Genomic DNA, 144,179 nt, shown 5'->3' with positions numbered 1-144,179 from the left:
TATAATATTATGTTGCGCTCTTGTTGATGCTCGCTATTGGTGAAATAACCCAGCTCTTATTTAGGATTCAAATATGGAAGTGTAGGCCGATGTTTGCATTAAAGGCAATAAGCACAGATCAGTAGCAGCGAGATGACTGCGTCACAGCCTAATTATTTAACTTAATGACGGAGAGAGAATTTAGGCACATTTAATTCAATGCAATGCATTAGTACCGGGGTGTGCCCATGACAGAGCATTGCAAAAATGATTAATATAGGCCTAAATAATTGCCCAGATCTTGTTTTGGCATCATGCATTATCTCAAAGGGCATAATAACTTCCCTCCATAGCCTAATAATTGTAATTATTTGTGTAGGCTAATTGTCTGTTGATGAATATAATGCAGGTAGGGCCTAACACTGTAGTAAGGCTATGCGGGTTTTAAGTTTAATCTTAAAGTTGAAAACCATTCCAAATTGGCCTATAACATTGAAACATTCTAAAGTTGGCTTATTTCCATTGTATTTCAGTGTATGCTACATCAAATCTGCTTATTTCTGACATGCTGGGGAAATGCGGCTATTTCATCCTTTGGTTGTGGGATTTGTTCCAAATCCAATGCTGTCCTTCAAGTACCTTTTTACATAATGTTTATTCAGAATTGTTACAATGTTGGCATTGTCCCTTACTGTGTCCGGTTTCCTAGACCATTAAAGCAAAATATCATCCGTCAGTTTCCGCAACCCTTCGTTTCCCCATGTGCTGCACGCGATGCCGGACATTGTCTCCATGGAGACCGTAGGACCTACTACAACCAGGCCTACTCATGTTAACGAAAAAATGACCCCAAGTTGCCAACATTAAGGTGAAGATAGAGGCGTGCTGTCATGTGCGTGTCATCTCGTCCAACGATAGGTCAGGTGTCCAGTAAAGTTGCGAGAGGACGCCCTCCTTCCCTCCCTTTCTCAACGTTACTGTACACCTGACCTATCGTTGGATGAGATTCTTACTCCCTTGCGTTGACAGTGTGTTGATCGCGATCCATCCCTGAAGTGACAGGGGCCATAGCTCATTCGTTCCGCGCAGCTCGGTGTGCGCAGCGGGAGACGTGCTCTCCTTTCTCTCACTCCTTACGCAATCGCTCGCGGTCTCTGCGGAGGTGGTGTGCTAATAATTTAAACAGCTAAATCAAAGGAAATAATGTTTCACACGAGGAGTAACAACAACAAAAAAGCAGAGGAAAGTGGTTATTAGTGTTTGTGAGCCGCAGCGAGAGTGATTGAGTTGAAGGGGACTTTGATTTCGGTCTTTCTGTTTTTACGATGCCAAATGGTTCAGCTGCTAGTCTTCAGGAATCTATGGGTAGCTGCAGTCATGCAATTGGGAAGTTTTTTTTTTTTTTTTTTACCCACATCAAAAATCTCTTTCAGTCGTGGAGGCCTCCGTACCTGTTCAGTTCTTGAGTGGGCACGAAATTGGCTTTTTCAAACATGAGGCTTTGATGTGCGTGGTATTTTTTATTTAGGAATATCATTGTCTTTATCTTCTGTAGTCTCTAGTTTTAGAAAAAGGAGAAAGAGCATTTTAATACAATGTTTAATACACATTCAGGTACGGGAGAAAAGTCAATGGGAAAATATCACATCTAAGGAGCGCCGAGTTAAAAATAGCGAGGCCTTATTCACTTCAGTTTTGTTCTTAGACTACATAAAAACACGATCTGAAACCCACATGAGCACACACTCAAACACAGCACTGAAGATGAATCACCTTGGCTCTTGGAGAGGTTAGTTAATAGACACAGTTTATGTCATGTGGCCCCACTTGTGTTGAAAGGGATTTGTTAGTGTGTTGGTATCACCTCCTGTGCATAAAGCCCCACTTTAAACAATAAACAGCAGAGAGCATATCCAAGCAGCCACAGTTTAACTGTTCCCTTTGATACCTGATACCTATTACTGTGGGGTTTATCTAATGGACTGGCTTCCCACACTATATTCTAGTTCCTTTTTAAAGCACAGACCATTATATGACTATGTTAATGTGATCAGTGCAATAACTAATAAAGACAGTTGAATGACAGCAATCAAATAGTGAGTTGTGACCTTTGACCTTTTGAGTGATGCCCATTGGGCCTTACTGTTTTTCCTATGGCTGTAGGGCTGGGATTGGGCCGTGTAAATATAGCCATTGTAACTTCTAAATAGATTTCAAGTGGTTTCATTTTTTGGAGTACAAACCCAAAAATGTCGGCGTAAAAAAAAAGCGGTCCTTTTACACCGCCTGGTATAGAGGTCCTGGATGGCAGGGAGCTCGGTCCCAGTGATGTACTGGGCTGTCCGCACCACACTCTGTAGAGTCATGTGATTGAGGGGTGCAGTTGCCATACCAAATAGTGACACAGCCAGTCAAGATGCTCTCACTGTAGTAAAAATTCTAGTTGTTTCAACTAATTATTATTAAGTAACTGGTTCCACAGCCTTTTTAAGTTTACTCAACTTTTCAGTCAACGTGTAACGTGAACATAACATTTTTAGTTTGTCTAAACTTAGCTCCAACTTTGGAAAACATATGCAAAAAATTCAGTCATATGTTCATTCAACTACACTGAATAAAAATATAAAAGCAACATGTAAAATGTTGTCAATATGTCTCATGAGCTGCAATAAAAGATCCCAGAAATGTTCCATACAGTCAAAAAGAAAAAGCGAATTTCTCTCAAATGTTGTGCACAAATGTTGGTTAAATCCCTGTTAGTGATCATTTCTCCTTTGCTATAAGATAATCCATCCACCTGACATGTGTGGCATATCAAGAAGCTGATTAAACAGCATGATCATTACACAGGTGCACCTTGTGCTGGGGACAATAAATGCCCACTCTAAAATGTGCAGTTTTGTCACGCAACACAATGCCACAGATGTCTCAAGTTTTGATGGAGCCGTCAATTGGCATTCTGACCACAGGAATGTCCACCAGAGCTTTTGCCAGAGAATTGAATGTTAATTTCTCTACCATAAGCCACGTCCAACGTCGTTTTACAGAATTTGGCAGTACGTCCAACCGGCCTCACAACCGCAGACCATGTGTAACCATGCCAGCCAAGGACCTTCCCATCCGGCTTCAGGTAATACTTTGATTTAAAAGTTGAGTAAAATAAATAAGAACCGTTACTTAATAATAATTAGTTAAAACAACTAGAATGTTTTACAGTGTAGAACTTTTTGAGGATATGAAGTCCCATGCCAAATCATTTCATCCTCCTGAGGGGAATGAGGCGTTGTCACACTTTCTTCACAACTGTGTGTGGGTGGACCATTTGAATACTTTGTTATTTGGACACAAATATGTTTTTGTTGAGGTGGCAACAATGCTCTATTGAGCTCTGCTGAATTCCCTGATCACAGAGCACTCCTCTCTTTCTCCCTTCTCTTGTTCCCTCTGTTCTAAAACAGGAGTGGGACAAAACCTAACACACCAAGTTTAGCACCACTCAGTACCGTTGGTCAGCCTAGACTCTACGTTTTGAAGTGCCCGATAAAATAAGAAGGGAAAATTGTTAGTTGGGTTGACAGATTGTGTATTTATTTCGGCATTTCCGCCCTTTTTAAAACAGGGCCCAACCAAAATAGCTATGCCATTCAGGTCTGTAGAATGTCTCCATGCTACTGAAATTATATGTAATACAGTATGTCTGAGTCGATGCGTTTGTATGTTTATAATGATATTTTTAGGAGATATATCATTAGTACATATGGTAATAGCTATAATATACATGTACGGTGCCTTCAGAAAGTATTCATACCCCTTGACTTATTCCACATGTTGTGTTACAGCCTGAATTCAAAATGGATGACATAGACTCTCCATAATACACCATAACGGCAAAGAAATAATATAACAGAAATATCTCATTTACATAAACATTCACACCCCTTTGCTATTACACTCCAAATTGAGCTCACTGTGCACCCAATGCTCTTTGATCCTCCTTGAGATGTCACTACAACTTGATAGGAGTCCACCTGTGGCTAATTCAATTAAATACTGTCAGAGCAGAAACTATACCATCAAGTCCAAGGAACTGTCCATAGATCTCAGAGAGAAAATTGTGATATAGGCATATATCTGGGGAAGGGTATAAAACATTTTAGAGTGTTGAAAGTTTCCAAGAGCACAGTGGTCAGAAAGACCACAGAATAAAATGGAATAACACCGACTGGCCATCCGACCAAACTAAGCAACCGGGCAAGACTTGGTCAGGGAGGTGACCAAGAACCCAATGACCACTCTGACGGAACTACAGAGTTCCTTGGCAGGGATGGGAGAACCTGCCAGAAGAACAACTGTCTCTACAGCACTTAACCAATCTGGGATTAATGGGAGAGTGGCCAGACAGAAGCCACTCCTGAGAAAAAGGCACATGACAGCACGCCTGGAGTTTGTAAAAAGGCATGTGTGAAAGACTCTGCCATCATAAAGCCAAAGATTCTCTGGTCTGATGCGACAAACATTTAACTCTTATGGCCTGGATGGAAACGCCATGTCTGGAAAAAAACAGGCACAGCTCATCACCCGTCTAACACCATCTCTACCGTGAAGCATGGTGGTGGCAGCATCATGTTATGGGGATGCTTCTCAGCGGCAGTGATTGGGAGACTGGTAAGGACAGAGGGAACAATGAATCGAGCCAGATACAGGCAAATCCATTCTGTGAATCTGCTTCAGAGTGCAACAACCTTAGATTGGGGTGAACATTTTCGTTCCAAAAGGACAATGACACCAAACATACAGCCAAAGCAACGCTGGAATGGCAGAACAAGAATGGGAAAGTCCTTGAGTGGTCCAGCCAAAGCCCAGACTTGAATCCCATTGGAAATCTGTGGAGATAATTGAAGATTGCTGTTCATTGGGCTTGAGAAAATCTGCAAGGAAGAATGGGAGAAAATCACCAAATCCAGATGTGCAAAGTTGATACAGATATACCCAAGACGACTCAAAGCTGGAATTACCGCCAAAGATGCTTCTACAAAGTATTGACTCAGGATTGTGAATCCGTATGTACATTTGATATTATGGGGTATTGTGTGTAGATGGGTGAGAAAAAAACATGTATTTAATCCATGTGGAATTCAGGCTGTAACACAACAAAATGTGGAAAAAGTCAAGGGGTATGAACTACTTTCCGAAGGCACTGTAAGCGTGAATGGATGTAAGCTGAGCGAGTGTGTTTACAGTGTGTTTGTGCTCGTATGCCCTCCAGAACTGTAGCAGCGGGCAGCAGAATCCTCAGACGGCACAAACCAAATAGCTCCTGAAGGGCTCGGTTGGACTACAGCTGTTTGTTTATTTAACTCCAACTTGTAATTATGGCTCTGACAGACTGCACCATGGAGAAAGCCCATATCTGTCTCGAGTTTGAACAGGTAGGCATATAACAAAAATGTCTAGCAACCCGAAGGTTGCGTGTTTGAATCTCATCACAGACAACTTTAGCATTTTCTTGCAACTACTTACTACTTTTTAGCTACTTTGCAACTACCTACCATGTGAGCTAACCCTAACCGTAATCCTACCTAGCTAACTTCTAACCTTAACCCTTCTAGTTAACTTCTAACCTTAACCCCTAACCCTAACTCCTAGAGCTAACGTCGCAAGCTAGCCACCTAGCTAACGTTCGTCACAACAAATTGAAAGTCGTAACATATCATACATTTTGCAAATTCGTAACATATTATATGTTTGGCACATTCATAATATAATGTACAAATTACAATTCGTAACATATCATATTAATTGTAATTCATAACATATAATGCGAAATGGATGATTGACATCCACAAATGAACACATACCATATGAAACGTAACTTATCACACTAAATGTCTATGGCAGATTTACGTACAAAATAATACAAAATGCTCTGAGACCACCTTGGTTTGAAACCAATCCTCAGAGGCTGTGGTCAATTGCTCTTGATTGCACTTCATTGTTGAACCCATGCCTGCCTTGTAAACAGGTTCAAGTTGTGTGTTTAACCCATCCCTGCCATGTAACAGGGTCAAGTTGTGTGTTTAACCCATCCCTGCCATGTAACAGGGTCAAGTTGTGCTTTTAACCCATTCCTTCCATGTAACAGGGTCAAGTTGTGTTTTTACCCCATCCCTGCCATGTAACAGGGTCAAGTTGTGCTTTTAACCCATTCCTTCCATGTAACAGGGTCAAGTTGTGTTTTTAACCCATGCCTGCCATGTAACAGGGTGAAGTTGTGCTTTTAACCCATCCCTTCCATGTAACAGGGTCAAGTTGTGTTTTTAACCCATCCCTGCCATGTAACAGGGTCAAGTTGTGTTTTTAACCCATCCCCGCCATTTAACAGGGTCAAGTTGTGTTTTTAACCCATCCCTGCCATGTAACAGGGTCAAGTTGTGTTTTTAACCCATCCCTGCCATGTAACAGGGTCAAGTTGTGTTTTTAACCCATCCCTGCCATGTAACAGGGTCAAGTTGTGTTTTTAACCCATCCCTGCCATGTAACAGGGTCAAGTTGTGTTTTTAACCCATTCCTTCCATGTAACAGGGTCAAGTTGTGTTTTTAACCCATCCCTGCCATGTAACAGGGTCAAGTTGTGCTTTTAACCCATCCCTGCCATGTAGCAGGGTCAAGTTGTGCTTTTAACCCATCCCTGCCATGTAACAGGGTCAAGTTGTGTTTTTAACCCATCCCTGCCATGTAGCAGGGTCAAGTTGTGTTTTTAACCCATTCCTTCCATGTAACAGGGTCAAGTTGTGTTTTTAACCCATCCCTGCCATGTAACAGGGTCAAGTTGTGTTTTTAACCCATCCCTGCCATGTAACAGGGTCAAGTTGTGTTTTTAACCCATCCCTGCCATGTAACAGGGTCAAGTTGTGTTTTTAACCCATCCCCGCCATTTAACAGGGTCAAGCATTGACTGTAGTGGTGTAAAGCTCTCCATCAAAAGACTCTGGAGCAGTGGTAACGATTTTTCTGGAGTGATGAATCATGCTTCACCATCTGGCAGTCAGACGAGCGAATCTGGGTTTGGTGGATGCCAGGAGACCGCTACCTGCTCCAATGCATGGTGCCAACTGTAAAGTTTCGTGGATGAGGAATAATAGTCTGGGGCTGTTTTTCATGGTGAAGGGAAATCTTAATGCTACAGCACATTCAGCACATTCTAGATGATTCTGTGCTTCCAACTTTGTGGCAACAGTTTGAGAAAGACCCTTTCCTGTTTCAGCATGATAATGCCCACATCCACAAAGTGAGGTCAATACAGAAATGGTTTGTCGAGATCGGTGTGAAAGAACTCGACTGGCCTGTACAGAGCCCTGACTTCAACCCCATCAAACACATTTGGGATGAATTGGGGCGCCAACCTCGAGCCAGGCCTAATCGCCCCCATGTTCGACGAGCAGGTTTCTACATAATTTTGTTCACGTAGTGTAGAATGTCTAAACTTTCAGTGTTATGAGATAGTATAATTGTATTGTGTTAAAGTTTAAATGAGAGAGAGAGAGAGTAATGTTTTATACATCATTATGCAATCAATCCATACTCCATAGATGAAGGTCGATCAGGATTTTGCTTATTAGACAAACTGTGTGTAAATACCAGCTTCAACTGCTGCCGTACACATTTCCCTCATTTTCGTGAGTTGTCCTGATGATGAGTTGGCCAATCTGTTTTGCTTTCATTATTAGGCCTATCCATAAGGTGGAGTTGAGACGGAGACGTGTAGTCGACGAAACCACAGACCTCAAAAGGAGCAGGAAGAGAGGGACTATTCTTCACAGCAACGACACAAACCCAACCCAATCGCTCTCTCCTTCCTCACTTTCCCTTTCTTCTCTCTCCTTTTTCCACTGGTTAAAAGTTGTCCTGGCTTTTATTTTCAGAAACATTAATTTGGTTGAGAGTGCGCCGCATCAGAACACACCAAGAAGAAGAAAAGAGATGGAGATGGAGAGCAGGGAAAACGGGGGGGCGGCTGTGTGTCTCTCTCTTGACGTTTTGCTGAAGTTTGTACGCCACTTGAGCCCGCTGTTTCCCTCGCTAATGATACCAGCGGAGCCTCTCTGGGGAATGGCGTCCGTCGCGCACCTGGCTTTCACATTTCCAACACTGGATATTTCGGGAGGTACGAGCGAGGCCTATGAGGTGCATCATTCCAAGAGCTCATCTCGCTCTTTCTCTCTCTCTCTCTCTCTCTCTCTCTCTCTCTCTCTCTCTCTCTCTCTCTCTCTCTCTCTCTCTCTCTCTCTCTCCCCTCCCCCTCTCCCTCCCCTCTCTCCCTCTCTCTCCCCTCTCCTCCCCTCTCCCTCCCCCTCTCCCTCTCTCTCCCTCTCTCTCCCTCTCCCTCTCCCTCTCCCTCTCCCTCCAATTCATTCCCCTCCTCTCCTTCTCTATTTGGTCGTTGTTGTTGTTGTACTTCTGAACACACATACATTCTCTTCTCACTCTCTGTAGGTTTGTCCCCCTATTGCCCTCTCTCAATTTTTTTGTTGATTTTCCGATTGATGAGAATATATAGAGAAGAGGCATAAAAATATGTGCATGGTAAAAAGCCGTATTCATTGTACATAAAATCAATAGTTTTCTTCCTCTCTCCCTGCTCTCTTCTTGGTTAAGGCAAATGAATGTTTAAAGAGGTAATTTACTAGGCCCTGGCAGGATCCACATTGTGCATCATACAAACACACGGGAAACAAATGGAAAATCTAATCTAGACAGTAACACAACGGCACAGAGGATTCTCTGCAGGGGGCCAGATGAATTATACAACAATCTGTGTTCTCCCACATTTCATTTAAAGGTCTGTTTTCAAGGCTATTGCCGGTTCAACAGCAGAGAGGAGGGTTCGCCCGTTGAGGTCAAGCCCATATTGACAAATATGAAGAGGCAAAAAGAGCGGCCAAAACGAAGTTATGAATAAGTAAACGCAAAGATAAGCATAAAGTAACTATGAAGAGGACGCTGACACACACACACACACACACACACCATGTTTGTTGGCCATGAAAATGGGCTTGGGTTTGTATGGATATTGAAAGAAAAGAGATGAAAACAGTGTAAGGTCATTTCTCTTCATAAATAAAAATAAGTGTTTGACTGTATTGCTTAGCTGTGATGGTTCTGTGCTTTTACCTGTGCCTGTACCTACAAGTAGAATTTACCATTTAGGAATTGGAATTTGATAATATGTACAATCAGAATTGAAAATTGATGATCCATAGCTACATTTGAAGTCGGAAGTTTACATTAACTTAGGTTGGAGTCATCAAAACTCATTTTCAACCACTCCACAAACTATAGTTTTGGAAAGTCAGTTCGGACATCTAGTTTGTGCATGACACAAGTAATTTTTCCAAAAATGGTTTACAGACAGATTATTTCACTTATAATTCACTGTATCACAATTCCAGTGGGTCAGAAGTTTACATACACTAAGATGACTGTGCCTTTAAACAGCTTGGAAAATTACAGAAAATGATGTCATGGCTTTAGAAGTTTCTGATAGGCTAATTGACATCATTTGAGTCAATTGGAGGTGTACCTGTGGATGTATTTCAAGACCTACCTTCAATCTCAGTGTCTCTTTGCTTGACATCATGGGAAAATCAAAAGAAATCAGCCAAGACCTCAGATAAAGAATTGTCGACCTCCACAAGTCTGGTTCATCCTTGGGAGCAATTTCCAAATGCCTGAACACCACGTTCATCTGTACAAACAATAGTACGCAAGTATAAACACCATGATACCACGCAGCCGTCATACCGTTCAGGAAGGAGACGGGTTCTGTCTCCTAGAGATGAGCCTAATTTGGTGCGAAAAGTGCAAATCAATTCCAGAACAACAGCAAAGGACCTTGTGAAGATGCCGGAAGAAACAGGTACAAAAGTATCTATATTCACAGTAAAACTAGTCCTATATCGACATAACCTGAAAGGCCACTCAGCAAGGAAGAAGCCACTTTTCCAAAACCACCATAAAAAAGTCAGACTACGGTTTGCAACTGCACATGAGGACAAAGATTGTACTTTTTGGAGAAATGTCCTCTGGTCTGATGAAACAAAAATAGAACTGTTTGGCCATAATGACCATAGTTATGTTTGGAGGAAAAATGTGGAGGTTTGCAAGCCGAAGAACACCATCCCAACCGTGAAGCTCGGGGGTATCACCATTATGTTGTGTGGGTGCTTTGATGCAAGAGGGACTGGTGCACTTCACAAAATACATGGCAACATGAGGAATGAAAATGATGTGGATATATTGAAGCAACATCTCAAGACATCAGTCAGGAAGATTAAAGCTTGGTCGCAAATGGGTCTTCCAAATGGACAATGACCCCAAGCATACTTCCAAAGTTGTGGCAAAACAAAGTCAAGGTATTAGACTGGCCATCACAAAGCCCTGACCTCAATCATATAGAAAATGTGTGGGCAGAACTGAACAAGTGTGTGCGAGCAAGGAGGCCCAAAAACCTAACTCCAGCGCTGTCGGGAGGAATGGGCCAAAATTCACCCAACTTATTGTGGGAAGCTTGTGGAAGGCTACCCGAAATGTTTGACCCAAGTTAAACAATTTAAAGGCAACGCTATCAAATACTAAGTGAGTGTATGTAAACTTCTGCCCCACTGGGAATGTGATGAAATAAATAAAAGCTGAAATAAATTATTCTCTCTGCTATTATTCTGACATTTCACATTCTTAAAATAAGGTGGTGATCCTAACTGACCTAAGACAGGGAATTCTTACTTGGATTAAATGTCAGGAATTGTGAAAAACTGAGTTTAAATGGCTAAGGTGTATGTAAACTTCCGACTTCAACTGTGTGTGATACACTGTCATTAAGAGGATTAGGATGGAACAATATCATAGACCTATGTGTAAAACATTTTATATTGATATATCATGAAAGGTTCCATGAAGGTGTCCAGATATAATTCTCAAGGCCAAGAAGTCCTCAGATGAAGTCATAATTCCACAAACACGTGTATAAACACACAACGGTAGGAAATCACAAACATTCTCTGCGTCTTGAATCATTGGATAGAGTGAGAAACTCTTTTTGGCCACACGCCTCTCAGCTATTCACTTTCTCATCCTCCCACCACCTTGCTCTATTGTCTGGTACCTCTACTTCCACTATCTGTCAGGTTGTCAGCTGGCGACAGAATTACACCCCGAGTCGCCGCTGATTTCCCTCATAGCTCAATGGAGCCGTGCTCCCGAGCGTCACACTCCATCAAACCATGGTGAATCAACAGGTCTCGCCCCCTGACCACACCCCGCTGCTCGCCGCCTGTGTCATCTTGACAGGATGAGTTTGACCTCTGACCTCCCGGAGCAGACAGCTCAATTGGCTCTTTTTGTGCCACTGGGAGGCTGTGGCAGAGAGCTTAAGCAGGGTTTCATCACCGCGTCGGCTCTTTGACAGGAGAGAAGTCTATGTGCCTCTTCTTTTTTCCCTTGCTGTTTTGTATGCCTCTTTTACACTGTTGACGATCCTTTGACCTTTGGAAAGGATGTGTATGTTGAAATACTTACTCACAATTAGAAATACTTAGAAAGGATGGATATCACTTTGACATATATTCAAAGTAAATTATTATACGTTATTTCCTTCCATTGGAAAACTCGGGGCAGATGTTTGCTTGTTAACTACTTTCATAAGTCCTAACCCTTGCCAATATCATGTACTTGCCTTTGGAAAAAAGCTACATTTGCCCCAAACCTACAGCCGTGCAGCATGCTGGAGCTAAGTTGGTTGCTTATATTCAGAGTTGTACTGTACCACTGATTTAACCTCCTGGGAGAGGAGCGATCATCACACACAGAGGAAGTTTAAGGCCTCTCTCTCCAGAGGACGGCGCCTCTCTTCCCTCTTCTCGATCTGTCAAAAAAGGAAGGTAAAGATAAAAAGCACAGTGTGTGTGGGCTTCACACAAGTCTAAAACTGCATCATCAGCACAAAGATTTAACTGCGTTTCTGTGTGTGAGTCATGTTGGGGGAAGGTGGCTGCCCCGGAGCTAGATTATGAGCAGGAAAGCAGATGGGAGATTTAACGCAGACCCAATGGGGTATTACTGTGGTAGAACTGGCATACAGAACTGTCTCAGAACCGTTCCCAGCCCGAATGGATGCCAGCACTGAGGTTGAATGACAGCGTGTGTGTGTGAGTGTGTGTGTGTGCGTGCGTGTGTGCGTACGTGTGTGCGTGTGTGTGTACGTGCCTCTCATTGCTCCCTTCACCCTTTATTTCGCTCTTCTTTTTGTGTTTCACATGCTTCCCTTATCACACTCTCTAATCCTCCCATCCTGTTTGACTCCCTTCACTTCTGCTATCTCGTTCGGCCGTTTTTATTCTTCATAAATGTCAAATACACTCTGTGTGAAAGGGAGTCAGGCAAGCTCACCGGTAAAAAAAAACACAAAAAAAAACAAGTACATTTATCCAAATCTAACTGTAATGTGTCCAAATTTAGCCCCTCAAATACTGTCAAAAGAAGCATTATGAGAAATGTAGTACACTTAAAAGCAGCTCTGTATGACTGTCCTTTAACATTACATTACATTTGTGTGTATTTGTTGTATGAAGATGATTGACGCGGAAATGCTCAGTGGAACATCTTTGGAGAAGACAAGTGAGTTGTTTGTCAACCCACAACCCCCTGAAATCCTGATAAAATATACAGACAAATCATACTTATGTGTATGCACACCCACTCAGCCTAGACAAGTATGAATGGTTTAACATCAACCACTATGCAAACAGACAAATGCACAGCACACAGAGTATAAAATGAGTATAGCCTGTACTTAGTTGCTCTATACAGTAATAAAAAAATGTGACAGTACGACCTGGAAAAACCACGTGCTAATGTGAAAGATCATGTATACTTTGCAACAACAACAAAAAAGATATGTAAACACAGTGGCACTGACTGCACTGAGTTTGCTGATAGCTGCTTTATCGAGGGGAAAATGTACTTGCTACAACTGCGATATGTCTCAACGAGCTATCTTAAGACGAATGCGCTAATGGCAAGTCATTCTGGATAAGTGTCTGCTAAATGACTTTTTAAAAATGTTTTATTTAATAAATCATTCGACAACCAAACACAAATATTCCAAATATGTACCCAAACACTCATTAATCTACAGTACCAACGCTGAGTCGTAGTTCAGACTCTTCATCCAAATCACTGGGGGCCAATATCTGAGTTCAGTAAATCAAAATCTGCATCTCCCTGTTCTAAAACAGTTGGGGGTTTGAAGAAGCTCGCAGTGAATGAGAAGCACATGTTGCTGCTGGATGGGTGAGGCTGGTGGAGGAGAGGAGGGGAGGAGAGGGTTAATAATGAGGTGAGGCAGAGCTTCTCCAATCCTGACCTGATTTACTTTCCCCCTGTTTCTCACATTATCAGAGCAATGTTAAGGTCAGGACTGATGACGGAGAGAGTGGGGGTTTGTTTTGTCAGTAGCAGTACAGCTGGTATGTATAGTAGAGTACATAGCATCCTTCAGAGAGCTATAGGCCTTGTAAGTGAGGCTGCTGGGTACCAAACTGACCCATAAGCCCAGGGTATACAGGCCTCCTTTCTAGCTGAGCGCATTGCTGCACTTTGTTGCTGAGGCCACCCTAATGTTCAGAAGTCTGGAGATTGCTGGTGTCTCTCCGTCCATCTCTGTCTCTCTCCCGTTCCCTCTCACACACACACACACCCCTCCTCTCCATACAAACCCTCAAGTATGATTGATGAGGAAATAGCGGGCAAATTGCAGTGTCCATTCTGATGGATGACATCATTTGGCCAATGTGCTGATCACGTATGACAAACAGACCCTGGCTCTCTTCCCTCCCTCCCTACCTCCCTCTTTTTTTTTTGCTTACAATTGATCAGTTGGAGTTTGTTTTTGTGTGCACCCGTCTCCTTTGAAGTAAATGCATGAGGAAGACCACACGGAAGGGCTCTCTTTCTGCCCATCTCTGGCTATCAGCCGCGGTCCGCACTATCCATCCTTATCTGGGTGGGCGCTGGCCGTGACAGACAAACAGTGGCAGGCCGTTAGTTTGCTTACAGTCACTGTTAGACACAAGAATTGCGGCGTCTGTTAAATTGGTATTCTACTCTGTTTTGGGTTGATTTTGGTTTGTGGTATAGTTTACTAAGAGAGCTGATTTAATACAGAAGCACAGATAAACAAAGTGCTTATAAGTGGTGGTTGATGTCCCTAGACATTTATTTGGAAATTTCTCTCAAGTAGCAGAGGTTCTCAAACTTTTCTTCACACAGACATTTTTTTACAAGGACACACACTACAAATGGAGCAGATGCCTTCGAACCTGAGAAAAAAAAACGTGTTCACAAAAACCTCCTTAAATACATCTCACTTCCTGATAGAAACATATGCTGTGGTATCAGCATGCTATAGAAATTGCGTGTCACTCTGAATAAGAGTTCTAGTTAAATGTTATAGTTATATACACTGAGTACACCAAACATTAGGAACACCTTCCTAAAATATTGAGATGCCATCAGAACAGCCTCAATTCGATGGGGTGTCGAAAGTGTCCCACAGGGATGCTGGGCCCATGTTGACTCCAATGCTTCCCACAGTTATGTCAAGGTAGCTGGATGTCCGTTGGGTGGTGGACCATATTCTTGACACGCACGGGAAACTGTTGAGTGTGAAAAACCCAGCAGCGTTGCCGTTCTTGACACAAACCGCTGCGCCTGGCACCTACTACCATATCCCATTCAAAGGCACTTAAATATTTTGTCTTGTCCATTCACCCTCTGAATGACACACAATCCATCTCTCAATTGTCTCAAGGCTTAAAAATCCTTCTTTAACCTGTCGCCTCCCCTACATCTACACTGATTGAAATGGATTTAACAAGTGACATCAAAAAGGGATCATAGCTTTCACCCATGTTCACCTGGTCACTCTATGTCATGGAAGGAGCAGGTGTCCTTAATGTTTTGTATTCTCAGTGTATGTTTCCACACTATGACGTTGGAATAATACTGTGAAATTGTGAAAATTATGATGATGTCCTTTTAAACCCCCTCAAACGTCTAAGCCGTTTTGCATTATGTTAAGGTGCTTCAATCTACTCTTAAGGATTAAAGAGCGGGAAGAGCTGTTGGAAAAGACTGGCTGAAATGTCAGTCTTTTTTTGGTGGGATGGAGTTTTGGCCTTCCGTGGTGACATCACCATGTGGTAAGTTAGGCAATAGACCAATAAGAAAGAGTTCCAAACCTTTCTGCCAATAACAGCACATTTTCAGTTTTCCCCTCCCCGCTCAGACCACTCCCGGAGTCCTAGCTAAATTCTTGCTTGAGATATTGCTCTTAGCTAACAAGCAATTTTTCTTTATCTTTGACCATTTTATTTGAAAAAAAATAGTAGTAAGTAGTAAGGTGAGGGAGAGCTGTTACCCAGAAATGATTTGATATTGAGATCAAAATGGTTGCATTGGCCCTTTAAGGTGAGAGAAAAAGCTGTCCCATACTTTGAGGGAAGAGGTATGCATACAATATTCCTCAATCAAAATTACAGCCCCTAACACATGTAACTGGTTTGCAAGACCTCATTCTCCCTCCGGCTTATTTGCAGAAGCCATCCAAGCGCCACCTTATTTTCAGATGGGTTGACAGATGAGGAGGGCGGACACGAGTTGATTGATGGGCCGTGCTGTGCGGGTTTATGAGGCAGAGAAAATCTAAATATTGAGAGAGCGTCCGTCGAGTCACATTGCCATATTAATAATTATTTGACAATGCATTATCTTGGAGATATGTCACACAAAAAGATGAGCGAGGCATCCCCTGTGGCTGAGATGATGGTTTGTGGTGTAGTGAGTAACACCCCTTTTCCAACCTCCCCCATTTCCAATCCTCTGTGGACTATTCCGACACGAGTCCCACTGGTCGGCCACCCCCACTTTCTCAGAATTAGCAACTACCAAAAAGGACATTTTATCATGTCTTTCAATATATATATGCATGTATTCCAATATATATATATTTTTTAAAGGTGAGAAAATCGCTGTGCGAAAATCGCTTTCCTGGCTGTTAAAATTCTAATAGTTTGCATAATTTCAGTTTATCTGACAAAACAAGCAATGTATAGTGTAGGGCACATATGTCAGAGTCAAGGCCCGCGGGCCACATCCGGCCCGCGAGAAGGTTTTTTACGGCCCCTGGGATGATCTTGATTTATTATTAGAACCGGCCCGCAGACCGCAGCAAGCCGGCAGCCCGCAGATCTTTTACACGCACCAATACTACATTTCCCACAATGCAACGGTGACGCACCGAGCAGTAGGCTGCTTCATTTCAATATTTATTGGCACAGCAGTTGTCAGCATCACAGTAAAATTAACTTTCAGATACCCATCAAAAATGGCAAAACGGAAGGTGGACACTGAGAACCGGGGTTTCAAACAAGGTGGGAGTCGGAGTATTTGTTCACGGAGGTAGCTGGAAAACCTGTGTGTCTTCTGTGTGGAGAAAGTGTGGCGGTACTGAAAGAGTATAATCTGAGACGACATTATGAAACGAAACACGCGGACAAAAACAAGAATATGGACATGGAACAAAGGCTACAAAAGGCAGAGGAATTAAAACGAGGCCTCAAATCTCGACAGGCTCTGTTCAAAAAGCCAAATCACAAGGCCAGGCTGCTGTCAAGGCCAGTTTTATTTTGGCAGAAGAGATCGCTAAATCAGCCCGGCCATTTACGGAGGGGATTTCATCAAAAACTGCATGATTAAAGTTTGTGACGAAGTTTGCCCAGAAAAAAGGCAACTCTTTTTAAATGTGAGTCTGAGCAGAAACACCATTGCCGAGAGAGTAGACCAGTTGTCCATCAATCTAAAAGAGCAGCTTGTGAAAAAGGGAAAAGATTTCATTGCATATTCCTTGGCTGTGGATGAGAGCACCGACATTTCTGACATTGCCCAGTTGTCAATTTTCATCCGCGGAGTGGACTCCAGCCTAAGCGTGACAGAGGAGTTTTTGGCTTTACGTCCTATGCATGGCACAACTACGGGGCATGATTTGTATGAAGAGAGGTGTCAAGATGTGTAAATGAGATGGAGCTGCCTTGGGAAAAACTCGTGGGTTTGACAACCGACGGAGCACCTGCGATGTGTGGACACAGGAGCGGACTGGTGGCGAAGATACGGGAAAAGATGCAAGAGGAAAACGCGACAGGTGAGCTGACAGCTTATCATTGTATCATACACCAGGAAGCGTTGTGCGGTAAAGCCTTGAAAATGGAGCATGTAATGAGCATCATCACGCGCACAGTTAACTTTATCAGAGCCAAAGTTTGAATCACCACCAGTTCAAGGCATTTCTGACGGAGTTAGAAACGGAGCATGGTGATTTGCCTTATCACACAGAGGTGCGATGGCTAAGCCAGGGAAAGGTGCTTCAAAGATGTTTCGAGCTTCGTGAGGAGATTTGTCTGTTCTTGGACAGCAAAGGGAAAGACACAACACAACTCCGAGACGAAATGTTTCTGTGTGAAATGGCTTTTCTGTGTGACATTACGAGTCATCTGAATGCAATGAACTTGCAGCTGCAGGGTCGGGATCGTGTCATCTCTGATATGTACAGTACAGTGAAGGCATTTAAAACCAAACTGACTCTGTGGGAGACGCAGATGCGGAAAGAAAATTTGAGCCACTTTCCCAGCTGCCAGACCATGAAAGAGAAGCTCTCTACCAGTGCGTTCCCGAGCGCACAGTTGGCTGATAAAATAGGTATGCTTGCCGCTGACTTTCGACGCCGATTTGCTGACTTTGAAGCACAAAAAGCAGGTTGGAACTGCTCGGTAACCCATTTGCTGTTGACGTGGAAAGCTCACCACCAAACCTCCAAATGGAGTTGATTGACCTCCAATGCAATGATGCACTGAGGGCAAAATATGCGGCAGTGGGTGCTGCGGAGTTCGCCCGTTTCCTCCCCGACACAATGCCCCAGCTGCGCATCCAGGCTGCTCAAACGTTGTCTATGTTTGGCAGCACATACCTGTGTGAACAACTGTTTTCTTTGATGAACTTGAACAAAACATCACACAGAAGTCGACTTACTGCTGAACACCTCCACTCAATTCTGAGGATTTCCTCAGCTCAGAGCCTTACCCCGAACATTGATGAACTTGTGGAAAAGATGGGACACCACCAAGTATCACCCTCAACCTCAAACAAGTGAACATTACTGTGCAATCACATATTTAGAGTTTTTACTCAGTTCAAGTTTAAAAGTTAAAGTTTAATATTTGTTTTCACTGCATGTTACTTCTCCTTAAACAAAGTGTTGTTTTTGATTAATAGATTTTTGCACTTTATTTTATTGTATTTCAATCCAATTATATTTTAAAAATATTTCAGTTGAGTGGATGATAGAAAATTGCTATTATTGTTTTTTTCTTTGAAGTAAATTTAGCCCACTTTTGCTAAAATAGAAAATATAGGCTACTGATGGTGCCTTGAATACCGGTTTCTTTCATTTAATGTTCATGTTATGGGGATTTTTATATAAAGGAAATTTGTCTTTTGTGTCTGTTGAAAATTAAAGATTACTGACAGAGCCATAAGAAAATATTGCTTTATTTATCTGATCATATTGGAATATATTTGTTAGGTTTTCAGTAGGTTCAATTAGGTTCACTAGACTATATGCGTCATTTAAAAATTTTTCAATGAACATTCGAACAGTCCGGCCCTCGGCTTGTAGCTAAATTTTTTATTTGGCCCTCCGTCCATTTGACTTTGACACCCCTGGTGTAGGGAATCATTGTACCATCTAAACTGTTGTGAAATATATTTTCAATAACCAAAAATATTTTATTTTCACCTGTTAGAAGCTGGTGTACAAAACCGGAAGTAAAAAACGCAAAAATGTAACTTGGGAATGAAATAACAGATTCTTCGATTTGTATTCAACGGGATCGACAGATCTATAAATAAGTCACATTTCCAAAAAGTTACATATTGCAGCTTTAAACCACCGCAGAGGTTTGTTTTAGGATATGAGGCAGCTTATTAGCTCTCATTAAAGAGATTGAACGGGATCTTAAGCACTTGCAAATTCGTAACATATTGTACAAATTGGAATTTGTAACATGTTTTTTTTTGCAGGATTTAACATATCATATGAAATGGATGATATTGTACACAATTGTGCACAAGTTTTGAGCGTTACTTTCAAAACTGCTGGCTGAAATTATACAATGTATTTTATAACGCATTTTTAATGAGAATGAACTGAAATGTCCCCCAATTAGCACAGAGGTACAATACAGATCCACTCACATTGCGCTGGAAATGTCAAATGTATCTGAAATGTAATTGTAAAAAATGACTTTATGTGAGAGGGGAAAAAAGCGAGTTAAATACAGAAAATGATGCAATAAAATGTATTTTAAAACTAGATAATAAGGGTTGAATCATAGATGTGACAAAGTTGAATCTTACATCATCCTGTGCAATATAACATTTGCAAGTGCATAATGCTATGAATAATATACAGTGTCTTCAGAAAGTATTCTAAATGGATTAAATCTACACACAATATCCCATAATGACAAAGTGAAAAGATGTTTTTTGTATTTTTTGCAAATGTATTGAAAATGAAATACAGAAATATCTAATTTACATAAGTATTCACACCCCTCAGTCACCTTGGCAAGCGATTACATTCTCCCCCGATTGCTCAGCTTTATGAAGAGTCTTGGTGATTCCAAACTTCTTCCATTGAAGAATGATGGAGGCCACTGTGTTCTTGGAGACCTTCAATGCTGCAGACATTTTGGGGTACCCTTCCCCAGATCTGTGCCTCGACACAATCCTGTCTCGGAGCTCTACAGACAATGCCTTCGACCTCATGGCTTGGTTTTTGCGCTGACATGCACTGTCAACTGTGGGATCTTATGTAGACAGGTCTGTGCCTTTCCAAATAATTTCCAATCAATGGATTTTACCACAGGTTGTCTCCAATCAAGTTGTAGAAACATCTCAAGGATGATCAATGGAAACAGGATGTACCTGAAAAAAAACCCAGGATGCACCTAATAAATAAATAAATGTACGTTTTAAAAATTTTAAAATTGCAAACATTTCTAAAAAACAAACAGTTTTTGCTTCGTCATTATGCGGTATTGTGTTTAGATTGCTGAGGATTTTTTATTTTATTTAATCCATTTTAGAATAAGGCTGTAACGTAACAAAATGTGGAAAAAGTCAAGGGGTCTGAATACTTTCCTGAAGGCACTGTGTTGCTATGTAAAACAGTTTTGTTATATTTCAGTCTTCAGTGATGTATATAAAGTGTAATATTGGGATGCAAACTCAAAATTGAATACATTTCAACTCTTTATCTAACACGGTACACGTGTCTTCTTTTTTCTAAGCCCATAACCATGTGTGTGAGGTGTAGTATACTTCTGTTTCAAAATATATATATTTTTAAGACAACCAAAAATCACTTTGTGTGACCCTGATTTAGCACACTGCAGTGAAAGGTTAAACAAATGAACAAGCTAGCTAATACATTATCTTGTTAAACTGTTAAATTAGTAGCTAGAAAGCAACAAGTTATTCCAAATAACACACACATGATGTCTTCTTCAGTGGCACTTGGTTGCGACCAAAATTCAGGGATGATTTTCTCTACACAGATGATCAGTGATACCTCTGTTGTAACTAGCTCTGCTGCAATCAATTGTGAGAGTTGATACCCAAACTTGATATTGTTACAAGGGCTATGTAGAGTTAAAAATGTATGTCACTAATAATGATGACGGCGCAAGTCAAAAATCCCTACAAAAAGTTACATATAGATAGATACCATTACACATTTGTAATAAACCAGTTATTCTCATGTTCATCCAACATTGACGCGGTAATTGCAAAGTAGAAATGCATTTAAGCCCACCTTTACTTGTTAATTAAGACATTTTCTATCCTCATGGTGCATTTTGTCCATGTTGCTAGCTAGCTAGGCACAGATTGACGTAGGCACAGATTGACGTAGGCACAGATTGACGATGCAAACTCTGGCGACTCCTAAGCTTTTGATGAAGTTTTAGCAAATTTGGATATTTTGAGCACATAAAACACCAGAATCATTGCAAAAAAACAATTGAGAAAATAATGGAAAATACAGTGCCTTGCGAAAGTATTCGGCCCCCTTGAACTTTGCGACCTTTTGCCACATTTCAGGCTTCAAACATAAAGATATAAAACTGTATTTTTTTTGTGAAGAATCAACAACAAGTGGGACACAATCATGAAGTGGAACGACATTTATTGGATATTTCAAACTTTCTTAACAAATCAAAAACTGAAAAATTGGGCGTGCAAAATTATTCAGTCCCTTTACTTTCAGTGCAGCAAACTCTCTCCAGAAGATCAGTGAGGATCTCTGAATGATCCAATGTTGACCTAAATGACTAATGGATGATAAATACAATCCACCTGTGTGTAATCAAGTCTCCGTATCAATGCACCTGCACTGTGATAGTCTCAGAGGTCCGTTAAAAGCGCAGAGAGCATCATGAAGAACAAGGAACACACCAGGCAGGTCCGAGATACTGTTGTGAAGAAGTTTAAAGCTGGATTTGGATACAGAAAGATTTCCCAAGCTTTAAACATCCCAAGGAGCACTGTGCAAGCGATAATACTGAAATGGAAGGAGTATCAGACCACTGCAAATCTACCAAGACCTGGCCGTCCTTCTAAACTTTCAGCTCATACAAGGAGAAGACTGATCAGAGATGCAGCCAAGAGGCCCATGATTACTCTGGATGAACTGCAGAGATCTACAGCTGAGGTGGGACACTCTGTCCATAGGACAACAATCAGTCGTATATTGCACAAATCTGGCCTTTATGGAAGAGTGGCAAGAAGAAAGCCATTTCTTAAAGATATCCATAAAAAGTGTTGTTTAAAGTTTGCCACAAGCCACCTGGGAGACACACCAAACATGTGGAAGAAGGTGCTCTGGTCAGATGAAACCAAAATTGAACTTGGCAACAATGCAAAACGTTATGTTTGGCGTAAAAGCAACACAGCTCATCACTCTGAACACACCATCCCCACTGTCAAACATGGTGGTGGCAGCATCATGGTTTGGGCCTGCTTTTCTTCAGCAGGGACAGGTAAGATGTTTAAAATTGATTTGGAAGATGGATGGAGCCAAATACAGGACCATTCTGGAAGAAAACCTGATGGAGTCTGCAAAAGACCTGAGACTGGGACGGAGATTTGTCTTCCAACAAGACAATGATCCAAAACATAAAGCAAAATCTACAATGGAATGGTTCAAAAATAAACATATCCAGGTGTTAGAATGGCCAAGTCAATGTCCAGACCTGAATCCAATTGAGAATCTGTGGAAAGAACTGAAAACTGCTGTTCACAAATGCTCTCCATCCAACCTCACTGAGCTCGAGCTGTTTTGCAAGGAGGAATGGGAAAAAATTTCAGTCTTTCGATGTGCAAAACTGATAGAGACATACCCCAAGCGACTTACAGCTGTAATCGCAGCAAAAGGTGGCGCCACAAAGTATTAACTTAAGGGGGCTGAATAATTTTGCACGCCCAATTTTTCAGTTTTTGATTTGTTAAAAAAGTTTGAAATATCCAATAAATGTCGTTCCACTTCATGATTGTGTCCCACTTGTTGTTGATTCTTCACAAAAAAATACAGTTTTCTATCTTTATGTTTGAAGCCTGAAATGTTGCAAAAGGTTGCAAAGTTCAAGGGGGCCGAATACTTTCGCAAGGCACTGTATATAGAGAATTTTACTTTGTATTTGGCTTTTCATAACAGCTATTTTAATATGATTATCACAGGTTAAGCACTAGTGCCACAGTCATTGTAATACAGTATACATAAAAAAAATATAGTTTCCAGGCTCGACATGATTTAAAAGCCCTCACTCTGCATCTTGTGGTTTCTGCAGAAAGGTCGGTACACTGAGACTGTCACAGACCAAATAAGGTCATGGTGTTACGTAATGGGAACCAGAAGGACCTATGACGCTGCTCTCCCCCAGCCCCTCTCAGATGATTAGTCACACATGGGCACGGCTGTTGGGGTCGACTGGGGTGAGATGTGGGGATATTATCATATAGCAAGCTCATCTGTTTGTGTCGTGTCAGCACTTTGGTGATGATTAGCTCAGGAGCTGGGTGGGCCTAGCCTGGGTGATATGATCAGTGCACAGCCATCGTCTTTGATTAGGACTTACTTGTGTATGTGTGTGTCTCTGTGTCTCTCTCTGCGTGTGTGTGTGGGTGGGTGATCTTGGGGGTACCAGGAACAGAGATGGACAAAGCCAGAAGTCAAACGCTTTCAAGCTGCTGAAAGGAAAGATTTGTAGCTACTAGTGCACAATTTAGAGATGCCAACTATCAAAAAATGAGCCTTCTTGTTTTTCTTCAACGTACCATCTCAAGTACCAGAAAGGGTTTTCTGTGTTGATGTGACTCTTTACCACCACCAGGAGCATATATTGATAGTGGAATCTATCAAGTCTCCTGCACAGAAAACAATATGCTTCGGAAAGGTATTGGCGCCACTCGAACGGGTTGGGGTATACAGCGTTTCCCATATTTTGTTGGTGCGAGCGGTGGAGATTTATGGTTAAGTTAAGACGCAGGAGGAGAGGTGAGAGGGACTTCCACAGAGAGATTGAGGCTCAACCCCCCCACTTCAAAGCTTTGCCCACTGGCGGTGTCTTGTGATATTTATTTATTGAGATGATTTTGCCAGAAACCCACTGCCCTCCCCATGCCCTTCCACTCTTTGATATGCTGCTTCATTCTTAGCTCAGTGTCCTCCGAGAAAGAGGGGTCAGGGGTCGCCAAAGAGACCTCCTGAGTAAAACATGGCTCACACACTTGCACACAGAGATACACACACACACACACACCTCAGATGATGCACCGGGAGAGAGCAGGACAATGGGAAATTAGGAATTGATTGTTGTTAAAAGGCCAATCGTCTGTTTCCTCCACCATGTAGAGGCCTGCACCTCACATCTTAATAAACACCAGATTAGCACCTTGAAATCATTACCATGCAACCTCTATTACATCAGCACAGAGTGTCATACTTGAACTAGCTTAATGCTGCAACCCATCGCCACTGGATGAAACTCAGTAGTGAAACTCAGTTTAACTTTATGTGGTTAGGGGTACAAAACACCCCGAGGCCTGATTCCACTCATTTAAAACCTCCATAAAACAGATTGACACCAAAGTAATAAAGTGTCATGACACACTGAAGCTGTATATAGGCACACACACACACACACACACACACACACACACACACACACACACACACACACACACACACACACACACACACACACACACACACACACACACACACACACACACACACACACACACACACACACACACACACACACACACACACACACACACACACACACACACACACACTCAAACAGGTTTGGTAGTGTATTGAAATCTAGGAACAATGTCACAGAATGAATTCCCCTGACTGATACCAACAATACCACACATATCATCTTCGATATGCAGTAAACCCCTCCCTCTCTGCACTCTCAGACCAGTAGCCTTGATTATGTGAAAGTGGTGCAAAGCAAAATTCTTCATCATGCATATGTGGTCTCTCCTCCAAGAGAATCCAGTTGCGCAACACAATGTATGCATGTTTCGTTTCCAAGGCTACGCTACATAAACAAATGTCGATTTATGCCCCGTATACTTTATCCACATAAATCTGACTAATTTTATAATGATCCAGGCAATTAAATCTGTAATCTGCTATGAGAGTTAACAATATTGTTAGGGGAGCACCATCGGGGAACAGTTTTGTTTTTACTTTGGAAAATAATTGCCAGTGAAACACTGAGGAATTTAGTTTCTTCAAGGGAATTTTGTGGCTATTGCTGGCTGTTGCCTCACTCTGTCACAAGGAAGCAACTGTGTGTTTGTTGGTGACCCTGGGGGGATATGGAATGTATTTTTCAAGTGGAAGTACAATCACGCTGGAAAATGGATTTTTGCTGAGACTGATTTGTAATGGATGATAATGGTAGTGGTGGCTTACTGTGTAACAGTGCCTCTTAGAGCAGAACATTTATTTTATACAGGGTATAGTAGTTAGAGTATAGTAGCTAGCATATACCTAATGGTGTGATGAGTATTGTGTAGTCTTACATGAATTAACATACAGGTATTGATTACATATCAGGAGGCTGATTAAACAGCATGATCATTACACAGGTGCACCTTGTGCTGGGGACAATAGAAAGGCCAGAGCTGTTGCCAGATAATTTAATGTTAATTTCTCTACCATAAGCCACGTCCAACTCTGTTTTAGAGAATTTGGCAGTACGTCCAACCAGCCTCACAACCGCAGACCTTCATGTAACCACACCAGCCCAGGACCTCCACAATCCGGCTTCTTCACATGCGGGATCATCTCGGACCAGCAACCTGAACGAACAGCTGATGAAACTGAGGAGTATTTCTGTCTGTAATAAATCTCTTTTGTGGGGAAGAACTCATTCTGATTGGTTGGGCCTGGATCCCCAGTGGGGGAGCCTTTGCCCTCCCAGGCCCACCCGTGGCTGCACCCCTGCCCAGTCATATGAAATCCATAGATTAGGGCCTAATGCATTTATTTCAATGAACTGATTTCCTTATATGAGCTGTAACTCAGTAAAACTGTTGAAATTGTTGCATGTTGTGTTTATATTTCTGTTCAGTATATATACTGTAAGTCTATGGCCAGAATGCAACCAGCTGTAAGCCTATATTTGTGCGCATGCAGGCCAAACTGCGGATTTCCCGACTGTAGGCATACCAGTAACTGCCAAAATAAAGGAAACACTTTGGTAAACAAGGGATACCAAGTATATGTTATGGTGTGTGGTGCATTTTCCTGGCATAGTTTAGGTCCACTTGTAGAATCTATGCCAAGGCACATTGAAAGTGTCCTGGCAGCTCACGGTGGGGTTACACCCTTGACACTTTATGTTGTTGTTTCCTTCATTTTGGCAGATACTGTACCTTATTTGTTATAAACTATTTATCCTCTGTGGCTAAATTGTGCTCTCTGGTGTACTTAAATATATATATATATATTTGTTTGCCTTTTAGGTCCAGTCCCTGACTCACACAATTGACCAGTCGCATTCATTTATTATGCAGTTTATTTTAATCAGTTACTCAATCAAGGCAGGGCCACCCAGTTACCCACAAGGGCCCCATACCTCCTCTTCTTCCCCAAACTGATGATGAGCAGAGCGGCAGCAGGCAGCATCAGGTTGTCTACACTCATTGAGAGCGGGCTCCTGAGTCTTCCTGTGGTTGGCGGTTGCAGTGAAAGAATATAAAATATATACTACATGCAGTACCAGTCCTAAGTTTTGACACACCTACTCATTCCAGGGTTTTTCTTCATTGTAACAGTTGAGAGAATGCCAAGAGTGTGCAAAGCTGTCAAGGCAAAGGGTGGCTACTTTGAAGAATCTTTGAAGAATATGAAATGTCTTTTTTGGTTAGCACATGATTCCATATGTGTTATTTCATAGTTTTGATGTCTTCACTATAATTCTACAATGTAGAAAATAGTAAAAAATAAAGAAAAACCCTTGAATGAGTACGTGTGTCCAAAAATTTGACTGGCACTGTATATAATATATAATTGATATATAAAATATACAGTACATATACTTCCTTAATATTTTTCATTCATTTAATTAGAGCACAGTACAGTAAAGAAAAGTAGAGTCGAGTATAGGTCAGTACTGTTCTGTACAGTAGAGTAGAGTTTAGTACAGTACAGTAGAGCATACTCGAGTGGAGTACAGTAGAGTAGAGTTTAGTACAGTAAAGTAGAGCATACTTGAGTGGAGTACAGTAGAGTAGAGTTTAGTACAGTACAGTAGAGCATACTCGAGTGGAGTACAGTAGAGTAGAGTTTAGTACAGTACAGTAGAGCATACTCGAGTGGAGTACAGTAGAGTAGAGTTTAGTACAGTACAGTAGAGCATACTCGAGTGGAGTACAGTAGAGTAGAGTTTAGTACAGTACAGTAGAGTAGAGTTTAGTACAGTAGAGTAGAGTTTAGTACAGTAGAGTAGAGTTTAGTACAGTACAGTAGAGCATACTCGAGTGGAGTACAGTAGAGTAGAGTTTAGTACAGTACAGTAGAGCATACTCGAGTGGAGTACAGTAGAGTAGAGTTTAGTACAGTACAGTAGAGCATACTCGAGTGGAGTACAATAGAGTAGAGTTTAGTACAGTACAGTACAGCATACTCGAGTGGAGTACAGTAGAGTAGAGTTTAGTACAGTACAGTACAGCATACTCGAGTGGAGTACAGTAGAGTAGAGTTTAGTACAGTACAGTAGAGTAGAGTTTAGTACAGTACAGTAGAGCATACTCAAGTGGAGTACAGTAGAGTAGAGTTTAGTACAGTACAGTAGAGTAGAGTTTAGTACAGTACAGTACAGCATACTTGAGTGGAGTACAGTATAATTTACTGTATTGTACTGTATGTATTAGAATAGTAACCAATATGAAGAGTAATACCCAAACAATTAAAAGAGGATATTTCATTTTCCTTTGTGTACCGATTCAGGATAAATCACCATGAAGAGAATGACATTCATAATTATGCATTTCTGTATGGTACAGATCAGGGACCCATGATGTCATTCTGTTACCACCACTCTGTTACCGTTAGTTAATCCACTTCACTTACTGTAGTTCAATAACCAAAATATATATATATTTCTCAATCTCAAGGTGTCATTGCTGACACCCCATTCATTCTGCAGACATCTTTTGAAATCTTAGTTCAGAGTAGATATTTAACAGAGTTTTGGGGAAAACATTGACATGTAAAAAAAAACGGGAGATTTGACCATCCTTCTATTACCAAACTTTATATCTGCACTGTTCTTGGAGTCCATTTTTTGTTGTTGTAAAATGTTCAATAGAAATGGTTAAGAGGTAGTCCATATATAGTTGTATGGTTTGTTTAACTCTGCAATCAGTGGTTTAAAGTGGAAAAAGCTGAGTCTCAGCACCATTCTGTTACCGTGGAGTTGGCCATAACTGCTGTTCTTGTGATTCTATGAAGCACAAAAATGGCCAGTCCCAGTGTCTATCTACAGTCATAGAAACAGCAAAGAATGGCATATCATTATATTTTTCCCTCCTAACTCAGGTACTGATGAACATGACCGCAGATATGACATGATATATGATTTGAAACCCGTTACAAGCCAGTACTAAGCAAGCATCAGCCCTACAGTACATGCGAATGATTTCAAATCAAATTTTATTTATATAGCCCTTCGTACATCAGCTGATATCTCAAAGTGCTGTACAGAAACCCAGCCTAAAACCCCAAACAGCAAGCAATGCAGGTGTAGAAGCATGGTGGCTAGGAAAAACTCCCTAGAAATGCCAAAACCTAGGAAGAAACCTAGAGAGGAACCAGGCTATGTGGGGTGGCCAGTCCTCTTCTGGCTGTGCCAGGTGGAGATTATAACAGAACATGGCCAAGATGTTCAAATGTTCATAAATGACCAGCATGGTCGAATAATAACAAGGCAGAACAGTTGAAACTGGAGCAGCAGCACTGTCAGGTGGACTGGGGACAGCAAGGAGTCATCATGTCAGGTCGTCCTGGGGCACGGTCCTTGGGCTCAGGTCCTCCGAGAGAGAGAAAGAAAGAGAGAATTAGAGAGAGCATATGTGGGGTGGCCAGTCCTCTTCTGGCTGTGCCGGGTGGAGATTATAACAGAACATGGCCAAGATGTTCAAATGTTCATAAATGACCAGCATGGTCAAATAATAGTAAGGCAGAACAGTTGAAACTGGAGCAGCAGCATGGCCAGGTGGACTGGAGACAGCAAGGAGTCATCATGTCAGGTAGTCCTGGGGCATGGTCCTAGGGCTCAGGTCCTCCGAGAGAGAGAAAGAAAGAAGGAGAGAATTAGAGAACGCACACTTAGATTCACACAGGACACCGAATAGGACAGGAGAAGTACTCCAGATATAACAAACTGACCCTAGCCCCCCGACACAAACTACTGCAGCATAAATACTGGAGGCTGAGACAGGAGGGGTCAGGGAAAGGGAAGGTCGGTTTTTAACCAACAGACTGTTATTTTCCTTTCAGCAACAATAAGCTCCCTTCTCCTATCCCTGTAATGTCACTGTCAGACTGTAAGGTTATCAAGCCGTCCTTTCTCATTTAAACACGGCCCCATTCACCGCACCATCACAACACCGCGGACACAAAAAAAAAGGAGGAGGAATAGCCCGGAGGGTGGGGGACATTAAACTCTGTAAGTAGTCAATAACGCTTAGTCCGTCACTAGCTGAGTAGCGGTGGGGGAGTGCAGGCTTTGACATGACTTGAGGAGCGCAGTGGAAAACCGCAGGCCCCCAGGGAATATGTTATTGACTGTTGAACAGCCCAAATTAATTTTCAACAGCACTCTACAGTTTGACAATAGCGCTGGATTATGGTTGTAAAGCGCCCTCGTATTGTTAACCCCAGGCCCTCCTCTGTAGATAGCGCTTTCACGTCTCTGTGTGCTTTTTCCGTGAATGGAAACGGTTCTCTGTAGCGATAGCTCTCACATTTGGGGTGGTGATATTTTGTATTACTTACACAACTGACTTACTGGGCTGTTGTTGACAGGAAATGTCGTAAATTGCTTTTTGTTTTCACTCAGCTACATCCTTATTCAGAGGACACTAATTGCATTAGATTTATTCTACGCATGATACAGATATGAATGCGTCTGTTTAGATTGTGTAATGCAGAGGCACCGGGAGGAAGTCAGGAAGCAGGAAGCAGAGTTGAACAAGCTGCATTGTTCATTTGAGCATCCTGGCTTATTAGTTCGGGGTTTGATCTGTTTCAAGTGGTTGGGTGTCATCGCAGCTCTTGTTCCCTCTCCCACTTTGAGTCGTACAAGTGACAAAGCCCCCCCCACACACACACACACGGTGGAGTCGGTGTGATCGCTCGCACAAAGAGACACGGGAAATGTCAGCACTAATCTCCTTTAAAATGGCTCTCTTGTCTGCTCCAACACTCACCGTAGCGTGAACGCTGACTCTCTCTAATTATCTCCTCTCTGGTATACTTTCTGTTGCCATCATAGATTCATGCTACGCCTCAGTGAAATTACAGCAAATCTACCGCTCTCAACTAAAGAGGAGAGCAACAAAGTGAGAGAGAAAAACCCTGTGGTTTGTAAGTAACGATAATACGTATCAGATTATGGTTAAGAATAAAAGATATGGCTCTTGGTTAAAGTGACCTGAGTGGAGTTAAAGTGGAACTAGTAATATGACTGATATCGGTAGATGACGGAATAACAGGGTAATAACGGTGTAATAACAGCAGAAATGATGTAATAACAGATTCACACTGCCTCTGCTTGTTTAATGACACTTATGTGAAGTATTGGTTTTGATGTGAACCAAAACTATGCAACCAGCCCAGATATAAACAAACTCCTTGAGTAAAACCAGAATCAAACAACTTCTGATGTCTGTCATCATTATTTCCCTGTTTGATCCGGAATAAATGTGATTTTTAATCATCTCCTTTCAGCATATATGACTTTTTGTTGTTGTTGCTTTGTCACATTCTCAGGCCCTTGCTCTATTGTACAATGTACTGTACGGTGCATTTTAAAGCCAGAACAGATGTTCCGAGGTGACAGTGACATTCATTTGTTACAACAACAGATAGGTCAACGTCGGTGGAGTAGTACAACCTCCTGTCTGACAGAGTAAGGGGGTTGGTGAGGGTAGACAACTCCACCAGTGTCTTCTAAGATTAGAAGAACTCTGGTAGTGGAAAACCCTTGTGAATGTCTACTCACAATCCCTAAATGGGGAACTTGTGTTGCGTCGTTCCCAGAGCAGTTGTGACAGATAGGAGAGGAGCCATGTCTGAGGTTTCCCAAGCTCACAGATCAGATGATGAGGAGAGGTACTGGCTCAGTACATCTGGACACTATTATATCACATTGGAATGTGTTCCTCTGTCTCCCCTACTATCTTTTTTTGGGGGGGCAGACCGGCCGTGTCCAGATACCCGTACTTGCGTCCTCAATAGTAGGCCATTTGGGTATGTGAAAATAGAATGTTTTATAATATGTGACATTTCCAAAATGTAGTATGGTTGAAATGAAGCCTGACGACTAAATTCTTAGTCGGAGACTGCCATCATCGAAGTCGTTTGTGGTGATGAGGGGCACAAGAGGCGTTGTACAAAACAAAGCAATGTGATTGGATCGTCTCGAAAACATCAACGCCAATGCCGAATTTTCAAACCGCTGCTTTACACACGTGTTCTGGCTCTGGCCCAACACAACAGTTTCTGGCCCAATCAGACGGCCCTGAATGTGTTCGCATTCGGGGAAGTGTTGGAAAGGTACTCAGATCCACGTAACCCCCAATACCCCCCCTTTACCCCACGCCCCTACCATCTTCCCCATATTCCCTCATCCACCCCCCCCCGCCTCACTCGTCTTCAATTTTGCAGATGAAATCAAATAGACTACATTTCGCCTGTACGACTGAAGCTGTGCACTCGACCGTGTGGCTAAGGGGGAAATCAATGTGTCCAAAAGTACAAGATCAAACTTGTACGTTTGGATTGGGCGACAGCGTCTTCATTACAACCAAATAAATCTGTATGTATTTGAGTTGTTCAAGATTTATTTGCGCAGGTTTGTCTGAGATGTATCTCGACTACAACTTACAATAACAAGAAGCTATCTCTATTCCTTCCAGTCTACATTGTGTTCTAGGACTCGTGGCACATTTTTGGGTGGTTGGCTGAGGTGATTATAGTTTGCAACACCTGATATTACATAATGGCTCACCGTGTCATAATTGCATCATCCACATCTGCAGGACATCGCTAGAAGTGATGGTGTCATGTGATTATAATAACCTCCATTGACCCCAGCCTTATACATTTGTCATTGTGTCCTTAGACGACTTACCACATTTAGTACAAATCAAAGAGGGGTCATTGGTGAAGTGTAAATGAAACATGTGCATGTAACGTATACAAAAAAATTGAATACATTTTTGGGGAGTGATTCGAGGTGTTATATCTGGACCTTTTATAGAGATGCCCAATTTATTTATTTGTTAAAGTTGGATTTACCCTGAGAATTCTGAAGGTGACAAACAACATATCCATTTTTTTTTTGTACATTTTGCGAGACGGCCATTCAAAACCACCGCGCCAAGGATTGTATTATACTGTCTCAGAATGTCACAGAGTTCCAACACCTGCTTAATGAGGTAGTGTGGCAAACTTTCAGGCAGCTATGAATTATTTGTCATTGAGAGTGTGTATGTGTTCCTGTCTTTTGAGTGGGCCGGTGTAACACAGGATGAAGGAAGGCCTTGACGGAGAGATGTGGCACTAGCCTGGGGGCTCGCTCCACTGTGAGGGTAGTTAGCTCACTATAGGCTACACACCGCCATCATTAGGGACTGTGGCGGGGAGAGGAAGGTGACACGCACACACATACACAGTCGCATGCGCACACACACACCGGCACCAATACGACGCACAAGCGCAAGCGCACACATTTTGTTTGTGTATATGTTGTGTCTGTGTGTGTGCGTGTTTGTGTGTCTGTTTGTCAGTCGAATACTTATCAAATAACACTTTATTGTTGTGCGTATTAACATGTCCTTGTAAAAGACAGACTGTGCAAGCATTGTGTACTATATTGTTCCAAATCTCCTATTGTCTTGGGCGGTCAGTATTTTCTAGATTGAAAAAGAGTTTTTCAAAATGTAAAAACTTTCTACCATATTCATCTTTTGTGTGCCGCGTGTTTCCCAAAGTTGTAAGATAGTTGCCTCCTTACAAAATACCATAGACTGATTTCTCTTGTCTGAATAGAAGTATCTTTGTTGAGAGAGAAATCTTCAGAAAACATTCAGACACCTCCCCACATCACCGTAACAAGAACCAGAACAGTGTAGATACATGAACGAAAACAGATTAAATTCACACCTAATCTAACATAAGAGAAGACAAAACAGTCCAGTAACCTTCTAAATTCAAATAACTGTTCCAATGATGCTCTTCAATTACAGTTGCTCTCAAATGTTTTGGCACCCTTGCACTTTACAATGGAGTAGAATGTTGTTTTCACTTTTCAAGTCTGTTTGAAAAGCTATTTTGACCTTGTAAAGCACCTGCAATTTACCACAGGTCAGATCAATTACACAGTAAACAAGAATCACCTGCCTCCAACCAAATTAATTTGAATTCTTCTGAATTCTAAATATTTTAATCCAGGATTTTTAAAGTGAGAGGGGAAAAAAGTGTGGTACTGTGCAGTTGTAAATCAAATGATTTTTTTGAAGAAGAAGAATAAATAGTGAATTATAAAAAATACAAATGTTCAAAGGTGGCAACAGACGGTATGTGAGTGCAGATGTAAAGGCCAAGCAAAAGAAAAGTTGTGAGAGAATTTCACATGTTAAAATCTCTAGATATTATTATAGATTAGATTAAATATATGGAATTAAGATGGGACAGGCACTTCTAACGTTTGTACATTCTAAAGCCCTCACTACCAAACATTCACCCCACCATACACACCGCACACACTCTACTAGCTGTCACACGATTCCTCAATGGCACAGCAGTTGTCTCCAATCAAAGTCAAGCCGTCTAGGACTCTTGGGCTACCAGCGAAGGCATTGCTCAAATCATTAGAAAGCTACACAGCGTCTCCATGGGATTTCTACCTTGTCTCGTCCTCTCTCTCTTCCATCCTCTTGAGATTCATATTCTCTCTCTCTCTCTCTCTCTCTCTCTCTCTCTCTCTCTCTCTCTCTCTCTCTCTCTCTCTCTCTCTCACACACACACACACACACACACACACACACACACACACACACACACACACACACACACACACACAAAGTAGGATGCAGCCATGATCATACTGTACCATCTGCCTTTCCCTTCACCTTCGTTTCTCATCTTCTTCATTTCTGTTCCCTCTTCATGATCCAGTTGTCATTGATATGGACTAAGGTGCCACCTGTCTACCAGGAAAGCTAAGTGGGTGCAGACTAGGTGAGAAAGTTCACTTTCTCTTTACAACGGCCACAGAAACACACCACTGTCTCTTCCAAGAGTCAGTCAACCTCGATTCTACTGTAACTTTGGAATTCATTAACGATTGTAGCAATGTCACAATATGCCACACACAACAAGCAACCACATTTTTTGTTGTTGAAAATATTCTGCATTGTCAGGGGGTCCAATTAGTTAGCATGAATATCAATATTTGAGACAATCTGTGGTTATATGTGATCCATTTCTCACTTTTGCAGCCATAGAAACACGCACAGCTAGCTACAAGCTTTGCCGTCCCACTTGAATAGGGGTCACACAAGACCCGATTCAGCTCATTTTAATAACTCAGGACAGACAACAATACATTTCTCAGTCCCTGTAGGTCAGGGGATATACTTTCGTTAGATTTAAGCAAGCTCTATGCTATTTGTATATTTGCCTGCAGCATGGACCTACCCTACAATGTCAGCCAGTTCTCTCCACACCAGCTTACTTTAAAAGACACCATTTTCTTTACTCGGGTACACCAAGCTTTTTATCCTGTAAATCTAAGTAAACGTCTACACAGATGTGTTACGTAACTCATTTCAACAAAAAAAACATAATTCTGTCCTGTGGTTGTTTGTCGTTAACTATTATGTGGGCACCTGCAATTTACCACAGGCAAAATCAAAATGTATTTGATAATTCATTTAATCCAGGCCATTTGACTTTGAAGTGAAACATTTTAATTTCAGTTTAAAAAAATATATATATATTGGCCCTGTGCAATTGTAAATCAAACAAATACATATGTGAACACACACATTTTTCTTCTTTAATGTATTTTAAAACACGCAAGGATGCCGGCATATTTGAACACAACTGTAATCATCTTGATCCACTGAAGTTAGACTGATATTCATATACCAAAGCAGGACAAAAGCATGAAAATAAAAAGCAGTTTTTTTTACAATATCAACACCAAGAACTGCAATAGTTCAAATAAGGAAAAAAAACATTGAAATAGCAATGAAAGGAATTGGATAAAATAATAAGAATGAAATCATAGGTCGAATCAATGGTCCCCTCAAGGTCAAGAGTGAGTTTCAGTCAAGGGAAATTCTGAATGGAATGTGAATAATATACACTGAGTGTACAAAACATTAGGAACACCTGCTCTTTCCATGACATGGACTGACCAGGTAAATCCAGGTGAAAGCTACGATCCCTTATCGATGTTACCGGTTAAATCCACTTCAATCAGGGTAGATGAAGGCGAGGAGACAGTTTATAGAAGGATTTTTAAGCCTTGAGACAATTGAGATATGGATTGTGTGTGTGCTGTTCAGAAGGTGAATGGGAAAAAAAATATTTAAGTGCCTTTGAATGGGGTATGGTAGTAGGTGCCAGGCGCACAGGTTTGAGCGTGTCAAGAACTGCAACACTGCTGGGTTTTTCAAGCTCAACAGTTTCCCGTGTGTATCAAGAATGGTCCACTACCCTAAGGACATCCAGCCGACGGCAGGCCAGTGGTCGAAAATTGATTATTAATGAAAGAGGACAAAGGAGGCTGACACAAATTCGGCAGAGCAACAGACGGGCTACAGATAGTCAACTGACAGTCCAGTACAACATTCGTGCCCAATGACCATCAAATAGTGCACAACACGACAGCAGACAGCCTTACAGAGAGTTCCACTTCTTTCAGCAAAAAACAAGAAACTACGGTTGCAGTGGGCTAAGGAATAAAAACACTGGACACTGGAGAATTGGAAAAACATAGCCTGGTCTGATGAATCCCGGTTCACACTGTTTCACGGTGATGGGAGGACAAGGGTATGGAGAGAACCACAGGAGTACATGTACCCATTGTGCCGCGTGTCACGGTGAGGCTTGTGTTCTCATGGCACACGTTGGGCCATCATTGCCAATCAGGTGCATCCCTTCATGGCAGCAGTGCATCCATCTGCGAATGGTGTGTGTGTGTGTGTGTGTGTGTGTGTGTGTGTGTGTGTGTGTGTGTGTGTGTGTGTGTGTGTGTGTGTGTGTGTGTGTGTGTGTGTGTGTGTGTGTGTGTGTGTGCGTGCGTGCGTGCGTGCGTGCGTGCGTGCGTGCGTGCGTGCGTGCGTGCGTGCGTGTGTGTGTGTGTGTGTGTGTGTGTGTGTCTAAAGATACAGTAGTATAATGGCTAGCTAAATTCAGGACATTGTAAATCATTTCAAGGGACAGACAGACTGACAACATACACACAACTCATTAGGTTCTTTCACTTAACCCCCCCCCCCTCCGCCGCCTCCGCCCTCCATCCCATGCAGCCTTGAAATAGGAACGTTTATTGCAATGACAGAAGGACTGTGACTATGTTAAGTGAGCATGGATGAAGGGGCTTTGTTAACCGGCAAACAGACCACACTCTGAGCCTTTACTTACTGATGAGATACACTCCCCTACGTATGTATTTGGACAGTGAAGCTAAAACTTAACTTGGCTCTATACTCCAGCATTTTGGATTTAAGATGAAATATTTCATATCAGGCGACAGAACAGAATGTCACCTTTTATTTGAGGGTATTTTCGTACCTTATCTTTTTTATCGTTTAGAAATTAAAAGCACTTCATGTATCTAGTCCCCACATTTGAAGGTGTCAGAAGTATTTGGACAAATTCACTTATACAGTGCATTCAGAAAGTATTCAGACCCCTTCACTTCCTCCACATTTTGTTACGTTACAGCCTTATTCTAATATGGATTAAATAAAAAAGATATTGAATCATGTCAACAAATCTCCTGGCAAATCCTTTACAGTCCTTGTCATATGAAGAGAACTCACAGATTAAACTTAGCGGTGCTCATCGCCCATTGAACATAAACATTACACAACATGTTGGAAATTGCAAATTCAACAATGAGTGGTTTGGAAGGAATCAGTGGCAAACCATAAATCCAGAGAATGACAGTCTTTGATGACAAAGTTTAATGACAAAATTTGCCCACAAGAAGGAACGTCACACTACCTTTCTGTCCAAAAATGTCTTGTATGCTGCTGCATGAATGATGTAACATGCCAGAGAGATATGTATACTGTAGCTAAGAAAGTAATACTAAGTGTAAATTGTGTAGTGAGCTGTTAGTAGCCCATGTGCCTCACCCTCTTTTCCCCCTTCATAACTTAGCCTACTGTTCTGACTTGGTGGTGCACATGTAGCCTATACTAGCCTGTTTTAATGTCATCATCAAATATTGTAAGCACTGTCATTGTCAGTGACTCAGACCTCTGCACCACTTGGGAGATTGTAGGCCTACACGTAACTAAGTGTTACAAGTGGTTCTGGTACTGAAAGGAAGTGGAAGGTATAGAGGAAGAGTTGAATGAGAATGTACTTCAGGCGAAAGAAATAAACAAGAGAAACATAACAATATACACCGCTCTTCCTGACATGGTGTGATGTATAATTATTACTGGTACATGGTTTGGGATAGTGTTGTATATGGGTGCCTAACAAATAAGTACATATACAAAAATGGACCGTTGGACAAACAGTTAAAACTTGGCTTTGTGCACGTCTTTTTAGCTATCACTGAATAAAGCCACTTCCCGAGACTTGGAGGAGAGAATACTGTCTCCGGTGAAAATGTTCTTTGATCCAACTGCGCTAATTCTTTCTTGTCATTTCAAACTGAGCTCAAGGAGTTATCGCCCTTGACCCAAGGTGTCATGGTAAGGGAAGGCAGGCATTGTGACATTTGAGGTGGTTTCATCCAATTCACAATCCATCTGTGTCTCTTTAAGATGCCTTGATGTATTTAATTGTGTCTTTCAAAACATTTCCTCACTGATATATTCTTAAAAGCATTATAAATATTTATGATGGCCTGTCGTTTCTCTTTGCTTATTTCAGCTGTTCCTGCCATAATATGGACTTGGTCTTTTACCAAATATGCCTATCGTCTGTATACCACCCCAAACAAGTCACAACACAACTGATTGGCTCAAGTGCATTAAGAAGAAAATAAATTCCACCAATTAACTTTTAACAAGGCACACCTGTTAATTGAAATGCTGATTGAGAGAATGCCAAGAGTGTGCAAAGCTGTCAATGAAGGCCAAGGGTGGCAACTTTGAAGAATCTCAAATATAAAATATATTTTGATTTGTTTTACACTTTTTTGCTTACTGCATGATTCCACATGTGCTACTTCATAGCTTGATGTCTTCACTATTATTCTCCAATGAAGAAAATAGTAAAAATAAAGAAAAACCATGGAATTAGTAGGTGTGTCCAAACTTTCAACAGGTACTGTGTATCTTTATATATAAATAAACGTCCCTTTTTCAGGACCCTGTCTTTCATAATTAGTAAAAATCCAAATAACTTCACAGATCTTCATTGTAAAAGGGTTTAAACACTGTTTCCCATGCTTGTTCAATGAACCATAAACAATTAATGAACTTGCACCTGTGGAACAGTCTTTAAGACACCAACAGCTTACAGACGGTAGGCAATTATATTTGCACTGAGTTAAAGGGAAGAGCAGCTGCTTTCAAGTTGCGGGACTCTAACCCGGAAGCTTACAAGAAATCCCGCTATGCCCTGCCACAAACCATCAAACAAGCAAAGCGTCAATATAGGGCTAAGATTGAATCATACTACACCGGCTACGACGCTCGTCGGATGTGGCAGGGCTTGCAAACTATTGCAGACTACAAAATGAAGCACAGCCGCGAGCTGCCCAGTGACACGAGCCTACCAGACGAGCTATATCACTTCTATGCTTGCTTCGAGGCAAGCAACACTGAGGCATGCATGAGAGCATCAGCTGTTACGGACAACTGTGTGATCACGCAACCCCTCTTTTTACGGTCCTGCTACTCTCTGTTTATCATATATGCATAGTCACTTTAACAATACCTACATGTACATACTACCTCAATAAGCCTGACTAACAGGTGTCTGTATATAGCCTTGCTATTCTTTTTTTCAAATGTCTTTTTACTGTTGCTTTATTTCTTTACTTACCTACACACACACACACATACCTTTTTTTCCCGCACCATTGGTTAGAGCCTGTAAGTAAGCATTTCACTGTAAGGTGTAACCTGTTGTATTCGGCGCACGTGACAAATAAACTTTGATTTGATTTGATCTCAATCCCATTGAGCACTTCTGGGACCTGTTGGATCGGAGGGTGAGGGCTAGGGCCATTCCCACCAGAAATGTCTGGGAACTTCCCTTGGTGGAAGAGTGGGGTAACATCTCACAGCAAGAACTGGCAAATCTGGTGCAGTCCATGAGGAGTAGATGCACTGCAGTACTTAATGCAGCTGGTGGCCACACCAGATACTGACTGTTACTTTTGATTTTGACCCCCCCCTTTGTTCAGGGAAACATTATTCCATTTCTGTTAGTCACATGGCTGTGGAACTTGTTCAGTTTATGTCTCACTTGTTGAATCTTGTTATGTTCATACAATTATTTACACAAGTTAAGTTTGCTGAAAATTAACGCAGTTGACAGTACACACTATACACACTACCATTCATAAGTCTGGGGTCACTTTGAAATGTCCTTGTTTTTTAAAGAAATGCCAATTTTTTGTCCATTAAATAACATCAAATTGATCGGAAATACAGTGTACACACACATTGTTAATGTTGTAAATGATTAATGTAGCTGGAAACGGCTGATTTTTTTATGGAATATCTACATAGGCGAATAGAGGCCTATTATCAGCAACCATCACTCCTGTGTTCCAATGGCACGTTGTGTTAGTATAAAAGTTGCCATTGGAACACAGGAGTGATGGTAACATAGCACACTATGTTACAACTCTAGGCAGATTTCCTCTGTCCAGTGTCTGTGTTCTTTTGCCCATCTTAATCTTTTCTTTTTATTGGTCAGTCTGTGATATGGCTTTTTCTTTGCAACTCTGCCTAGGAGGCCAGCATCCTAGAGTTGCTTCTTCACTGTTGACGTTGAGACTGGTGTTTTGCGGGTACTATTTAATGAAGCTGCCAGTTGAGGACTTGTGAGGTGTCTGTTTCTCAAACTTGACACTCTAATGTACTGCGGTTGTGAGGCCAGTTGGACGTACTACCAAATTCTCTAAAACAACGTTGGAGGTAGAGAAATGAAAATTAAATTCTCTGGCAAAAGCTCTGGTAGATATTCCTGCATGCTCCCTCAACACTTGAGACATCTGTGGCATTGTGTTGTGACACAACTGCACATTTTAGAGTAGCCTTTTATTGTCCCCAGCGCAAGGTGCACCTGTGTAATTATCATGCTGTTTAATCAGCTTCTTGATATGCCACACCTGTCAGGTGGATGGATATCTTGGCAAAGGAGAAATGCTCACTAACAGGGATGTAAACAAATATGTGCACAACATTTGAGAGAAATTAACTTTTTGTGCTCATGGAAAACGTATGTCATTTTTTTGCAACCAACACCACATGTTGAGTTTATATTTTTTATTCAGTGTAGTTTGGGGGTGGGGGTGCAGCAACTTTTTTGCCGACACTGGGATGCAGACAAAAATGTTGCCCGTGCTGACGACATCTATATAGGTCCGTTTATATAGGACTAGCACACTTTGGCATTGAATGAGTAGGTTTGTCCAAACCTTTGACTGGTACTGTATGTTTTCCAGTTTCTTGAAATACTTTGCAAATGCAACTTATTTCAATGTACAACTGAAATGGTCTATTCATTCCTTTTCCATTTTAGTAGACGCTCTTATCCAGAGCAATTTACAGTAGTGAGTGCATACATTTTCATACTGGTCACCATGTGGTTATCAAACCCACAACCCTAGCATTGCAAGCGCCATGCTTTACCAACTGAGCTACATCATCACAAACCACTTGATGTCTCAAAGTACCTTTCATGGTGATGGAAAGTCTACAGGTACAAACCTAGATGGCCAGCCTATGTACAAAACACTACACTAATGTACTTTGACATTAAGTGGTTTGTAAGGATGGCAAATTAAAACTGCACAAAAAGTGGTTGTTTTCCATGTTTTTTGATCAAGAAAAATATTTAATTTGATGTGGATGTTTTGTGTGTTTGCCCATAACTTTGCACCTTTTGATGTAAATGTTTGAGGACAGGGTTTTGTTTGTTCTGGATTCCATTAAAATGACCATTGCAGAGAAAGGGACAGGGCAACAACACCTACAATTCCAACTATTGAATCCTGCAAGTTACTGTACTTAATTATACTACCTTTTTTTTGCCATAACGGACATGCAAAACAATAAAAAATGGCCCACGCTACAGACGTCTATATTGGTCCACTAATATTAGTAAAGGCCCAGTGCACAAAAAAAAGGTACATTTCTTTATAGATTTTTTTATTATGATTTTTTTAGGGGGTGCTGCTGCATCCACAGCACCCCTAATTCCCCGCGGCTATGCCTTTACACTACTGCGATCTCTCATTTTGTTGCTGCACTCACATATTCTATCACAAAAGTTAGACACAGATGTATCTGCACATACTAAGTCGCTTTTATTAATACAGAACTGCATGCTACAGAGACTGTACAGCATAAACATTTATTCATTACAAAAACATGGTTTTGGAACCATTTAAAATAACAGGGAAAAAAACAAAAAATTAAACAAAAGATAAGAGCATAAAATAGAACAGGAACATCACAGCCGTTAAGGAAACATTCAAACTATTCATCATTAGCATCTTAATAAACCAGAGAAGAAATCGACAGGTTACAGTCGCGTCATGTCAACTACAATGGTACCGAGTGGATGATTCTCTTGTAGCTTTTTTTACAGCCTCTTGCAACATCAACATGCCTATTTTTTCTATCTACCTATATGTAGCTGTGTACTTAAAAGTGGCAGTTTGTGTATTTTTTTGTAGTTATTTCATAGTTTTTTATGAACCTCCTAATATACATAATTTGGCCCTTGTGGGTTTATACAGTATGATGTCCGTCTTTTTAATCAGTTTAAATTGTAATATTTGACAATCTGCTACCAAACACATTTGTTATAGCAACATTTATACTACATACATAGCAATCTATGTAACGTCACAGCAAAGTATGGTTTTAAAAAACAAAAAACTATCAACAACAGAAAAACCCTACAGCGTGGTTAGAGGGGGGAGAGAAAATTATCACAAAATTTGGCACGGAAAATCTGTACACAAATCTACAGTCTGGTAGAGATGAGACTGTGCAATAAAAAAGAAGGGCTTTGACACTTTCCCAAACTACTGAAGACACGGTACCCACTGTCCCTTGTTGTTTCAAGTTTCTTTTCTTCTTTTGTAAAATGGCTTATAGACGCATTTCTTGAAATGAAGTTGTGCATACCTCTGTTCGTGAAATCTACACAGTACATTGGGTGGAATCCAGGTTGTCAACAACAACAAAAAGATTTACCTTTAAAACCTCCTTGTAAAAATGGATCATTTCATATATAAGTTGCTTACGTTAAGAAAAAATATTTATACAATGTATTAAGAAAAGAAAATATTTAAAAAGGGACAACATACAAGATACAACAAGCAATCTCTAAAGCAATAAATACTACTGGTCCTAGCGTTGTGACATTTTGTATTGAATAGCGCAACCCCCCCACCCACCTCAATAGCCCTCCCCTGTCTCCCCTCCAAGTCCAACCACCCCACCTGACTCCACCCCCAAAGGTAAACAACAACAAAAAAGACAACGTAATGGAACAATGCACATTAAAACAATACCCCCCCCACACACACCAATATTTCTGTACATTTAAAGAAGAACAAGTAACATCACAATTAAAGTTGTTCCTCAGTAAGAGAGGTGTCTCCACGATCCTCATGCCCTCCAGGGTTTGTACGGGTGTCAAATGATTGGTTCGCAAGCTCGTATTTAATACAAATAATGAAGGAGAACCAACTCTTTCAGGAAAAGGGCTCATTGAATAATCATCTAACCTACCTTTTTATATCTGTCATTTAAACATGTTTAAGTGGAACTACATAACAATTTTCTGTTGCACTGTTTAACACTACAAAATAAAAAATAATAAAAAATAAAAAGTTAAGAAAATGTTGGCAAATTCCCAAAGCTATACTCTACAGCTCTTTGTATTATTCATTCATTATAATAATTATATATATTTTTTGATAATGATGGGTCAAATATTGACCAATGAACTTTGATAAAACAATAACTAATTTTCAAAGCCTTATGGCACAGAAATAGACAAAAAGATAGAAAAGAAAGAGGGCCCGAATAGAGGTGTGCAGAGCTAGAAAAATAGGAAGGAAGGACAGGAGTGAATAAGGAGGGAGGCTACTCTATAGACTTGGTCACGAGCGACAGAGGCTGAGGGGCCGTGGAGTTGGGGTGTAGCGAGTGGGAATGACACAGCAATGCTGCCAAGGGCCTGGCCAGGGAGGCGCCTGAGGAGCCCGGTTGCCGCGAGGACGAGACATTGCCGTGGTCATGGGCTCCATTGTGGGCTGCGCCAGGCATTTTACCCGCTGCAGCAGCAGAGTTTTCCAGCAGAACCAAAGATGGCGGAGGAGGTTGCCCAGCCAGGAGGTGCGGGTGGTGGAGAGGCTGGTGGGCCGGTTTCATAGTCAGTGAGAGAGGTTGCATTTGTTCAGTCTGAGGTTTGGACTCTTTCGAGGAGGGGGAGGGGGCCACCGAGGAGGGGGAGGATGGGGGGGAGTCTAGTAAGCTTCCGTCCGAAGAGGGAGGACTGGCACAGCTGCCTTCACCTTGGATGTAGCGAATGCACTTTTTTTTTCTCCTGGAGATGGGGGACAGAGAAAGACACTTTTTAGCATGACATCCCAGAACTGACAGCAATCTGCTGGGCAATAGCTGAGCGTTAGCAGTCAACTTAAATGCACCATCTTGTTTAATTTGCATAATATCAGTGTCTTAAAGATTCAATCTAAAACCTATTTCTGGACCTTAAATTATTGTTGTTTTCTGGTGCATTTAAGTGGTTGCCACCACTACAGCCTAGCTGAGGATTAAGGCTACAAGTGGCCTTCTCAGATTCCCAGGACATATACAGTACAACACAGTACACCAAACAGACAGACAGGATAATGAAACAGGAGAAGCAGCAGGATGATGAAAATTATGGATGAGAAATGGATTAAGAATAAAGAAGGATGAAGAATGGTTTTCATGGCAAATCTATAACAGCTCACTTTTCTTTCTTCTATTTTAAAAAGTATTTTAATCTCACAAAAGCTCTGACGAAGGCCTTAAGGCAGATAGGCTTATTAAAGAGCAGAGATACTATCAAGAGCAGTGTGCAGGTTTCTTCTTTTTTCTCAAACGTTTCCTCACAGACTTCTGATCTTAACTGAAACAAAGAGCTGGCCCTGGTGAAGAGCTACCGCCAGGGATCACCCTGCTCTTCTGAAATACTAGTCCTCCCTCCCTCTCTCCTCCCTTCCCTTCACTATTCTGACCTCTCTCTCTCTCCTTTCCTCAGAGGGGAGACTTTGGATGCAGAGGTAAGAGTTCAGGGGCATGAGCACTACGCTGCACCTGCCCCTAAGACATATGTGTGAGTATGAAGGGTAACGGCGTCATGTTTGCATTTCTGCTCGGGTTTGGACCCTCCCCTGTCTGGCGTGCCTGCAGCGTGTGTGTGTGTGTGTGTGTTTGTAACTGAGATGGCTGTGTGTGTGCTATGTTCAATTGGGGTGGAGGAAGGCTGGGAGGGAGGGGAGCCTCTGCCCACCTCATCTTACCCTGACCTCTACAACAACTCCTTATCACAAGGACTGTGCTTGCCTGAAGGGCAAATACACTGTGGTTCAGACTGTGTTGCTAGCTCACAGGGACAATGAGCAAGGAGAAAGAACAGAATTCGTAGGTGTGGAGGGAGGGAAGGAGAAGGGCAGAAGTGACTGAAAGAAATGATGCTTTGGTTCAGCTAGCCTTTGAGAAATGTCAGCATCTCTGTTCTATTGTTCAATCAAGGTATGGCCTGTTTGTCAAGTCATACCCTGTTTGTACAAACAGTATGCGAGAGAAAGAGATGGAAAAAAGAGAGGGAGATCGATCAGTGAAAACTGATAAAACAGAGGAATGAAGAAAAAGGGAGAATGGGGAAAGAAAAGCAGACATTTGGACAGCCACATATACCTTACACTGATAGCATGCTGAACAAAAAAGGCAAGCACTTCTGTGACTGAACAATTACACAAAGAGGACAGGCACACAACATGGACACACAAGAAAGAGTGAACCACGGGAAATGTCAACTGAAAAGCAAGGAAAGGGAGTTGGGTTGAGTTGTCTGCTTGGCTGTCAAAGACCCTGTATGAGTATTGTGTGGTATTGACTGTTCGCTACCATCGTAAAATGCTATTATTCTGCCAGTGCTAGGCTGTCTCTTCCTCTGTCAAGGCTAAACTGATAACTGCCTGTCAAACCGCTACAAATGAGCTAATATCCATTTTTTAACAGACATATCGATTGATAGTATGTGCCTGTGTAACATATTGATTTCTCAGTCTCCAGGGGAATTACGCCAGATGCATCTTTCAGGAAATGGATCCCAGTGAGGTCTGTTAACCTCTCGGCTCCTTAAACGAAGCAGGAATTATCCCTGGCTATTCCCAAGCCTGGCCCTCTGGCACCCCGTTGCTGCCTCGCTCATCATTTACCCGTTACGTTCATGGACTAGATCAGGAAATACTGTGAGAATATCATCCCTTTCTCAATGTGATCAACCGTGTACATCTTAATTAAAATCTACAGTAAAAGTGCTTGTAACTGTTAAAACTGAGTGTGGAGCATTTCTAAAAGAGTTCAGCTGTATTTGTCTTTGTGGATTACTTTAATTGAATGCCATGTGAATTCAACGTTTATAACCACTCATAAAATGTGAGGGGAAAAGTGACTCGGTAAGACCACTCAATATCCTGTTTTCTTTGAGGCAATGACAAAATGGCAGAAATCTTTCCGGAGTAATAACTCCAGATCAATATTGAAAACAAAATAAGAAAAATGAAATGCGTTGATAGGTCACATGCCTTGGGTTGACCAGTGATACACAGTACCAAACGGCATGTCACAATGGTCAGTGTAGAGGTGGGGACACAGTGCAAGCCAGACACAGAGAGGGGTATTACTTAGCAGAAACAAATACCTACCATGAAAATATTCCCAATTCAAAGACTGCTTGTGTCAGAACAGAAAGACAACATGTAGGGACTAAGTACGGGTTATCAGAGAGGAGTTTGGAGGAAGAAGAAGAGGAGGAGGAGGAAGAGGGCATAGAAGAAAGTCACTCTGGTGCCCTCTGAGAAGCAGGGCCAAGTCTTAGCATGACAAGGTTATCAAGAGGGCCAATTCAGACAGACACTTAAGACAGTTAGAATGTCAGGCACTTACATACAGCCTGGATAGAAAATGGATTTCAACCTTTCAACTTGACACAAGAATGGTATCAGAAACCATAAATGTGTTTTAAAAAATTACATTACAACAAAAATACCCAAAGGTCTCCTAAATTTGATTGTTTACAATGTTGCAACCGGGACCTTTCTTTACAATGTTATTGTTATCGCCGAGGTAGTGTACAAATAACAATGCTAGCAAATCCATTTTCTGCCACTGGGCTTCTAGTTTTCAAAGAAAATAAGTAAAACGACTTGCTTAGAGAAGCTATAGCAAAAAATTCCACAATCAGGAAAAGGAACAGATAAAGGAAGGCCATCAATTAACACATTGAAGAAAACATAATACATATATTTTTGAGGGATGTCTTGAGAAGACGTAAGAGAAGGAAGTGGTTGTCTATACGGTTGTCCTCCCATAGATACTACAGGGGTATACCTGCATGGTTTGCACCATAAACTCAGCTGGTCAAGCCCGAACAAGGCACGACACTTCTTTGGGGTATTTGCATCTGTTAGCCAAAAAGGTAGACACACAAACAATACAAAAACACAGAAAATGGACACGTCATTGGACAGACAACACATGTAGGCAGGGCTTAGGTTTGAGCTGTCAACACTGGGACTTCCTCCACACAGACCAGGCCATCACGTCTCCAACTCCTCTCAGACCCAGTCTACCATCTGATGAGTCCTGACCCTCATTGTGGCTAATTCCTAAAGAGAATACCCCCTATTGGACCCGCCCAATCCCACATCTATATGTAGAGAATCTAGAGTTATATACAAACACCACTCAAACAAACACACGCACACACATTGACGCATACCCTGTTAACCCTGTTCCCAAACACCAATAAAACTAGTGGATAGAGGCAGGCCAAACTGGCAGGGCTGGGTTGGAGGAAGAATTGTGAGGTGGCGAAAGCCTGGCGAAGGAAGGAGAGAGGGAGTCGGGGAGGGAAGGAGGAAGTCCCAGCTCAGAGAACAGCCGTCACCTGGCCCTGGCGTTCATGCCACACACACCATACACACCTGCACGGGCCACACCAGTTATTCTGCTGATCGAGCCCAAAGCGAGCTCGACACTTCTTAGGAGCGCTCAGGTCTGATGCCACAACAGGGAGGGAAGCCAGCAGAGAGGAGGAAGAAAAACCAAAAAGGAGGGAAGAGAAAGAGGAGAAAAATAAAGGAGAAAAATCGTAAACCAGTGAGGCTGCGAGTCTCAAAATCGCGGCATATTTAGCTTATTTCCCCCCCCTAATTAAAAAGATGCAAGTAATTGTGCAGTATGCCTTTATAGAAAAGGACTGTCAGAAGACACGGTTAGTGTTTCAGACATTAGTCAAATCAAACCACAAGCAAAAAGTAAACAAATGGATAAATGTGCAAGGATTAAGTATAAAAAAGCGAATAAAAAGATAATAGGTATTTGTTTAAGGTAGAGAATATGATGGGGGAAATAATGCAGACATGATTACATTTCTGCAAAGTGTCATTCATAGTTATCTTTTTATCAGCATATTTGAAAAGGAGAGGGTATAGGTGGTAGGTGAAAGACGCAGCAGTATCAAGACTGTTAAAATAAGGGAAGGTTTGGGTTAGTCCCTGCCAGCGAAAGCATTAAAGGGTTGAACCCTACTGAATGCAGCAAGGGCACTTCTACTTTGACCTGAATTCAACCACCTGACACAAAGTTTTCCTTTACCTTGACCTGTCAACAAACAATTTGTTGTGTAATCTTCTAGAACTCTACCATGGGCTCTATACAGCCAGCCCAATTCAGACCCCCCCCCCCCCTTCGAATTTTGACCAATCAGATCAGCACTGAATATGTGAAAAAGTCTGATGTGGTCAAAAGACCAATTAGTGGGAAAAAAATATCAGAATTTGGCTACCTGTGTAAATGCAGCCATAATGGCTTAATAATCATATGTAGAGCAAAGTTTACACTTGGGTCAAAGGAGGAATCCTGTGGTGAGTTGTTTGAATCCACGCCCTAGTTTGATCAGAGACAGCATAGAAGGGGAATAGGCCCAACTCATGCTGGCCCAGGGAAAGGAACAGGTGCAGCTACTGAAGCAAATAGATTAAGGAGGTTTACCCTGACTGACATCAAATCTCTGGGTCATAACTCAACATTAAGATTCTGTAACTTTTACAGTCACTGCTAGAAATATATACTACATATTGATTTGGCCAAATGGGGAAGATTGTTCTGGAAATAATTACTTTAACATAGAAGCATCATTAAATAAATGTGTAAGTATATAAAATGAAACATACTTTTGCTAGTATAATAAATAATGTGGTCAAATAAATAAACATAATCAACATTTTAAGAAATAAAGCAGCAAACAAAGTCAATAACATCCTTCAAAATATTGTATTTAGCTTAGTAAAACTACTTTTAAATAGAATATAATACACACACATAGATAAATAAATACATGATAAACATTTAAACATATAAACCAAAAAGAGAAAAAAACAAGTTAGTAATTTAAGACTCAAAATGACATTAGCACCTGTAATCGGAGGGAGTGAAAGGCAAGGGTTTGGAAAATATTCTCTGTGTTCTGAAAAAAAGAACAGATAGAGAGGCCTTCAAGAGGGGATCCTTCACGTAAACGAGCGTAAAATACAGTTTAATATGCCGCATTTCTCCTTCTCAACTCACAATATGGATGATCAGAAGAATATGAATAATAAGAATATAAAATGAAGAAATAATAGAATTAGCAAACCTCCTTAATTTCAAGAAGTGGGTGATTTTTGTTTGTTTGTGTGCATGCATGCAGACAAGCAGGGGCAGCCCATGTTACACACACACACACACACACACACACACACACACACACACACACACACACACACACACACACACACACACACACACACACACACACACACACACACACACACACACACACACACACACACACACACACACACACACCCACACACACGCACAGACAGACACACACACAAGCACAGTCTATCTGCAGGGCACAGGCATTATAACACACAGACACACACAACACTGGCAAAGTTAATGGCTCTCACAACGCTTAAATTTCACATTCTCAAAACACACATCACAGTATCATAAATGCTGGGGGGCAAAGTGGAGAGGGGTGATGTTGGCGGGGGTGAGGAGGAGGGATGAGGCTGGTGGGGGGGGGGGTCATGCATATTCAATGTTATTAGCTGGGGAAGGCGAAGGGAGGGGATGGGGAATGGAAGGAGGGGGCGAACAAGCAAGTCTACCATTTAAATATTGCATTGGGTAGCATAACTATGTACAAAAAAACGAGCCAGGCACAACAACACAAAAAGAAGAGAAAAAAAACGGGCTAGACTTTTATCTTGTGAGATGTCACACAGTCCTGACACATGATGGGGCTCCTCTAATAGGAGGTAATTGGAGCTCACTTACCATTGCCCTCTCCTGGCTGCTTATCCCTTTTTCTCTTCTTCTTTTTGCCCTGTTGGTTACCCGCCAAAAGAAGAGAAATAGACAGGAACCTTAGTTATTATATTGCAGAAGACCCGAGACATGAAATAAAAACGGGGCCCATATTTCTGTTTATTTATTCATTCATTCTCTCGCTCTCTCTGCCCGCTGGTTTTAACTGCCACTGCAGGCCATAACAGAATTTTCCCTTCTCACTTTTTGTACTTTTTCCCCCTTCTTTTATTTTGCTGCATTTTATATAGAGGCTTTGTTGGTTTGTAGTGAGGGAGTCAGATTTGTGCACAATGCTTTGGGTAGGCTGAGAGGAGTCAGAGTTTCACTGGTCAATCTGTACTGCTGGACACACCAATGCTGGGAGAGAAACTTCCTTCAGCATCAGCATTTCAGGGCTTTTAGGCCCTGTTTAAATAGCCCAACATGTCTACTGTAAAGTATATGGGAGATTCCATCGACTAAGGTGTTTAGGGAAACAGACAGCAGGCATTGCTAAGGAGGTGAGCTCTCAGCTCAGACAGAACAGCAAGAGCATTCATCCCAGGGACATGTTCTTGTGAGGGGAGAAATACAGGATGTACATGTTGAAAACTTAAAAACTTACATAGTTATCTCGTGCTGACCAGCCTGGGTAGAGCTGCATGTGAAGCTGTCGCTCTTTCCGGGCCAGCTCGTAGTATTTTGCCTGCTCCTCTCGTGTTAGAGCATGCCACTATAGACAGACACACAGAAAAAGAGAGAGGGAGGGGAAGAGAGAGGGACAGGACATTATACAAAGAGGTGAGTGCAAGGCGAGAAGACTATAATTGTCAACAGTAAACATGACCATGTTCAGTCAAGAGCCGTGAGAGGTAGAGACAAAATAAAATATAGTGAGTGAGCCTCTGTATAGTGGTGTTGTCTCTCTCTCACCCTTCGTCCCAGGATCTGGTTGATGGCGGCGCTCTCTTTCAACGTGCACTCGGCCACCACCTTGGCCCTCATCTCCTTCATGTAGAGCATGAAGGCGTTCAGCGGCTTCTTTATGTGGGGCTGCTTCTTCTTCTCGTCCTCCTTTTTCGAGTCCTGGTGTTTCCTGTGGAGTGTGTACAGTATAGTACTGTATGGTTGGCAAATACCCAGAATTGGTATTAAACAGATTATTGTAATGGTAGAATTTAGAACAACAAGACCAGTGCCAATTTTGACTACACTGCTGTTTAGTTTACAATGGTGAAAACAACCAGGTATGTGTACTCACGAGCTGTTGAGGCCTATGTCGCTGTGGGAGGACTCCTGCTTGACGTTGGGCGTGACGATGGCAGGGTGGGGGATGCCGGTCTGGTGCAAACTGTGGTGAGGGGGGACCATGTGGTGAGGGAACCTGGAGGACAGAAAACTGTGTAAATCGTCAGAGTGGACACGTGTGAAATGGAAGATGGACACATATTAGACACAAACAGAGACAGAATATGCTCACTCAACATTAATACTGATGTGCATATATACAGGGCCGAATCCTACCTTGAAGTCCGATTTTCACGCAAATCTCTCATTGACGTCCAATGCATGACGTAACACAAAAGCTTGAGTTTCGCACAGGTATATCAAGAAAGGATTCGGCCCATAAGTATCACAAAATTTAGATCTCACAATCACATCGAAACTGTTACACAGCAAACACACGCTACACATCATAATGAGTCATATTTCATACAGTATATTCATTTTAAAAAGAGAGTCCGTTTGTGTTGGAGTGGGAAGAGTGTTAAATAGAAAGACAGGGCAGCCATTGCACTGAAGGTTTATCTTTGACAAGCCAAAATGGTCCATACAGACACTTCAACTACACATGTCCTTGTAATGGATTCTATAAAATCCTCACTTGCTTCCATAACCGAGACAAAATAGTGACTTGACTCCCCTTTTCTCCAAGGTGAATTCAGTGTTTAGTGCTGCCACCCCTCTCTCCGGACTGTGGATGACAAATACAGGTCCCAGGATGTCTTGCCCTACTTTACAATGTGACAAACTACAGGTCAATGGAGTCTTGTGCCAAACCGCTGTGTGAGCTGATGTCAAATCCCAGTCCCAGTGCACCACTTTATCTTTAACCATTGGCAAGGCACCCTTTTCTGTGCATCACTGCGTTAGACCTATTCTATCTGTCCTCATGCTTGATCCGAATTATTAATGGTGTTACCATTCTTTATCTCCCCCCTCTACATTTTCATAATACTGGTGGAATCATTTCATCATCTCCCACAGCTACAGTGATTGAGGGCAATAACCAGCATCTATTGAGCAGTGTGTGTGTGTGTGTGTGTGTGTGTGTGTGTGTGTGTGTGTGTGTGTGTGTGTGTGTGTGTGTGAGAGAGAGAGAAAATGTGTGTGTGTGCAAGATTATTTGTATGAGTGTGTCTGTGTGTGCACAGTATATATCTCAGCTATGCATGACCGTTCACAAATCATAGAAAAAGAGTGGAGGATTAAGAAGGGCAAAAAAAGGAGGAATATTATATATATTTTTTAAACAGCTCATTATCTGGCTATGTCTGGCTGCATGGCTCGGAGCCAGAATATAATGATGAGCATAAACTCGCCAGGAACAACTCGTTTCTGTTGCAGGCGATCTCTGGGGAGTGTTCCCTCTCTCCCTCCTCCCTCTCTCTTGCTCTCTCCTCTCCTCCACTGCTCTTCTCTCTTCCCTTTATCATTGACACGTTTGTGTTTGCGCCATGTCATCTGCTGAGGCGACCGTGGCAGTGGCTGCGGATCACTCATCATTAGCCCGCCACACTTCCTCTACTCTCTCTCTTCCTCTTTCTCTCTCTTTTTCATTCCTTCTCGCCTTCTTTCTCTCTCTCTTGGTGCTCTTGTTAAGTTTCCTCTGTTCCAGCATCCAATTTTTTTCTCTTCTTCCTTCTCTACACTCCTCCTCCTCCTGCTCCCTGTCCCCTTACCACATCCACATTCCCCCTCCCTCGCCCCAGCTGCCACCGCGCGGCCCAGGTTATGGTTTAAACATGACGGCCATCCCTTTGATGTGCGGGGGCATCATCATCTTGCCTCATCAGCACAGAACAGAACAGCGCCTTGGACCAATTTAGCCAACCCCCAGGCTCCTATGTCTCAATCTGAAAGGCAAGGATGGGGGGTGGGTCATTGGCTGCAACGCAGGCCCAGTGTCAGCCAGTGCCATTTAATTGCCAATGTGAGGAAGTACCCCTGTGCCTGGTTAATGTACAGGATAACGAACTCGGCCGGCGCGCTTTCCCTTCCGCAGGAAAAAAGAGGGGTAGGGAGAGATGAGGGGGGGACATATCAAAGCGCAGGCGTTGGGCAGGGGGGCGAGGGGTTTACACTTCTCCCCACCTGTCACATACAGGGCCAGCCAGAGATAATGGACCTGTACGGTTCCAATCCCATTATCAAAATAATGTCTCTCATTTGCTCCGTTCGGCTGACTCTGCTCTCTCTTGCCTGCCTTTTTTCCCCCTTCCAGAGAATGTATTTTTTAAACAGGACCAAGGTGTAAGGTGCTCATTGAGTGGGTGCAAGGTACGAGAGCAAGACTTGCTCTCTGCATTCTAATTGGGCCGGTATGTGGCACTAGGGGCTAGTACTGAAGCACTAGTTCTCTTCTTAAGATCTGGCTAGCCAGTAAAATACAGGATCAGGACATCTCAATGTAATTATTAGACACAGACTGGATGTCCGTGTCTAACTACTGGATGTCTTGTGCCATATTTAAGCAAGAAAAGCCCTTTTAAAGACGAGACAATTTTTTGCTTCCGAAACCCTGTCATATACACGATTATCCAAACCTTCCCACTCTATGCCATTTCTCTACGCCGTTGACAACCCAATCGGACGTCTTTTATTTTTTTGTCAATTCCCCAGTGGAAGTTATAACAAGGACATGCTAAAGCCCCTTTCTCCAGAGAGATGGAGACCTCCACCTATTCAGCTATGCTAATTCAATTAGGGCTCATCAGAACGCATTAGCTCTCCCCAGCCCCACAGCCCAGCCAATCCCCCATCCAGTAGATTCAATTTGCCTTGCTGGAAATAAGATGATCACAATGTAGAGGCCGTCATTAGGGGTGAATTAGCTGTCACTTAAAACACAGGTCCACTAGATGCTGCCAGGTCCTGCTTAGTCTGGCTGCCTGTGCTCTACCAGACACCAGACGCACCCTGCCTGTACCTGAGAGCAAGGCAACCAGGGCTAGGTTTGGGAGAGGGGGTAGGGCAAGGTCTGCTTAATGGGGGTTGCTAGGGGTGGAAGAGGGACACAATAGGGATAGAGAGGAGAAATTAGCGCCATCTTAACCCTGCTACATAGATGACACCCACATATGGAAAACAAGACTGTGCTACAGTGAACTGTGAAGATGGTTGGGTCTGTTCCTAAAGCCACAAGGGAGTCTGGGTCAAGGGGTGGCCAACAATGATATAAACTATCAACCAAAGTATATAGGTAATGTGTATTAATGAAGAATACACGTGAAGGTATATAGTTTCAATGTAAGGCTAACCAAGAAAAAGGACAAACGAAGAGCTATTGGCTCACCTAGCCTCTCTTTTTAACAGAGAGTGTGAAGTCAATCTGCTTTTCTGCTTTTAATTAAAAGAAGTGTACCAAGAGGCCATGTCAGAGTGTGTGTGCGTGTATGTGTGTGTGTGAGGGAGAGAGAGAGAGAGAGGGTGGGGATAAGGAACCCGAGTACACACGTGTTCAATGTCAAAGTTCTGAGGGTGTCAGGTACTATTTCACAACATTAACCTTTCCATATCCCATTCGAGGCCTCCCTCTCTCTTCTTCCCTTCTTTTGCATTCTCTCTCCTTTCCTCCCTCGCTCACACTTATCCATCAATGTCACAGAGGTCTGAACAGTCGACTCTCAGGAGCTGCTTTTCCAATCAGCACGTAATTAAACTGAAGTTTGGCCTGTTCCCCATACTCCCTAGGCCTCTGCCTCTCCCCTCCACCCCTCAAAACTATAAACCATCCCCGTTCCAAACTCTCCAGCTGCCTGCAATGAAATGCCTGTGAATACTGTTCTGGGCTCAGGGAGAGGGACAGGGGAAAAGGGAAAGGGAGGGGCGGCCATATGGAATTGTTTGTTTTTGTTGTTGTCGTTTTTCGAAAAGACTCTGAACCTACAAATCATAGGGTACTTGTCATCCACAGTTAACTCTTCCCTCTTCCCACACAATGCAGAGAATTAGAGCACAGCCCCCAGGGGAGCCATGCCCAGTTAAAGACACATAATACAACAACAACAAACATATGTGCCCCCCTGGGTCCACTTGAGTCCAGAGCTCTCCTCTTGAGCTGGACCCTAATGGACCCAACAAAGCATTAGTCAAGTGTCAAGCCCGAGTCTACATCATTCTCTCCTTTTAAGTGTCTATATGTTTATTTATCAATGTGTCTGGTGGCTAAAAACTAGGACATGCCCCGTCCATTACAGATGTGGCTGACATGCAGCTAGGGTAAATGTTCTTCAGGGGCCTCATTAGAAAGTGATAAATATAATTAATATTTCAACACATAGTGGGGACACTGGAGGATTGGCCTTTTGAGCACGGAGACGAGAGTGTGCACTTTCCCTAAGGGATAAGTTTACGCAAACTGTGTGTGACGCCTGTGTGTGCACCCGCGTCATGGCCTCCTCCTGTGTGTGTGTATGCCTGTTTATCTTCCAAGGCTCAACTCACCTTTGCATGGATGCATTGACAGTGAGTGCAGTCGGGTAGGGGTGTCTAAAACCCCCCGTTGTGATTGGGTAAACAGGTTGACCTTGCCTAGGAGAAGGAAAAAGAACAAAAGGAAGAGAGCGAGGTAAAGAAACAGGGTTGATGGAAGGAGAGGAGGTAAAGCCCTCTCCCTCTCTCCCCGATCGCAGGTCTCTTTATTCTCATTTGATCAGGACTAAAATCTAGGGGATTGCAGAGTGCGGATCAAAGGAGAGGCAAACTCCGAACAATTTGAATACCACAAATTTGATAGGAATGGCTAATTAAATTTCATAACCCTTCGCTCGGTGTCGACGGAGAGGGAGCCCCTTCCTCCCCGAGCTGGAACTAGGTGTTTTGTTGTGATAATTAAAGACGAAGCGCGGGACTCTTTAATGGAGCCATCACGCTAATTGAGGTCTACACATCCAAAGACAACCAATAATGAATGTAAATTTATACCAAAATAAAGTGCAGCAAATCAAAGGGTGCCGTGGCTGCGCTCGGGGCCTCTTCCGGTATTTACATCGCGGTGAGAAAACATTAAATTAACAGAGCTTAATTTGTAGCCTTTTGTCATATTAACAAGTGTTGACAAGAGTTACCAGGGGAGAGCCCCCGTGTGGAATTCTGGGTAAAATACGGGCAATCACGGTTCATTAATCTAATTGGACAATACAGAGAAATGCAAAAATGCATTTGCCACAAAGAAGCAAGTTGGGGCTGGAGCAAAGGGGGGGGGGGGGTTAGGAAACCGCAGTGTGCTTCTAAGGCCCAGTAGTTGGTCCATTGCCAGAATGTATAAACTGGAGACAGTGGTCAGCCAGGAGTCAAATCAGTGCTTGATCAAAACTGAGAGGGCCCAGTTTGAGATAAGTGGATACCGAGCTTTCCCTATGTGCTCTGCTTATGATGTTACCAGTCAGGAAAATACAGAAACCAAGCTCTTAGAAAACCCAACAAAACCGGAAGACATTGCCTCTGACGGAGAACCATTTGACATTATAAACTGGATGGTTCTATCCCTGAATGCTGATTGGCTGATAGCCGTGGTATATATACCACGGGTATGACAAAACATTTATTTTGAATACTCTAATTACGTTGGTAGCCAGTTTATAATAGCAATAAGGTACCTCAGGGGTTTGTGATATATGGCCAATATACCACGGCTAAGGGCTGTATCCAGGCACTCGGCGTTGCGTTGTGAATAAGAACAGCTGTTAGCCTCCTCGGGCCGTTACTGCTAAATTACATCATCTACATTCGGGATGCTGATTTTATACCTTAACGATATACTTCATGATCCAAACCGCTAAATAGATCTACACCTAGACATAGTTATAAACATTGTAGCCAGCACATGCGTGGAGCAATAAAAAACATGCTTGATGACAGTGGAGAAAGAGGATAGTAAAATGCTGCTTACTGTGGTACTAACCAGCCTAGCGGATGGGGGAGCTGCCCTACAGAGCCAGGCGATAGAGGGTAATACGGAGATATGTCTGGGTGTTGTGGAGGCCTTGGAATTCCTGGAGAGAAAGAGAGAGAAAGGGTAGAGAGAGCAAGGGTAGAGGGACAAATAAAGAGGGAGAGAGAGAGATGGACCCCAAAACATCAGTCAGTGTTAAATTCCTCCTTTGTGTGTTTCATAATGAACAGAGTCGACATCACAGGAAGCTGGGTGGGTGGAGAGGAGGAGGAGGAGGAAGAGCAGTTGCGCTCACATGTACACAGTGCTAAATCACACGTCCTGATCAAAGCTGTTTGAGTCTGGCGGTACGGTGTCATAACGTGCTGAGAGAAAGGGGGGGATAAACAGGGTTCGACTTCATATAAACCTATTAAGTTCTCTTACTGTCATAAGCATGAATGAAGGGATGTTATAAACCGTCTCTGCAAGTTATTAATGGCCAGCTTGTTTCATAGCTAATATACTGGATGACACTACAGTGTTGTATTTGCCTAGCAGTCTTTATCTGACATAGGCTCTTAAAAGCATTTCGCTACACCCACAATAACATCTGCTAAATATGTGTATGTGACCAATACAATGTGATTTGATTTATGACTTTCGATAACATCTATGACATGCTTATGACATTGTAAAGTAGGCCTTATAAATAGGGGTCCATGGGTTTCCAGGTTCTTTTAACCAGAATTAGTTCATCCTATTCCTCCTAACGTTTTTAACAGAGACAGAAATAATGTAGTTTTCTCATCTGATACAGTGACAGAGATGTCCTACAGAGGACACTGCGAAACAATCACACATTTACCAATGTCGCAATCACTTGCTGTGGCAGTTGACAGGCAAATAAAACATGCAGACAAGCCACCCAAAACATTAGGCCTCCAAAGGTCTGTCGTAAAAAAAGGAGGAATGGCGAAAGCGAGGAAATGATGTATTTTCCATTTTTCTGGTTTTGAGCGTTAAAACATGACAAGGAAGTGTTTGAGTTCCACTGGCAGCCAGCACAGCGGAGGGACTTTTATTTGCTCTGGTGCATTATTTTACAGTGGTCCTGCCTGGCCTGCATATCAGTGCAGCTGTGGAGCAGTTTTTGTTTGGCTGGTGCCAATATGGCCACAGTGGACCCAGGTGAAGAGTACTGCAGAACTAACCCTGGCCCCATGAATCCGTCCACAGCCGGTGTGTTGCTGGTGTGTGTCATACCCAAAGCCACAGGGCCAAGCCAGGTATTTGAAAATCGGCCCCATGGGAAGGTTTCCATAGACATTGTTCAGTGACAGGTGCCTAAGGAACATTTTGTGCATCCAAGAAGTAGACACACCCTCACTGAGGTTTGTCTCTCAAAACTGATGCCGAACTAATTGAGAACAATTTTTATAAAAAGTTATAGATCGTTAAGGGTTCCAGAGTGGCGCAGCTTTCTAAGGCATTGCATCCAAGTGCTAGAGGTGTCACTACAGACCCTGGTTTGTTTTCAGGCTGTATCACAACCGGCCGTGATTGGGAGTCCCAATTGGCACATCGTCAATAGGGTTTGGTCAGGGTAAGCTGTCATTGTAAAGAAGAATTTGTTCTTAACTGACTTGCCTCATTAAATACTTTTTTTTATTTTTTAAATTCCACATTTGTAGTTGAGGGTTTCAAAAATGTTGTATGCCCTAGTTCTATAGACATAGCGGCACTGACTGACGCACTCCTCAGAGGCAAGAGTTCCTAACGTTGCTCTCCATTGCCATCCAGTGCTGAAGTCTTAATATAACTTGTTAATTCATTCAACAACACTAAGCTCAATTAAGCAGACCATTAACTGGCACATTAAACAGCAGCTGGGTCATTATCACCCTTTTGTGAGGAAAATCATAATAAGAGACCATTACCTCAAATCCCTAACAAAACAACCAGAGACCCTTCAAAGCTATTCAACACTAACTCAATATTATGAACAACATATTGAAAGTGAGTTGACCTGCTAGGTCAAAATGTTTATTGCTGGTGGACATTTAACATGAAGGAATGCTACATTTAAATTCAGTTAGATGGATGGGGAACATGCTGTGGTGTGTGTGTGTGTGTGTGTGTGTGTGTGTGTGTGTGTGTGTGTGTGTGTGTGTGTGTGTGTGTGTGTGTGTGTGTGTGTGTGTGTGCCTGTGGGAGAGGAGCATTCAGGCATGTGAAGTTACACACACACACACCCACCTCCTCCTGTAGTGTCAGAGGAGAGAGGAAATAGTGACCCTCCCCTCCCTGACAGAGCCAAATCAACAGGCTTACTTCTGCAGGACCAGAGACACAATAGCACAGCCATAAGCAGAGAGCAGCTTTCTGTCTGAGTAGCCCTGACTGTTGTCTGCCCTCAAATACCTCACACCTGGTCAGAGAAAGCAGGCCCTGCAATGCTTTGCTTTGTAAGGGCTATATCTTCCATAAATAAAACTACATTTGATCAGCCGTGATCGTGTGTGTGTGTGTGTGTGTGTGTGTGTGTGTGTGTGTGTGTGTGTGTGTGTGTGTGTGTGTGTGTGTGTGTGTGTGTGTGTGTGTGTGTGTGTGTGTGTGTGTGTGTGTGTGTTTGTGGTGGTTGCATAGGCAGCAGTGGTAGCCTTTGTATGTGGACAACAATAAGAATTCTTCTGTGTTCTGTTGAGGAATTCAAAATAAACATTTTTTTTTCTCTTTTGTTGACCTTGGGAGAAGATCTCGTGGCTATTGTATGTAAGTCGCTGGAATATCACTCTTTGGATTTGAGGACTGTGTGTCTTTGGAACATTGGCTGGAGTGTTAACCATTTCCCAACCATTTTTACCATTCCCCAACGGGGCATCAATGTAGTGTAGTGTAGTGTAGTGTAGTGTAGTGTAGTGTAGTGTAGTGTGTGTATGTTCTCTGTCTTACCTGTTTTGGGGTCCACGTCTCCCTGTAGGTGCGGAGGGGGGTTGCCCGGTGTGAAGTGCTCATTGCTGTAGGTGATCAGAGGCGTGAGCGGGTGCACGTGGTGCGGGTGCTGTACCACTGGGACTTTATTAGACTATAAAGAGAGAAAAGAAGAGAGAGGAGGAGGGGAAAGGGGGAGAAAATAAAACAAAAGAAGAGTGTATTAATATTTGGGTCAGGGGGAGAGATGGCAGGCGTCTGCAGAAGAGTTACAACATGGCTCAGAAAGCTCTAGAAAATTGAGAGCCATCAAATGATCAACCCTCTTGGAGCGCCAAACCGCCAGAGCAGAGTGAAAATAGTGTGCTTGGTAATTAAGAACACTTTTGCGGCGACACTCCGCGACTCAGTAATGCTATCTCAGATGCAGGGCTGTCATTTTAGTTTTGGACTGGGGCTGCATGACAAGGTGGCCTCTTACTGGGGGTAGATCGATCATGTGCAGACCACCAAATGTGTAAAATCCACACCCATTATAACAACAGTCAGCAATCCTCTACCATCCAACCCCTCACTTAGTGCTTCACCCTACTGATTCCCTCTCCTCCGTCTGCTATACACCCCTCTACCCCTCCCCTCGCTGTCCCCCCAGGGTCTGGTTTTGGAGGGGGGTAGAGGAGGAGGGGAGGTAAAGAGGACAGGGGGGCATTGTAATAATAGAGGGGAGAAAATCCATTTCTACATGTTTGCCAAATTAGTTTTAGCTATGTAATCTGCTCTTTGTGCTCCTAAGTGGCCCAGGCCCCTTTTTCAATTACTCAAAGATTACAGTTAAGCTGAGGGGTGCTCCGCCATGGGCCATGTTAACCAGAGCTCAGCCCTCTTCTCCAGGCGCACACACACACACACACACACACACACACACACACACACACACACACACACACACACACACACACACACACACACACACACACACACACACACACACACACACACACACACACACACACACACACACACACACACACACACAGTAACCAGATTAGTGTTCTGGTTTAAACCACTGGCGGTGAGCTGGTCTTGCTCTTCAACTCATATTCTGTCCCTCGGCAGTCAAAGAGGCATCACTAATCAGGCTTGTGGTAACATGGCTGATGTATGCTGGGGAAAAGGAGAGTGAGCTAGCTGGTGTGTGTCTCTGTGTGTGTAGAGAGAGGGAGGGAGGGAGTAGGAGCAATGGGGGTGTGGGTAATGTTCCCTTCACAAGTTCAATTTGCACTCTTGCAGTCCAAACACACTCATTTGCAGCCCTAACCATGGCGAGGCACCAACCCAAAACCTGGCTGTGGCAATTTTCCAATAGACTTTGAAATGCATTAAAGTAGGAGAGGGAGGGAGGGATAATGTATGGACTCTATGCTCATTTAACTATACAAATGCAAAGCTGAGGGCCTTAGGCAAGACACGTGTGCAGAGCTTAATGCTGAAAATCCATCATCTCCATAGGCTGAACCAACTGTGAGCAATTTATGAGATACATTTCTGTGTAACTGACAACCAGATTGGTCTGAACTGAACTGTACCAGGCCGGAGTGGGTAAAGTTCCCTTCCAGTGGAGCTGTGAGAGGGGTAGAGAGGAGAGGGGAGGGGGAAGGGTAGCGCCAGGCGAGAGAGGGAGGGGGGAGGGGTGGCATTCCACACCGCATGGTCCCAATGAAAGATTAATGAACCCAGTAGAACTACTGGGAAACATGGAGAGACTCTGGGGACTCATTCACAGCCCTGAGCTCAAAAGACTGGAGAGTGAGAGGAGAGAGGGAGGAAAGAGAGTGAGAGAAGAAGAGGGGAGGGTGTTGGTTGTGGTACACGACTCGTTAAAATGAATACAAGACACAAATCAACATGTTTCTTCCCCACAGTCCCCATATCTAATCTAAAAATCTTGAACAGAGGGATAAAAAAAGATGCGGAGATGACAGCTGCCAAACACAGCTGACGAGGTAGCCATTGAGCAAAACGCACTGGCTGCCCCAAACGGCCTTCTTTCTCTCCTCTACCCCCTTCAGTAATGATGTGAAAGAATGTTGTCAATTCTCCCTCTGCTGAAAGGCTTTAGAGGCCATTTAAATGAGTTATTTTGTCTCCATTGAGAGACTGTTTAAAATGCCCATCCACCAAGTATGCATTAAGAGCGAGAGACAGCGAGAGAGACAGCAAGAGATGACAGAGAGAGAAGGACAGAGAGCAAAATGGGGAGAGAGAGAGAGAGAGAGACTGTTTGAGCATGATAGAGAGAGCGAAGCTGTAAGAGAGAAACTGTGTGTGTGTGAGAGAGAGAGAGCGAAAGAGAGAGAAAGAAAGAGAGAGAGATTGAAAGAGATATAGAGGGATTTACATGGGGCTAACAGGCCTCCATTTCAGAAGCCCCGAGCAGAGCCAGGCAAATAATAGACAACGCAAGTGCTCCAGTTTATATGGCTTCTGGGCAATGCGGACAATACTGCTGTTTGGCTACTGTAGCGGCCAGCCTCTCTCTGTGTGACTGAGGAGAGGATTAGAACCACCCCATGAAGGGGGGAGGAAAGAGGGAGGTGTAATGTCACCCATAGAGAGAAACATTCATCAGCAATGGAGGTTTGCTGCCTTACAGAGAAGGCTAGTCTGTATCAAGACGAAAGAATAAATGCATTCTGAAGTATTTTTCAGTGCAGTTATTTTAAAACAACTCTGGAGAATGCCTCAATTCTATGCTCACATGCAGCAAGAGGGGTGTGAGAGTGAAACATTCTGTGCAGCTTCCATTTGGGTCAAGTTGACTCACACACACACCTCTACATGCCCTAGAGTCCAGACGTCACTGACAAGTCCATGAGTTAAGCTTTTGCACTTTCACAGAGAGAACAGGTGAGTCATACCAGATTCCAACACCTACAGTGCAGAGCCCATATGGACTGTAACACACGCACAGAACTTAAGTAGAACAGCCATGGAGAGAGGCGGGATGATTTTTTGTTTTACTGATATGAGCCCAATCACACCTGAAGTTCAGGCCTTTGCAGAAAACACAGACTAGATTCACACCATATCAACAATACAGTTTAGTCCCCCCCCCCCAAAATAAGATATAGCCTACACTGTGTGCACACACACAAACACATATACACACACACACACACACACACACACACACACACACACACACACACACACACACACACACACACACACACACACACACACACACACACACACACACACACACACACACACACACACACACACACACACACACACACACACACTCCGTCCATTAAAATGAAGCCTCGCACCTGCTTTTTTCCCCCATTAAAATGAAAGTAGGCCTAGGTGCAGCACCTGCTTTTAACACCCTCGGACAACAGGCGCTGACGGAATCACACCGCAGCTACTCAAACAAGTGGCGCATTATACAAAGCACACATGCTAAACAAAGGAACTACGTGGGAGTATTTTCTGTTTCTCTACAAAGGAAGGAGCAAAGCCGACTTCCTGGCCCTGTTGCCATCACTCCCACCACTTTCAGTATTACTATAGACAGAAATATACCAGGAGACTAATCACGAGAGAGCTGTTCAAGAAAGTGCACACACGCTCAAATGGGCACACACGCTCAAACGGGTACACAATCAACACACAATTGTATGAATTTGTATACACTACTGTTCCTTGACCTTGATTAACCATTTCAAAGAAAGTGTCCCGCAGAAATTCCAACTGCTGAATGGCTAAACCCTTTACAGAAGCTCTGTAGTACTACGGCATGTGCATACACCTCTGCACACACACTGTAGCGCACTTTATAAATATATATACATAAAAAGACTCACACTGCCAAGAAAGACAACTGCTTTTTCTCGAGAGAGTGTGTGTGAGAGCGTACATGTTCACATGAGTGTATGCGTGCGTACGCTGAACCCCCTTGGTGCGAGTGACAGTCGCAGTATCAGGGTCTTGACCCCTGGTGGTGATCTCACTAGTGTCTGGGCTGTGTGGATGGAGAGAGGGCCTGTGTGTTTGTGTGCAGGCCCTCTGGTTGCCACGGAGAGGCCGTGTCACACTCACTCAGCATCATTGTCCGACCCCTGACCCCTAGGCATTCCCATCAGCCACTCATGCAATGGGGCTGATGTAGGGTGGACACGAGTTGGTTAGGTATCCTCTTTCTTTATGGTTCAACTGACCATGGTTTTGGATCTGAAAATAAAGCGTGACCTTTATCAAGTGGTATTTCACGTTCCAATGGTACATAACTTGGTTTTTACAATATTGTTTATCATTTAGTCTACGAAACAAATCAAACTTTGTCAAATCACTTTTTGAGCTGCTTCACCACAGGCATGTGGTATTGACAGTTACAAGAGGATACCCTGTGAGAGACAGAAACAAATAGGAGGGGGACAGACAGAGAGGGAAAAGCAGGACAGGGAAAAGCTGTTGGCCTTGCATTTCCGCCTGGTGGCACCTTGCAGGGCAATTTCAAGACTAAATGTGAAGGTGGCGACCTTGTGGCCCCTGGGGGGCCCTACACGTCTCTCCATGCTTTATCTCATGATATGATGAGTTGTCACAACGCCTTGCAGGCTCTAATGAGCTGTAGTGGGGTTGAGTGAGGGGGGCAGGGGGACCAGGGGGGCTGACAGCGTATTGATGGATAGGGGTCCTCGCAGGCCCACAAATTCCAGAGCAAGCATAAAAAGCTGCCAGGGCACTGATCCCCTCCCAAAACGTGCCTGTGGCCCGCATCCAAGCACACACACGGAGACACCATGCAGAAAACACACACTGTGCAAGAGGAGTGGGAGGGAGGGAGGGAGAGAAAGAAAGAAAGAGAAAAAGAGAGAGGGAGGGAATGATTGGAGCTTGTGTTTGTGTGTAGACTTTTACATTATCTGATAAGTGCAAAAACAAAACACATGGCAACATCAAAATTATTGTCCACGATCACAATAGGTTTTATTGGCGTGATAGGATTTATTTTCATAAAACATTCAAGTTTACCTCTAAGGCGTTAAGAGTGCCCGCTCCAGGCAAAATATTATTGTCTCCAAGCGACACCCATATCACATCTCTGTTGCCAGTAACTACATTTTCCCTCTCACTGTAGCAGTGATGGAGATCAAAGTGAACATTCAAAGATACAGATCGCAGGCTACACATAAAATCCTAGTAACGATGCCATATTTTCATTAATGCAACACCTTGGGGCCAAACGGGCAGAGAAACACATTACATACCATTTTGTGTTGGTTTCTTTACCAATACAATATCTCAAAGCGTAATCTTCTATGAACATGCTGTATATACACTCTTAGAAAAAAGTGTTCCAAAGGGGTTATTTGGCTGTACCCATAGGAGAAACCTTTTTGTTTCCAGGTAGAACCTTTTTTGGTTTCAGGTGGAACAAAAAAGGGTTCTTCAAAGGGTTATCCTGTGGGGACAACCGAAGAACCCTTTTAGGTTCTAGATAGCACCTTTATTTTCTAAGAGTGTACAGTGTCAGAATAAAAATACACACAGTAACTTAGATCACCATATTTGAGTTAAAACTGGACAATTTCTGCAGCATTAAATACATCAATATTTTCCATATTTAGATGTGGAAACAACCCTCACTGTTGTGTTTGCACTAAAATACTATCTCAGTAATATCTCAATGCTGTGTTGGAAAAAAATGAAAGAATTTAGGAAAGTGCCAGGCGATCAGTATTGCTATTCCAGACAGGGAGAAAAAAATCAGCCCACTCCAAGGGCATCTTGCTCTAGAGACCGAGTCAGTATATTTAAAAGTTAATCTATTCACTTTGCTTCTGTGACATGCTTGCTGCTGATCACAGGACCTAACAAAAAATGTATCTGGGCCAAAGCCTTTGCTCTCACTCCATCTCTCTTCATTCATTCATACATATTGAAGTCTGTCATTTGTCAAATTTACATTTTGCAATATATCTTCCATATAACTTTGTCAATGTGATTTTAATAAATAATTGTCTAAAATGTATTTCATATTGAGTTTTATACAAGAGCAATGTGCTATGTGTGTTTACACTTCCCCATTAGAATGTAATCATCTCTTGAGCTTTCTTACCCGAGTTGAAGTGGTGTCTAGAAGCAGTGATACTACAGTGCAGGAGCTACACTGAGTTCTGTCATCAGCTTTTGAAATGCAATCAGCGTTTTACATTTTCAGTTGAAAGAGGAGGCAATTATAATTTTGAATTAGACGGCAAAATTAAGAGAGGAATATGTTAATTTGTGGGTTATTTCAATTATATTTTCCATTTCATGGTTAGACGCAAGCATGATCAAATAATGCTTTGTCTAGAATTACTATTCGGTTGGATAATAAGGTATGATCTTTTGATAAATAATACAAAGTAATACTGAACTAACTATTTTCATTTTAATTCATCAGTAAATAACTGTTTATAGATTTGAATAGCAATTTAAAACAAAATGGCAAATGCTGCTTTCTGTCTTTGGCCTGTTTCTGTAAATGTACACTGCTCATTAGCATATCCCCACACACACCTCCCAAACACACGCCAAGATCAAGAACACCCCCCCGCACATAAACATACACAGCCACCTAAAAAATAAATAGAAGCAGAAAGGAATATTTGAAAGGAAAAAGCTTTAAAGCAGATGTCCACCAGCCTGCACTTACAGGAGAGGGAATACCCACTTGTCTGGGTCCCCCTTAATCACAACAACCATCATCTGAACCTCAAAGTTCAACGGTAACATAATCAAAAAGTAATGGCGAACAATAATTGAGAGAAAGGGAGATGAAGAGAGACAGAGAAAGGAGATAGGGGAGTGTGGTTTACTCACCCAGCCACTGAGATTCAGATGCCAGCAGCCGATCTGCTGGAGGAGGGGGAGCCCGGAGGCAAGGACTCCTCCTTTGGCTCCCCTCTCCTCCGGCCCCGCTAAAACGCCCTCACTCAGGTACATGACCCCCCGCTTACTTTTCACCTGCCCCCCACTTCTCCTCCCTCACTACAGAGTTCAAAACCACTGGCCTTCCCTTTCTTCTTCACACTTTTTTCCCTCCTCCACTTCTTCTTCTTTGTCTTTTCTTAGCCCTCACTTCTTCTTCTCCCAAAGTGCTGAAGTGTGTGCGGCTGGGCATGTGTGTGTCCCTCAAACCGAGGCATCCTCATTGCGACACGAGTGGCCCATTGTTCCCAGGATTTTATGATTGGAGTATCCACAGACATTTGTGTCTGAGGATCCACAGATGTGGTTCAGGGTCTGGGGCCTAGCCTGCCCCCCTACCTCCCCCAAAACAGCATGAGGATCCCCCAGCTTCCTCCACCACTCTCAGCACCTTCTCACAGCTTCCTCTCTCAGGAAAGTTTGTGCCGTCACAAGAAATGAAAGCGAAAAAACGTACCGAGAAAAAAAATATAAAGTGCTGCTTCTCAGTGCAGAGAAATCTTCCCACAAGCAACAAACGAGAAAAAAATACACAACAATATAGACAACAAAAATATTGTTATTACAAAACTCCCAGATTGCACACTTGTATATGTGTGTGTATGTGTGTGTGGGCTCTGCAGTCCCTCCAGGATGCCCAGAGTCGAACTGGCAGCTTGAAAAGCTTTGGCTACAACAAGGTAAAGTGAGCAAGGAAAGAGACAAAGAGAGAGGGGGAGAAAAAAGAACAAGACACAACATCCACAAAGGGAGGGCAGGCTCAGCAAAGTGTAGCGAACAGTCACTTATCCATGTGATACTGACAGTCCCCTCTCAAACCCAACTTTCCAGGGGGGGAAGGAGGAAACGAGAAAGAAATGTATTTGTCTTCATTTTGACATGGACGTGACATCTATCTTCTTTCTGTTTTTCCTTTTCTGTTATTTTTCTGACCAATAATACTGAAGAGGGAGGGTGGAGGATTCCACTGTTAAATCCTCCTGACCTCTCTGTGTGAGAAGATCAACTACGCAAGGCCTAAAGCCTCCATACCCCCGACTGCTCTCTCTGTCCTCCGCCTCTGAAACATTATTATCTTGAGATCATATCCTCTGAATATTCGGGCCCCACAACCATGCTCCTGTCCCTAGCGCTTTCCAGGCTCTTACCACTCCCAGGGCCTTAGAGCAGGGCAAGCAAATGCAGGACATGTGCCTTTCACCAATTAACAAGTAGGGTTATTAACTAATTGCACAAGAACTTGCTTCACCAAGGTTTAATTTGATATTTTGAATGTAAAAGGAAATATACAATTGTGGTTTTTAATAAATCTATCATTTCAATATGATTTAGTGACAAAAAAAAGTAGGTAGAGTTGACCGATGGTATATTCCAAACACATTGTCACCTAATTTTACCTGGTGACAATGAATCAAAAATATATTTGCAAAAAAGGGTTGGCAGGTAGCCTAGTGGTTAGAGCGTTGGGCCAGTAACTGAAGGGTTGCTGGATCGAATCCCCGAGCTGACAAGGTAAAAATGTGTCGTTCTGCCCCTGAATAAGGCAGTTAACCCACTGTTTGACGGTAGGCCGTCATTGTAAATAAGAATTTGTTTTTAACTGACTTGCCTAATTAAATACAAAAATATATTAAAAAAATGGGCAACTGAAAAGGCGGAGAAGCATATTTTAATATCTGAGCAACAATACGTTGTAGAAAAATGACAACAACGGAAGCAACAAAAACCTAACGCATGGCTTTTTCCTCAATATTTTATTTCAATCTTCTTTTTTATGCCCTGCTCTTCTCTGGCATTCGCCAGAGGCCCTTAATGCCAAAACAAAGCCCTGGGAATGTCCTTTACATGGCTCCCACAAAAGCAACGAGGCTCCGGCTTGACAAGTAAAAGAGCCCCAACAACGTGGCGGCTAATTGCCTTCCCTCCCACCATTCAGCTCGGCCGCCACACTCCCGCGACCTCCTTTGTCCCACGTGCACTTTCTTAAGTAAACTGCCAGTTCGCCCGCAAATGATGGACAGCTCCCAATCAGCCGGCCACAATGGCAACAGTGCGACCAACAGGAGAGACGACCCCTCTGAAAAAAGAGAGAAATAAAAGACCCTCTATCCCACTCCACTGTCTCCGGTGTACACACTAGACCAAAAAGTGTGCAAGAAAAGAAACGAAAGAGAGGAAACCGGAATGGACAACAATGGATGGCGACCGTTACAAATCCTGCTCTTTTGGACTTAACTTTGAGGAATACAAGACTGGACACAAAATGTAAATGATTGGCATACACTCAAAGAGATGCCCCTAATCCAGGCACATTGTTTTGTGATAACATACCATGATAATTGATTTAATAGAATATTTACAGATAATACAAATTGAGTTTCATGATTTAAAATTCAATTTAAAAAAAACTATTTCAAAATAACAACAATTAAAATGTAATTAAAAAAACAATACATTAGAAGAAACTGAATAAAAAATACCTGATATTTAGTTATTAATAGTACAATGCACCTCACTATTTTCATTACCTTAATCATAATTGATATGATTTATGATCAATATATTATTACAAAATAATAAATATAATTTTAAATTAAAGTTGACCATGTCAGACTGTCAGACAAAGCAATCAAACACTGCCTTTCAACCTGTCACTTAGCAACTAAATTATTAGAAATTGCCAAATGGAAGACATACAATAATGTCAACAAACTCCAATAAAAAAATCATATTTACAGCCAAACAAACCAACTTACATTAGTTGAACAATAAAGCACAGGAGGTAATAAATAATGTTGAAGTCTTACCATTTAAAAGAGCTGTATTTGGGATGCTGCTCGGTTCCTGGTTAAAACAAGCATGCTGGCGCTCATGGTAGCGCACAGACTTCAACAAGACGCCCATCACCATGTCATCCACTAATCCACTGGGGGGCAGCACCTCATCTACGGCAGCCCCTCGCAAACCAAACGCCTGATCGGCTGAGTCGATAACACACCAGCCCAAAGAAGAGGGAAAAGGACCGGTGGAGCACCAGCCAGCGATGGCAAGCCCATCCAGGTCCGACAGAGGAGAGCGAGCGAGCGGCCAAACTGGGCTGTTCACACTCAGCCCCCTCATTCATTCACACACACACTCTCAGGCAGCGTTGCTCTCCTCCACGTTTGACCAGGAGTCCCTCTCTCTCCCCCTCGCCCATCTTCATATCCCCCCTAATAAGCTCCTTTGTGTCCATCTCTCTTTCTTTGATAAGTTGAAAGGACAACAAAAAGAATTGAGAGAAAGAAGTGAGGGAGAGGGAAAGAGAGGCTATCCTTCCGCGGCTTGGTAGACATAAAGGTACTCGAGTCTTCAATAGGAGTTTCCCTAACTTGGCTAAACTCAAGCAGTGGGGTGTCCCTCGTCATGTCATTAATCCTCAACGCTAGCTACGCTCCATTCACTAGGAGTAGGACGGAATAAAACGCAAAATCAAAAAACACAACACAGGGCAAAAATACATGTTTTTAAAATGCCAAAGAAAGTAATCCGATCGGGCAGCGAGTGTGTGGTGTTATGGCCAAATTGCCCCCTGGTCCTGCCTGCCGGTAGCCACAGATTTTGATGAAGGGACCCCGTAAAATACGATACCAAAAAGACCAACCAGACATTTATTAACAAAAGAGCCAGCCGCACTGTTAAAGCTTTGCAAACTCCACTAATCTCTAAAGACAACAGAAAAGAAAAATCAGACCCGACTCCAAAGTCAAACAAAGCCAGAAGACAAGCCAACAACAGCAGTTAACAATAACAAAAATACTAATAAATTGAAACAAGCCGGTATGGTTCCTACCGAACTTGCAATAGGAAATTAAGCCCGGACAACTGGTGGCTTGAAGAGAGGAAGCCCACTCTTAAAGCCGTGATCCGACCATCCACCATACCACCGCTGTGAGCCTTTTAACCATAGCAGAAAAAAATTACTATTGATCTTCAAATGGCGATAATTTAAAAGATCAAAAAGATTAAACAAAATCAAGAATGTGCTGACTTACCATGTTACTCTTTTTTTTGGTTGCAACTTTTATTAAAAAAAAATATATATATTTGCTCAAAGATGAGGCATCGGAGGTGTCAAATTTTTGTAGCCGTCTCTTGATCGTATTACTTCTGCAGTCCTGGTTTCCAATGCGTGTGAACTTTTTCCGTTTCTCTTTTATTTTGTTTGTGGTACCTAGCTTTTTTTCCTTCCTTAAGACTTTAAAAGCCTTCAGCTCAGTAAACCAGCACAAATTATCTTGCCACCTTGCGCAGCTCTGATGCTTTGGCCGCTAACTTTGGAAGGCCCTTTACTACTGCATCAAAATTAGCATTGTCAAAGCAGTTAATGAATATTAATATTGTATTTGTCATTGGAGCTGGCCCATTGCTGAACTCCAAGTCATCCATCAGGGACAAGATTAAGCACACAATTATTTCTGACTGACAGGGACCAAATCTGGGAGATTTTTTTTCTCCAACAATTTAAAGAAAAAGACAAAACATCATCTTAAGGTGCCTCCCTGGAGACAAGAGACAAGATTAATACACTTTTAATGAAGCAAGATTTCATTGTGCGTGAGCTGGAGGAACGTCAGAAAAAAAGGACAGAAGAAATATTCTGACTCACGATTTTAACCGTTTTTACTAAAAAGGACTGAAACCACAAATTACTAATATTTTCTGTGACAGCAGTCAAAAATTATGATTCAAGTACTATTATAATTTTTTTTGATAGAATCTGAATTCTAATTAACGTTTCTCCCTCCTTCTGGAATACTTTTTCCTCAGGGCTTTCTAACATGAGTTGGAATGAAGAGGAATGAGAGATATAAACACGGAATAGTAAATAATTCCTGCACAAATTTGACATGAAACGTTAATCAGAAACCTGGACCTCCAGCGCTCTACGTGGAGCCCGACACAGTGCCGATCACCATGGACCACACAGGCAGCCTTCCACTACCACCCGCTACCACCATTTCAACTAAAACCTGTGAAACCCTTTCCCTACACCATCAGAACAACCCGCTTACACCATTACAGTTCAAACTAAGGAACCTTTTCCCAATAATCTGAAATACTGTACCTACAACCCGGGACGTATATCAAACAACATGTCTGAAAAATCACATATTTTCTAATCGAAACTGGCCAGCATAAATTCAAGTCGTAATAACATATATATATTTTTAAATACAGTGCCTTAATCAACAGCATTCTTACCTGCACCTGACTCGCTGAGAAATTAGCCAGGTGACATGCCATTTAGTTCAGTCCTACTCTTAATCCAATATCCATTGTAATTGCTTTTGCATGTTTTTGAAGAGCAAAAAAGCACAGATCACACACTTTTAAATTTTTTTAGTCTTCTCACGCTTGAGGCTTAAGATTTTGAACAAACTCTACAGTGCGATACCGGTTCTTTTCACCATTCTTTGAGGTGCTTTCACCGCTTTCCCTTTTCCTTTCCCGTTATCCGTCAGGGGTCGACCCAAATAGGAACCTTTTTTAGGGCACGTTTGGAATTTCTTTCGATCTTTTCATGGAAAATACCACTTTGAAATATAGTAAAAAGGCGCCAAGGGGGTGTACGAAAAATGACAGATGTGGGGCATTAATGCCACCGGCCCTGTGAATTGGTGCAGGTCGGGGGTCAAGCTATGGGCACACCTTGGGGTGTCGGGCCCCTGTCGACCACCCTGCAGGACCCCTAATACCATTAGCAACCCTTAGATGAACATAAAAAATTGGGCTTTTGTTCTCAAGGTGCTGATCCGATTCCAACATCCCAGCGGCACTACCACCCCAAAATACAGATCGGAGTGTCTTCTATTGAACTGAAGAAAGCAGCATAGGACCGCTCAATATCAACATTTTACGGCGCCTCAAAAAGCCGCAGGCATCGATGTGATTGTTTTCAGGTGTTTTTATTTTTTAGATAACTTTCCAGTATATACCTTTAATTTTTATAAGAGCTTGATTATATTTGACCTCACAATGAGTTTAAAATATCATATTTTGATATTGTAAGCTTTAAAAATGTATGATCATGGTCAATAAAAAAATGCTATACCAAAATACCAAATGCTATATTTAGAGTTTTAATTTACCTTGGGTTGTAATTGAGTTGTAAAATATAACCTATTTAGTAATATTAAATGAAGATATGGTTAATATTACAAATACAATTGTGTGTTCCTCACAATGCATTTGGCAATTTGAGATTGACAAATGCTGTTCTATATGTCTACTTGAGCAAACATTCATAACAATAATTATAATAATAATAGTAATAATAATAGCAATTATAATTATAATTTTAGCAATTACATGAACACAGACACACAGCCCAATTAATTAGGTGTTCACTGGAGCTTGTCTTTAAGAGTAAACAGCAAGTAGAAAACCCCTCCATGTCTTAATGCATGTTGAGAGTCTATAACAGGTCCAATCTAGGTGAGTAGAAGGAAAGAGGAAAGGAGGAGAGCAGGCAGCTCTGTGGCCCAGCGTGATCACATCAGCACTAGTATCAAATTAACTCTCCGACTTTGAAACTTATTGATCTGCTATTAAGACACTAGTGAACTTGATGAAGTGAGTGCTGTAGGTGACTCGGGGACTTCAAAGTCTCACGCGAGCCACATAAAACAAGCCACTTTGATCCCCCTTGCCTCGGATCTGGAGAGGGGCTTCTGAGGAACCCCCAATTCGTCTCCTCTCTCTTCTACTCTCCTCTAGCCCACTCACCCGAGGCCCAGGCTTCAGTACCGGCTCTCTCTTTCTCTCCATTCCTCTCTGGCAGCCTGGAGAACTGGCACAGCACTACTGTACAACCACACACTGTTAATTGCACATATTCAAGGGAATGATTAACATGGAGAATACAGTAGCTTTTACAGTGGTGCAGATCTCCTGTCTGATTCACACAAACACTTACATGAAAACACACACACAGTTTGACTGCATGATACGATGCATCAAAAATACACATTCACATCGGCTACACTGCCGGTTCTAAAGATGTCACCATTAAAATTCACTGCTGATAAAGAGGGGAGTCTCCTGACCGAATTTACAGTATTTATTATTGTAAGGATAAGAGGAACAATGCAGAGTGCTAGATATAGCATTGCTATTGTGTGGCGAACCCTCCCCCCAAGGAAAATCTTCACTTCCATATTAGAAACTGCAGAATGCCAATCATACCTGGGATTTTCTTTTCTCCTTTTGTGCCACTGGGTGGAGGTAGTAGTTAATGTTTTCAGTTCATGCTAAATCACAATTACATTTTGAGATATAAACAAATTCAGACATGCCCACGGAACACCATATTTTCCGGGCCAACTCTCTATAGAGCCTACTTTAAATAATATAACACAAAAAGCAGTGTCTAACTCACTCACTAGAAGCTCTATCTGCTGTCTCTCTCCATTCCACTATTAGAACGGCTGGAAAATGGGTTTTTAAAAACCCCACTGGTTCTGCCTCCACTCCTCCACTAACCCACAAGGGCCGATTAAAGTAAATATGAATGGCTAAATGAAGGACCGGACAGTGTTTGCGCTTAGGCTCCGGTGCTCAAAAGGTGTGTGTGTGTGTATAAGTGTGTGTGTGGCTGCGCTTGGAGTGCCAGGACTAAGCTGTGTCTGTTTAATTAAGAGGTGTAAACAGATGACAAATGTGAGACAGTTAAACATTTCATGTGTGTTTATCTCTCCCCTCTCGCACTCATTTATTTAGTTCAGAGAAGATTCTAGAGTGGGTGGTGTTAAAGAGTGATGGGAGAGACGGCGTCGGATTAAAACGCAGCCGCCACGCTAACGTAACAGTCAGCAGGCAACAGAGAGAAATTTCCTCACAATTGTTTTGACATTTTTTACTGCTCAACTAAATTCTGTTTGATAAAAAAAAAGATAGGGATTATACAATTAATTTAATAAATTCAAATACTTATGCTGCTATGCAGCTGTTGTTAGAGGCAATAATTACATTGGTTTCAATTTTGATGACATTATGACATTGAATGACAAAACATTGGAATTAGATTTCCCATTTCAAATAGTATCAAGTGAATTGACAATATAAAAGTGCAATTAATATTGCTATAACGTTCATGACCGCATTCTCCTTGCAAGTAAGATCACCTGACAATGTTTTTATGCTTCCTATCTCGCATTGATGTATATTGCCAAGAGTCAATGTCAAATCGGAGCTGTGCAACACCCGCAGTAAATGCAGAACGAACAACGCCTGCGGCACACGCATCCTTTTCTTAACCCACTTGCAATATATAGCTCAAAGTTATCATTTCCATTGTGACAATGTTAAAGTAAAAAAAAAATATGTTTGGGGGGTGGATAGGGGAAGGAGAGGCATGAGAGGCAGGAGAGAAAAAGCAAAAGAAGAAGGAGAGGGAGAAAAAGAAGAAGAGGAGCAGGAGGAGGAGGGGAAAAAAGAGCCCTGTGCCACGAGCATATATAAGAGAACTTTCACCAATTAGTGGGGAGAAACGGGAGAGGGAGCTGCCGCAGAGCCGGCACTCAAAGAGCCAGGCCTCGCGGCGGAGCTGTCATGTCGGCAGGATTGATCAACAGGCCTGCTATTTCTAATGGCATGTTGTCATGAAGCCGCAGCCATGGGGAGCCACCTGCCTCAGTCCTCCTAGACAGCAAAGTGTGTGTGTGTGTGTGTACGTGTGTGTGTGTGTGTGTGTGGATTTGAGATTGGATTGGGGGGTATTGCAGCAACCATATATACCTATTCCGTGCCAGTATATCTTTAACTAACAATTTGAGAAGGGCCTCAATTCCTCCTCCCCTCTCTTCCTTCCTACCGTAACCATCCCTGAAGTGTTCAAATGTGACAGGTGCACCTGTACTGTTTTAATCTCACCTAGTCCAGCCAGACAAACAAAGCGTGTGTCAGTGCAATGACTGCAAACAGGAAAATGTATAATATTGTTTTAATTTCTATTTCCATTGATAATAATAATACATTAAATCAATTTAAACCTCTCAGCTGTTCAACTTGTATTGTTAATAGGAGCGCAATTAAAATACAATGAATAGAAGATGAATTTCTGCTAAGAAGCTATTTTTTATTCCATTTTCATAACAAATCAGAAGTACCCATTTCATTGAGCTATAAATGATTGTCTCATTGATTGTCTCATAAGCTGCATTAAGTATGCAAATGAATAAAGCTCATTTACTGAAAATCTAGCCAATTTTAAAACATTTTTTGTATAATTTAAAACGGTTCTGGGAGAAACGACGCAATCAAACAAAGGAAATCGCTCAATAAAAAATGTGTCACGTTGCTCCGTTTTTCAGTAATGCGGCAACAGTAACTAGAAGCCTTGCTTAATTTCTAGCCTCCACTGCAACACAAGTGTGTCCTCACTAACGATAAAAAGTCAAATAAAAGTTACAGAACTTTCGAGTTCAAGGTAGCGCTAGCTACTTGGAGTGTATGTCACGTACAGGTAACCTTTTTATCGGGCCTGCCTCTGGTCTCATCAGTCGATTAAATTCTCTGCCGGCGGCAGTGGCTTAGCCGAGGGACACGGACCAATAGAAAAATATTTCATTGTGTTAGCATTTCAAATGGCGAGTTGAGGGAGGGGGGTGGTTTGGAGAGGTGGGGGGAAGAAGCGCAAACCGATCATTGCCAGTGGAATTAATTGGCTATTCCGAGAATAATGTCCCTTACCCATGATCCTCGGAGGGCCGAACGCCAGCGGAGGCCACTTTTTTTGTTCGGTGTCTTCAAAAAGAGGACTGCTTGGGGGTACTGACCGTATTAGGGTTTTAGCTCAGACCCCTAAAGGCCGGGTGAAATAATCAGAGGCGCTGAACCAAACTCGGCTAATCCGCACCCTAATTAAAAACTCAGAACCCCATTACACCTCACCGTAATGCCAATCGAAAAATAAATACTTTTAAAGAAATAAAATGGAGTGAAAATAAAATTCGGAACATAAAGAGAAAGAATAAAACAACGATATATGCAGAGAGAATTTTAGAACAATGGACTGCACTAGGCTTTCAGCCAACGCTCAATAAATGGCTCAAGATGGAGCTACCATGGTGGTGCTTCTATCCTTTTATTCAAGGGGATTTGGGTTTGAGCTCTGTTACACATCGCCCAAGCATATGCAATGACCCTAACTGATATCGGTGCATCTTTTAACCATATCTTAATCTAACCTTTTTAAAGCTCTGTGGCTTTTCAGACTCAAAACAGCATTAAGAATGAGCATTGTTTGGAGCATGGGGGAGGCAGCCCTAGGAGACGATTCCACAGAATTGTTGGGCCTGGTCCGGGGCAGGAGCCCTCTGGATAAACAGCTGCTTATGCGCACGAATCATCAACTCTATAGAGCAAAGTGGGAAACCCCCCAAAAAAAAGATACAGATTAGGATGGGGGGGGGGGATCATCCCAAATGCTCCATCTCTCCATATCGACCACTTTGGGTCTATAGTACGCAGTTTGTCGATTTTATCCCCCCCAAAGACGGGCGGGCGAATTCGCAGTGGTCCCCATTACACGCCTCTCCTTCGCTCATTGTGAATTCAGTCAACGAAGTCAATCTTATTAACTTCCGCACTGGTTCACACATGACATTTTCTTCAATTTTCTCGGCAACATCAAAAACATCAATTAGCAGCTGGAAAATGGGAAGGAGCGAATGACAGAGTCCGATAACAGACTTATTTGAAGCTGAGGGTAAATCTATTCTCCGGTTTCTGAATGTGTTCATTACAATTGCATTTTCAAAGAAGACCTCCAAATAGCAAAGAAATTAAACGTATCTTCTAGAAATGTCCAGAAATTGTTTTTTGTGTGTTTTTTTAATCCTGTGTCTATCTCCCGGCCTCAGCGGGCAACACAAAGCATAGTGGTGCCGCATTTTCCGTCTCTCATTATAACAGCTCACAACTTCCTCCACAGAACTTGAAACCCTGTAATGCCAAATCCAACCCGGAAAATAACAATTTGAAAGAAATTTAACATTTTCCTATGATGGATGGAGACCCAGATAAAAATAACCCTTTAACCGACCTATTGTCAAAAAAAATATATAGACCGACTGCATGATGATTTAACACCTACTTTTATTTTAAAATAGTGATTAAATACACCAGATATCATATCACATGGCAAATCTGAGGGAAAAATATGTTTATTGAGTATTATTTAGTTGGTTTTTACCCTTATCCTATCTTTAATTCAAGTCTAAATAAGTGAAGACTTCAATATCCAAAATCCACTGTACTGAGAAGTAGTCTTGCAATGTTTGTGGCATGGTATCACACCGCCTCATAGTTTAACCTTGCGTTTAAATGCAATATTTCCTTCCCCTTACTGGATCCTGGATACTTGAAATGCTATAAAAAATATATAAAAAATAAAATATTAAATATCATACATCAACTCATTTCAATTGATAATTTCCTGCTTTTTACATCACATCACAGTGTGTCGAAATATGAACCTGCATATTAAAAAAAAAAAATTATTTGCTAAACTTTTCCCCTTTCGCAACATTGATGAACATGTAACCCAGTAAACTAAGTAAAAGGCTATTTTTTGCTGATATCCAAACATCGTCAGACGGCTTCCTCATGCTTGAGTTACATCTCCGAAGGGGGGGAACAAAAGCAACTTTAGTGGCTGCGGAAAGACACTCGTAATGCTATGGCGGAGAGGGCCGATCACATACAGAGATGCGCGGATCAGGTTCCTCCGGCCCATTGATTTCTGATCTTTTGACGTTATTTAGTTGCTTTTTATTTTCTTGCCCGTCTTTCTTCCACGTCACAAAAGACAGGGATGTCCAAACAAGCGACAGTGGGGATATCTACTATCTGTCAAAAGAGCAGGCTTTTCCCGGCACTGAAGCAGAGGAGTGCTCTGACAGTGCCGAGAACCATCGGGATGAAAATATCACTCTTTATAATGGGGCTAATCAGATTTCGGATGCTATTTGCCTTCTAGCCAAGGGGAGACGGGTGGCGTAGAGCAAAAGGGATGTAACCAATACACTTCCCCTAGTCCATCAGAGTCACTATCTGTCCGCACCTCAAAAAGAAGGCCTTTAATGAGGTTAGATCCATTTGAGGTGTAGCTATAGGCTATAAATCACACCAATACAGAAGAACACAACTTTAAATGTATGGTGACACATCTACCTGAATTTCTATGTACAACATTGGAAATATGGCTAAAACAAACAAGCTGGCTAAATGCAGAATGAAATGAGTAGAGGTGCATTTGTAATACCTCTGCTCGATGAATGCTGAACATACAGAAGTGATCATTTCCATTAAGCAGGGATTAGATCATCTTTCCCATGTGCTTTCACAGGCCTGTTGCAGATTAGATCACTGTGAAAATGGTCAAATGGTTCTGTTTATCTCCCTGTAATTATTCTGATGCTGATGACAGAGATTGTTTGTGCGGCTGTGTGTAAGGCTTGATGACGCGCACAACCACACACACACACACAGACACACAGACAGTGAGATAAAGACCTCTGCATGGACAAAGCTGAGTGGCGCCTCTAAATACCATTAACCCATTAGATTGTTTTAATAAAAACCTTACAAAAGGACCCATAGTAAGTGATTTGTAATACTGTTTTAGGTGAACAAGCAGGTCCAAGCACACACAATTACTATATTCAAGTCAAGTAATGACTGACAGTAATGTTCTTGTGACGTGACACAAATTGACTTTCAATGAGGTAGAAAAACAGACAAACTGGGCGACCACGGCATGGCGTTTGCTATGCTCGCAGACAGTGCTTCAATCAGGGCCACCCGCACATCTCCCACGGCATCAATTGTAAGGGAGAATTCATATTGGTTGTTCTTCACAAAACATGACTATCAACCACTATCAAGTCAAACAATTTTTTGAAGAGATCTCCATCATATTTTTCCCATTACCTGTACATTGACAGTTTAAAAGAGCAATTACAAGGTTAAAAATAATAACTGTCCTTCGCCAGGGCAAGGCATTGTCAGTAACCCAGATGTAAATAATGCTGTCTTTTTATATTAACATATTTTATTAGCCTAAGGAATTATTAAAACATGTTGCAATAATAGAGGACCATGGCATTATGTTATTTTCATTCAATTCATGCATTTTACAAGCAAGCAATTCAGCTTTATTTTGTGTGGCGCAATTGGTGATACTGTACCTTAAACAGTACACTCCCATCATGTCAATTGCTTTGTAAATAAGGATGCATTATGAAAGGAAAATTACATGGGCAAGAGACTGTAGTAATAGTTTTCCTCTTCGGGACTATAATACATGGCATCCAGGTCAGGATAACCAATAATATACACAAAGCACTAACCCTGACTCTCGTTTTTTAAGTGTTCATAGGTCTAGGTCTATATATTCCTGGTGTTTTTTTAACAAACATTGCTTATTTTAGTTAAACGCTCTTCACAGACTGTGCTTATTTGAGACCAAAACTAGCGATCAATTGTAGAGTCGTGACTCTTTATAATAACTTCTATTTCCAGTCCATTAATGTTTGGCCGTGTCACTTGATTACTACCTTTTGTATCTACCTTTCCAATTACTTTTAGAGTTTGGGATTTACAAATGTGCACTTTCATGTCCCGTGTTAGCAGATAAGTTGCTGCTCCTTGCCATGAAAGAAGCGTTTTAATGAGCTGCACTAGGGTTAATTGGTTCGCTAAGATCCCAGAGTCATGTGTCTCAATATGAAATTAAGCCATTTCTTGGAGTTTCCACAACTTATTTAATTACAAACACTTCAGCCCAATTTCTATTTCTCACAGAGTTGAAAAAACGGCTCTGTTGATCTGACCGTGTCTGCTTGTTTGTTTATGTTGGTTGGGGCCTTCCCATGATTCCTGACGCCATCATATGTTCTTCATAGATAGCCCATGGTGTACTTTCAGATAGGCAAATAAACATGATCCAGTGTAATGCGTAGGTGCATAAGTGTGGTGGTCAGAAAATGGCACGAGTCACCAATATGATTGGTCGATTTAGTATTAGTCCTAGAATTTGGTAGCTACTGTTTATAATTACGTTTACTTTTTGGAAGAAAAAAATAACTTCTCTCACACCTTTCCACTCTCTCCATCTTACCACACACACAGAGTCCCCCCTCACACACACAACCAGCTAATCCCCCCTAAAAGACTGTTCCAGTCATCTGCTATTAGGAACTACATGAGGTGAATCTGCCCGTATAAAATGCCTTGTAATTAACACTGGTGCAAACGTGTTAAGGTTACCCTCTGGTAGAAGGGGTTCAGTACTCTTGGCAGTGTAATTACGGGTTCCCCACAACGCACCAACCATCTCACTTAACATTGCTAATTCAATCCATCTTCATTTCCCCAGCACCACCCATCTCATTGATGGATAGCTATCATTAGAGGGTGACAAAGCACTGAAATGACTGAGGCGTGTGTGTGTGTGTGTGTGTGTGTGTGTGTGTGTTGGGCCTAATGTCGGGGTGCCGTGCAGGAGGACGCATCCTCTCAGTATTGCCTTCTAACAGTGGACCTACACGTTACCAAGGGGTGTGGAGAGATGGGACAGAGCGAATGCTTTTGGGTCAGAGAGGAGGACACATACTGGAAACACATACATAAAAAGCACACGTATATTTGAGTGACCCCAACACACAGAGAGGCTATGGTTCTGCTCTGCACCCTTTTATAACATGCTGCTCAGACAGCAGACACACAGACACACGTCTCGTGTTCGAAGCAGTCCAACACTAACCACAGGCCCTGATTGAGGGAGACTGGTCTGGTGGTACTCTATATTTTCAGTCTATATATTCAGCCCCAGCCTGGCTGTATATCTTAATTATGTGCTCTGTTTCTTTGTGGAGTGGCGGAGAACAGTCTCCTAGTCATCCCAGTGCAGCAGAAGGTCGCTGTCATGAGGCTATGTTAGACTTTATGGGCTCTGTCATACCCACTGCATCATTACACAACTCACAACCAGCCGGCCCGAATGCCTCTCTAAACAGTGTGTCGCACTCAAACAGGCAATTGCGCGCACACTGTACAAGACCAACAGCTTCACATGGAGTGACGCTTGTTTGTAAAATCTTTAAAATAATAATTCATTTGAACATAATTAAGGTCCTACATACTTGTTTAATAGGCCTATCTATTATTACACATGGGAATCTGAAAATCAACAACCCATTCGGGCTACAATGTGGGATAAAAGAGAATAAACAACTGAGAAGGAGGTGAAGAGGAACAAATGCCCAGAAGAGCGAGCCCGGCTGACGTGTGGCTATAGCAGCCAGGCAGCCCTGCGCTCAGCTCAATGTGATTATCTCCTTTCTGGCTGCAGGTTTCGGGGTCAACGGTGCCACACACACAAGCCTGGCCTTGCCATTTCAATGATTGAATTGAATCCGGAGCTCTCAATCAATTGTGTTCAGTGACCCCAGAAACGCCACTGTGGAGAATGCCCACCACCGTCTCACCTTCCTGGGGAGGGAGCCTAGGCCTACAACAATCCCCTATCCATTAACCAGGATCCGGTGCCACCGGGTTGAGTAGCCCAAAATGGCTGCCACACCAGGCAGCGGCGCTTCATGTTTTTACCCAGAGACGTGGGGTCTACTGTGGGACGTTTGTTTAGTTTTTTCTATTAGCAGGGATTTAAAAGGCATTTTGACACCTGGAGTTGTAGGCACTTCCACAAAAGACACAGACACTCTGTTTTACTGTCAAACTCTATTTAACAGTGAAGAGGACACAGAGGTTCACATTCAGGTGATGCTGCCTGGCTGAATGTGGGAGATTCTCAGGCTTGTGCTCTCTTGTTTTGTTGGCTTGTTGTGAGGGAGGAATGTGTTGCTACAGCCTCCAAACTCAGCATTCACACAAATACAGCACAGACACACACACAACCTATTGCTCACACTCACATACGCACTCAGACACACCTTGCATCCATACACTCCCACTATTAAATCACCCTCAGACAACTCCGACAATCATGCAAATACACACTAGTACATCAACGAAACCCATGCAGGCACTCATATACTCACAGCAACACACTTACAGTCAGACACAGACACACATACACACAGACACACAGACACACACACACACACACACACACACACACACACACACACACACACACACACACACACACACACACACACACACACACACACACACACACACACACACACACACACACACACACACACACACACACACACACACACACAAATAGATGTAGGCCTATGTACTGTATTCCAGTGCAGGCTGCTGAGAGGAGGATTACTCATAACAATGGCTGGAATGGAGTGAATGGAATGGTATCAAACATGTGGTTTTCATGTGTTTGATACCATTCCATTCAGTCTATTCCAGCCATTATACTCCATTCCAGCCATTATTATGAGCCGTCCTCCCCTCAGCAGCCTCCACTGCTGTATTCCCTGATACACTCCCATAGACTTCGGTGCTGGCCTGTCTGCAGATCCTGCAGTTTGTTTAGCAACACTCCATTTGACGACACCCAAAGGGTGCAATTAAGTCCAATTAGAGCCTGTCGGTTTTATTAAGAGGCAAAAGCTAGCCAGGCTTGGGGGCAGCGAGGGGAGCAGGGGGAGCTACAACAGCACCAAACTGCTGCACTGCACACAGCCAGGCTGGCTGAGGAGAATAGAGCCATTACTCCGAGGAGAAGGGCAAATGCCAGGAAAAAAAACAGACAACTGAAAGACGACTGAACGACTCGGCTGCCAATGTAAACAGTGGAGGTGTGGAATAAATGTTCACCAGGTATTCACTGTCAGTCAAGACTCGTCTTTAACCAGCCCGGGGTCAGCGGGTAAGCTGACCTAAGATGCTCTGGTGATTACATCATCAGGGTAAGACCCCGTTTGGCACATTGAGAGAGATTAGTACTGTAAACAGCTGCTCTATCCTTGAGGTGAGATAGGTCGGACTAGCAGTCAGGTGGTACTGTGCGCCAGGCTAAGCTATACTGTAATGATGAGTTATTAAACTATAAATAACTTAAAATTGAATAATTAAACTGTATTTTTACGACATGTGATTTATCAAATCGATCAATACATGATAAAAGTAGTAGTCTGTAAATGCTGAAATCTGACAGCAAAAACGCCTGAAATGCAGATGTCACAAGCCAAATTGGGAGGGGGTCCATACAGGACTTATGTGGCCATGCCCTGGGATACTTGTGTTTAAATAGCTAAATATTACAGCTGTGATGGAACAAAACACTGGCGCAGCTTTCATCGGATCAAAAACATTTTCCACGTTTACGTCCGACCCCTCCTCAGGGATGTTTACAGATTGCTATCGTTCCGTCTTCGTCACGTTTTTCTCTTGGACCTGTTTCAAAAGACGAGGGCTTTTTATCTCGCCTCTTGCTGTGAGGAAATCTGCTCTTAATTGCTTTCAAAACAGGAAGCCCAACAACAAAAACTGGAAAGTGAGCATGCTTCCCTACCAGCCCCTTCAGTAGGCATCCTTCCCAGTGTTGGGGTATAGTATTCTGATGTGTCAGTCACAATGACCTTCACCTGACAGCACAACTTAATATTCCTGATCGATATCAAATTAAAGTCTGTAGTATACTGTTTATGGCATTCTTAGGCATTTACTGTTGTGTATCCACAACCCAATCCCGTGCCTCCTCTATGGAATCCATGCCCACTGAGTGCCCTGGACATGCCATGAGTAGATTCTCTGTGGCCCAACAAAGAGACCTGAAAGACAGCTAGCTACACACGCTTCCTCACAGTTGGATAAAACAAACCTTAACCGCACAACTCAACCTCACCAAATAACTGATTTTGATATCCTGAAGTTGTTTTTACTACCCTCTCTCTCTCTGGGTAAAAAAAGTAGATAATTTTGAGGAAAAAAAGAAGAAAAAAATACATCCTTTCTCACTCCCTGTGTGCTGTTTCCGTGTGTGGAAGTGTTCCCTTCCATTGATTTTTCCCAGCCGGGGCCCTTCCCAACACTAGGCGCTTCCTTGACGGTGTCATCTTCAGCAACATTCTTCCTTTTAACTGTGCTTTACTCAAGTGGTGTAGTGTACTAAACCGCCAGAGAGGAGGGGGGGAAGAAAGGAGGAGAAAAACTGATACATGCGCTTCAAAGTTTCATATATTGATTTCTGTTTGATGCAGATTGGGGGGGAGAAAGAAAGAAAGAACAGTTCACAGCTGAGGAGATTATTTTTTGATCACCGCTACAGTGGTGGTGTTTGGTAGTAGGAGTAGTAGTTATAGTAGACAGAGATGTGCGTCTGTCTGGGAATTCCTTTGTTCTGCGCTGTGTAGAGTTCATACCCAGATTCCATGCGGACAGTGGGCTCATTAAACGTAGTGACCAACGGCAAGTAGCGTAATTACACGCTGATAGGAGATCATCAGAATGTGCCAGCACGTGACCTACGCTGCCTATCCCTATGGAGTTTAACGGTAGACAAAGGTGAATACATTCACACGCTGGATGGTACAAAACTGCAGACACACGGAAAAGCATAAAAGAAGAGCACAACTATTCAACAAATCATGAGTGCAGGGAGCTGGAGATGATAAGATATCGAGAGACAGGGAGAGAAAGATTGACAGCAGAGGGAGAAAGAGAGGAACGGAGGGAGTCTTTGCAGCGTCCATTTATTTCCCCCCCATCATGAAGCAAGATACAGAGAGCCATGGAAACAGAGAAAAAAGACAGCATGGGCAGAACGATGGGTAAGGTAGAGACTAGAGAGAGAGAGAGGGGAAAAGAGAGATGGTGGGTGTTTGCCGTCTCCATTCATTCCCATGATTAGCAGAGCTGTAGACTCTTATCCAGTGCTCCCCACTCTGCCAGTCCTCTCTGTGATGTGCATCTGTGTCCACTGGGGGCTACAATTAGCCCATCAAACTCATTCCAGCCGGGACTCGGTGCCGCCTCTCAAACCCCCTCACTCTCAGGAGCCTACTCCTCCAAAGAGACGGGCAACTTGTAAGACTGGGGGAGGTAGCCTTTGAAGTCCCAGGCGTTGCCGAGGCCTCCCTTTTTGCTCATATCAAGGGTGAGGAGATATAACAATTAAAACAGCAAGAGAGGCAGGCCCACACCACGGCGCGCATGCATGCACAGCACACAGGCTTGTGCAGATGCAGGAGAGCTCGTGGGCATCAAGCACGTTCTCTCAGAAGAAGGTGGGCCACAATAGAGGAGACAAGCGAGCCGTTGGCATGGCGGCTAACGGATCACCACCGGCCGTGGTACAAGTGATGGAGGAATTTGACACCTATTTCCTAGCGTCTTTTCCAACCTTCTATCCATCCCAACTTCCTCTCCTTTACTTCTCTGTCATTATCTCCCTTTCTTCAACTGGTACAAAACAGGAGTTATCGGTCTTACTGCTAGTTACTCAAGCTCAGATGGGCATTAGTGTAAGTGACCCCACATTGCACAAGACACAGCTTTACTCCTCTCTGCTCCAGTGGGGCTCAGTGGCAACCTTCCAGGTAATTACACAGCCCTGACTACCAGCCCAGAGATATAGCCTACACACACACACACACACACACACACACACACACACACACACACACACACACACACACACACACACACACACACACACACACTCACACTCACACTCACACTCACACTCACACTCACACTCACTCACACACACACACACACACACACACACACACACACACACACACACCCGGCAGAATCAGTCTCACACACAGCCAGGCACAAACCCACATCATTTTAAGGAGGATTACAATGACTTCAATCTGAGCCTGTTCTTCAAGCCCCCTATATACGGCGATACTCCCTGTCAACTCCTTTGCCTTTAGCGTATTGTACTATATGTATAGTAGGACTGGCTCTGTACGGTGCAGGGTCATCTGTAGTTTAAACATGTGTGCGTATGCAGATGCAACGGAGCATGTGGTCCGCATTAGCTACAGCAAGGAGCAGTAGCCAAAAAGAGCTAAACCAGCGTTTTAGCAGCCGTCTAGTCTAGTATGTCAAAAGGGTCTCTTATTATATATTCGGAGTCTGCCCTTTTAGCAGTTTATCAACAAACTGTATCATAGTGATAGAGCAAAACAAATTGCTAATGCATACTTTTGCATTTAATTGCAAGCATAAATTGGATACCAGTTTTGAGTACATTGCACTGCAAAACAAAACAAAAGAAAGAGTCATGCTTAATAAAACTAAGAAGCGTTCTTTCTTTTGTCTGTTATTTTAGACTCTTCTCTAAAGAAAGAATCCCATAAAAAAAAACACAAAACGGCTATGGTCTCAATGAATACCAGTGAGAATCAAATGAGCTATTCAGGCTGCCAGTTGATTTATCCATGCCTCGCTACACACCAATCAGCTCGCCCGCCGGCCACACCAACAGCCAGTCACTTGTCTGCCATTTCAACGCAAGATGGAGACAGTGCCAAAAGTTCCAATTAAAATCTCTGTTCACCACAACGTGTGAGGGAAAAAGCCCAAATGCTGGGCTTTCCAACAAAGTCTAGGAAAACACAAAAAAGCTGCCGAATGCTACGGACAAGCCGCATCTTCTCGGTTTCTGCCGAGCACAAAATAAATAAGCATGAAGAGGAGGAGGAAGAGGGGGGGGACGTCTTGTTACGGAGGAACAGAGCATGTAACAGATAACAGAGCGACAGTGTTCAAAGAAGAAGGCAGGCCCGTAAAACTTGCGCAGATTCGACATCATCGCCTCACTGTCCCTTAATGAGCCAGTAAAGAAGAGCCTGCCGTGTGTCCGCAAAACCATGCCTGTCTCACTCCAATCACAATGCCTCAGATTCAAATCTCACTCTCACTCTCACTCACACACACACACACACACACACACACACACACACACACACACACACACACACACACACACACACACACACACACACACACACACACACACACACACACACACACACACACACACACACACACACACACGCAGACACACACACACAGCCACTCTACATCTGTGCTGTTTATTTTGCTCAGAAAGGATGTTAACAAGACAAATGAATGAATAAATGCACAAATAATGCATTTAGATCATGTTAATAATGTATGAAAAGTAAGCTGCTTTTTTTGCTTTTTGACAGCTATCCCAATGCTGAAGACTTTGCAGACTTTGGTGGTGGGTTCATTATTTTGATCTATTTCCCGAGTTGCAACTCTTGTGCTTTTGTGCTTTTATTGACAGTCTGGCCAGTGCCTGGTGCACATGGCAGATCTATTGATCCATCACCAGACATAAGTGTATCCACTAACTAACTATATTATCTATTAACAGATTTTTCATAACAACGTGCCCATATTTCAATGAAATTGGGCAATGTTTCCCAGACATGTATGGCAAAATTAAAAATGTTTCTCCTTCACCTTGATTGATTTAAATGGTATGTTAATAAGCCATTTAATCAGAGATGATTTTTAGAGGGCTGGAAAAACAACTAAATAAAAAAGCATGTGCACGCACACCTGCAGAGGTATGCACGTACATGCAAATACAAATCACCTGCCTCGGTGTGAGCAGTTCTGGATTTTCACAACTATTATGAAAAAAACACCTAAGAGAGAAACTGACTTGGAAGAAAAATAGTCTCAAGTCTAATTGTATCGCTTTTTTTGAGGATTCAGACGAGACAAAAGAAGAGCCCGTGACTCAGTCATCATTGACTCCACTGACTGTGGAAGAAAACACAAGAAACACAGCCAAACAAATAAAGAAAGTTCAGAGATGTCTTCACTGAAACCGCTGAGAAGGACAAAATAAAATAAATGTGGGGTTAGTCTCGCTCAGGTTGAGCTGACACATGTGAAAACAATATAAAAGAGGTTTGAGGAAAGAGAAGGAGGAGGACAATGCAAAACTATTCAGGAATTAGATACCGAGTGTTCTTAACTAATCCCACCGACCCGCTCTCCTGCCGTACGAGCAGGGAAACTAAACCTAATTCAGGGCAGCTTAAGGGCTCCCTGGAAACAGTCAGCATTCCACCGGCCAACACACACACACGCGCACACACACACACACACACACACACACACACACACACACACACACACACACACACACACACACACACACACACACACACACACACACACACACACACACACACACACACACACACACACACACACACACACACACACACACACACACAGAGGGAGAAGGAGGTGTTAAACTTTAACGGCCACAGTGCATTCAACTGTAGCAATAAATTGCTCTTTGGGGATGTGGGGTTCATTGCCTCTCCATACACCCCCAGTGCACCCTACCCCTCTCCAAAATCCACCCAAAAATCTCTCACCCCAAAGTGTGGCCACCGCAGTCAGGCAAACAACCAGCCAGGGGATGGGTGCTCCAACACAAGGGGCGCTGTGCCAGTCCAAACAGTGGATTAGCAGGCGAGAGCGTGCTGAGGGTCTGACAGTGATTCAAGAGAACAGCAGACTGTAGCACTATATACGTAGGCCTGTGTGATGGGCTTTGCAGTAGAATGTTAGAGTTGTGCAGCCAGGGGCTCCACTGCTATTTGACCCTAACCTACGGATGAATCATTGGATATTACCGCATTGTCGCACAAGCATTCTGCTACACTCGCATTAACATCTGCTAACCATGGCCTGTTCCTTGGCCTGTAAGCAGTATATGGACATGGTGTGACAGCAATCCATGCTATGGTTTAGTTTCCCTGGCACGGTTTCCAAATGCTAAGGTTTTAGCATTTGTGACACATTTCCCCTGCAAGTCATCGAACCAATATCAGCGTTCTTCACGCATCATGTTCAAATCATTTGTTGAGCTTCACAATCAATATTAGATACTTTCGGATGACTTGGATATGATGAACGAAATATGCTAATATCAGTCCCATGACTCGAATGGGATTTGTGACACAAATGCTAATATGGAAACAGTGCCAGGGAAGCCAAAACATGGATTGCAGTCATACCTTGTCCATTGATTGCTTACAGGGTAAGGAAACCAATATGTGATTTTGTCATTTGGGTGAACAATCCCTTCAATGAGTGCGGTTACATATACACAATAAAGCGTTTATTGAGGATAGTCAGATTGATATAATCGATTAAAACGTTTGTATGCTTTGCAAAAATAACAATTTCCCTAATAATCATGTTTAAATGGACACATCTGAAATCAGGCTACCTGATGGCACTCTGATAAATGTAGAAAATCGGCAATCAATATAGACATTCTACCACAGCGAACATGTTATTTTTGGGAAACATATTTGATTCTGGGTACAGACATAAAGTGTGAAAACTACTTCTAAGACACATTCATTCAGTTGTTTCCGAACACACTTCACTTGCACTAAAGAGGGAGGCTCGATCGGCTGGTGCTGGCACATGCACAGATCAAAAACACCGCTGGAGATCGATTAAGGTGTTTACATGTCCTAATAGTATGAAAGATTGCTTAGAAAACTAGATGTTTTAATTGGAATATGCTTACTTAGACTTTGACCTTACGCCAATTAAGACAAATAGAGTAAGGTGTTCATGTGACTTTTGTATAACCTGCCCACTGCCATAATCAGTTTAATATAGAAGTATTAGCGTGCATGTCAATGTACTCAATGAGAAATCTTTACGACCTTATTTCTAGAGGGTTCATCACTTTTGTCTTTATTTACGTTTTTTTCCCCCTTTAACTTTCTGACCAAGTAAGCACCCACAGTGATTTCATAGAGCCACTACACCAGAGTCATGATGGACACACAAACACATACTGTACTCTGGAGCCAAACAGTGCTCTAAATTCTACTGGCGACTCTAGGGATATTCTCTAAATCACTTCACCCTACTCTCCAAAGTTCATGTAAAAACTTCCTGGAAAAGGGGCAGGCTGTTCTGAAGGTAAAACAAAGAGTTTCAGAAAGTTACACCTCTGTCTATAATCCCACACAATTCAGCCTAGTAAGAAAGTGAGAACAGAGGAGGAAGATTTCTATAAAAACTAATCATTGGTTCGGGAGCGGATGTGTGTAAAAACACTCTCCAAAGATTGGGATCTGCTGAGTCAATACATTGTGTACTGAGGCCCACTTGTGTTAGCGTAAATCAAATCATCTCAATTTTGCAGTAACATTGACAAAAACTAACTGACAGAGCAAAATAAGAAAAAATGCCATCCTTTTTTGGCAGTATCAGGATGGACTATAGGCCACTTGTTAAGTTAAAGCCTAAGCCTCCTTTTCCTCCTCCTCCTTATTTGCCTCCTTCACACCGCCCATCCTATTTCTTCTCCTCTTTGTCACTCAGCTGAAACCTGTCATTCCATTCCTCCGCCGGGAAAAGGAGGTCACGTATCGACTTGCTCAGCGTCCCTCTCTCTCTCCAGCCACAAGACCCTCCAAAAGACCCCCCTTTCTTCTTCCTCCTCCTCCCCCATCTCAGTCCATCACTCTACCCAACCCAGAACATCCAGCCCCACCTCTCCATTTCAATTCTTGCATACTTACCCTTCCCTCTGCTCCCGGTCCCCCCTTCCCACCCCAACCATGCCCTCAGCCCAATACTAATTGGTAAATCTGTTGAACCATAGCAGTTCCAACAATGAGACACCTGGAGTTCTGTCAAAACAAATTTCCCTGTGAAACGGCCTCAAGTACTAATACAGTACACGCTCACAGCCCAGCCACAGAATCAGATGTGGGACTTGGGCAGAGGAGGCGGGAGAGAGGATTGGTCAAGCAGGGGGATATAGAAAATATAGTCAATTATCATTATTTGGAAAATAAATAGTGGGATGAGGTGGGATATTTTTTAAGTTTCTTAAAAACCAATATGACAAATTAACTCTGTCTGCACATTGTACCATGATTTAGGGTCACATTTTGATGAGACATTTTTGCATCCAACTGCAAAACTAAGCTGCTATTTTTAAAAGATCACACACACATTTTACTATCCTTATGGGGACAAAACAATTGATTCCCATTCAAAATCATATTTTCCCTAACCTTAACCCTAAAGGCTCGCATACATCGCACCGGTTGTGGGTCTAGTATTCGCCTGTCTATCGTTCAGTGCGCTGCTTTAGGCACCACCCGCTGTATACGTATGACTGACTAAATGTTTTACTCGATTCTACATGTAAAATCAGTGTGCACTCGGTTCGCAAATTACGTTCAGGGGTGCTAAGTACTCTTGGCCAGCAAACACTATTGGTGTGACTGAGCCCTAACCCTAACCCTAACCTTAACCCTAATTGTAACCCTAAACGTAACCCCTAAGCCTAAAATAGCTTTTTTTATTGTGGGACAAATGTCCCCATTTGTCCAAATTCACCTTGTTTTACTATATTTGTGAGGACTGCTGGTCCCCACAAGGATAGTAAAACCAAAAACACACACACGCACAACTGTGCTTGACAACCTTACTTGACCTGACTGAGACTGCTTATCTGGCACACACAAATACACACACACCTACATTGGATTTGGCACACATACATCTACACCTTAGAGAGACACGGACACTAAAGAATATGCAGACAAACACATATTTAAGACGCACTCACACAGAAACACAGACATAGACACACCCAACAGAGCTCCTGCCCTACCTAGTCAAACAGGTTCTAGCAGACACCTTTTAGAGAAAGGAGGGAGGGAGGGAAAACTAGAAGGAGGAAAATCTCTCTCCACTTGACATTTAAGGTTGTTGTTTCCGAAAGTGTTTTTTCCAAGTGCAACGACTTTATTACCAAAACGGTCTTGATGGAGCATGGAAATTCAACAAGCAATTGATAAGCCGCAGCGATTCAAGCAGGCAACTCAAGAGTCCGGGGGTCCATTCAAAGGATACAAAAATGTGTTTTCTTCTTGGCTCCTCAATGACAACCCATGTCCCGCCATTCCTGTCACTCCCTTCATCAGGCTAACCATGCAACCGTGAGCTATAATCTAGCCTAACACCCACTGATCTGGCAGTAGTTATCTCTGCAGACCAAGGCTAACCATTATGTCCCCATCCATTCAAACCCTGAATGTTTGGGTTCGTCAAGTAGGACACCATAGTTAAATGAGACACTGGGTAGTAATATAAAAATACGAAACAAAGCATTCATGGTCCTTGGATGGCTCTAAGCACCTTCTGACAACAGCAGAACAATTCAGAAAAGCTAGACAGCCTTGTCTCGTCCGAGTCCCTTGTCTTCAACATCGACCTCCCCCCGCAAACATAAATACATAGGCAGACACACACAGTCACTCACTTAGACCACACACACACACACACTGCATTTTCTAGTTAACTTCTTGCTGGCGCACATTCAACCACAGATGCCGATAATATAGAGAATCCTCTTCAAGACAACTGTAGATAAAAATAGAACAGGAAGATTATCTCTCCTGGATGGTAATTCAAACACAAAAACTAATTTGTATGTATACAGAGTACAGTCCTCCAGTAAAAGACTGTAAAACGAGTCACTTTTTCACAGCACTCCTTTTGATTTGAACCAAACCTTCAATACATTTTGGCCATTGAATAAGTGCTCAGAAAGTCATGTTTTGGACCTGAATGCCAAGACAAAGGTGCTCAAAGTTGAACTATTTTGCATACCATGAGACAATGTCCATCCCTGGAAAAGATATTGATATTTATTGCTAATTATTGATATAATTTAAAGCTTACAAACAGGGTTGTCAAAAGATTTCATTATTTATTTTTTTATAACCTTTTATTTGGTACTTTTTTCATATTCATATCATATTCACATGTTGTAGCTTAGACCCTACTTTACATTATCTGAGGTTTTTGTGATGTGCCGCCATCGGTTGAGACACAACATGCTCTTGGATGTAGGGTAGGTGTCATGTTTTGGCTGAAAAATATACTAAAATGGGAATCAAACTGAAATGTCAAATTTCAAACATTTACCACATATATGTTGTTTTAATTATACTGTCAATCCTCCATAGGAAACCTATTGAAATCATATAAATATAGATAATAGAATAGACATGACCATTAAAGTTAACATTCAATGGTGGGTAGACCGGCGGCCATCTTTGTGATAGCAATGAGAATCTAAATGGTCAGTTAAATGGAAATGGTGTACCAGCTAAATTGCAGTGGTCTGAAGGGATAAGTCCATTCTATGAATTCTAGTTCTGTGTTTGAAATGACACCCACCCTGTATTCAAGAGCATTTTGTGTCTCAACCAATTATGTAAAGTAGGGTCTAAGCTACAACATATGCCAGGAATAGGCAGATTTTTTTCAACACTGCAAATTGACCACAATCAAGCCCAAAAATAGATTGGATTTAAAAATAATAATAATTTCATACTTTCATTACATTGAGACACGGTCACATGTCTCTTTTTTTAATTTGTGGGACTACTTGGTGAACAGATTTCCTAAATAAAATTCATTTTTAGCTGAATTCCTGGTGATGCTTGTCTCGCTTGCGGGCCGGTTTTGGCCCCTGTTGCCGACCCCTGACATACAGTACCAGTCAAACGTTTGGACACACCTACTCATTCAAGGGTTTTCTTTATTTTACTATGAAGACATCAAAGGAGCTCCCACATATGCTGAACACTTGTTGGCTGCTTTTCCTTCACTCTGCGGTTCAACTCATCCCAAACCATCTCAATTGGGTTGAGGTCGTGTGATTGTGGAGGCCAGGTCATCTGATACAGCACTCCATCACTCTCCTTCTTGGTCAAACAGCCCTTACACAGCCTGGAGGTGTGTTGGTCATTGTCCTGTTGAAAAACAAATGATAGTCCCACTAAGCGCAAACCAGATGGAATGGTGTTTCACTGCAGAATTCTGTAGTAGCCATGCTGGTTAAGTGTGCCTTGAATTCTAAATAAATTACAGACAGTGTCACCAGCAAAACACCCCCACACCAACACACCTCCTCCTCCATGCTTCACAGTGGGAATCACACATGCGGAGATCATCCGTTCACCTACTCTGTGTCTCACAAAGGCATGGCGGTTGGAACCAAAAATCTCAAATTTGGACTCATCAAACCGAAGGACAGATTTCCACCGGTCTAATGTCAATTACTCATGTTTCTTGGCCCAAGCAAGTCTCTTCTTCTGATTGGTGTCCTTCAGTTTCTTTGCAGCAAGTCGACCATGAAGGCCTGACTCACACAGTCTCCTCTGAACAGTTGATGTTGAGATGTGACTGTTACTTGAACTCTGTGAAACATTTATTTGGGCTGCAATCTGAGGTGCAGTTAACTGTAATGAACTTATCCTCTGCAGCAGAGGTAACTCTGGGTCTTCCTTTCCTGTGGCGGTCCTCATGAGAGACAGTTTCATCATTGTGCTTCATGATTTTTGCAACTGCAATTGAACACATTTTTTAAGTTCTTGACATTTTCCGTATTGAATGATTTTCATGTCTTAAAGTAATGATGGACTCTTGTTTCTCTTTGCTTATTTGAGCTGTTCTTGTCATAATATGGACTTGGTCTTTAACCAAATAGGGCTTTCTTCTGTATAACACCCCTACCTTGTCACAACACAATTGATTGGCTCAAATGCATTAAGAAGGAAATCAATTCCACAAATTAACTTTTAACAAGACAACCTGTTAATTTAATTGGATTTCAGGTGACTACCTCATGAAGCTAGTTGAGAGGGTGGCTACTCTGAAGAATCAAAACAATATATTGTGTTTTGTTTAACACTTTTTTGGTTACTACATGAATGCATATATGTTATTATTCTACAATGGTAGAAAATAGATAGTACAAATAAAGAACAACCCTTGAATGAGTAGGTGTGTCCATACATTTGACTGGTAGAGTATGAAATTATTAGTTTTCTCGTTTATGCGTTCTTAGATAATCAACCTTAAAACGTTTTTTAAAGTATTATATTTTAATATAAAAAAAACTTTTTTTCCCAAGACATTGTTAAATAGTTTGACAACCCTGTTTGCAAGCTTTTAAATTATATCAAACTCAACCGTTTATCTTTTCCAATGATGAAGACATGGATGTCTAATGGATATACCATGAAAAATCCATGCCTTCATCACTGGAAAAGATAAACGACTGAGTTGAGATATGCGAAATGGGTCAACTTGGAACACCTTTACCGCCTAAATGGTTTGGCATTCAGGTTGAAAAAGTCCCTTTCTGACCACTTCTTTCGTGGGCAAAATGTATGCAAAGTTTTGTTTAAATCAAAAAGGATGCTGTCAAAAGTGATTGAATTCAAATGGATTTAACCTATACTGTTTGACAGAAACCTTTATGGACCTGAAAGCATCATTCTATACCATGTTCAAACAGCAGAGACTTAAATCAATAGACACTTTGGCACTGTTGTAAAGCCAAAGGGCACAATCCCTATCGATGGAGACCGTAATGCTACCTTAAGAATAAATATTCTAAACCATCTGATGTTAGCTACACCAGAGACAAAGCACAGTCAGCAACCTGAGCTGGGCTACACCAAGTATCACAACACTAGTGGGTTACAAGCCAATTACTTACAGACCACAGTTCACAGTCTTTTAAAAGCATCTCGGGAAATTAGGATTGTCAGAGAACTAGGAATGTATGTGTTGCACAAGACATGAGTACATATTTAGTGTGAAAACCATGGCTAAAAGGTCAGTAGGTTAAGGCTGTCAAAAGTATCCAAGACATATCTGCACCAGCTGCCATTTCAGAGCAACAAAGCAAGTCAACAACACAGCAGAAGCAGCACTGAATCAGTAGCAAACACAACAACAAAGCATGATTAGGCTATCATTAGGATTATGGTTGTTATTATTACTTTTTATTTAATTTTTTATCAACATCATCATAATTTGTCAGTTGTTATTTTGGCATCATCAACCAGCTAACAAGATACTTGGAATTCAAAGTTCTCACCAACTGAAATTGGTGAAGGCTCAGATCTGACTGTCCGGGGAATTCCAAGCAGAAGGGCCCCTGAAAGGCAAAGACGGACGTTCCCGAGTCACACAATTATATCAGCTCACACACACATCATCCTAGCCTACCAGGAACATGAATGTAAAGCAGTGTGTTTTCACTTCCCCAAAAGAAATAGGCCTAATGCTTTTTTTCACTAGCTAGGCTATTAATTTATTTAACCTTCTATTTCCTTTCCTTATGGCTACCTCAGCTTTCTCCAGGGTGCCATGCCTATCCGTATACACACACATTACACAGAGAATATGAGAACATGGGTTGGCTTTGGGTTGGTTACATGGCAGTTATACTGTTATACACTGGAGTTTCTCAGCTGTTCTCGCTGCTGGTTCAAAGACATTGCCTTCTTTGGCTCTTAAGTAAATGCAGCTTGCACTAGGGTGAACATAGGGAGATGTATTCCTGTATTCCTGTGCATTAGGTAGGTGTGCAGCTATCATGTTTTACATCACTCTAAAATCAGGAGAGGAAGGGCATGGAAAGAAAGAGGGAAGAAAAAAGAGGAAAAGGGAAAAGAAACAGGGAAGGAGATGAAGAGTTCATGTATCATTTTACAAAAAAACTCACACACACAATCATTCAGACACAAACACACAGACCCCAAAAAACTACTGAACCACATAAGTTAGTTATGAAAAAGTGTTTTCACCATATACAGTACTGAAACCTCACACATAACGTTACTGTACTGTACAGGTTAGCCTACTCTGCACAAAAGTCAATAAGTCTTGTGTGCTTGACCCTATGACTGCTTGACCCTGTGGGAGACAGATTTCTCTCAACAGGATTACAGTATATACAGTGGTTATCGGTGTGACTGCTTGCACGCACACAAACACAGTCTAGATCTGCCCATTACCCAGGGTGGCCTAAGTCTACAGGGGTTAGCCTACATAATGGCTAAATACCACCCAAAGGTAAAAAGGACAAATGATCTCTCAACTATTCATGTGCGTATAAAAGCCGCTATTCACATTTCTTCCTGCAATCAGATGACAACTAATGGTGGCGTGCGCTAGGCCTAGAGTGCATTCCTGAGGAAAACATATCGAACAATAAAGGAAAAGGTACAACAAAATAGGCTACGCACTATTACAGGTCAGAATCTGGATGGAATTTTTCCTCTATAAATCCCTATAAATTCCACTATCGCTTGCTCAGTCATTCCTTTGTTGGCTGCTCAGCAGACACTGACTGTCATTGGGAAGTCTGTAAACAACTGGACATTCAGTGTTGTAGAGAAACAAGGACTTTGTCTAGATTGGGTTTCGCTGAGTGAAACAGCAAACCCCTATTACCCACTCTTGTCACAGTTCCCATGATTGACACACGTCTCAGCTGGTCTCACATTTGGCCCCCAAGATGGTCATGATGTCAGCATGACAGTGCAACGTCTGGTTTGAGACAATGGACAGGGCCAAGGCCTGTTGGGTGGCCAGAAGAGGCACAAAGCCCCCTGTCTAAGGGTGAGGCCATGTCTCCTACCAACAGAAGAGCCGAAGGGGCTCTGGTCTAGAGCACTACTGCCATAACAACAGGCAGCATTGCATTCTTCTGTGATAATGCTACCACTGACTTTGTTCAGTCTACCCAGAGCTTGCAGACTGAAGTAAGGATGATTATCTGAGCAAGGTAGAGGAACAGAGAGAGAGCGAGGGGGAGAGAGATAGAGAGAGCGAGGGGGAGAAGGAGAGAGAGAGAGGGAGAGAGAGAGGTCTCCCCTCGTAAACAGTGAGGGCAGTGTGTCTCCAGTCTGTGACCCTGGGGGCGCTCATTAACAGTGAGGCCAGGCTCTCCCACCAGGGCTTCCAACCCACAGAGCTATTGTCTGTACAGCCCAGGTGGACTGCAATTCATAGGGAGGAGACTTGTCTTTATTTAACGTTTCTCAACATACAAAGATGTACGTGGAGTGGACAAGAGACCACTGGCTATGTCTTTTCTAAGGATGACCGGCCAAGCTGTTTAGGCACAGTGGGGGACTGAGAAGTCATTGTGGGCATTTCCTGAACAAATCTATTCTTTTTCAAAAAATTGGGAAGGAGACTTCATTTCAAGCCAACTCCCACTCCCATTCCGTAGCTCTTGTTCTAGTGCACTTTTCTATGGAGAGGCAAATTGGCCTAAAATGTGAAAGCCAAGTGTTCATTGGTTCAGGTGGGAGGTCTTGCCACACATAGATGTAATGGTCAGATTCCATCACTTACTCAACGCTCATTATCATACACTTGGAGTAGGCACACAACCGGACACTATACTCCCTCAAGTTTCATTCTTCACTGCTCATGACACACACACATGGACACACACTACACTGAGGCCTGGTTGGGAAATGGTTAACACTCCAGCCGTCCCCTGCTGCCAGTGAAAGCCCAGAAAACAATGGAGACATTGTCCAGCCTGAACAGACTCCGAGGAAAGGACTAGTGTGGTGTGGAGTGTGTATGTGTATTTGTTTGTGTGTGTGTATGCGCACACTCTCTCGCTCTCAAACATATTTCTGCCCCAGTTCCCAGCATGTCAATTTAAGAAACATTGTCAAAAATGTTTGACTTGCACCACAATAGTAACTCTAAAGTGGCCTCTAATTTAGGTTATTCATCACTTAACCCACGGGTGGGCAGAAATTATGGCTCGAGGGCCATATTGGGATTTCAAAATTCTGAACTGATTTGTTCATCAAAAGCTATTTGCGGGCCAGAAGAAGGACAGTTATTTGAAAATGTAAAGGTCCAGTATAGTTACTACATACATTCTATCTAGTTTTAGACCTCAAGAGTGGCCTGGAGTGTTTTTTAAACCCCCCCACAAAAAAAACTGACAGCCTACCATTTACGTTGTCCGATGACTGAGTTAGACGATGACTCAATATTTTAAAGCCAACAACAAGTGACGTACCCTTTCTTACATTCCCTTATACAATTTTTGCCTTACAGAGTTGAAATGTAAAGTACTCTTCTCAACTTGAATGTGTAAAGAAATGGCATGACCAGAACACCACCATGTTATGCTACTGGGACACAGCTATGTCCTGCTTGAGTAGCAGCAGTTGCCAGCTGTGATGTGGGGGCACACACACACGAAACAGATCCCGTAACAAATGAAATCCTATTTCGAGCACCTCTAAGCTACTAGGAAAATGGCATAATACATCAGCCGATGTAGGCCTACTGTATTCGGTGCACCAACAATTTAACAAGAAAGGATAACCTTCAGTTTTTTTATAGATGACTGTCAACTCATTGTGTTTTGAGAATTGACTGTGTTAATGTGTGTATGAAAATGAGTCAAATGAAGATACTGTAGCATACGACTCTACGAACTGAGTGCTATTCTATACAAAATTCTCTCAGACTGTTGACTATGTGAAGCACAAGACAAAAATGTCTCTCCCTGGGTTTCTTTCTGAAAAAAATACACATCAATAGACATAAATAAATAATAACTTTCAGCCAATGGTCTAAAAGTTCAGCGGCAGCGGTTTGGAGGCTGCCCCGCGGCGCGGTCAGACACATCAAAGGGCCAGGCGTGCCCCCTTTGCGGGCATGGAGGAGAGGGGCACACCCTCGTAACGACAAGCCCCTGTGAGGTCACTTCCTCCTTTCCCTTCATGGCTGACCCTCAAGAGTTCCACCTACTTCTGCCCCTGAAACTGACCTATCCATAGATTCTACACAAGACAGTATGTTTTTGTTTGATTCTATGTGTATCTGCCCATATGTATATTTCCATCTCTTTGTCTATCTGTCCATCAGTCCTTCTCCATATCTCATTGCTCAATTTAGCATTTGTATGTATGTCTCAGACTTGATATTTTTGTCTTATTTAGTATTTCACTCTCTCTGACTTTCTGAAGTTGCTGAAGGGTCACTTAAACTTCGGATCGCTGTCTCCATATCGCTGGTGCCTATCGGTTGGTTTTTATCGCTACGGTGCAGATGGCACATTTCAAGCCAAAGATCGGTCAATGTGCCCAGGTGTTTTTCCCATTTGAAAGCAAAAAGAAACGACTGTTTACGGCCACATTTTTTTATAAGGGGATTACGTAAAGCGGGATCATCGACTAGATTCAGCCAAAGGTCGATTTGTAGAATGAAAATTGACCGCAAGAAGCCCAAACAGATACAGTGAAAAAAAGTATTTGATCCCCTGCTGACTTTGTACATTTGCCCACTGACATAGAAATGATCAGTGTACAATTTTAATGGTAGGTTTATTGAACAGTGAGAGACAGAATAACAACAAAAAAATCCAGAGAAACGCATGTCAAAAATGTTATAAATTGAATTGCATTTTAATGAGGGAAATAAGTATTTGACCCCTCTGCAAAACATGTCTTAGTACTTGGTGGCAAAACCCTTGTTGGCAATTCTAGAGGTCAGACGTTTATTGTAGCTGGCCACCAGGTTTGCACACATCTCAGAAGGGATTTTGTCCCACTCCTCTTTGCAGATCTTCTCCAAGTCATTAAGGTTGAGGTTTGGCAACTCGAACCTTCAGCTCCCTCCACAGATTTTCTATGGGATTAAGGTCTGGAGACTGGCTAGGCCACTCCAGGACCTTAATGTGCTTCTTCTTGAGCCACTCCGTTGTTGCCTTGGCTGTGTGTTTTGGGTCATTGTCATGCTGGAATAACCATCCACGACCCATTTTCAATGCCCTGGCTGAGGGAAGGAGGTCCCTTTGATGCGGTGAAGTTGTCCTGTCCCCTTAGCTGAAAAACACCCCCAAAGCATAATGTTTCCACCTCCATATTTGATGGTGGGGATGGTTTTCTTGGGGTCATAGGCAGCATTCCTCCTCCTCCAAACACAGCGAGTTGAGTTGATGCCAAAGAGCTTAATTTTGGTCTCATCTGACCACAACATTTTCACCCAGTTGTCCTCTGAATCATTCAGATGTTCATTTACAAACTTCAGACGGGCATGTATATGTGCTTTCTTGAGCAGGTGGGCCTTGCGGGCGCTGCAGGATTTCAGTCCTTCACGGCGTAGTGTGTTACCAATTGTTTTCTTGGTGACTATGGTTCCAGCTGCCTTGAGATCATTGACAAGATCCTCCGTGTAGTTCTGGCCTGATTCTTCACCGTTCTCATGATCATTGCAACCCCACAAGGTGAGAGTTTGGAATCTGATTGATTGATTGCTTCTGTGGACAGGTGTCTTTTATACAGGTAACAAAATGAGATTATGAGCACTCCCTTTAAGAGTGTGCTCCTAATCTCAGCTCGTTACCTGTATAAAAGACACCTGGGAGCCAGATATCTTTCTGATTGAGAGGGGGTCAAATACTTATTTCCCTCATTAAAATGCAAATCAATTCATAACATTTTTGAGATGCTTTTTCTGGATTTTTTTGTTGTTATTCTGTCTCTCACTGTTCAAATAAACCTAGCATTAAAATGATAGATGGATCATTTCTTTGTCAGTGGGCAAATGTACAAAATCAGCAGGGGATCAAATACTTTTTTCCCTCACTGTATGGTATTTGACTAAAACATACTAATTTCAAACCTTGCTTACATTTGTATACAATCACATATACAGGTAACTGCCAAAATAATGGAAACACTTGAGTAAATGAGGGATACAAAGTACTGTATATTGAAAGCAGGTGCTTCCACACAGGTGTGGTTCCTGAGTTAATTAAGCAATTAACATCCCATCATGCTTAGGGTCATGTATAAAAATGCTGGGCAGGTTATTATTTTGGTCATTATTTTGGCTATCATGGCTATGCCCCCATAGGATAACAATACACCCCCCATAGGATAACAATGCCCCCATCCATAGGGCACGAGTGGTCACTGAATCGTTTGATGAGCATGAGGACAATGTAAACCATATGCCATGGTCGTCTCAGTCAACAGATCTCAATCTTAACACTTATGGGAGATTCTGGATCGGCGCCTGAAACAGCGTTTTCCACCACCATCAACAAAACACCAAATTATGGAATTTCCAGTGAAGAATGGTGTCGCATCCCTCCTCCAGTAGAGTTCCAGACACTTGTAGAATCTATGCCAAGGTGCATTGAAGCTGTTCTGGCTATGGTGGCCCAACGCCCTATTAAGACACTTTATGTTGGTGTTTCCTTTATTTTGGATTTGGCAGTTACCTGTATCTCTATTATGCTTGGGAATACATTGGAACAGATTTCCATAATTCAAATCACTTGGAGTTGATTTGTTGGTGGTTTTACAGTATTTTATGTCCAATAATAATATTAATATTTATTTATTTTTTACTTTGGAGGGCTGATGTAAAGGAACATATAAACCAGTGGCATTGAAACTTTTTCACCTGCAACCCCATTTCTTCCCGCAAGAATTTCTGTGGACAATTCTTTTTGCAAGAATTTCTCATGACCCCAACCAACCAAATCCAAATCTAATGACAACCATAAAACACATTTTTCTAATAAAACTTCCCTCATTTGGAGATAAATGGTGGAGGGCAGGAGGGAGAAGACAATACAAGCTTCATCTCACATTCAATTTGATCACTTACACTAACAGCAAGTGCATTCAGGTGCAGCAACACCTCTGATCTTACAAACTCCTGCGTTTTTTATCAAACAAATAAATAAATAAACAATGAAGATAGACGCGTTTTCTGGAGTAACAAGATGCTAATGCATTCTGACTACAAAGCATTTTAACTGTAACCGTGTTTTGGATGTCAAACTCCTCCTAAAGCCCACAGTACGAAGGAGCAATGGAAGATATGAGGTGATAAGTATTTAAAGCCATATGACTCATGGAGGAATAAAAACTGAAGCATTTACCTGCAGCTTAACTGCCTCCTACCAGCTTAATGATTTCAGAGGAAATGGTGTCTCTTAAAATAACCACGCAAGTTGGGCCTCCTGAACTTTGCGGTATAAAAATAACACTGGCGTCGCTCTGAGGATAAGGAGGGCTTGTCCTACTGAGTTTGCTTGTTGTGTTCGTTAGAGCACTGTCATCGCCATGTCTTAAGCATAACTTTTGACAGGGTTTCTGTTTTAAAAAACAGACTATTTTAAGCTGTACTTTGAAAAAATAGGCAAAAGACCAAGAGGGCTGGTTTTCCAACTTTTTCTTACTGTTGAACTGGAAACCATTGATGATAGTATTTTTTTATTGTAGCTCATAAAAACTAGCTCTACTTATCAAATACCAACAGTGACTCATGTGGAGACAGTTCCTTAACATTGTTTAAGCCACTAATTATTCACATCCTTGTGTAAAACTCATGACCTAAACAAATGTTGACTACACATATTCGCTCCATGGGTCAACACGGGGTCAGCTATGTGGTTAAGTCTAAATCAATCAGACACTCATATGCACAATGGGTCTATAGTGTAGCCCTAACTAAGTGTATGTCCAATATTATGCCATAGAGACCATGTATGAACTTTAATGTTGGCAATATCTAAACTATCCTAATTACAACTCTAGAAACAATGCTACCCACCATGCCAATACTGGCTCACTTTTAGTCATCTTACTAACACCAACTTTATTCCACACCTTTTTATATTCTTCACTATGTACCACTTTTCCATTGGCCAAACATGGACAAATCTGTTAATAATAGAGAACTAGCTTTTAAAATATTGACATGGTCCCTATTAGACTATCACTGTCCAGTCACGTAGCCAGCCCGGACGCAGGGAGGTCATGCTCTTTGGAAAGTGAACCGTGTGGGTTAGTTAACAATATGGCTCTAGCTCTTCCTTACTGTGCTCATAAAGTCAGAAGAGTATCCATCTGCAAACTCTACTGTACAGCAAGCACTGGGTTGGGCCTTGTGTCGCCACACACACTGCGTCGGGAGCGGCGTGGCTGTCCAAAGAGCAATAGCCATCTGCCACTTTGGCAACTCTACTACAGCTGCCAGCTTATCCCTTTCACAGAGTGAGCTTTCCCTTACAATTGGCTTTACGCAATCAATACAGTCAATATAATGCTTATAATAGGGTTGGGCTCAATTCAGGCTCAATAAGGCAGTCAACTCAGGAAGTGATTCGAATTTAACATTCAGAGATTTTTTCAGTTTACTGAAGTCATTGAAAATAAATGCATTTTTTTTCGATTATTGAATTGTAATTTTTGTTTACTTCCTGATTTGACTGCCTTCAATTCGAATTGATCCCAACCCTGGTCTCTAGGTATTTCAGTTAGTCACTGACATCCATTCAACAGATTTTGTGTTAGAAAAAGAGGGTATACAGAGGTATACAATACAGGATACAGGAGAAGGGTTGTATTTCTGTTTAGGGGCAAAAGGAGGTAGGGAAATATAAAGGAATAAAGAGGGGGTTACTTACAACAATGTGTGCTGGTGACGGGGACCGGGCATCTTTAAGTGCTTGTCTACTTTGAAGACTTCCGTGGTTAACATCTAGCAAGGGCCATTTCATCTGTAGGTACTGTATGGTGAGAAAGAAACAAAATGGACAAAAAAAGAAATACATGTTACCAATGCATAATGTTAAAAACCAAAAATTAACACAAAGGAATCAACATTCTAAATGTGATCACATGATTTAGAACGTAAAAACAAACTCAAAAGCAAGCAGATGGGGATCCCAAAGCGGGTGACACACATGGTGGGTTTTGCCTCGTAACATTATGTTTTCGGTGTCATATTAGTCAGAAAAAACTACTACAGTAGATTGAAACCATTTATTACAGATATGTTACATAAACATTAAAAAAGAGAACTACATGTCCTAGTAGTTTGAACAGGATACAGTAGTTGTGTTGTAGGGCATCCATTCAAGAATTAGAACCGTTCCAAATCTTAGGTAAGCTAAATCACTGCTTATATGCCTGAGAAGGCTACTGTACGTGGATTATGGTTTTAGAATGATTTGATGCCATAAATGTGACCACTCTGAGATTCCAGGTGACTTGAATTACTTTTATTGGTCAGCCTCATAAAACCGTGCACTGTGGATCCACTGGCCACTATTATGGGTCTGAATCCACCTAGTGACTGTCCCAGTGAATGATTGACTTGTCTTTATTAGGCGTGAGTGAGATATACACAGAGAGCGAGATTGCGAGAGCTAGAGAGAGAGAGAGAGAGAGAGAGAGAGAGAGGAAGTGGGGGGTGAGAGAGCGAGAGCGGGACAGAAAGAGGGGGAGCGAGAGAGCATGAGATGAAGAGAGAGAGAGAGAGAGAGAGACTTACACGAGACAGAGCATTTTCTCATTAATTGGGTAGAGCCCTTTAAATCAGATGACATGCCAATTGCTTTGGCGACATAGTCTACCATATTTAGTTTCCTGACGAGGAAGGAAGGAGGAGGAAGAACAGTTGCTCTGAATTATGAGCTAAGCCACCAGGGAGAGCAAAGTCTAAACCATTGTAAGACAAACTTTACAGGGGCAAAACCATCATAAAGAAGAAGCCTAGCATCTTAAGTATTGTGACCAATATCTTCCTTGTCAACAGGTCATATTGACAAAAGGTACCTTCAAAGGATTCAAGGATTCCGGAGACACCTGAAACCCCACCTCTTTAAGGAATACCTAGGATAGGATAAGTAATCCTTCTCACCCCTCACCCCCCTAAAAGATTTAGATGCACTATTGTAAAGTGGCTGTTCCACTGGATGTCATAAGGTGAATGCACCAATTTGTAAGTCGCTCTGGATAAGAGCGTCTGCTAAATGACTTAAATGTAATGTTAAATGTAATGTAATGGATACTCATATAATGCAATAACATTATAATGCAAAGCATAATTCCCCCCCGCTCATTCCACAACCCACAGCTGAATGCTTTCCCTTCCAGACATCTATTTGCTGTGCCTGCCCTTTGCTATGGCTAAAGCTCCTACTCCATTCTGACCCAGTGATCCTAGGTGATGACCCTGCTATCGGCTGTGACATAGTCTCCCTAACAAATGTCAAGGCCACCTAGTCGGAGGGGGTACAAACTGAGGTCACCTCAGCTGCCTGCGCTCAGAGAGGGCCCCCAACATTAGTTAAGTTACTGGGGGGTCAACAGGGTGAAACAGGGAATTATTGTACAGTGTGAAAAATAGAACTACTAAATATCAAAGCAGGGCACACTGTGTAAGACCTTTCCATACCACTTACTGCAAGAGAGTACATTCAAATAGGTAAGCAAACAATATGTCCGACAGTGATAGGAGTTCCCTGAATTTGCAGGTAGAGCTGTGCACACACTGATGGGAATGCGGACTGTCCAAATATTGAGGGCAAAATACACTGTCACAAAGAACTATAAAACCCTGTACATTTGATGTACATGTAACATGAACAACAACTAAATATACACAGGGAGAGCAACAGAAAACGAGCGCAACAAGGTCAGATAGGAAAACAGACTCCAAGCCAATAAGACAAAATGAAGAGAGGAAAGAGAAAAAGGAGAGTGAAAGAAATATGGGGTCATTAGTAGAGCCGGGACGATAATTTGTATCATGGCAAGGAAACAAAACACAAAGCAGATTTAACTTCTTAAGGAAAACAGCCCTAATGTTGGAAACAAACATCACTATGTGTCATCCAGAGTCACATTTATTTATTTATAGCACATACATACAACAGGTTTTTAAAGGACCAAAGAGTTTGGTCTGCTTCGTGTTTTTTATTTTACAATACTGGTATCGTCACAGCCCTAGTCATTAGAGTTGGCTAGTAGAAACACAAGAGGGTTACGGACTTGTTCCTTAACCTTGAGACCACAGGCAATGCTCTCTCTAGCGTCAAGGCCGGCGCATCCGTAAAGTATGCCGCCTCATAGCACACTGGGTCCCCCCCAAAGGAAAATTCTGACAAGTCAAGTTGGCCTTGTATCTTGGCCTCTGATGCAATCAGAACATCAACCGCTGGGCTAGCTAGGATTCTGGCCAAAGAACTCATCCAGAGCTAGAATTGGAGTGTTGTCATTCCATCTACGTCTGTGTTCCTATCCTTATCCTCTAAATAAAACAATCACAATGGCCCTCCTGCTGCCCTGATATCCAATGACAACAGCTCCTTTCTTGTAGCCTATTCAATTACCTAATCAGAGCAAGTCTCTGTCCTCTAAGTATGGGCCTGTGCTCAAAGAAATATGTACACTTCTACACTGTTGCTGTGTGCATCTGCCTGTCTGTGGTTGTTACTACATCAGCAAGAGTTTGTGTTTGCGAGCATGTGGCACGTGTGTATTTGTGTGTGTGCTTGTGTGTGTGTCACGACCTTTCCTGAGACCGTGGCTAAATCAGTGGTAATTAGCGGAGAGTTCACCACGGGGTGCATGGCTGTGGCTTGTGCTGGAGGGAGTTATTGACTCCCGTCCTCTGGCTGGCTCCACAACCACTCATTTATGACCCCCACAAGGCTTTTACTGCAACTGTCTTTGTTTGCGTTTGTTTGTGCGTCGAAGGGTGGAAAGTACGACTTGTAAAGCTCCAGTGTTGTGGTCTTGTGATTTTTACAGACCACCCATATTGGGTATTAATTGCCATGAAGGGGGGTGGAGTGTTGAGAGTGATGGTACCACTGTTATCTATGAGGTAACTCAAGACAGCCTATACTGGTGCAGGAGGGGCTGGTGGATGGCAGGTTACGAATTCTGATTCCAGTCATGGGAAGGTCTTATCATATACTAGACTTGCCAAATGATTGTCCAAGTTGAGCACACAGATGCACACAAATATTCAGACACAACCGCAGGGAGGCCTTCAGTGAGGGGACATCCCTTAAGCCTCTGTCTTGAGGTGGTGGGTGAAAGGTGACACTCCAGAGTGTGGCGCTGAAGCGGAGAGAGGAAGAGAGCACATGCCCTAACAGGCGGCTCCACTTCAGCCTGCCATTGCAAATGTTCTCACACGCTAATCCCTCCTGTAGGTTTTACAAGCATGCCAAGGAGAACGGAGCCCCGGCGAGTGCCAAGCTTTCCGACCCCACCTCCAGTTCCTCCCCATTTACCCTCCTCCTTCCCTCCAACTCTTACTGACGGATGCTTCGCCTGGGCTTGAGTAGGCCGTGACCCCTGACCCCCCTCGGCCGCCCGGCTCCTCCTCCTCCTCCCACCCATAAAAAACTCTCCCACTATTAGGGCCACCTTGGTAACTCAATAGCCATTCCAATGTGACAAATTGCTTCGGCGTTCCAGGATAACTCTCTCGCCCCCCACCTCTTCTTCCTCCCTTTACCCCCATCCCCCATCTCTCGCCCCTAAGAGCCACCCAGAGTACACACTGTACATCAGGGGCTTCCCCCTTCCCTCCCTCTCGCTCCCCCTCTAACCCTCTGCCCCTCCTCGCCTTGCCGGGCCCCACAATGGGAGCTGAATGACTCAATTGTCTCTGATGAAGTAAAAGACAAGAGAGTCCTCTAAATCCTTACAGAGGGATGAACTCTCCCTCTCTCGCCTGGAGATTTCCCATAGTGACAAGCAAACTGGCTAGAAAGGGGGTGAGAGTGAATGATAGAGGGAAAGAGGGTGGTCTTAAAAAATAGCCCCAAGCCCCCACATTTCACTACCAAGGTCCAACTGCTGGACTGTCTGCTCGCCATATTTGAGTGACTGATGCAAAAGTTCAGCTTGGCATGGTATGAGCTGCTGAATGTGACCCAGACACACTAACTTTCATCACAATGCAAAGAAGCTGAGGCTAACCCAGTGCCATCCGTTATACAGAAGGGCACAGAGAGAGACAACAGAGTGCATTGTGAGTGCTCACAACATCCTCACATGTCCACACCATAAGTTGGGTGATAGAACTGAATATTTGATTTGGAATATGAGAGGACTCTTATTTCAAATATATAACAAATAGACTACAAGAACATTTTAACCTGAAATAGTTTGATACATATGTCATTAACACTAGTCTAACGCATAATGTTACTAAAGCACTCCCAAAATGTATTTATTGAAAAATAAGCTAAGCAAATCAAATCCATTAAAATATTCTCAGGCACAATTATTAGCTATAAACTATGTATACTGAGTCAGCTACCCTGAATTCTGGAGGTGGTCAATGCTGTGAAACCTGTTCTTGTTGAAACCCCATCTGACGTGTTTATTACAAGCAACCCGAGCCTCGGCACATACCGACTTGTTCATATTGTTTTGGATTAACAGCAGAGGCTTTTCCCCAATCGGACAAATAGGGCTCCTAATGTGCCAAAGTGGCTTGGAACCCCGGGAATATTCCCAGCGGGACTGCAAGAGAAGATGAAGCGAATCTCGGTCTCAGGCCGAACGGGGTCCAGAGGCATTCCTGCCACATAAACAATGTTAGGGGGAGATCGACGGAAGAGAGAGAGAGCGGGAAAGAGGGGTGAGCAGCTCGGATTTACAGCCAACATATGGAGCCTGGGTCTTGCTCTGGAGACCTCGGCAGATCCCCGGCCCATCTGTGGCTGTGTGGGCTGCTGCCTCATAGTGCAGTCATGACACAGCCACCACCATCCAGACATACAGTAGTAGCAGTGGGCGTGTACCACACACATTGACATGTAGGCTACAAGGAGCAACACATGTGCATTCACACAGTGACACATGCATGTACACATACACTCAAAAAAAAAATGTTTTTTTTTAAATGGTTCATGCTTTGAAAACAACAGGTTTAGACTAATAATGAAATGCTTACTTACGGGTTATGTTTCAACAATGCAGAGTTAAAGATAATGATAAAGCTACCTGCACGCACAAAGAGACACACATGTTCACCACACACACACACACACACACACACACACACACACACACACACACACACACACACACACACACACACACACACACACACACACTCGCACACACACACACACACACACACACACACACACACACACACACACACACACACACACACACACACACACACACACACACACACACACACACACACACACACACACACACACACGCTCACACACACACACATGCTCACACACAGGAACACACTGTGGCTAACTGTTCATCATGTTCAATGACACCCTAGGGACAGGGGCCCGGGATCAGAATAACAGCTTGCAGATTACACCAAATCAAACAACAAATTTAAAAGAGCTTTATTTGTGTTTGCTGTGCCCAAAACAAGTGAGAGACCCAATCGAAACAGAGTAAATCCCACTATCCCAGTGTCAAGTCCTATTGGGGTTGAGTTAGACTAAAGGTCTGAGAAAGAGTATTGTTTAGTTAACTTCATGTTCTTCTAAGGACAGCTGCTACATTCAAAAAATACTTGAAAATGATGGGCAAATGTGTTTCCTTCTTGACATTTGTGGGTTTCTTTGTCTAGGCCACAGGTGCAGGGGTTAAACATACACCCAATTGTTGGGGTGGGAACAGTAATTTTCTGTAATTGGGGGGGATAATGCAATCCAGATCCTTTGAAATCCCCCAGGTCAAAAGAGAGACCTTTTCCCAATCTATAGGATACACCACACATTTGAGAAGGAAGAAGAACGATATAAGCAGGCAGAAAGTGAAGGGAGTAGAGGGAAGAAAGTCCAACCAAAACTGAGAGAAGGTTAGTCAACGAGAGAGGGCTCTTCATGACTGATTTAGTTCTTCTAATACACATTTTATGAGTAAATAAAAAAAGTCCCACCAGCTCTGATAGCCAGAGGCGTTTTGCAAGCAGGAAAATAAAAGTGGAATGTGGGAAGGCCTGGGGTTTGTGTGCCCTGGGGCGGGGAAAGGGGTCCGCTGGGCCTGTATTTACTCCAAAGCCCGAACCGTTAGGGGATTCCACAAGGCCCTGACAGCGCGGGGCCGTCGACCCACTCCAACCCCCCCTTCCCCCCTTCCCCCCTTCTCGCGCAAGATAAACTCAACCTGACACTTTTATATGGACGTTTTTTTAGGCCCCCGGTCCCGCCTCCTGCATCCTCTAAACATATTCTATGGACTGTCTGAAAACAACGTGGCCAAAGCCAAGCTGGTTTCAAAAGAGTTTGAGACATTGTACTCTTCAATAAAAAATGTTTATTTTGGAATAGATTATTTTCTTTGTTTTCTCAAAATGTGTCCCTGAACCCTTTCCTTATCTGTCCTGTTCTGGACGTTAACTCTGGTCTCAAACACGGGTTCATGAGATATGTGCAGTCTTGATCCTACACTGTTTACTTAACAGGTGTGGACAAAATGCGCTATTCAAACACCAGCTGATTTGCTGGAAAGTTTCTAAAGATTGCGCAACACATATTCAACTAAACTAAGGAATGAACAAAAATCAATAACAGCAGTAAAATGCTCCATTTGAAAGACAAAAAGCATCTTAACCAATGAGAAACAAAACTGATTGGCTGATGGAGCTGGAGTAATCCAATCCCACTTGGAAGAAGAAAGACCAGTCACAGACATACTGGGGCACTCACATCTTCTCCAAGGATGTGAAATCACCCCAGACTCCAAATTCTTGGTGGATTTACGGCATACAGACTCAGAAAGTAAACCGTGTTGTATTTCTCTGACTCCCCCTGTCTCTGCCTCCATGTCATTAAGGGCATCTCTGGGCATGTCTATAAATAGAGCTGGGAGGCTAAGGACTGCAGGGCCTGCTGTTCCTCCGACAGATCCGGGACACTAATGAACAGCACAGGCATCTTTAACATCAGGCCTTCCTGGCTGGCTCTGCTCTCAGGTACTGCTTCGATCTCAGCTTCTGTCTCCAGTTCTCTGACTGTTACTTCTCACGTTTCTCCACCGCCCATCTCTCAATGTCAATGTCTATGTCTGGGCCTCTTCCCAGACATATTTCCAGCAAATAGTAAATACACATAATTTGTAAACTATATGTCGCATTGGATGAAAGCATCTGCTTGATGACTGTACTATTATCGTTGCAACACTAGTCTACAGAAGCCCAGAGTAACATAGTGAGTGTGGGCAGTGAGAGAGTGAAATCAGGGCTGAGATGAGAAGTTCATGTCAGATGCAAGTCCTGCTGCCCGGTGGATTCTCGTACATACTGACCTACTTAGCGGCTACGTGAGCAGAGCAAGCTCACAGCAAGCTCACAAATATTCATTTTCCCAAAGTTTGCTGCTTCAGTGTCTTTAGATATTTTTGTCAGATGTTACTATGGAATACTGAAGTATAATTACAAGCATTTCATACATGTCAAAGGCTTTTATTGACAATTACGTGAAGTTGATGCAGAGTCAATATTTGCAGTGTTGACCCTTCTTTTTCAAGGCCACTGCAATCCGCCCTGGCATGCTGTCAATTAACTTCTGGGCCACATCCTGACTGATGGCAGCCATTCTTGCATAATCAATGCTTGGAGTTTGTCAGAATTTGTGGGTTTTTGTTTGTCCACCCGCCTCTTGAGGATTGACCACAAGTTCTCAATGGGATTAAAGTCTGGGGAGTTTCTTGGCCATGGACCCAAAATGTCAATGTTTTGTTCCCTGAGCCACTTAGTTATCACTTTTGCCTTATGGCAAGGTGCTCCATCATGTTGGAAAAGGCATTGTTCGTCACCAAACTGTTCCTGAATGGTTGGGAGAAGTTGCTCTCGGAGGATGGGTTGGTACCATTCTTTATTCATGGCTGTGTTCTTAGGCAAAATTGTGAATGGTCTCAGGATGCTTTACTGTTGGCATGACACAGGGCTAATGGTAGCGCTCACCTTGTCTTCTCCAGACAAGCTTTTTTCAGGATGCTCCAAACAATTCATCAGAGACTTTACCCCAGTACTCAGCAGTCCAATCCCTGTACCTTTTGCAGAATATCAGTCTGTCCCTGATGTTTTTCCTGGAGAGAAGTGGCTTCTTTGCTGCCCTTCTTGACACCAGGCCATTCTCCAAAAGTCTTCACCTCACTGTGTGTGCAGATTCACTCACACCTGCCTGCTGCCATTCCTGAGCAAGCTCTGTACTGGTGGTGCCCCGATCCCGCAGCCAAATCAACTTTAGGAGACGGTCCTGGCGCCTGCTGGACTTTCTTGGGTGCCCTGAAGCCTTCTTCACAACAATTGAACCGCTCTCCTTGAAGTTCTTGATGATCCGATAAATGGTTGATTTAGGTGCAATCTTACTGGCAGCAATGTCTTTGCCTGTGAAGCCCTTTTTGTGCAAAGCAATGATGACGGCACGTGTTTCCTTGCAGGTAACCATGTTTGACAGAGGAAGAACAATGATTTCAAGCACCACCCTCCTTTTGAAGCTTCCAATCTGTTATTCGAACTCAATCAGCATGACAGAGTGATCTCCAGCCTTGTTCTCGTCAACACTCACCACACACCTGTGTTTACGAGAGAATCACTGACATGATATCAGCTGGTCCTTTTGTGGCAGGGCTGAAATGCAGTGGAAATATTTTGGGGGGATTCAGTTCATTTGCATGGCAATTCATCTGATCACTCATCATAACATTCTGGAGTACATGCAAATTGCAATCATACAAACTGAGGCAGCAAACTTTGTGAACATTTATATTTGTGTCACTCTCAAAACTGTATGTAATAGCTGGATTAGCAAAGAAGCACAGTTGAACACACACACACACACACACACACACACACACACACACACACACACACACACACACACACACACACACACACACACACACACACACACACACACACACACACACACACACACACACACACACACACACACACACACACACCTTGGAGCAGTTTAGACTCTATATTCATGAGGCCCATTCCCTATGCAGGCCAGAGACCCATTACCAGGGCTCCAGCTCAAAATCCAGAATGGTTCCAGGACACATGAATGGTTTCAGGACACAGGCATGGAGCCCTACACCTCCAAAACTGTGAAGACAGTTTGCGCTACAGCAGTTGCAATACTCTGTATTACAGTTTTTAACAATCACCTAGGCACTATTTTCAGAACCGTGTGTTCATTTTTCAAAACTCTAGACACAACACTCAAAACGGTCATCACACGGTCATCACTTCAAAACATTGCATTGTGCATTCATATCTTTAAAGAAACCTTGCACTTGCAGAATCATGGGTTCAAATAACTAATTTATCATGAAATACCATAGGAACATTAATTTAGATCACCCACACACAAGATACCAATAGTTTCACTGTGTAGTTGTTCGTACAATCATTACATATTGTAGTACAAAATATGTGATTCATGTTTCATTATGCTACTACACGTAAATACATCACTGTAAAAGGACTCGTAGAGAGAATACTACAGACACAGTGGAATCATTGAACAAAATATGAAATTTAGTGATGAAATACAATAAAATCACAACATAGGTTTCTTTGAATCAAAGCAAAAATAATTAGCTACAAAAAAAAGAAAAAACAGTTAAAGGTCAACTGCAGTGTTCCTCACCTGGCTTACTGTAAAAAGCAAAACAAAATATTTTTTACTGTATATTTCCATCAATCCTGTCTTGTGGATTTGGCCACAGGATCTCATCCACATCACAATGGATGTTTTCATTAGCCAAACATCTTGGGAAGAATCTTCGGTCATGGCGAATCCAGGCCTGACACTGGTCTGCTGTGATGTCATTGCATGCGTCATCCATGGCCTGGAGAAGGGCGGCTTGTTCATGAGGGCGCCTACCTTCCAACTCCATGTGGAGAAAAAATTCCTCAATCGGGTTAAGGAAAGGAGAGTATGGGGGTAAGTACAGGGTGGTAAATTGCGGATGGGCCTGAAACCATGCTTGCACCGTTTGAGCATGGTGGAACCTGACATTATCCCACACAATGACATAGGTCATGCCATCAGTTCTACAGACCTGATTTAGCTCATCAAGGAAGGTTACATTCGAACAGCGAATCATGTGGCTGCCTGCAACTCAATATGTAGAGTATATAGAGTAGAGAGCTTTAGATGTTGTTCGACCAAACATTAGAACAGGCAAGATGAGTAATCTAAGCAACTTTGACCATGGTATGATTGTTGATGCCACACATGGTGATTCCATCATCTCAGAAACAGCTGCCTTCCTGGGATTTTTACGCAGTACAGTCTCTAGAGTTTACAGAGAATGGTGCGATAAACAAAACACATTCAGTGAGCGGGAGTTCTGTGGGCAAAACACCTTGTTAATGAGAGAGGTCAGAAGAGAATGTCCAGACTCATTCAAGCTAACAGAAAGGCCACAAATGCTTGAATAACAGCTGTTTAAAACAGTGGTGTGCAGAAGGGCATCTCTTAACGTACAACACCGTGAATCATTCTGGCTGTTGTGGAGGCAAAAGTGGTCCTACCCAGTACTAGATAGGTGTACCTAATAAGGTGGCCGGTGAGTGTACAGTAATGTCAAATCTGAAAACGTGGTCAGGAAAAGTGGTACATGGGACCATAGAAACAGTGTCTGATAAAGAATGATGATGAAATATTACATCCATAGATAATGTAGTCCAATTGGTTCAAGTTCCACGGTAATAGGTGTCAATGGATCTCGTTATCCTGAAACTTTCATGATCTAAACATGGAATATTGTTTGTCAGTTTCCATAAAACTATGCGTCTACATAAAGCTAAGATCATTTGTTCATCAAACTATTACCATTTCAAAATGAAATTCACACACTACATCTGAAATGACTGTCTATTCATTTCATTACAATGATCTAACTATCAATTGATACAACTGCTCAAAATGATAAGTAACTGTTGGGTATCCAAGCAATTGGAAAAAGTGGTATAGTTTTGAAAAATTGGCATTTTGATCATTGGTTGTGAGTTTTGTGTCTAGAGTTTTGAAAAACGACATCAAGGTTCCTAAATTAGTGCTAAAGTGATTGTAAAAAAACTGTAATACAGTATCCTACAGAAAACATCCTCATACCTCCAACAGATTAAGCCTAGTTTAAACACATCGACTAATCTGCCGTTCCTGAGGGCCATATGATCTTACTGACTGTGATACAGGAATAATTATTTTTCATCCATTAAACACACACACACAATATAGCAGTAGGAAACTAGCTCTTCACTGTCGCGGCTTAATAAATAAATAAGTAATAAGGATGTGGTTATTGGAGCTCATTAAAATGGAGGATGCTGCCGTGACAACAGGACCCCGGGAGGGTCAGGGAGGCTGCTACTTGGGCCGGGCTGCGTCTGCGTGGGTGTTTCTCCTTCCCGTCTCCTGTCCCTCGGTACCCCACCCAGGCGCCCCCGCCCCTCACCTCCAAATCAACTGCCAATGACTCCCCCCCTTGCACACACACCCCTCTCTGCCTTGTGCACACACACACACGGCTAATTACAGCCTTGCTTAATCACTGGGTGATCGGTCTGACTCTGAAGACATTCTCCTTCACCACCGACACAAACATGGGCACAAAAGCCAATTATTGATGAATCTTTAATAAGGTATTTTACCAACTCCCTGTTTGGCTTTGCTACAAATGTCCCTGTTTGGTTTTCCTATGAGTTATCTCCACCAGCCAAGGGAAATGTAGTGGAAAGGGAGAAAGATACAGAGGACAGTGTGAGAAATCCTGCTGTTTGTGACCACTGCCCTGTATAATTTAAAATAAATAAATCATCTTAAAAATATATATATTTTTTTTTTGTCACCAATGAGCTGATATACTGTACATCTGAAAACACTTCGTTACTCCCTTCTTCATACCTCTTCTACGAGCCCCTTAAAAACGGACAGAAATCCCACACCATGATAATACGTCGATAACGAGCTGTGGCCATCTATTGATCAGTTTCATTTTGCATCTATTAGCTGGGGAGGTGCGGCTCCGGGCCAAAGCGGGCGTTACACACACTGACAGCCAGGCTGGATGGAGATCCTAACACTGATGTTCACACGCTGTGATTGACATGGAGATAAGGTAGAGCTCAGCACAACCGCCCGCGTTACAGCAGGCAGGCTAATGACATGTGTGAGTGTGTGTGTGCATGTGTGAGAGAGAGAGGAGAGAGAGCAGTCCACAAGTCTTTACTAATTGGTGCAATGAGACAGAGATTTTTTTTAAAAGAGAGGAAAAGATATTTTCCCGTAGCGCCAGAGTCTCACTATATTATACCATTTAGCTCCTATATATCCTATATTCTCACTAGTTTTGTGGTATTTCACATGGCCACATCCAGAATAAGCTAAATTCTGAAATCGTTTTCTCGAAGGGATCATTTTTGACATACTGATGCTGATAATAAGCTAAGCGTTCATCATTAGATCAGTTATGTGTGGTTTACCAGTGAGTGAACACAATAGTGTGCCTCGCACGCCCATGTAAACACGGGACCTGAAAGGCTGGATGTTCTCCTCCCCTTAACACATTCTGACAGTTCTCAGATAAAAAAAGATTCAAAAAACAACAGGCAGATGAATACATCTGAACATGCGTGTAGCAAACAATATGGAGTATTATCCTCTCTTCTGGACCCATCCGCCAACGAGGCCCAGCATCGACGCAACCCACTGCAATATTGGGAGCTGCATGTCCTCCACGCATTAAGAAGAAAATGCTTGGTCCTGGCATGGGCAATAATTTACACTGCACACCTTAATAAAGAGGCTATGAATAAACCTATATATAAACCTATAGAGATGTAGATACAGATTCATGAGGTGCTTTTTGGTTCTTGTTGTGTTCCAGATAGGTTCCATAAAGGTTAACATGGACTAGAAAAAACCTTGACTACAAACTGTGTGTTTTTGTCAGCTGAGGGAAGCAGTGCAGCGGCGGGAGGAGGAGAGAAAAAAAGCCCTCAGCCAAGCCATCAAGTTGAACATTGAACTTCACAGTAGTAGCTGCCTTTCTATGCCTCTCCTTTTGATGTTACCTCCAAAGCAAAGGATCAAAGGCTTGGAGTGTGGCGTGGGGAAGTCCCAGGCTCTTAGTCTGCCAGCCTGTGATATATGCAAAAGTCTACGCCAAAAAAGAGAGAGCAAGCTAGGCAGAGATAGGGGAGAGAGAGTGCGAGAGTGCGAGAGAGAGAGAGAGAGAGAGAGAGAGAGAGAGAGAGAGAGAGAGAGAGAGAGAGAGAGAGAGAGGAAGACGGACAGAGAAAGGGGGAGAGGGAGAGACAAAGAGTGGTGTGAGTGAGAGAGCACGAGAGAGCAAGCTTGCAAGGAATGTGGCTAAATAGTATTTTTCGCTTTTAATGAACGGCGGGAGATGATGCAATCGGCTGCTTTCTCTTATGTTGTTTAAGCTACAATGAGAGGTGAAAATAATGTGTGTATGAATCAGAGAATAGGCATTTGTTTGATAATAGGGGGGGGGGGATACTGGCAGTGTTTGTTACCCTGCCCCCAATCCCCCAACCAGCCGTGCAGTACCTACCCCCAACCCCCATCGCATTTCGAACATCAAGGGGGTGAGGCTGTGTCGTCTCTACATAAATATACAGTGTGCTGTTAAAGTGAGGACTACAGCAAACACAGTGGAGATGAAATGCACAGACACACACAATACGGGACATGGACAAACACACACACACAAAATGTGGGCTCAGCTGGGCCAAATACTGTAGCAGGTGTGCTGAAATTGTCAAACCTTTACTAGACACATACACACACCCTTTCCCCAAGGCTATAGGATTAAGAGGTCCAGCTGGCTGACAGCAAACCCTTCGTTCCCACGTATCCCGTCGATCTCCCCCCACAGCCCCTCCACCCCTGGTCTGCCAGCTAGCCAAATCTGCAAGGAGGACACACCTGAACTTGACATCGATCGGCCCCAAGCTTTTGCTGCACACAGACACACACACTTGCGTGCTCAGACACACACAAAATCTAACCAAAGAAAAAGAGTGGCGAAAGGCAGAGGACACCTCAGGGAGGTGTATGGTTGAGGATGGATGAAAAGCAGGGCTGGGAATCGCCAGGGACCTCATGATACAATATTATCATGATATTTTGGTGCCGATACAATATGTAATGCAATACCCACGATTCTCACAATTCTATATATATTATGATTCAATACTCAATTTTTGTTGCGATTCGATGTTGGAAACATCTTGCTCACCATATGTCTTCCGCAGAGGGACAAGAGCGAGCCATGAGAAAACTTGTTTTGATCAGTCATGGAAATAAAAGTGCTGAAAACAAATTGTCTCCCTATTTAAAAAAAAAAAAGCTTTTTTTGTGCAGGTACAGCCAACTAACGCAAAAATGATAATGCGATATTACCAAAACGATATGATACGATATATCTTCCAACATAATATCCTGATCCTTTAGTAAATATTTTCTTAACTCTATTTCTTGAACTGCACTGTTGGTTAAGGGTTTGTAAGTAAGCATTTCACGGTAAGGCCTACACCTGTTGTATTTGGCACGTGACTAATGAAATGTGATTTGATTTTTGATCTGGTTTGATATGTAACTGTATCAATATTTTCCCCCCCATCACTTTTTCCCTCCTTGATTCGGAGAACAAGGAACCATCCTTGAGAGAACTCTGAGAACCTACTATCCCTGCCATCCATGAACCAACTAGAACACTACATAGCATACAAACAAACACATCAACAAGCAGTCTTACGCCCAACACACACATCTAAATGCCCAGCCAATATCAATGTCAGTTGTGTTTGTCCATCTACCCTTGCGTCACCGCCACAGCCCTATTCTTCAAGTTACAGATTCCTTAAGAGTCAAGGCCTTGAGAGAGAGAGTGGAGAAAAAAGACTGGAGGTACAACAGAATGAGCCTGTTGTTGGAGGAATAGGAGAACGTGAGACTGAAAAGAGAGAGAGAGAGAGAGAGAGAGAGAGAGAGAGAGAGAGAGAGAGAGAGAGAGAGAGAGAGAGAGAGACAGACAGAGAGAGACAGAGAGAGAGAGCGAGAGAGAGAAGGGGAGAGGGAGGAATATATAACATGGCTGGATCTTGTTTCGCAACAGCTGCCAGGTCAATCTGGACTTTTTGCATTTCCATGTCTTTGTGTGTGTCTGAGTATGAGTAGGCCTAGGCAATGTGAGTGGCTGAATGTATAGGTTATGATAGAACTACAAATTATTCCCTCGCATCAAGTGCTAAGGTATTGTATGTAAACACAAAACAGATGGGGCACTACCCATTGAAAATGAGTAGTTGAAGGATAAGGCCTTTTTTGCTATTCATTCACATGCAGAACCATTACATCCAATCTACAGTATAAGACATTCAGGCTTTCATTGACCTTTAAAAAAAATAGTTAGGTTACGTCATTGAGTTTCTTTGGGAAATAGTGCATACAGCGAGAGAGAAATGAAGCACACAAAAGTTAGGCTAGTGCTCAGGCTCTGTAGCCATACTAGAGCATATCTGAGTGATGGCTCAACTGTGGAGAAAATACAGAAATAGGTAGATGCACTAAAAAAAATATATAAAAAAATAAGGGGACACGTTTGGGGTGTGATCAGGGCTTGTGTTGCTAAAGCTCGGCTTCAGTCTGCCTCGCCGTGATGGATAGCTAATGAGCGAGAGAAAAATCCATCCGATGATACAACAGAATACCATCGACAGGGCAGATCGCTAGCTCCCTCCTTATCAACGATGGGTTAGGGGGAAGAAAAGACAGGAGGATAGACGAGGACAGAGGGGGGAGGGAGAGAATAAGAAAGAGAGAGTGTGAGAGAAAAAAAAATCCCAATGATGACATTAAGGATTTACTTTCAAAAGGACTCCCATTGATCTTTTTTGATAGACCTGCAATAAATCAAACCAGATTGACTCACATGAGGACGAAGCCTAATCCTTTAGTCAGATCCAGAAGAACTCCAACCAAACCAGCTGTTAATTTAGGCTTTACAAGATAAAGCAGGAGAAATCCAACCTGATGTACCCTAGGGCATGGGCTTACATCATCTCTGTAAAGCAATCAACTTATTGCCAGTTTCGAGAGGTAATCAGAGCACATACTGTGTGAGATAGGAGGGGGAGAGGGAGAGGGAGGAGAGAGGAAGGGGGAGAGAGTGAAGCAGAGAGAAAGAGAGAGCAGAGAGAAAGAGAAACAGATAGCCTGAGAGGCTAGAATAAATAAGCGCAGAGTACAACAGAACACTGAAATGGGATAAAAAAATAAGAAAAGAAGGATCTCAAATCGAGAAACTTAGCCCAAATATTGCTACACTAGAAAGTATGGAGGGTTTTTTCCAAATTGTGAATGTCTAAGCCTACCGCTACACAGGTCTATTGACTGAAATGCTGACTACGTGAAACAAAGTAACTTTGAAAAGATACCTTGAAGGAAGACGTTGTGTATGTGGGAGTACCTTTCTCCAATTATCTCTGGAGCAACAATATGAAACAGTGAGCGGAAAGTGGTAGGAGATGACAACAGTAGCACTTGGGGATGATAGCTGAAGTGGAGCAGGCGGACTGCTGAAGGGGTAGCAGGCAGTGGAGGCCGCCGGCTCTATTTCTTGCCCTGAGCACCCTGTAATTTCCCTGGAGCCTCGCCCAGTCTCGGTCATGGTCCCCTATGGCTGGTGCCACCTCACCCGAGCCTTGCCAGGCACACTGTGGCTGCGCCATAGCAATTAAAACAGTTATTTTTGTTTCGGCCTTATTTTTCTCTCTTCCCCCTGACCGCTCCCAGCGGAAGTATTGCAAGACGCCATCCAGCCCACACTGGTAACATCGTCTAATGTCTTTTTCAGCCATGCATCCTGTGTTTGTATGTGAATGTGTGTGTATGTGTAATCATGATATATTTGTTAAGTTCCTTTTCTGACCTAGGCGTGTTACCACAATGGGGATGCAAAGAATATGCATACCATACACACACACACACACACACACACACACATGCAGAGTTCACCCCTTGTCTCCTTGTCCTGTTTACTACATGCAACAAGATAAAATTTCAAATCCAATTCCGGGCCTTACAGGACCCTTCACTCTGGGATTTCAGAGGGGTGAAAAAAGCAGGCTCTGTAGTCTCTGGACACTGTCCAAGGGAAACTGATCCTCTGGAGTCAAAACAAAACCAGACGTGAAATCAGAGTTAAAACAGCTCCACCCTCGGCCCCCCTCAGCCCCCCCTTCACCTCCCTATCTCTCCGCCCCCTCGTGGTTACACTGGATGCACACAGGGATCACCATGACTTTGTGGGGCTCCTCTCGCCCCTCCAAATTGAAGGAGGTTTTGGGGCTTTGACACGGACCAGTACTTGTGTGTATTAGTGGTGCGCGGGCCAGCTGTTTGTTCACCCGCACCCGCCCGCAACTGCTAATAACCCATCCGCAACTACCTGACTATATGTGATAAATTGAAAATCTGAGGCCCGCACCCGACCCTAACCCGCAAATATAGACAATGCGCTGTAGGCTAAAGTCAGAGACAGCAGAATGTTATTTTGACAGGAGGTGCAGGATTTTTTAATATATTTTTCTGCTTATAATTTCAGACATTTTGGAAGGCTATTTGTTAGTCAATTTGTCTATAATTATATACATGCAGCTTCTCTTCTGTCATTATATGTTGCCCTAGAAGACTAAATAAACCCTTGCTCACTACCCATTCCCAAAAGCATTTGGCGATTGGCGTGTAGGCCATTTGGCGCTCGTACAGTTAGGCCCGAAAGCTTAGGCTTATGCACTAATGCCGGATAGCCTAAAATAATGAAAGAAAAACCTCAGTGTAGCCTATAGATAAAAATTGCACAAGAATGATATATATATGGATTTTTAAGGTATTGTTTTCTCTTTATTCAACCAGCCTGCACGCCCACCTGCCCTTGATCCACACAATATTCCATAACCCTAAACCTGCGGATATAACTGCAGGGATTGCAGATTATGAGTAAACCCGCGCATCACTAGTGTGTATACAGGACACATCCGTCCCCCAGCCTGGGCCTGTGGTTCTGACAGCCCATCCTACCACGGCCTCAAGGTCACACTTTTAATTACACAGAAACAGTAATCTCACGAGACAGATGGCAAGCAGGCCGCCTCTCAATTACTTTATGCCCAATTGAATCATTACTGATGTTATTTGCTAAATCATGGCACACAAAAACACCACAAAACAGGATTTGTGCTACAAGTGTGGGGTGGGAGGGAGAAAGCAGATGTGCCTCTTGCCAAGCATCTGTGACAGAGATCAAAAAGGAATGAAGAATACAAACACAGGACAGTGTTAGTTAAAAAAAAAACTATAATACTATTATCAGTGCCAGTGAAAATAGACCCTTATTTTTCATGAAGAAAATAATACATGGGCCTATGCAAAACAAATCGGCTCCCAACAGCCTAGTTTGGTAAACCACATAACAAGGGCAATTTAAAAGTGAGGAAAAGTGTTTGTCTCTTAAAAGGAGAGAGGGAAGAGAGTTCGGTTTATGTGTTCTCTCTGGGCCTGGCAGTTTGTCTTTGGGGAGCATCCTGGGACTCGGCTCCTTTCCTGAAAACTCAGCAGTGAGAGAGCTCCGCTCAGTGTCCGCCCTGCTGATGCTTCGCTCTTCCTGCCAATGGCTTCTGTGAACAATTAGAGGTCGGCTTTCCCAGCATCTCTGACCACAGCTCCCCAAGCATCTCAATCTCTAGCCCATAATTTCGAAGTGTTGGCTACTCAGATGTGCTTCAAACCAACACTGATGCCGACCGATATTGATTCGATATTGACACTATTACAAATGCCAAAGCCAAAACCAATGAAGAAAAACACATCCTGGTTAGTTTAGGCAAGAACTTAATAGCACAAATATTGCTGCACCGGTGCTCATAAATACTTGAACTTGAGAGATAAATGCTTGGGTCTGACTGGTTGTAAATCCCCAGGCTGATTGGCTGCTCGTTTGGTCGTTGGGTATATATCTTGTCCTGATTGGTTGCACCCTGGTGTGTCATGTTCTACAACATTTATTTGGAGCCTCGTGCTAATGGGGGGTGCACCCCAACAGGCCAGAGGAGGGCTATAAATCTTTCCTAACCACGGGAGGGACAAAGAAGACATCAATGCAACAGAACATTTCCCCTACCAACAAGAACACTATGGTGACTCCCATCTCTTCTCCTCGATTAGAACAGAGCACCATAGGCTAAATCAGCACAGGAACTTTCAGGGGGATATATGAGACTGACTCGCCAAGTTGAGTCATTTAGACTGGGCCAAGTCTGAATCCATATACAGTATAATGGTTGTGAAAAATATCTGTCCCTCTAATGACCCTAATAAGACTGGCAGCTCCCCACTAAATGAGAACAGTTGCGTCTAGTGGCACGTCCTATGTTGTAAAACGATCCTTAGCATATATAGAAAACTTCCAAGCTGTTTTTTTTTTTAGTCGGGGTGAGGAATTCTGTTGGCCTACAGAGCGCGACCAGCAGTTGTTCTCCCAAGAGAGTGGTGAGCGACTTGGAAGTAGGGAGGAGGGGGGATTCTGGAAGATGGTTGGATGTTACCAACCACATGGCATGTTGAGAAATTGAGGGATTCTTCCAGAGGGATTCGTAAAATGTGGGGTCCGCAAAGCGACGCCACAGGCCAAGTTACAGGATGAGGAGGTGTGGGGGTGGTGGGTGGAGGAGGAGAATATAGACAGCATCCCAGGCAAACATAAGGCTGAGAGGAAGTAGTGTGTATGGCCCAATACATCACTGGGGCCAAGCTTTCTGCCATCCAGGACCTATATACTAGGCAGTGTCAGAGGAAAGACCAAAAATTGTCAGAGACCCCAGTCACCCAAGTCATAGACTGTTTTCTCTGCTACCACAAGGCAAGCGGTACCGGAGTGCCAAGTCTAGGACCAAAAGCTCCTTAACAGCTTCTACCCCCAAGCCATAAGACTGCTGAACAATTAATCAAATGGCCACCGGACTATTTACATTGACCTCCCCCATTTTTTACACTGCTGCTACGCTGTTAATTATCTATGCATAGTGACTTCAGCCCTACCAACATGTACAAATGACCTCGACTAACTTGCACCCCTGCACAGTGATTTGGTACAGGTACCCCCTAGATACAGTATATAGCCTCGTTGTTGTTATTTTGTTGTGTTACTTTTTATTATTTTTTCCTTTCTGTTGGTTAAGGTCTTGTAAGTAAGCATTTCACGGTAAGGTCATATTCGGCGCATTTGACTAATAAAGTTTAATTCGATTTTTTGATCTCATGCACATCCACTCCATGGCCCTGACAATAAAAGTTTCCTGTTGCAATCTCCAACTCTGCCATAGTTCTGGGGTTAAGGGTTTGGGGAATAGCAGATAGGTTGAGTACGGAAGATTATGCTCTGGCAAGCTGGAAGGACAGGAGTCTACAGCTCCAATCACTAGGCCTATAATGCAAACTAACCCACACCCTTGGATTAAGTAATGAAATGCTGATATTGGTCCACAGTAGTAGCATCTAGCGGCCTGCTAACAACACTAATCCCTGCTGAGATTAGGGCGAAGAATTCCACCCAATACCTTCTCCTAACCCCACACCACAGCCATGGACTCCTGCCCTCCCAGCTGCTGTGTGTGTAGCAGGGTGGGCGCCATGGCAGGCAGCTCTGACACCTGTCTCGAACAAGTGCCAGCATTCACACAGTGACTCTGGTTTCCTGAAGCTCGCTGCCTGGCAGTCAGGTGACAAACACTAACCCACAACTCCTCTGACAGTGCACACACACACAGTAGGCACACACACAGCAACATCTTAACCAAGAGGCACTTAAGTGTGATCAAGACCACTTACAAAGCCTCAATACCATGGCTAGAGAGGCCATACCCTCTCATGTTTCTCAGATATCAAACCCCTGATTCAATCTGTGGCTTGGAGCTATAAACCAACGCTTCCCCCAGTCTCTCGCCCGCCCCGCTGTAACCACCATTTTTGCATACCGCTCGACTTGCGTAACTGTTGAGTGGTTTCTCTCCCGGGAGACAATGACTGTGTACAGAGCAGGCCAAATCTTTCAACTTTAAATAGGGTACAGATTGTGAGAGAGACAAAAAGACGTTCGGTCCACTGTATAAAAATAAACATTTCTATGAGTGTTGAGTAATGTTGCTTCTTTAAAGGGGTGCTGAACTTCCTGATTTGGCCTTGGAACTTCCTGATTTCGCCAATTACCATCAGCCGAATGGTGTGCGACTGTGGCAAAGTCGGTTTGACATTTTATAGCCTACCTCTGGGGCTAGATAGGGACTCTGGGGATAGATAGGGACTGTCAATAAATTACACAATTAAATTAAAATCTCATTAAAATATTTCAATATCCAATATACACTACCGTTCAAAAGTTTGGGGTCACTTAGAAATGTCCTTGTTTTTGAAAGAAAAGCACATTTTTGGCCCATTAAAATAACATCACAATGATCAAAAATACAGCGTAGACATTGTTAATGTTGGAAATGACTATTGTAGCTGGAAACGGCTGACTTTTGGGGGGAATATCTACATAGGCGTACAGAGGCCCATTATCAGCAACCATCACTCCTGTGTTCCAATGGCACGTTGTGTTAGCTAATCCAAGTTTATAATTTTAAAAGGCTAATTGATCATTAGAAAACCCTTTTGTTAGCACAGCTGAAAACTGTTGTCCTGGTTAAAGAAGCAATAAAACTGGCCTTCTTAAAACCTCGTATGGCTGCGATCCCTGTACAGGGATCAACATCAGGGGAAATTTCAGAGCGACAACTAAAAATACAACATCGTATCATTAAACATTCTTGAAAATGTAAGTGTCTTACACCCTCCAAAAGATTATAATCGTGGTAATCAAAATATGTTTTCCAATTTAAAATAGCTATTACAGAGAACAAATACCATGTTTTTGTTTGAGAAGAGCAATCAACAACAGAAACATTTTCCGCCATGACAGTTTTTACACATTCACATCTGAAGGTAAAGTTATGACTTTACATTCTGATATCTTGCTCTTATTTCTCTTCCTGAGGGTCCCAGTGAACAAATGAAGTTTTCTTTGATAAAATCCATTTTTATAGCTTAAATCGAAACATTTTGTAACCCGTTTGTGCCGTGAATTCCATCTCTATAAATTTTTTATGGAACATTTGACGTAATTTCACACGGTAAACCATCGTTTATCTAGTCATGGTTGGTTTCAGTGCATTCCTCTGGATGTTTGCAACACAACCAAACGCCATTGTTTTTTTTGCGGAGAGTATTGACCGAAGTGAACTGATTTGAAGACAACGAGCAATGACTTCCTTGCGCACCAATCATTTTAGCGAAGCTTCGTTGATGGACTGTATTTCTGCCCAATGATCTTCTTGAAATCTAGCTGGGTAGATCGCCAATGAGCTGAGGTAAACGCCAGTGTGTAATGGTTTTGGGTTGGACCACCATTCCTTGTTTGTAAACTGTTGTCCTAATTTAACCTGTTACTCCTACCCCCTACTTTTTCGAACATTCTGTTAAAAATCGCGCAACATTTCAGCGCCCTGCTACTCATGCCAGGAATATAGTATATGCATATGATTCGTATGTGTGGATAGAAAACACTCTGACGTTTATAAAACTGGTTAAATCACGGCTGTGACTATAACAGAACGTGTGTTTCATCGAAAAGTGCAGGAAAATCTGATCACTGAAAATGGGAAAATATATCCATGCGCCACTTCAACCCATTGTTAAACGTGATCCACATTAAATGGGGCCGAGGTTGCAATACCTACAGCTTCCACACGATGTCAACAGTGTTGTCATTTGCCTACGATTTGTTTCTTGGTCAAACAGACACAAGGCAGCGCAGTTCTTCCGGTCTCCGACCGGATATTTTGGTTGAGGTTTACCCGGACATTATTTCCAGACGTACAGCTATAGAATATACATCGCCTCGTGATCAATTTGATCGCTTATTAACGTTTACTAATACCTAAAGTTGCATTACAAAAGTATTTCGAAGTGTTTTGTGAAAGTTTATCGTCAACTTTTTTAATTTAAAAAAATTACGTTACGTTATAAAACGCTATTTTTTTCGTTGATCACACAGTCTTCATATATCGATATCTAGGCTATATATGGACCGATTTAATCGAAAAAAGACCCAATAGTGATGTTTATGGGACATCTAGGAGTGCCAACAAAGAAGATGGTCAAAGGTAATGAATGTTTTATATTTTATTTGTGCATTTTGTGTAGCGCCGACTATGCTAATTATTTTGTTTACGTCCCCTGCGGGTCTTTTGGGGTGTTACATGCTATCAGATAATAGCTTCTCATGCTTTCGCCGAAAAGCATTTTAAAAATCTGACTTGTTGCCTGGATTCACAACGAGTGTAGCTTTAATTCAGTACCCTGCATGTGTATTTTAATGAACGTTTGAGTTTTGACGAGTGCTATTAGCATTTAGCGTAGCGCATTTGCATTTCCAGATGTCTAGATGGGAGCAAGAGGTTAAAGAAGAAATACAACTGACCTTCTTAAGACTAGTTGAGTATCTGGAGCATCAGCATTTGTGGGTTAGATTACAGGCTCAAAATGTCCAGAAACAAAGAACTTTCTTCTGAAACTCATCAGTATATTCTTGTTCTGAGAAATGAAGGCTATTCCATGTGAGGAATTGCCAAGAAACTGAAGATCTCGCACAACGCTGTGTACTTCTCCCTTCACAGAACAGCACAAACTGGCCCTAACCAGAATAGAAAGAGGAGTGGGAGGCCACGGTGCACAACTGGGCAAGAGGACAAGTACATTAGTGTCTAGTTTGAGAAACAGATGCCTCACAAGTCGTCAACTGGCAGCTTCATTAAATAGTACCCACAAAACACCAGTCTCTACGTCAACAGTACTTGTCATCTTGCTCAGTTGTGCACCCGGGGCCTCCCACTCCTCCCACTCCAGACTGACGAGTTTCAGAAGAAAGTTATTTGGTTCTGGCCATTTTGAGCCTGTAATTTAACCCACAAATGCTGGTGCTCCAGATACTCAACTAGTCTTAAGAAGCCCAGTTGTATTTCTTCTTTAAATCAGGACAACAGTTTTCAGCTGTGCTACCATAATTGCAAAAGGGTTTTCTAATGATCAATTAGCCTTTTAAAATGATAAACTTGGATTAGCTAACACAACGTGCCGTTGGAACACAGGAGTGATAGTTGCTGATAATGGGCCTCCGTACGCCCATGTAGATATTCCATTAAAAAATCTGCCATTTCCAGCGACAATAGTCCTTTACAACACGAATAATGTCTACACTGTATTTCTGATCAAGTTTATGTTATTTTAATGGACAAAAAATGTGCTTTTCTTTAAAAAACAAGGACATTTCTAAGTGGCCCAAAACTTTTGAACAGTAGTGTATAGTTGTTTGAGGGTTTTTAGTCATTGAAATATTGAGTTATTATTATTTAAAAATAATGTCCCATGTACATGGTGTAATTTACTGCTGGTCCCTAACTAGCCCCATAGGGATATCGATTATCAAACCAAATTGACCATGGGCATTACGATCGGTTCACGTGCAGCTGAGCTCCGAATTGATGATTACTTGGGTGCTGCCAGCTGTGGTCATGATTGAAATAAACCCAACCCAAGGAAAACTCTTACGGTACCCTTCATTCCGCAACATACAATTTTTTCCTTTCATCTAGCAAATCCCTGTTTTTTGGACAAGACTGAATTTATGACCAAAATGATCAATGATTAAATTCAAAACGAGAAGTTGGTTTTGAAGGGCAATCGCCCGTGAAGAGAACAGTGAGAAGGAGATAGCGTGCCTGGAGTAAACATCGGAATCCATGCTGTAATTGTAACTTAATTGTAAACTCCCCTGAGTTCACTGAGAGTATCAGAGTCAAGCTGGGTCAGGGGGGTATAATTGAGTTGTAGTCCAACAACAGCTTGGCCTACAACTGACACTACTGTAGCCACTTTGAAACATTATACTATTACTACTACTAGTGCTAGCACTTCTTTATCCATAATATATTTACGCTATATAGTGAGCTTGTCACCACTGTTGCTTGTATGAAAAGTACTCCAGTAGTATACCACTAGTAATGGGGGGGATGTGAGGTCAGGGGTCCAGGCTGAGTGCTGGGGCAGTGGACTGGACCTGATTGAGCGCTGCAGTCTCTGGTATGGAGATGCTGCCGGTGCTCACTCTACCGCCCAGCGGACCACAGCCTCTTTCCTCGCCTCATTTGCACAGCAATCCCGCTTTTCTGCACTCAGTGTATCTTTTTGTCATTTCCCTGCTGAGGGTCCATTTGTATTATCTGCTGAAATGGCAGGCAGAGGGAGAAGGAGGTAGGGAGGAGAAAGGGGGGTCTGGTCCCAAAGAGACTGTGTTTCTTTACAGCAGTGAATCTCAACGGCAACCTCCCCCTGCACACACACAGACTGACACTCAGGCCCAACTCCCCTCCATGACTAATGTGCCCCGACACTCATACATCACCCGTAAATTGGCCAAATGAATTAACCACGGCCCCTGTGTAGTGTTACAGACTTTAAATGGATTTTCCCCTCTCCAGGTCTGCCCAATAATTGCATTTATCCATCTTGTTGAAGCGCAGTTTACACACTTGCTAACATCATGCCAATCCCGGCTACATTTTCCGCTCCAATGGTGGGAGATTTGTCATTGGATCATAACAGGTAATTCAAACAACAATTAGTTTGATGACTCAACCATATGTCAATGTCTGGCTGCCCAGTAGGCAAGGCCTTGGTGGAGCAAAGGGCCCTTCTATCAGTCTGTCTGTCTCAACCCCACCCTTTCTCAACTCTCCCCTGTTTTCTGAGATAAAATACAGTCTTGTATTTATTTAATATCAATCATGCAAACCTCCAGGTTGAAGCAACCCATGGCTGTGGTACCTAAGAACTAAATGAGGCCTGTAGGCAACCATGCAAACACAGAGAGACAGACAAACGAGGCTATGGCTGTGAACACTGGTGTGGGTGGGGGTCATCGCTACACTTGTGTAGTGTTTGAACAGTAGTGCATTAGACACTCTGGGGCCCACAGGACAATTCAGCTATGTAAACACAGAGGAACTTCCTTCCCTCCGGTCCTTCAGGCCTGCACTAAGACGACCCACTGTTTAAACAGCAGAGAATTCCTCCGCCCGCCTGGCCCTACCAGAGCAGCTGCTCTCCACTGAGGCCTCAGTGCAGGATAGACCAGAGACAGGCTCAGTGTTTAGTCAAAGTGCTCAGGGTAATCCTCCAAAGACAAATAAATATGTACAGACAGACAGAATCTGGACTGAATTGACAATAAAGACTTAGTATGGCCATAAAATGTGTATTATATATTTTTTTACCTCGACTGTAATGTCTGAATGGGTTTTATTTGTTCACAGAAATTATAGACTAGTCACATGGGCAAAGGCAGATTAGCTAACCAGAAGATAAAGAGTTAAAACTGGGAAAATATTCCATCCTGAAATCTTGCCACTCAACATCACCTGTTATGACAACGCCAGTAATATATCTTTATTGATATTTGAAGAATGCTTGACGCATAAAGATACCGGGGCAGTAAATGGTAAGATAAAAAATAAGTTGGGGGGGGTAAAGAAACTCCTCGTTCTAAAGGGCACCGTGACAGACGTCACAGAAGCCGGTCACATGATCTTCACCTGTCACCCTCGCAAGATGGACAATCCAGACCCCTTAGTATACTTTCAATATTTTATTAATCACTTAAGTTCAAAGATCTTCATATTTGTTTTCTATAATTATTATGTATAAATCGTTTCAGTTGACTATCAATCAAACCTGTTATAATACTGTACTAGGCCTAATCTAGAAAATCATCTTTTACTTTCATCCTTTTCCCTGTAGATATTTATCTTAGTACTATATGACTTGCTAACACCATGAACAACAGGTCATTATTTCAACCCATACCTTGGGATGCTGAATTCAATTGTTTTCTACTTCAACAGTGCTACATTTCTTCTGCTTGTCAGTTGATTTGGTCCTCATTCCACATCAGTCCCCTCTGGCTGACAGCGAAGGCCACTCATCCGACCTCGGGCCAGTTGTCCAAACAGACACTCAATTCACTTTGACCCCTTGGGAAGCCAATTGACAATTCACTCAGTACTGGGAGTCAATTTCTTCACTTTTGGAATTGACCCCAAACACTGCTGACACCATTCCTCAGTGGAGAGTAGAATGCATTAGTGGCATTTAAACCTATGCTTTTCATACAAACAGCCCCCCCACCCACCCACACACACACACACAGACCACAACATACAATATCCCACAACAGTGTCAGATGTGGTATTCAATCTACTCTACTGCCTACTAAGAACACAACATAGCATGTGCCCATGTGGCCAGCAATTCTCATGAAATGTTATCTACTGTACACAAAGTGACAGCTGTCTATTTTAAGGGGTAGGCTAATATTATTTTATGTAAATAGATTTCTAACGGGCAGCTAAAGAGCTGACACTGGAAATGTTTTCTTAATCAATTTTTTTCCGGACATTGTTGCACAGACCCGTAAAATCTCTCACTATTCCACAGTGTGCGCAAAGGGCTTACATTTCATTAGCCTTGTGCATTTTTACATACAGTAATCTCTGAAACATTTTGTTCTAAATCCTACAATAATCTGGAGATTAGTAGATACATTTCTTCTGCTTTGGCTCTAAAGCTCCCTCACCTTTTCAAGCAGTTATAAATCCAGCACTTTTAACGGCAAACAAGCAGACAATCACCTCATTAGTGCGCTCTCATACACACACAAACCACTCCGCAGAGCTTATCCTCCTGCAATTAAAAGTTGAATTAGAAGATTTAAAAAAGACATGGTTCTCCATGATGTGTTTGACATATTACAAAACGGTCCCTCGCATCTGAAAGGTTTTTGTCCAGATTATTTGAACAAAGGGAAAGTTCCAGAATTCAAATGTGCATTCACAAACTAGACAGACAGGATACCAAATTATCTATGCTCCTTACAAATCCAGAAATCCTTGACAATTGTGAATATCTGAAATACAGCAGATAATCACCATAATAGGACACTCGTCAGACTGCAGAATCTTTTTATGCAGGATTTAATATTGTAATGACAATGTCTTAATATATGCCATGTATTTTCCCTTTGAAGTTAAAAATAGACGGGTAGGTTCGCTGTAGCTTATAACAATGGTGAGATGGTATAGGGAAGATTAAGTGCTAAAGGGTGGTGGTTCACATATTTTCACCAAACATTGCAGGTGATGATTCATAATCACTTCTCCCAAAAACACTAAGCTCTCCTGAGTGAGATTTCCACACAGTGGAACAATCTAGAGCAATCTGACACATCCATACAAGCCTGGCCTACTACAGGTGTTCCCTGCACATTGGCATGGCTAGTCATTATACAGTCCAACATGATCTTTAAGAGCTATGATAAAGTTACACATCCCCCAATGGAAAACTCAAGCACTTTTATCTCTCATCATAAAAGGGTTAGAGGAGCAGCTCCTTTCCCAACAGAAAGCATGTCAGCCTCCCTGCACTTTGACCCTCCCCAAACACACTCCAATCCAAACAAGCCCAGCACCACCAAATTCCTCCACCATCAAACAATCCATTCACTCGATGACGCTTTTGGTGTCGACATTTTGATAACGAGGCATGGAAACAGGTGGAGAAGTGGCCAGAATCATTAAGAGGAAAAGCCACACACATGGCCTGTCCACATCAACTGTAGCAATAAACTCGTCCCAACCCCCCCTTCTCTTAGTCTTGCTGTTTTTTTGGAGGGGAAGATAAATGTGAGGCCTGGGGGCACTATTGTTTAGAGATCGAACGAGGAACTGTCGCTGTTCTCATTGCCCCGGCATTCACAGAAATTATGCGCCCTATTCAGACCACACACACACACACACACACGTCGCTGGACGCATTTCCCGCTTTTCTTAAACCCCACATTCTCTCCCACTCTGCTAAACTCCTTTCGCTGCTGGAGACTCACGGCATAATGAATGAATGGGCTTACAGAAATATGCACACTCAGACGAAAAATAAATATACCTAGTCTTAAATTGAACAAATAAAAGTATCAATAATTATTTTTTTTAAACATACAGTAACATATCTTACATATGCATTTAAAAAATGCTACATAAACAGTTTCACTATAAAAGGTAATTGGTCTAATTATCCTTAAACAGGCAATCAATACTACAGAGCTACATCTTATCTTTCTACTGGATGCAGTGCAAAAGCACAGCTCTATTGTAAAGGAATACAAACCCCTGCTAGCACCTGCTCTAAACTATATTGATCCCATAATTGATGGAAAGAGAAAACAACTTTGAGCTTCAGTAGAATTATAGAATAAAAGGATGAGATTGTCTATCAGTATCATCTAAGGAGTCATTGCCTGCAAGGTAAACCTTGACATCTCGACTAGCAGTCCAGGGCTAACGCAACCAACACTCCCAACACGTGCGTTTGTATTGGAACACTTGATAGATATAAGGACAATAGAGCAAAGAATCCTAAGAACTGCCCCTTGAAATTCAAGGAACATCCATGCATCTTACATACTTCGGATCTAGGGAGCATAGTACATGGAACATAAAACGTGAGTGCACACTGCATGCACATACTATGCCGCACACATATGGTACATAGATGCAAATGCAAACACACAAATAGGATATAATTTGATTTCCATGTTTCAGGGAGCCCCAAGCCCTGTGGGCCGGCAGTAAGACTATATTTAACAGATGACAAAAGTTGCATTCCAGATGTACAGTGAGATCTTTGTGTTGAGCTTTATGGAAATGCATGGGAGAGAGAGAAAATGAGAGGGGGTGAGTGGAGGGGAAGGAGAAGAGGGGGGCACCAGTGCACAGCTGCTAAGCCAATGCTGTTTTTTGAGACAGAATAGCATATAGTAGTGTGGCCCAGTGATAGGGAATTGGAAGGTTGGGGGGGGGGGTTAGTTGTTGCGGTATGGGGGAAAGTGTATTTGTCAGTAGTCTATGCAATGTGCCTTCCCAGCCACAGTTCTATTGAGGAAGAAAAGTTAGATATTTCAGTTATAGGCCTATTTTTATTTAAAAAATATGCATTCAGCACAACACACATTTGAAATTGAACATGAGATTAGTAGTTCTATTACCCAAAGCTCAATTGCATAGGTTTGATAAATAAATTAAACAAAACCAGGGTTGATTGTGCAGTTGGGCATAAACTACACCCAAACTCTGTTCACTACCACCAGGGAACTACTCCCATCACAGTATTTAAAAAACCTAATTAAAAACACACCCATAAACATGTTGGACTGACTGATTTTGTTGTGTGTCGTTTCAAACGAACTGACCGAGAGCCATTTTTGTATGGTTTCACAGCTTAGCCTGCCAACATCATCAGCATAAGACAATTAAGTCCTGCCAGTGAAAGAAAAAAATATCAGTAAATATTTACATCGCAAATCTTTACCAGTCATTCACTAGGCGCTAACAAAACCTTACTGTACTCTCCCTCTCTCCCCCTCCTTCCCCTCTCTCTTTCTCTTTCTTTCTCTACATCTGCGATTCATTGACTTTACAATTTACCACATGTCGAGATGGGAGAGGTCGAGCCTCCATCTGAATCACGACACAAATATGCAAGTGATTTATTGTTTTAAAAACTGTGGGCCGATTTAGAGCAACTCCACTTTTCCTGAGCATTACTCCTATTGGCAGACCATGAACAATTACAGTTTGGACTAATTAAGCTTGGAGAATGTGCAGTGCGCCGCTAATGTCTAGCAGGCCTCGATTTTAGTTTAATGGTGCCAAACTTTACTTCCCAACTTTACTCCCTCAAATCCAAAACAGATTGCACTTTTTATGGGTGTTTATCAAGCTCAAGAAAAATAAGGACCTTTTATTTTCCTTGCATGGGATGAGAAAAATAAAGAAGTGGAAGGGGGGTGAGAAAGAAGTGGAAAAGATAGAGGGAAAAAGAGGGCATGAGGGAGAAAGAGAGCGTGTCCTTCACAGCCTAAAAAAATGTGGAGTGCATTTTGCGAGGAAAGACTAAATGTGGACGCGTAGTGCCATGAACCCCCTGCGGATTGCAATTAAGCCCTATTAACATGTAAAGCCAATTTGATAAGGTGTAGGTCTATCCCCTAAATCCACATTAAGATATCTTTCCTCACCTCGCAGGGACAAGCCATTCAGAGCTGTACCAGAACACACATAATCCATATGATATACTAGTGTTATGCATATTCTGCTAACATGTTTAAAAAGATACTGTGTGTGTCAATTATACAATTTTGGCCATACCAGTACATCTACATACACACAAAGGATTACACTATGTATTACATTTGGGCTAATGTACAAATCCAACATTCCCTCCCAAAAATGTCAAAATTGTGTAAGTCATTAATTGTGAAGGCAAGCACCATTCATATTTAAATAGGTGGGTCTACCACAATAGAAGAGATACTGCTGCAACAATACAAGTGAAACAAAGAAAATAGGAAAAAGGCTATTGTTTCAATCATACAATGCCTCTTGCCAAGCTTCCTGTGGAATCGCCACGGGTTTCGAGAGTGTCTTTATTTCACTCTAAATAGACCAGGGGATGCTGGGTGTTGCGTTCTCGCTCCCTCTCTCTTTTTTGGTTCTTTTTAAAACTACTCATAATTAGACGTTGAAACCCAAAACCAAAAACCCCAGCCAAAAGTCTCCAGGCCCCAGGAATTATGGGGCCAGGGGTGGCGTCAAATATCTTAACATTCATAAGTCTGAGGCAGTAAATAAACCCGGCGGATTTACGGCCCTGCAGCCCTATGCCAGAGTGCTGGCCGCCCAGCCCCCGCTCCCTCTCTTTCCTCTCTGCATACCTGTTGAGGTGTGATGTTAGCCAGCAGCACTGAAGTTAACCCGTCACCTTTTCAGAAAGCCCCATGTTAGCATGAGCATCTGCACAATCGCAGAGAGAGAGAGAGAGAGGTGCAAGGAACAGCATGGCACCCGGAGTTAGCTGGCCAGGCCACTTCACCAATTCAACCTGTTCCCACTGAACCAGCAGGCCTTTGTGTGAGGTTAAGAAAGGAGGGAGAAGAAGGAATGGAAGGACGAGGGGAAGAAGAGGGCAAGAGGCCTAACACCCTGGGCATAACGTCATGTCAAATTGCTAAATTATCCCAAATTGTACAGCTTTTTAGATTTAGGTGGTTGGAAAAAACAAACTCACGCTCGTTATAGCTGTCTGAGGTCAGACAGATTATTGTAACCTCCACACATTCAAACACATACACACACAGACTCACACACAAAAAAAAGACATGCAGTAACGGAATCACAGGAGCCATGGAAAGGCATGCCCAAAATGTCAAGATCATGGCCAGTTGGCAAAAAAAAAGAGAAATCAAGTGGCAAGGCTGTAACATTACTAACATCACAATCATATCACATTGGGCCATTATATGTCTAAAAGTATGGAAACAACAAAAAAAGATTGCACGCATGCCAAATCATGAATTTCAAAATAATAGTACTGAACCGTCTGTACCAATGAGACCCAAAATTGATCAAATGAGAAAATTGGATTGAGGAGAAAAAGCAACCAACAAAGCCTGCTTTATCAAAGAACCACACAACAATGGAGTGAGCTAGCCATTTCTAATCACAGACACAGTACCAGTTATATTCTGTAGCCTTCCTTACTAGTTAGGGAGGAAGACAGATAATCAATGCCCAGGTGAATTATTGATGCTATACATTTATGAATACAACAGCCACACACAAAAAAACACTAATGGGTGGACACACACGGTGCTAAATGTAACCGACCTGAGAGGAGGGTTGGGTTAGTGCACTAGGTAAACCATCATAAGCCAAAAAGGTATGATGTGATCTTGAATAAAGCTGTACTGAACATTTATAGTGCATTTGATCACGTTTGCAACGTCTCCTTGCATTGTAAACCAATTAAACACGGATCACTGGGTTTATCTAAAATGTTATTTTTGCAGATGATCTTATCTTGCATACAGGGAGGTGGTGGAGTATGGAGTAGACAGAATGACGGAATGACAGTGTGTAACAAAACTGATCAAATAGGCTACTATGAAAACCTTCCAAGTTTGAATTACCTCTGACAACCACTGAACTAATGGGCACAAGGAGGTAGACTGTACACAGACCTGATATCAGATTTGAGACATGTACAGCAGCATCTTCTTACACTGCAAGGGCATTCCATGACTTTGCTCATATCAGTTTGGTATATAAGCATCTAATGTGGAAGTTATGTGCGCAAGCACTGGACCTGGCACTATAGTGAACATGTGCAAAAAGAAAATAACCCATTGAAACAAATAGCCAGCTAAAACCCAATGTGGATGTGTGCACTGATGGGAATAAAGGATGACTAGTCCTGCAAATGCACCAGTATTGTGAACATGAGGGACACACTACTGCGTAATAATGGTAAAGAATGTCAAACGGTCACAAATATGCACAAGACACACATTTAATAAAAACACCAAATCATAAAATATACAAATAGCAAGATAATTCGGTAAGATGTAAATAAAGTGCCATATATGTGCAATTATTTTGTAGACATGTTATAAGACATGCTTAAAATACTTACATGTGTCAGACAGAAAAGGGTGCATTACATTGTCTATCACATGTGTGTTCATTTTCAAGGTGTGTGTGGTGCACTAAATTGAGGAAACAAATATCAGTTTCATTACCCAGAGGTAAATGTGGGGGTGAGATCATATTTCCTAATGCCTGGTCTTTGCCTTAACCTTGTAAGATGAGATGACAGGTCCTAAAGCAATGACTTGTAATTGCAACCATTATATTTTATTTTTTTTAAGGTTTAGAAAATTATCCGGCCTAAGCATTGCTATTGCCCAGTGGGACTAGGAGGTGGCGAGTAAATGAGTAAGTATGCATAATTATAGCTGAGCTGATTGCCTCTAATAAATAACATGAATTTATTTATAAATAACATTTTACATGGCACATGCTTTTAAGAGCGATGGTTTACCCATTACAGGCTAGCGTGGTAAACATGGGCTACAACATGTAAAAATCAAACCATTTCCAGCCTATAAATAAATTATTTCAAATTTATTTAAATGTTTGAGGTAAAAATATTAATGTCTGCATATTCAAAGTAACTGTCAATGACAGGCCTCTTTCAGTGAATGTCAACACAGTTTGACAAATGCAAATGACATAAATAAACTAATTAACACATTGGCTTTGTTTTTATAAGGTCCTTTCTCAATGCTTTTCTGAGTTTCCTGTATGTTGATATATTTATAGAAACTTGTGTTAGGTGTTATTATACTGCCCTAGGATTTAAAAAAAAGTTTAAATGGGTCATGTGTTTTAAGCGTTAAAGAAAAAAACGTTTTCAATGAGGTTGTAGCGAACGTAGCGAAGGCTCAGTATAACATTATATTAGGGGGCGGTATGAAATCAAAGCCAGAGATAGCCTAACAAACACTCACATAATAATACAGTAATAATAATAATAACAATAACAATGCTAATAATAATAACAATAATAATAATAAAATCAAGAAGAGGCAGCATAATAATAATAATTTTCAATTGTCCACTATAAACTGCTATGTTATTATTGAGATTCATGTTCATATTTTGTACTATAATTTGATCACAGGTGTACAAAAAATAGAATATTCATCATGTGCGCATGACCTTGCATACCATTTGTTTTATTTGAGGTGATGGAAATTAATTGATTATCCCTATTCCTAGAATGCTACAGAGAAACATGCAGGCACACTGTTGCAAGCGACATGCATGCCATTGTACAGTTCATGAAAAGTTGCGAAACTTCTGTCTACATTTAACAGCTAAACACACCTAGCTGGGTGTCAATGCGCGTTTGTTCAAGGCTACGTGGGTCGTGTGTGTCCATTAATGTACGCACATCGTTGTAAATAAATGAACTTACTGTGCGAGCTGTTGGAGAAAGTGATCCATTCGGAAGGTACGGGCTTGTAAGATCGGGGATCATTATAAATGGATAGCCCGGGTACGGTGGGCTCTTGAACAGCCCTCCATCTTGCCTTTTCGCAGCTAACATGGCGGGGGGAAAGAAGAAAAACTTTTATAAGTGCCTTGACAACTTTTATACATCTGAGATTTTAGAAGAAACCCACTCGGTACGCTCATATGCCATTGTGTACAAATCTAAGAGACAGACAAGCAGAAACTCACCCTCCTCTAAACTTTCTCTTGTTTTGTCTCTGAAAGTTTCAGACCTAGGCGGAGGCCGTCTTTCCGCCTTGAAAAACAACGAAACACAGTGGTTGCATTAAAGAAAAACATAGGGAAATCATTACTTTTATATACCGTGGTTGCACATTTCGCGCACAATAAGTACATGTTTGTAGACTACGAATGCCCAATCGATTCCGATTATTTCACTTACCTCCGAATCTGACGAGCTATTTTGATTTGTTTCTGATTCATTTACAAGAGAAGATTTGACATCTGCTAAATCCCTTTCTGCCGATAAGTTCTCCGAAATTTTTTCATCCTGCTCCCCTTCGTCTTTGAAGGAAATCATTTCATCGTTCGCACCCAAATCGTCCCCTCCACCGCCGTTGAGCTGCGGCATTTTCCCGAGCAATTTTGGGGGGCAAAAACACAAAGTTTTAAACCCTTGATCTTGGTGATCTAGAATCCGAGTTAAAGTTTAGAGTCTGTATTGGCGTTTTCCAAGCACTGGCGGTTTATACAAACTAAAAAGAGGGGAACCTTGGCAGAAAAAGAAGCCGGAGATGGAGCTGAGCCGCTCGGATTGAGTGAGTTGAAGTTGGTCGGAGTGGTTTTCAGTTCAAAGGCGGCGCTGATTGACAGATAGAGAGGGATGGAAATAGAGAGAGTCTGGATTCAGGATTATTGACAGGGAGAAACACACAAGAAACTAATGAGATTCAAAAAAGGGAGGGACTTGAAGTGACGTTTTCATAAATAGGGAGAGAGAAAAAGGCTGGAGGAAGACGACGGAAGAGTGTGCAGTTCGAAAAGCGGGTGAGGAAAAGGCAGTTTTGGTGAGGAGCGCGGGACAGTGAAGCGCCCCTGTTTGCTTTTGTGCTGTTATAGCAAAATAAGCGAATGACTGGAGTTACTTGTAAATACGGATTCAATATATGTGCGGTCTCCCGCTGAAAATGAGTAGAGAGCACTTCCTTATTTTCTACAGTTTCAATGTAGCAATTTTGAAAAGTCACGACATAGGGGCCAAAAGTTTACCGCGCATGCTTTCCAGAATGAACTTGAATAAGCATATATTCCATCAACATTTGCTTCGGGTAGGCTATGAAGCAGTATGAATACCATTTTGATCACTATGACAGCTTGAAGCCTTTCCTTATTTTTTCTTTAACCCTTTTAAAGCAACCTATAATATATGTCAATTATATTGGACATTTTGTTGTACATTTCTCATATCATATTGCATAATCTTCTATTCTAGACTATATCCTCAATTAGGTTGCATCCACAGCCTATGCATTTTCATTAAAACATGTTGTTCTACTTAATTAAGATAGGCCTATATATTCATGGAGTGTGAAATATAAAGGACGCGACGATGAAGGTACAGACGTGCTCTAACAGTCTGCACACCGTTGGGAAGACTACAGGCAGGGAGGGTCTAATGAGGCCGGAGATTTAGGACTAACCTGTAGCCTATTCATTATAAAAGAACAGACAGGGGCTTGGTAAATGTGTGCTAGGTTCTTTTCTCCATCTGACAGATTTCTAAAGCCCAGTAAAAAATAAAAAATAATAATAAATGCCACCAAAAAAAAATGTACAGTTCATTTGTGTCATTGGTACAAATTCTTAACGGCACTCGAAAGAAATGTTTCATTACATTATGGAGCAGGTTTATTTATAATGGTCATCCAGTGGTTTTAATTATAAGTTTGGCTAGACATTTTTAGTACAACAATTTAATGAATGCCACGCTAAAAATCTACTGTTTGTGTAAAATAAAAAAATGAAGCTCTAGGCCCACACCAGGTCACAGTCAGTTGACAGTAGTTTACTACGGTGTAGTAGTGTAGGAATTGCCTATCATAGTCTTCTTTGGATTTAAATTCTATTGAGTGTATAATAGCCTACCGGAATATGTGACTGCAGTCCCCCATGTTTATCGCAGCATGTTTTCACACCTTCATCTCCCAAATGTTGTTCAAAAACAGCAACCTCTGGAACTCAAAACATGTCATTTATTCTATCAACCTCTTTGGGTTTCGCGCCACAAGTTCCAATCAGGGTCACGCGGACATCAAACTGAATCTCATTAATGCGATCAAGCGTTTGAATAAATTAAGGGGAGAAACAAAACGACCGCTTCGGATTTGATCTTCTGCACTATTTTCTTTATTTAGGCTTACCTTAATTCTCAAATTGAATTATTCAATTGTATATCTCTACTTAAGCCTAGGGTTACTATTTTGATGACCCCCCAAAAGAAAGGTGTCGGTGGTAGCCTATGAAAAACGCATTGTGAAAATATAAGCAGTTTAATGAATAGGCTATAGCTGACCCTCACCTCTCACTTGGCTGCTCCAGAAAGACCACTGTTTGTGTGTGTGTGTGTGTGTGTGTGTGTGTGTGTGTGTGTGTGTGTGTGTGTGTGTGTGTGTGTGTGTGTGTGTGTGTGTGTGTGTGTGAGAGAGTAGTCCACTGGGGCTCCAAAAGCCTGGGAAAGCTATGTTTTATTTAATAATCATAAAAGTGATGTTTAATAAATCATAAAATGTTTTTTCCAGAAAAACAAAATATATAGCTATAGTAACACAATGTTTTTTCAAAAAATGGCATAATATGCTTGTTTTGAGTCTGTCTTCCACTCAGTTGTCAAAATACTGTGTTGACAAACATTTATTTCACATAGACCTACTGCATGACAGAGATAAGGGCTATATAATGAACCTGTAGCCTATATTGACTCACTTAGAACAGGCTTCTTTAAAAGCACATCCTTCTGCAATATGATCACTGATCTGGCATGACTGGATCAGCTGAAAGCAATATGGTGGAAACCTACACAATATTATCAAATTATTGAGTTCCTGTAGCAAAGGAAGGAAGGAAGGATGCTTTGGAGGGGCTGGAGGGATTATAAGGATGCTTTTCTTAGGTAATCCTGTATGTCTGTGTAGCTGCAGAGAAGAGGCACCCCACC

General features: G+C 42.4%; 1 protein-coding gene across 23 annotated transcripts; it reads right to left on the bottom strand.

Moving 5' to 3' along the window:
* Nucleotides 1-42,922: 42,922 nt before the first annotated feature.
* Nucleotides 42,923-141,983, bottom strand: LOC118357546 (transcription factor 7-like 2). Of its 23 annotated transcripts, none has more exons than XM_035734770.2 (16): nt 141,408-141,982; nt 141,194-141,260; nt 140,928-141,052; nt 105,471-105,572; nt 97,092-97,151; nt 60,140-60,272; nt 57,203-57,305; nt 55,756-55,842; nt 51,290-51,427; nt 50,962-51,148; nt 50,654-50,761; nt 50,017-50,080; nt 49,106-49,156; nt 47,613-47,685; nt 46,332-46,392; nt 43,813-43,957 (listed from the first exon to the last, which is right to left on the bottom strand). In XM_035734770.2, exons 1-15 carry the CDS (start codon nt 141,594-141,596, stop codon nt 46,350-46,352), a joined length of 1,530 nt encoding a protein of 509 aa, XP_035590663.2. In that variant the 5' UTR covers nt 141,597-141,982; the 3' UTR covers nt 43,813-43,957; nt 46,332-46,349. The 23 variants fall into 23 exon arrangements, with proteins under 23 accessions (XP_035590645.2, XP_035590648.2, XP_035590644.2 ...); XM_035734776.2 differs by having other exon boundaries at nt 46,332-46,356; nt 141,408-141,981; XM_035734752.2 differs by lacking the exon at nt 46,332-46,392 and having other exon boundaries at nt 42,923-43,957; nt 141,408-141,965.
* Between the last annotated feature and the right edge of the window lie 2,196 nt (nt 141,984-144,179).

Source organism: Oncorhynchus keta, chromosome 24, assembly GCF_023373465.1.
Source record: "Oncorhynchus keta strain PuntledgeMale-10-30-2019 chromosome 24, Oket_V2, whole genome shotgun sequence".
NCBI classification, from domain to species: Eukaryota; Metazoa; Chordata; class Actinopteri; order Salmoniformes; family Salmonidae; genus Oncorhynchus; species Oncorhynchus keta.
Note: the sequence above shows the minus strand (reverse complement) of the source record. Positions and strands in the feature narration are given on the sequence as shown.

Excerpts from the sequence above, each read along its gene's own strand:
- LOC118357546 (XM_035734752.2), bottom strand. The coding sequence starts at position 141,596 with ATGCCGCAGCTCAACGGCGGTGGAGGGGACGATTTGGGTGCGAACGAT. Across the intron at positions 105,573-140,927 it reads TTTCTCCAACAGCTCGCACA|TACCTACAGATGAAATGGCC; the intron begins GTAAGTTCATTT and ends CTCACCATACAG. Across the intron at positions 50,081-50,653 it reads GGTCAGCACGAGATAACTAT|GCGGGTAACCAACAGGGCAA; the intron begins GTAAGTTTTTAA and ends TCTCTTCTTTTG.